This window comes from Cricetulus griseus, chromosome 4 (genome assembly GCF_003668045.3).
Source record: "Cricetulus griseus strain 17A/GY chromosome 4, alternate assembly CriGri-PICRH-1.0, whole genome shotgun sequence".
In the NCBI taxonomy this organism is placed as follows: Eukaryota; Metazoa; Chordata; class Mammalia; order Rodentia; family Cricetidae; genus Cricetulus; species Cricetulus griseus.
The window spans coordinates 70,651,158-70,794,152 of NC_048597.1; the positions used below are offsets into that span (position 1 = coordinate 70,651,158).

The 142,995-nt window shown below is 49.3% G+C and overlaps 4 protein-coding genes, 1 long non-coding RNA gene and 1 other non-coding gene across 13 annotated transcripts in view; 3 read left to right on the top strand and 3 right to left on the bottom strand.

The window, feature by feature from the left end:
- The first annotated feature begins 6,057 nt into the window (after positions 1-6,057).
- On the top strand, positions 6,058-12,228 carry Tbx1 (T-box transcription factor 1). The gene is given in 10 exon segments (XM_027413114.2): positions 6,058-6,241; positions 7,357-7,477; positions 7,479-7,507; positions 7,510-7,696; positions 9,119-9,220; positions 9,932-10,103; positions 10,621-10,776; positions 11,250-11,317; positions 11,396-11,496; positions 11,759-12,228. Coding segments are annotated over 10 exon segments (1,590 nt in total).
- Positions 12,229-35,699: 23,471 nt separating this feature from the next.
- Gnb1l (G protein subunit beta 1 like) lies at positions 35,700-103,786 on the bottom strand. Its single transcript, XM_027413115.2, has 7 exons — positions 103,705-103,786; positions 61,874-62,013; positions 61,393-61,518; positions 57,152-57,314; positions 53,000-53,098; positions 48,907-49,122; positions 35,700-36,223 (listed from the first exon to the last, which is right to left on the bottom strand). Exons 2-7 carry the CDS (start codon positions 61,996-61,998, stop codon positions 35,972-35,974), a joined length of 981 nt encoding a protein of 326 aa, XP_027268916.1. The 5' UTR covers positions 61,999-62,013; positions 103,705-103,786; the 3' UTR covers positions 35,700-35,971.
- On the top strand, positions 40,338-40,409 carry Trnaa-agc. The gene has a single exon. It is a non-coding gene; the product is annotated as a tRNA-Ala (tRNA).
- Positions 99,969-103,943, bottom strand: Rtl10 (retrotransposon Gag like 10). The gene is given in 11 exon segments (XM_035444717.1): positions 99,969-101,026; positions 101,029-101,103; positions 101,106-101,175; positions 101,177-101,349; positions 101,352-101,378; positions 101,381-101,412; positions 101,414-101,486; positions 101,489-101,596; positions 101,599-101,894; positions 103,705-103,800; positions 103,910-103,943. Coding segments are annotated over 9 exon segments (1,002 nt in total). The 5' UTR covers positions 101,885-101,894; positions 103,705-103,800; positions 103,910-103,943; the 3' UTR covers positions 99,969-100,868.
- Positions 103,944-118,348: 14,405 nt separating this feature from the next.
- The window catches only part of Txnrd2 (thioredoxin reductase 2), a 56,921-nt gene continuing 32,274 nt past the window's right edge, over positions 118,349-142,995 (bottom strand). For 5 of the 8 annotated variants that reach the window (XM_035444726.1, XM_035444725.1, XM_035444722.1 and 2 more), the window contains 7 exons: positions 131,638-131,774; positions 124,066-124,161; positions 123,443-123,535; positions 121,813-121,884; positions 121,206-121,303; positions 119,460-119,736; positions 118,349-118,579 (listed from right to left, as the gene is read on the bottom strand). In XM_035444726.1, the coding sequence (XP_035300617.1) occupies positions 119,493-119,736; positions 121,206-121,303; positions 121,813-121,884; positions 123,443-123,535; positions 124,066-124,161; positions 131,638-131,774 (740 nt within the window). In that variant the 3' untranslated portion in view covers positions 118,349-118,579; positions 119,460-119,492. Of the gene's footprint in view, positions 118,580-119,459; positions 119,737-120,772; positions 120,834-121,205; positions 121,304-121,812; positions 121,885-123,442; positions 123,536-124,065; positions 124,162-130,195; positions 130,681-131,637; positions 131,775-142,995 lie in introns of those variants that run through there. The other 3 variants (XM_027413121.2, XM_027413124.2, XM_035444727.1) reach the window with 3 other exon arrangements.
- LOC113835361 overlaps positions 142,503-142,995 on the top strand; it is a 6,108-nt gene continuing 5,615 nt past the window's right edge. The window contains exon 1 of the long non-coding RNA XR_003484928.2: positions 142,503-142,868. This is a non-coding gene — a long non-coding RNA (uncharacterized LOC113835361). The remainder of the gene's footprint in view (positions 142,869-142,995) is intronic.

The window sequence follows — 142,995 nt, forward strand, 5'->3', positions numbered from 1 at the left end:
TACCAACACACCAGACTCAGGACTAGCAGCTTTGAATGGAAAGGGCCTTGCAGGTGGATCCATTCAAAACTGTCATCTTTACTGATGTATTCCCTGTGGTATACTCTTCTAGTACATAGTGTTCACGACAGTGGCCTGGACAAGAAGCCCTTCCCCCACAGCCCATCACCTGACTGTATTATCTTTAGCAAATAGAAGACATGAATGAACTAATATATTCTTCCCTTACTGCACAGCAGCAGGTTCCACAAGGGCCTTGTCAATCAAAGGTCCACTTATGTTTCCAAAATGTGTGTCAACACCAGTGACGACCAGTTACAGTAAGCCTACATGTGTGATGCCCTATACACGTGCACTCTGGGCAAGCGTCTACATGTACAGTATGAATGTGTGTACCTGCGCTCATGTGTCTTTGTCCCTGTTCAGTTTGTGCACCAAGACAGTTATGCCAGTGGTGACATATGTTATGGTAGGCTCACATGTGTGAGCATGCATGCCCATATACACATTCATGTTCAAATAAGTGCTCCCAAGTGCTCATGTGTGTGCAGCAGTATGTGTACCTCATCCTGTCCAATTGGGGTGCCCTGCAGAAGAGGGGAAGCTTGGATTCTTGGCAAGGCCTTCCGGCCACTCACCCGCAGTCAGCACACCTCCTTAGAGATAGCTGGCCCTTTCTTTAGACAGGGTGGTAGCTCCTGCTGAGGCCAAAGAGAGGAAGGGAAAGGGCTGTTTTCTTCAGCTGCCTGCTCCACAGGCCACCTCCTGCCATCCCCTCTAGCCTGAACCTAGGCCATCAGAGGTCTGTGCCACACCTCTGCCTGACAGTACCTGGGGTAGGGGGCTTTTATGGCTAGAAGATGGACAGCTGACTCCCCATGTGGCTGGCTTCTTCCGCCAAGTGGGCAGCTAAATCAACAGGCTCAGAAACTGGAGAGGGGCCCAGGCCCTGGCTGTCCATCAGTCTGTCTGTTTGTTTGTTTGTTCTAGAGTTGTGGGGACTTCTATCCTGCAGGGGGCCCTGGTGACCTGGGGGGATAGTATTGCCCATCCAGCCTGACCACCCTTCTCACCAGCTCCTCTCTTGACATCTTCTCCAACACTTGGCCCAGAACACAGCAGCCATACTGTGGGAGACAGGAGGCCGGCTGTTCATGGCTGTCCTCTTACTGAGGTGAGTTTCCTGTCTTGTCCACTCATCTCATTACCTCTCCTATGACTGTAACTCTTGTCTCCGTTTGTCTGTTTACCCTGCAGCCATCAGTGCCCCAGGCCTAGACATTTCAGGGTCTACCTTTGCCTTGAGACAGGAGCCTGGTAGCTCTGGGGCTCAGGAAGGGTCTCATTGAAGAAGGAGCCAGCAGCATGTCAGGTGACTGAAATTCCTAGGCCCTCACTAAACTACAGGCTGCACACAGGAAGCTGTCCCTCAAGCTTCCCAAAAGTCTGCTCAGGGGTGCCCAGCCAGGCTACCAGGAAGGCACCCTAAATCCCGATCCTCTTCTGTGAAATGCCACTGTAAATCTGGGGTGCTGTCCCCCATTTCCAGGGGCCCTGTTTGCTGCAGTCTGCCATACTCCACAGTGCTGAGCCCTGAGTGGGGAGCACCCTCCCCAAGAAGTTCCAGTGAAAGGCTTCACACTAGGTGGCCTGACAGCTCTTTAGGTTTCAGCAGTGGATCCGTTTAGAGAGGGAAGGTACCAAGAGAGGAAGGAGTCAAAGACCCAAAGAACTTGAGTTAAGAATGGGAAGGCCTCAGGGAGCCACCAGGCAGGAAAGGAGTCCTTACCTCTCCACCGTGTCTGGGCAGTGTCCCTGCTGCTCATAAAATTCGTGGGCACAAGGGTACAAGAGCCATGCGTCCTCTACCCCGAGTCCTTCCCTTGCTGTGGGCCTGGCCCCCATTCCAGCTCTAGCTCCAAGTCACACCAGGGCCCACAAGCGCCTACTTCTGGCCTGGTAGAGCGTTTGCACACGCGGCCGCTAGTGCTCGTGGTTGCACGTGCCCGCGCTGGCGGGATGTACGACCCAGGTTTTGATGAGATGCCGAGCCGCCAGCGCTCTCCCCAGTACAACTTACCCCAACAATTTCCCCCAAGACTGGGTGGCTAGAGACCAAGGCGAGCGGGAGGCCACAGTCATTCGGCCCCAGGACTGTGAGGCACAGTTCTTACCTGCGTGCCTCCAGAGCTGGGGCTTCCCAATCTGCCCTTGTCCCCCAGGGTCACCCGGAATGGCTTAGTTACAGCCTCGGGCCAACCACCTAGGTGGACGACCGACGACGGAGCGCGCCCCGCCCGAGGGGCCGGGTTCCTGCGGAGGCAGCCGCCAGGGGGCTGCGAGCGGGAAAGAGCGCGCGGGCTGGCGGCTCCCGGCTCCGGCGAAGGTCGAACTCCCACCCTGGCCCTCGGAGACTCCCGCGCGTCCGCGTCTGGGGCGCCGAGGCCGAGCCGCCGACATCAACGGAGAAGCCGGGGAAGCTGTTCCTGGTATGGCCACCGGCTTCCTTTGAGTCCTTGAGGCCGCGTCCAGGCAGGCGCTGGAGGCAATTCCCAGCTATCAATCCCGAAGTGAATTAACCGGGTCACGTAAAGCCCGGCCTCTCTCCGAGCTTCCCTCAGCGCCTTGAGGGACGTAGCCCGAGTCTGCCCTCCATGTTCTGATTTCTGGAGGAGGGGACCCCAGCGCCCCGACCTCTGCGCGGGTCCACCTGTGTGCATGTTTGCTCCAAGTAGCCCGGAGTCGACGCCAGGAGCCCGCTGGACCCGCGCACTTCGTTCGGGGAGCCGGTAAGCCCTAAGACCCGTGGGCTGTCAGGCCGCCAGCGGCCAAGGTGCGCAGGGACCTGTGTCAAGCTCCGAGGCCCGCGTCTTTACGGTGCACGGGGAGTGAGGAGTGGGGCTAGTGGGTGTGGGGGGCTGGTCTGCCCGCTCCCCTGGGGCAGCCACGTGTGCCCAGGGGAGGCGGAGCGAGCCGCAGCGAAGCAGGCCCGCAGGATTCTCTAGGGGTCTGTCTGTCTCCTGCACACTGGGAACTTCAGGAATTCGGCTAGCTTCGCCTCCGACCCTGCAGATGGCCGACCAAGGGGTGTGTGAGTTGCGGCAGAGTCCAGCGACGGTGCTGGGGTGCATCCCGGCGCCCATACGGCCTGTCGCGGGGCCCAGTGTTCAAGGCAAAAAAACCCCAGCTACCCAGCTTCTCCGCCCCATTCCGCTCCTCCAGTCTCAAGTCTGCTCCCCACTCCTTTCCTACCAGCCGTCAGTCTCGAAGCTAAACCTCAGTTTTAGGGCCAGGGACGGTCCAATGAGGGATGTCAACCCCCTGCCTCAGTCTTGGAGAAATGCTCTTCTCGCTCTTCGTGGCATGTGGAAGAGCAAAGGGTGCAGCCCAGGCCCCAGCCGTGCACTGCGCCCTCAGGATTAAGATGTGCGGCTCACGACCCCTGCGTGCAGCCTTGATCTGTGGTGCTGCAGATCGCGGGCTCGCAGCCAGGCCTCCTACGGCCACGGTGGAAACGCGGCCGGCAGGGGGAGCGAGGCGGAAGGGAGCGGCGGCCGGTGCAGGTGAGGGAGGAGCACTTCCCGGGGGTAAGGCTCTGCGTTGCTCCTGAACCTGTGCGCGCGTGGGGTGTGAGGCTACGGAAAGGGTTAGTTCCATCGCGATGCGGGAGGGAACGGCTTGTAAGGCAGCGACGGGAGGAGGGGAGCGCAGGCCAGTTACTGGGCGACAGGCACCGACCTTACAGTTTTGGGGCAGCGCCCCGGGTGGGGGCGGTCCTAAGAGCTCGGTCCTGAGGTCCGTAAAGGCGGCTGCTCTACTGCAAGCTGGAGGTTCGGGTGGACTGTGACTTGCAGGGTTTCGGGTTTCTTAAGCCAGTCTTCCTAGGGGTTCCAACTTCCTACTGTACTGGCTTTTGTAGGGAGAGTTGGGGAGGACGGATGCAGGTGACCAAAGGGGTGTGTATCTGCTGTGAGTGGAGCCGGTTGGCCACACACAGAAAAGGCCAAGTGGGGGCCCTCACCCATTCCCAGCGAGCCTCTGCTACAGGGGATTGTTTGCATCCTGCCTGTGTCTTTGCTGTGAAGTGTTTTCTGACCCACAAGTACGGCCACAGCAGGAAGGGGTTAATGGAGACTAGGGAGACTTCCCACTACCACTGCAGGTGAGGACTGGGGGCATCAGGACAGACCCCAGGGCTGATCCAGACTAATCACAGGTTCCAGGAGTTTTTCACTTTCACTTCTCAGTGTTGGCCTCTTTGGGGCCCAGGGTCTGACTGCAGCCCTGGGAAGGGGTCCTAGGGAAGAGCTCAGCTACTCCACCCTGGGACGATGGACTACCCATTAATGCAAAATCACCTGTCAGAACCCTGCCTCTACATCTCCACGCAGAGCCTGTGTGGACAAAGATCTTGATGCTGCGACTTTTCTGCTTCACTATGGTGACCTCTGAGCACCTGCCCACCTGCCCAAGGCTGGGCTATATGGAGGCAGTCCCTTCTGGGGTTCTGCGGGTATCCTTGCTCAGGGAAGAGGGAAAGAAACTGAAGTCCACCTAGTCTCCACAGTACACTCTTTAGATCTGCCCCCAGGCCAGTGACATAGGTCACTGTCACTATCAGTCCCCTGAATGGCCAGCCACTCAGGGACCAAGGAATGACCTGGTGACAGCCTCCCTTTCTTAACATGTGCTGTCCTTAAGCTTTCAGTTGCAGGCTAGAACAGGCTGAGGATACCACCAGTCCAGTTATACACAGCCCCACCCCCACCTGGACCCATCTCACACCGCTCTTGGGTGCTCACTCCCTGCACCCCTGGCCTTGATTCTTCCTAGAATTCAAGTCTCCACCTAGTATGCTATGGCCCAGGGATGGAGGCCCTGAGATTGTAAACACCCCAGGAAAGGCTGTCTGCATCTCGCCATATGAGTCAGCTCGGCACAAGGCCTGGGCCTTGCCTACTCATAGGCAGCAGAGTCAGGGAGGTTCTGGAATTCATATCCTGAGCACAAAGGGCATGGGCATACTGAATGGGTCAGAGAGGCCCCAGAGATAGTAGGTGTAGAGAAGGTGCAGGAATAGAGGGGCATTGATGTAGTGATGCCTTGAGGCCCAAAGGCCGAGGGCCTGGTCCTGCACCTTAGCAGCTAGGCCTTGCTATGGGCAGGCTGGCTGCAGGGTGGAGAGGGGACAGCACCCCACCATGCGGTCTGAATTTCTCCGACGTGTCCTCAGCTCCCTAGGCCGGCCAGGCCCCGCCCCCGGCCCTCCCTGCGCCCCGCTGGTGCGCAGGGAGGTCGGAGGAGCGGGCACTGCCCACCCTCCGGATGTAAAAGCGTCCTGGCCAGAGGCGGGCGGTGCGCGGGGTGCGCGTGACGCTGGGGCTCCTGGGCTGTGCGGCCTGGGCGGCGTCCCACGACTCGCTTCCCCACCACGAAAGCAAGCTGACCCAAGGGGCCTGTAGGGGCATTTGCTGGTGAGGTCCAGCTCTGCGGCACGGAGGGACGAAGGACTCCTCAGCCCTAGGGCTATCTGCCCGTGGCCTGTGCGAGAGCGGGAGCCACTCACTCTCTTACCCAGGTGCAGGGGCCGCCGGGGAGGAGGTGGAGGCAGGTGGGGCCAAGGGCAGGGCTAGACTCAGGCAGCCCCTCAGTGCCTCACCAGTGCCCTGGCATCCCAGACTGGGACATAGCGGCTTCTCCTTTGGGGCTGTAGACTCTGGTGGTGGCTTCGCTGAATAGAGGGGACGCCCAGACTCCGCAGAAGCAGAGGGATGTTCAAGGGGCGTTGGTCACACAGGGCCCTGGGAGCAGAGGCCAGGGACAGAGAGCTTGGAAGGCAGGAGGGCCCTGAATTTCCATGGCGCTTCAACAGTTCGGACTCCCGGGCCAATACTGGCTGAAAATGGGGGGTCTCATGACGCCATAATCCCCTGGGCCTGGGACCGACGGCTGTGAGTGGCACTACAGGCCCCCGCCCCCGGGCCCCCTGCACTGGGCTGGGCGAGGTTCGGCTGGGCGTACGCAGTCGGAGGCGGCGCCGGTCAGGCCCGGGCGCCTATGGACGCGCGGAGCCCGCTGTCTGCCCGGGCCAGCGCGTTCAGCATCGCCTCTCTTGTTGCAGCCGAGGCCTCGGAGGGCACCGCCCACCGGGGCCCCAGGCCCTCGGACCGGGCGAAACTTCGCCGGCTACCAGGATCCCCAGCCGGGATGCACTTCAGCACAGTCACCAGGGACATGGAAGGTGAGCCTTCTGCCCGCGTCTACACCGGCTGGTCGCCCGCCGGCCCCCTGCTGTGAGGCCCTGGGCCCAGTGGGTAGAAAGGAGCTCTAGGCCGGGTGGGCGCCAACCTTGAAGCTGGGACTCAGGGACAGGGATGAAGGGCCAGCATTCCCCAAAGTCAGTCCACCCACCATTCTGAGACTCCAACCTCGGGGACTGAGCTCAGCAGCAGTGTCTTCAGGAGAGAGGACAACGGGAGGCTTTGAGCTGGCAGGAGGAAAGACGATTAAAGAAGTCAGGGAACACAGTAAAGGAGGGGGGACAAAAACAAACAAACAAACAAACAAACAGGTAAAAATGCAAAGCCTCGAGATCAGCCAAGAGGAAAGGAAACTGAGAAAAGACAAACACAACAAAGGTAAGGAAGGAAGATACACACACACACACACACACAGCAAATAAAGATAACGAAAGAGAAAATGAAGTAAAATTTGAGATAGAAAAAAGTAACTTCATTAAAGATAAAGAACAAGAAAACGACTTCAGATTTTATTTACTTTTAAAAGAGCAAAGGCACAAATACTAGAGAACAGACAGAAACAAGAGGAAGGGGTCAGACGAAAGGGAGGACATGGAGTTTTCAAAGTGGAAAGAGTGACACCGAGAAAAGAACGAGAGCAGGGAGTTAAGGAGAAGCTGCAGCCAGAGAGGAGACAGCAATGTGATGAGAAGTTGAAACCAGGGACACAAAAGGTAGAGGAGCAAGAACTTGGGGAGCGTCTGGCGCAGAGCAGAAGCCAGCGCGCGCTGGCGGCGAGCAGGGGCCGCGCACCGGCCCGCCGTCCCCGGAGCCGGTCGGAGCGGTCGGGGGGCCCGGGCCCGTGGAGCCGCGGCGGGGGAGGGGCGGGGGGAGGGGCGCGGGCCATTGTCTCGGCGGGGCGGGGCGGGGCGGGGCGGCTCCGCGGGGCCGGCCCGCGGGGTGGGGGGTGCGGCCCGGGGCGCGTGCTGCTCAGCGCCCGCCACTCTGCCCGCCGCGCGGACGGCGCTCTGTTCGGCGGCGGGCGGCCTTCGGGTCATGATCTCCGCCGTGTCCAGCCCGTGGCTCACGCAGCTCTCCCATTTCTGCGACGTTGCAGCCTTCGCGGCCAGCAGCCTGAGCGGCCTGGGAGCCCCGTCGCCTGGCGCCGACCCGTTCGGCCCGCGCGAGCCGCCGCCACCGCGCTACGACCCGTGCGCCGCCGCCCCCGGCGCCCCGGGTCCCGCCGCCGCGCGCCTATCCGTTCGCGCCGCCCCGGGGGCGGCCAGCAGCTCGGCGGCGGAGCCCGAGGGTCCGGGGGCCACCCGCGCGTCCGCCACCAAGGCGCCGGTGAAGAAGAACCCGAAGGTGGCCAGTGTGAGCGTGCAGCTGGAGATGAAGGCGCTGTGGGACGAGTTCAATCAGCTGGGCACCGAGATGATCGTCACCAAGGCGGGCAGGTCAGGCGCCCCCTCCCCGCGCCCCTGCACACGTGCGTGCGGCGCCTCTGGCTGAGTGTCCAAAGGATGCGCTGGAGCCCGGCTGAGAAGCGGGTGGAGGTGCGGCCCGCCACCTGCGGGTCTCTCTGGCCTCTCTGCTGACCCGGCTCCAGCGACAACCCGCGGAGCACCAACCGCGAGTCCCCGGACTACGCGAGGGAAATTTGTGGGCTAAGAGGGTGACGGCTGAAGTCAGGCGGCCACCACCTAGGAAACTCCCGCGTGGGTTCAGTCTGTACAGCGATCTCAAGAGCAAACACCCCCTAATTGTATGGATAATTTTAAGAGAGAATTAAGACCCTTAAAGCCAGTGCGCTCAGTTTCCGGGAACTCGAGATCCGGTTTTCTTGGGCCTCAATTTCGGCCGCTTGTGGGCCCAGTTCTCATAAGCCTGGCAGGGTATCGGTGCCAGTCACTCTGTTATTTGTTTTAAGGGCTGAGAGGGAAAGGGAACAATTGCAGATGCTCCCGATTTGACCAGTAGACAAAGGCCGGTGCTGGGTTGTGTCTAATGTACACACCAGCTCAGTGGCCAAGGAGGCTCAGGGCCTGTTTGCAAAGCCTTCTCGAGGTTTCTGTTTCCCTGCTGTGCAGCCATCCCTGGGGAACCCAGGGCTTGTCCTTTGCTGCTGCTCCGTGCATTTTCTCCAGGCTCTTTTTGCTGTCCATACCCACACAGCCTAGTGAAAAGGGCAGCTCGGCCTACTGGCCCCAGGGCAGACGAACCAGGGCCTTGAATGTCACTGGAGGGGTTCAGACGGGAGGGAGGGAACCGGGAACGTTTAATGTAAGTCCTTTGCAAGCAGATTCTTGGGGGAAGTAGGGACTTGCCTGTGTCCTACATAAAGTGGGGAGACTCTGGCCAGGTCTTGAGAGTTGGAGATTGGAGTTCTGAGGTGTCGGCTTTCCTGGGGGAACTGGAAGCAGCAGTGTAGACTTTTGGAATTACTGCAGCCCTCGGTTTCATTTTTGTTGGAGCCGGGAACTCTTTCACTTTGTTGGATCAAGCAGGGGAGGCCCTGAGGACCTAGGAGAAGCCGGGATCTTAGTATCCCACTGCTGGCTTAGGCCAAGTCCAGAAGGCTAAGAAATTCCTTGGGCAAGGCTGTCTGTGTGGGAAAAGAAGACTGAATAGGCTCTGGGATTGTGCGGCTCGGTACCTGGTTAGCCATTTCTGTGTTTCAGAGAGGGACCTAGGGCCCAGCCTGCTGCTGCCTTGCCCGTGGTTGAGAATGGGCCTACTTGAGGTTAGAGAGTGAGACTGAAGGGCTGGGCTTAAGATAGCAGCGACTCTAAGGAAGGGCTGAAGTAGGGGCTGCCAGGCCAGAGAAGTTAGAGTGGAGAAGGTCCTGTCCACCCCCTGAGGTGACCCACCTCCCCCAGGCGGATGTTCCCCACCTTCCAAGTGAAGCTCTTTGGGATGGACCCCATGGCTGACTACATGCTGCTCATGGACTTTGTGCCTGTGGATGACAAGCGCTACCGGTGAGCCCCTGGTACCCCTGGGACAAGCGGTGTGTCCAGGGAACAGGGAGGGTGTGCTAGAAAACCCATTTCAAATGCCCCCCTAGCCGGGTCCTCCTGTACTGGCTGCTCCCCCTGCTCCACTCAGACCCCACTCCTATTTATTCTCTAGAAGCCACCTGAGAAGCTCACTGTGGTAGCCTCTTGAGCTTCTGGCAGCAGGCAGCTCAGATGCCTTTGCTGGTGTGGCTGGCCACTTCACCCGTCTCCTGATGACCGTCTTGTCCCCTTCCCCCATCTCTAGAGAACCTTCAGTTCCAGAGCTGGGCCGGAAAGGTGGGGTGGCTGGTTAAGATTATGCAGGGCGGGCCTGGGCTGCCAGGACAATTAACAGTAATTAATAAAGGGAACATGGACCGCCCTGGGCCCAAAGCCGCTGGCCAGTGACGCCAAATCCAGTCTCCTGCCTCCTGGGCCCTGGGGCAAGCAGACCCGCTTGCAGCGAAATGAAAGAGGGAGTGGCTTCCTCTCTTACTGCAGCAGTAGGGCCCAGACTCTAGGCACCTTTTGTGTGTTACAGTCTTCAGAAGTTTTCTGGTTTATCCACAGTCCTCTCTCAAGCCGCTGTGACTTGGGAGTCTTGATTTTGTCAAGAACAGAAACAACTCTGAAGCACTGAGGTCTTCTTGCTCACCCCTAAATAGCATGACCCCTCCCACTATGTTGCCCTAGGTATGCCTTCCATAGCTCCTCCTGGCTGGTGGCCGGCAAGGCAGACCCTGCCACACCTGGCCGAGTGCACTACCACCCTGACTCGCCGGCTAAGGGCGCACAGTGGATGAAGCAAATCGTGTCTTTCGACAAGCTGAAGCTGACCAATAACCTGCTGGATGACAATGGCCATGTAGGCTACCCTTCTCAGTCTTCTCTTGTGTAGGCCTTCCTGCGTTGCCACCAATTAGAGACAGAGAGGCAGTACTGGGGCAGCCCTGGGGTGGGTGCAGGCTTCTGACAGGATGACCTTGGCCTGAGGGGGATCACCTTTCTTCTCTTCCCCACTCTGAGCTAAAGATGAACTCTTGTGAGAAGAGGGCTGGAGGCCTGTGGAGTCCCAGCCTGGGGGGTGGGGTGGGTGCTTTTCCTTTTCCTTTTCCAGCTGGGTGGAGCTGGGCCTTACAACTACCACCCCTGTAGGCCTGGGGTAACCCTTAGGATCTAAGGAAAGAAACCTGACAACCCCATCACTGGCCGGCTGAAGCATCTTTCCCAGGAGGTCCTCAATGGGTTGCAAGTCCCTATGCCATCTTAGAATGAGAGCGCTTGCTAAGAAACTTCACTGCTTCCTTAGACTTCGTGATTCTGGCCCGAATCTTCCTTCCAGCCTCAAGCTGGAGCTGACTCCGACCACCCTTGTCTTCCAGATTATTCTCAACTCCATGCACAGATACCAGCCCCGCTTCCATGTTGTATACGTGGACCCTCGCAAAGACAGTGAGAAATATGCAGAGGAGAACTTCAAAACCTTTGTATTTGAGGAGACACGCTTCACTGCAGTCACTGCCTACCAGAACCACCGGGTGAGGGCCTGCTGGGGGGTCCCGGGACCGGCACACCACTGCCCTCTCCCTCCGCAGGCTGGCCCAGCCTCCTATATCAGCTTGACCTCTGTAGCAGCAACTGTCTCTGCAGCCTGAAAGTTTGTTTTCCAAACCATTCCGGAAACTCCCCATCAGAGGCCTGATCTGAGCTTCACCCAGATTCCTAGGGCGCCAGCTCCAAGTTGCCCTCTTTGTGCTGGGGGGCTGCGGAGGGCGGAGGTGACCACATTCCCATCCCAGCCCCGACACTCTTCCTCATCACTTATTTGGGAAGGCAAAGATAGGTCTGGTGAGAGGAGGCTCATCGTGCAGGAGCGGGGGCAGTTGGGGGCCCTTTCTCTTCTAGACAGCGCAGAAGGCCTACCCCCTCTAAAACTATAGAAACACTCCCAGATCTGAGGCTGCCGAGATCCGGCTGCTAGCACAGTTAGCTTACATCGCCTTCCCTGCAGATCACACAGCTTAAGATTGCCAGCAATCCCTTCGCCAAAGGCTTCCGGGACTGCGACCCCGAGGACTGGTGAGTGCCCTCTGAAGAAAAGGCGAGCGCCAGGACGCTGGGTCTGGACACCGGTGGTGACCCACTCCCCTTTCGCAGGCCCCGGAACCACCGCCCGGGAGCGCTGCCTCTTGTGAGTGCCTTTGCTCGGTCTCGGAACCCCGTGGCTTCCCCCACTCAGCCCAACGGCGCAGAGAAAGGTAGGAGCTGGGGTAGTGGGATCGTGGCCGCAGCCCGTGTGCGCTCCGCCCGCCCGGGTCCGCCGCCGCACCCGGTCTCGCCTGCACCCCCGGGCGTCGCGGCTTCACCAGTTGCACAAGGAGGTGGCGGGCGGGCAAGCGGGCACTCGTCCTCCCGCCTGCCGCGCCCCGGATGTCACGGACCCGGGGTGGGAGTGGGGTTTGTGGTTGGTCAGATGCGCCCCGGACAGGGTCCGGCTCTCACCCCCGGCTGTCCCCGCAGACGCGGCCGAAGCCCGGCGAGAGTTCGACCGCGACTCCGGACCCGCAGCGCTGGGCGACGCCGCGCACCCCCCGCAGCTGCTGGCGCGCGTGCTGAGCCCCGCACTGCCCGGGTCTGGCGGCCTCGTCCCGCTACCCGGAGCGTCCGGAGGCCGGCATAGTCCCCCGCACCCCGAGCTGCGCCTAGAGGCACCGGGCGCCTCCGAGCCGCTGCATCACCATCCCTACAAGTACCCGGCCGCTGCCTACGACCACTACCTCGGGGCCAAGAGCCGGCCGGCGCCCTACCCGCTTCCCGGTCTGCGCGGCCACGGCTACCATCCGCACGCGCATCCGCACGCGCACCCGCACCACCACCACCACCCCGCGGTGAACCCAGCCGCCGCCGCCGCCGCAGCAGCAGCAGCCGCAGCCAACGTGTACTCGTCGGCGACCGCTCCGCCTGGTGCCTACGACTACTGCCCCAGATAGTGCGCCCGCGCGCGCGGGCCCCAAGGGCCACCTAAGGACGCGCTCCCTCACTGGGGAGCCATGCGGGCCTCCCGCCCGCCAGTGCCAAAGCTCCCGTCCGAGGCGGAAGGAAGTGGTATTTATTGTTCTTCGCGAGACCGCGTCGCCTCCGGCCCGGCCGGCAATCGCAGTGTAGACGACTCGAGTGAGCCCCGCCTGCGGGCGGTGTAGATACTTGTAGATATGTGTAGATACTGTAGATACTGCACCGGCGCCGATTTCATAAACGGTTTCGCCTTTTTTTTTTTCAGTGTGGCTATTCATTTGCATCCAATTTCAATCGGGCATCTTTGGGGGAGAGGGGTTTAGTTTTCCCAGCCGCAGTCCTTGGTGGGGGCGTGGAGCAGGGGTCTCCTCCGCTCTAACCAGCCCTCTCCTCCCGTTGGCGTCTCTGCCTCTCCCGCAGCGCCCCGGGGTCCTCCACAGGCTGCCTGCGCGGTTTCCTCAGGGCAGGCTCTGGCTTTCACTTAAGTTCTCCACACCTGCAGCTGATGTTGCAGGATTTGGGCCTGAGCGGTGACCTGTTGCAGGACTAGACCTATGAGTTTTTCCGTGGAAGCTGGGAATGATGGTCCGGACAGGACACTGTCCATCCGGCCTCGGATGGCATGTGGGAAGACAAAAACAGGCTTGCTCTTCCAGCATTGCCCTGGTTTGGCACCAGCCCAGAGTTGCGTTTCCCCCTGTTTATTGACTTTATTCACTGAATGTCCCCACAGAGTGACCAGGGTGGGGTAGGGGGAGTGGGCGTACAATGACAGTGGTCGTGAGTCATCTTGAAACTCCCGTGTGAAGCAATTTTCCCCAAGCCAGGTGGCTGGGTGACCTGTCTCCATTAACTCAACACCATCGAAGTAGCCAAAGGAACCCTTTGATCCCTCTCTTCCTGCGCAGGAAGGGCCAAGCGAAGGCCAGCCAGAGTCAAGGCTGGCTTATGCCTCAAACAAATGGGAAATGCCAGGTTCTATCCCTGGCCTTCTGTTTCAGTGTATTCGTGGTTCCACTTGTTGCCAGTAGAGACACCCCTTTCCCGGGCACTTCCAGATGTTAACCCCAAGTCCAACTCTGTTTCATGTCTGACCTGCCCCAGGTTCGGTGGCCTGAGCCCCTTCCCTCCAGAGCATGAAGACTTCTGCAGCATCTCTCCATATGACCAGAGGAGACATAGCTGTGGGGCACTCTCCTGAGGGCAGCAATGGACACTCATTCCCAAGTCCTGCCCCTACCCTACCTTCAAATGCAAGTTTCCTTCTGCAAGTGACAGTGGGCTCTGCTCAAGGCCACCTGTTCCACACTGGCCTCATACTTTTGTCCCTGGGAAACCAGAGACTCCATGTCTACTGGAGTCCTGCAGAGGGCAATGGTCAGCTTCAGGCAGCGCCTCTCCCCCTGGAATGCAGCCATCTCTGTGGCATGCAGGAGATATGGGGAAGAGCTAGTTCATTAGAGACCTCCACTTTGGTGTTGTTTAAAGCTGAAGTGCACCATCCCAGCACCTGGCTTTTGTAAATAGGGGCGGACACATCACAGAGCAGAGAGCCTAATGGTGCAACTCACTGGCCTTGAAAATATCCCTGCTGCCACAGAGCTGGCTCACTCACGAGGGGAACTGGGTCACGGCTAGCCTCATGAAACTCGGGTCCTCACTGATGCGATTCCTAGTGTGGACCAGAGACAGCAGAGAAGGATGCTCTTTGCATCCTGACCCTCAAAGACCAAGGGCTTCTCCCTCTTCACCAGGGATGAACCTGAGAACACCTTGTAAACAGGAGGTGGTGCAGGGGCACACTGCTGTCATGTTCTCCTTCCTCCATTATAGTGTGTGCTGTGGCACTGCCCTGGCCACTGATCCCATGGAGCTGAACTCCCTATGGGCAGCTGCCTCTGAACAGCCTTTGACTGCCTTATGGGAGGTGGGTTTCCGGAAGTTCCGTGAACTGGTTTTTTGTTTGTTTGCTTGAAGATCGTGTGTGTGTGTGTGTGTGTGTGTGTGTGTGTGTGTGTGTGTGTGTATGTACATATATATGTCTATGTATGTGTGTGTGTGTGTATGTATGTAGAGAGGGGTTCACTATGTAGACCTGGCTGTTCCAGAATTCACAATGTATATCAGACTGGCCTCAAACTCACAGATCCACCTGCCTCTGCTTCATGAGGGCTAGGATTAATAATGGCTTGCTCCACCATACTCTGCCCTGTTTTCTGAATGTGTACATCCCCAGTTCAGACTTTGCATTCCTGATATGATGGTATTTGGAGGTAGAGCCTTTAGAATGTGACTCGGGGTGGGGGTGAGAGGGAGGGGGTAGAGCTCCCCTGAGAACAATTAGTACTCATTTAAAAGATGGCACAGCTGCTGTAGAGATGGCTCAATGGTTAAAAACACTGACTGCTCTTGCAGAGGACTGGAGTTCAGTTCTCAGCACCCCATCGTGGCTCATGGTGGTTCATAGCCACTATAACTCATTTCAGGAGCTCTGGCAGGTACCCTCTTCCAGCCTCCACAGGCACTACACACACATGGTGCATAGGCAAAACACCCATACACATAAAACAAAAACACATTTTAAAAAAGATTTTATTTATTTATTATGTATACAACATTCTGCTTCCATTTTTATCTGCACATCAGAAGAGGGCACCAGATCTCATAATGGATGGTTATGAGCCACCATGTGGTTGCTGGGAATTGAACTCAGGACCTCTGGAAGAGCAGTCGGTGCTCTTAACCTCTGAGCCATCTCTCCAGCCCCCTAAACACATTTTTAACAGGGGCCCCTGAGTCTTCTGCCACAGGAAGACTCAGGAATCCAGACAGCTGCAGCCCTTACAGGAGTAGACCACCCTACTCCCTGACCTTCATTCCAGTCTGGGAACTAAGAGAAATGAGCACACCTTTAATCCCAGCTCACAGGAGACAGACTGGTGGTTCTTTGTGAATTCCAGGTCTAGCCTGATCTACACAGAGAGTTCTAGGACAGTCAAAGCTACAAAGACCTTCCCTTCAAAAGGAGAAATGTCTCCTGATCTTAGCCCATGGACTTTTATTAGTTATAGTTGCCTTGGATGACTGAGCCACTGTCCTTTTCTTTCACCTTAGCTTCCTTTGCAGCCATGCTGCTGGCCCTGCCCTGCTGTGCTGTCTGTGTGGGGACAGATGTTTTATTTTGCCTGCATCTCCTTCATTACCCATACCCTAATTGTTGAGCTTTCCCTGTGTTGTTCCCAGGGATCCCTAGATGGAACAGATAGTCTAGGCTCCTATTCATGCCTCAGAATTCTTCGGAAATATAATAAACACCCAACTGGAGAACTAGACTAACTAGGGGAGGATGAGACAATGTCCAGAGCCACAGGCAGATTGTTAGGGAGCGACTCTTGGGCCATGGTGCCTTTGTGTAAATTAAAGTGGGGGAGCTCCATATTGCCTTGTATCTTCCCTCCAGGGAAACATTTGGGATGCAGAGGACAAGGAGAAACTGCTGAGGGTGCCTAGAGTAGCGCTGACAGGAAGACTCTGGCTGGTCTGCAAATCCAGCCCTCAGCCCCAGCTGGGGAATCGGATTCATGTGAAGACAGTATGGAGGATAAGACACCCAGCTTCAGGTGAACTACAGATCAAAGTGGCAGTCAGAGGGAGCAGGGCCAGCACGGCATTGGCATTCACTGAGGGATGACCAAGGAGGCTTGATGGCAAGACACACGTGCTTGGACTGGGCTGTGTGGCTCAGTTTTCCCTTTGTGCCCTGGTGGTGCTGGGTCTATGTAAATGAGGGGATTCATGTGAACTGTGGGCACTGGGGTGCTCATTTTTTGTTCCCTGGTCTGTGTGTGTTTCTTGGGGTCCCAGCTGAGCTTGGCCGATGAGTCTGCTCCACCCCAGCCCTCCTCCTGCCTCTCCCTAGCCACTTTCACATCCTGCTGTGGATCTAGCCCAGAGCAAGTAGAGGCTGGGCCCCTGGCCCCACAGGGCTGATGGGACCTTCCTCCTGGCAGTGGGTCTTACGTTCTTGGCGTTTCCCTAACCACACATCAAGCCTTTGATTCAGTTTCCTTTCCTTCTTGTTGTATTACTTCAAACCAGATGGGCTCCTCACATGAAGTCTGGAGCCTCCATGTCTGTGTAACGCTGCCAGGTCTGTGTGTGGGAAACAGCAGAGGCAAAGGTATTCAGCTAACAGCAGCGGGGGGGGGGGGGGGGGGGGGGGGCGAGGATGTTTAGCTCACACAGAGCAAATTAAGCTGTCCTCTTAATTGTAAGAGATGGCATTGCAACATTCTTGCCAGTTTTCCTTTGCCAATTGCAGGTACCAATTTCATTGCCCTCTCTACCATCCCTGCACCATTCCTGGGTTTGGGTTAGCCTGGAACCTGCTGTGCAGAGCCTACCAGGCTTCAGTCCCGCAAAGTTCCCACCTGTGGGAGACATGACTGCTTATATCTTTTACCAGGGCCCTTCTTCGAACATATCCTAACTCCTCCTGCTCTTTCTGCCATTCTAGCCCTGGTTTATGGCAGCACCCTGCCTTCCACACCTACCTTTTATTGTAGACAGATTTCTTAGATATTTTCCCCCAAGACAGTTTCTCTCTCTCTCTCTCTCTCTCTCTCTCTCTCTCTCTCTCTCTCTCTCTCTCTCTCTCGAGGCAGGGTTTCTCTGTGGCTTTGGAGACTGTCCTGGAACTAGCTCTTGGAGACCAGGCTGGTCTCGAACTCACAGAGATCCGCCTGCCTCTGCCTCCCGAGTGCTGGGATTAAAGGTGTGCGTCACCAACGCCGGGCCCCTCAGTTTCTCTTATTCTATCACCACACAGTGCCAATGGTAGCACCCCAGGCTCCTGAGATGGCTGTATAGTAGACCCCTTACCCTGAGGCCCTGATTCTGCTCCTAGGTGGGTGGAATAGAATCCTTCCCTGTACAGCTAACTCTTGGAGGCTCGTGGGTTGCTCTACTGGATAGAGACAGCCTGGTAGACTTGGGGACACGGGCCTGCTACCTTTTAGTCCCTGTCCTCCTGGATGCTTGTGGTGAAGGCCCCTCCCTCAAGGTGAGCTGGCTTTCCTGAGGTGGAAGCATTCCCAGGAGGCATCAAGCCCACAGTCAGACCCCGTCTCACAGGAACTGGCTGGATCCCTCCTGGCTCAAGAAGCTAACAGTGGGCTTCTGAGACCAAGCACATCCCTGCTCTCCTTACCGGCTGCTGCCCCACAGCTCCAGAGGATGTGGCCTCTAGGGGACCAGGTGCTGGGCCAGGATGGCCTCTAGGCTCCTGCATGTGGCTGATCTTCTGTTCAGTCTCAGGCTGTCCCTGGTTCTTGATGCCTAAGTTTCTCTCCAGCACTGGTTCAAGCAATTCTCAGTCTAGTGTCTTGTCTCTATCTAGACTAATTGTCTGGAAGGCAAGGATCCAAGCACTGAAGTCTGGCTTACAGTAACAGAAAGCCTGGGTTACCACCTCACACCCACTGAGATGGCTGTTCTTATTTGTTGGTTGGTTGGGTTTTTGTTTTGTTTTGTTTTGAAAGAGTTTCTCTGTGTAGCTCTGGCTGTCTTAGAACTCACTCTGTAGACCTGGCCTCAAACTCAGAGATCTGCCTGTCTCTGACTCCCTAGTGCTGGGATTAAAGAAAGATGTATATTCTTAAAAACAAGCAAACAAACAAAACAGAAAATAGCAATGTGGCTGAGAGTGTGGCTTAGTGGTCTGCTGGTGCCTAACACTGGAGAGACAAAACCCAGGTGAATTCAGCCACCAGTTCTGAAAACAAAACAAAAAACCCCAAAGCCAGCTGTGGTGTCTCACTGCTGTAATTCCAGCTCTAGGGAGGATGAGGCAGAGAACTGACACAAGTCTGAGGCCAACCTGGGCTGTATAATAAGAACGTGTCTCAGAAACAAACATAAAATAAAGCAGTAGCTGTAGGAGGAGCACAGGGATCACAGCTCTCTGTTCAATAGAACAGCTGGGACTAGGGGTCTAGCCGGTCCACTCCTTGGGACACCCTCAAATCAATTGAGAGAGGGCCCCACCATGTTCATAGCTGCATCACTCACAATAAGAGAGGCAGAAGTAACCTGAAGGACCCTTGGTAGACACATAAACATGCTGTGTTCATCCATACGATGGGATATTACCCAGTCTTCAAAAGGAAGGAGACCAGCGGCAGAGGGGCCTTGACAGTTTGCTCAGTAAATCAGCCAGTGATTAAAGGACAAGTTTTATGTAATGCCATGTATGTGAGGCCACCGGAGGTCTGGGGACAGCTTGGGTTAGGACCCAGGTGGATTCCTAACATCCATGTGTCTCTCACAACCATCTAATTCCAGTCCCAAGGGATCTGATGACCTCTTCTGACTTCCTCAGACACTAGGTATTCCTGTGGTATACAGACATACAGGTAAAATAACCATTCAAATAATATAGAATAAAATAAAAAGCCAGGTGGTGGTGGCAGAGACAGGTGGATCTCTGTAAATTCAAGGCCAGCCTGGTCTACACAGAGACTACCATGCTAGTCAAGGGCTACATAGAGAGACCTCATCTCAAAACACACACACACACACACACACACACACACACACACACACACACACACAATGAAGTAAGAATAAATTAAAAACAAAGTAGTTAAAATTTTGTTTCTACTTTTAGTTTTTAAAGACAGAGTTTCTCTGCTTAGCTCTGGCTGTCCTGGAACTCACTGTAGATCAGGCTGGCCTCAAACTCACAGAGATCCACCTGCTTCTGCCTCCTGAGTGCTGGGATTAAAGGTGTGCACCACCATGCCTGGCTGAATTAAAATTTTGAATGGGGGCTAGGGAGATGGCTCAGCAGTTAAGAACCTGTGTTGCTCTTACACAAGACCTGTACTACATGACGGTTCACTACTATCCATAACTCCAGTTTCAGAGGATCTGAAGCCCTCTTCTGACCTCTGTGGGCACCAGGCACATTGGCAATGCATGTACACACATGCAGGCAAAACTCTCATACACAGAGTAAAATAAAGCTGAAAACAAAAATTTTGAAGGGGAATTTGAGAGGAACAGGTTAGTATTTTTTTTTTCCAAGACAGGGTTTCTCATGTAACTATTCTGACTGTTCTGGAACTCTGTAGACCAGGCTGGCCTTGAGCTCACAGAGATCCTCCTCCCTCTGCTTCCCAAGTACTGGGATTAAAGGCATGCCCCACCACAGCCTGGCTCAGGTTGGCACTTTTTTTTGCTTTTGTTTTTTGTTTGTTTGTTTTTCGAGACAGGGTTTCTCTCTGTAGCTTTGGAGGCTGTCCTGGCACTCGCTCTGTAGATCAGGCTGGCCTCGAACTCACAGAGATCCACCTGCCTCTGCCTCCCGAGTGCTGGGATTAAAGGCATGGCCACCACACCCAGCTCTGCTCAGTACCTTACAGTGAGTCAGAGAGCTGCAGCAGAGAGGCCTGTAACAGACAAGAGTTCAACCTGCCCCCCCCCCCCGCCCCCGTCCTACCAAGAATATAGCTGCCCTGCTCAGTGGGAGTTGTCTTCTCCTGGGCCTTCTGCCCTAAACCTGCTGGTAAGGCTGTCAGACTGGATTACCTGAGGGGACCCAACTGCAGTAGAGGTAGCCTTGGAAGACTTAGGAAGGCCAGTGATTGCCTTGTAGGAGCAGAGGGCTATTAGTACCGTTCCCTAGATGTGGCCTCTGTAGACACCCCTGACCGTGTCTCCCTGGCCACAGAGTGGAGGGTATCCATGAAGCCACACATGGGACTGCTCAGTACTGCCATGCTACTGTCATCAAGAAGACAGGAAATGTCCTAGTGGGTGGCCTTCCTCCAATTAACCGAGCTGAGTCTCATGCCCACCCCAGTTCCTGGTCACTTGTGGCCCAGTGCTGTCTGATTCTCAGATCCCTACGCATGCAGCATTGAGATTACAGATGCATACACAGTTCAAGTCCCTGACCCTAGGGGACCAGTGACACCCCTTGCTCTGGGTGGGCCCAGTCTGTCCTAGCAGGAGGATGGCAGAACATGGGGTCTTTCACACTGTCAATGGTGTCAGGAGTCACACTCTGAGAGTCACATGTGTCTGTGAGGAGAGAGGCAATAGTCACAGATAGCCAGGCCGCTGTGGCCTGGAAGGATGGAGGAGTTCAGTAGTGGGAAGGGGATGTATGCAGGGAACCATGGTACTCCCACATCTCACATCAGCCTGGGATCAGGCAGTGGAGTCTAGCGACAGCTGGCATGCCACCCAGCAGGTGACCCAGTTGGTTGGGTGAGGCTTGGAGCAAGTATGTCTGCAAAGAGGACAAAGACACAGAGACATGTACTCAACCATCGCAGCAGCCCCTGTCTAACCCAGGACAAAACCCAGCTGTGCCAAAGCAGCACGGTGGTAGCTGTGCCAGGAAGAACAGGTCAGCAGTGGAAAAGGACGAAAGTACTGACATAGGTGGCTATAGGAGGTCCCAGTCATGGTTGTGAGTAAAGGGAGCCTGGCCTGGCTGGCTCAATGCTGCACAGAAAGGACAAACCACAGTGAGGGTCAGCGTGTGGCAAGGGGTACAGACAGGCCTGGGAAAGGCCAGTCATGACAGGGCTGGAGGATTTTATTGGGGAATGGAACTTTTGTTAAAACCTTGTCAAAACTGGGGCAATGGCTCAGTCAGTAAAGCGCTTGCCAAACTGGTATGAGTTGATCTCCAGAACCCAAGTGGAAAGCTGGGTGCAGGAACCCAGTACTAGAGAAGCAGAGACAGGAGGAGCCCTGGGACACTCACTGGCTGACTCATGTGAATCTATGAGCTCCTGGTTCAGTGAAAGACCCTGCTCAAAACATAGCACGGAACGTGACGCTGGAACACACACACACACACACACACACAGAGTTTGTCAACAGTCACAAAACTGGATGGTGCGGGAAGGCGAGTTTTACCAAATGCAATTTTTCTTATGCATAAAGAACAACTTGTTTCGGCCTTTCCCCCCCATTCAGTCTCTTGCTGATGTCTCGTTTCCCTCCTCTCCTGCTATAGCATGAGCATGGTTTGTCTCTCCAGACTGACTGACACCTGCTGATGTTACTCAGGCAGCTCACCGCACAGGAATTGGTGATCTTTGCAGGATAAGTTGGTCTCTCTGGAGCAGCTGGCAAGGGAAGCTGCAGTGTGCTCTGCCTCTGGCACATTCCTGCACCCTCCTACCCTGTGCCATAACTTGAAGTAGCACAAGGCCAGCTACTCATATTTCTATGCAATTGTGGACTTGCCAGCCTCTTTTCTATATAACCTATCTTGTCTCTACTATTTTGTTACAGCAACAGAAAATGAACAAAGCCATTGTTTTCCCCTTCAGCCCCTTTATCTGAGCTTCATGGTATGTTTGGCATAGCCTTGGGTATTAGTATTATTTGTTGATAATATTGTTGTTGTTGTGCTCAGGATTAAACCCTGGGCCTCATGACTGCCAGGCAAAGAGTCTACCACTTAGCCAAGTGCCAAGCTTTCAACACCCCAGGACCTGCAGAGCTAGAAGGACAAGGGACTGAGAGGGGACTATGAGCAAGGCCTTTGTTTAACACTAAAGATAGGCAAAGGCTAGTATCCACACTGCCAGAGAAGCTAGTAAACAAGGAGGACCCTAAGAGAGACAAACATGGTCCCCTGAAGAAGGGGAAAGGGACAAGATCTCCTGAGCAAATTGGGAGCATGGGGAGAGGCGAGAGGGAACTAGGAGAATGAGAAGGGGAGAAGAGGAGGGGTGGGGAAGACATGATGGGGCAGGGAGGTTGAGTTGGGGGAAGAACAGAAGAGATCAAGATAAGAGATAATATAATAGAGGGAGACATTATAGATTTAAAGAGAAATCAGGCAATGGAGAGCTACAAAGATGACACCAACTAACAATCTAAGCAACAGAGGAGAGGCTATCTTAAATGCCCTCCCCTGATAATGAGATTGATGACCAATTCATTTGCCATCGTATAGCCTTCATCCAGCAGCTGGTGGAAGTAGAAGCAGACACCACAGCTAAACCTTGAACTGAACTGAAATCCAGTTGCAGAAAAGGAGGACAGATGAGCAAAGAGGTCCATACCAGGCTGATGAAACCCACAGAAACAGCTGACCTGAACAAGGGAGAGCTCTTGGTTCCCAGACTGATAGCTGGGAAACCAGCATGGGACTGATCCAGACCCCCTGAATGTGGGTGTCAGTGAGGAGACCTCGGAAATCTATGGGGCCTCTTGTAGTGGATCAGTACTTATCCCTAGCATAGGAATGGACTCTGGGAGCCCATCCCACATGGAGGGATACTCCCTCAGCCTAGACACAAGGAGGTTGGCCTAGGCCCTATCCCAAAGGATATGACAGACTTTGAAGACCCCCTAAGGAAGGCGTCACCCTCCCTGGGGAGCAGAAAGGGAATGGGATAGGTAGGGTATTAGTTGGGAGGGGCAGGGGAGGAGGGGAGGGAGAGGGACCTGGGATCAACATATGAAATAATCTTCTTTCTAATTAAAATAAATAAAAATATTTTATATTAAGGGAAAAAAGAAGATAGGCAAAGGCTGCAGGGCTGTGTTTTCCCTTCACTTTGATTTATGTTGAAAAAAATCTAAAACTGAAAAGCTCATATAGTAGTCACTTTCTGGTTGCTGGCCAAGGCACGATAGAAGGGAGGGTTTATTTGGCTTATGTTTCCAAAGGGCCACGAGTCCATCACGGCAGGAAAATGTGGCAGCACATGATATACTCACGGCAGGAACAGCAGAGAGCTAGTATCTCAAACCCTAAGCAGGAAGCAGTGAACTCCCGGGGATGCAATCTCAAAGCCTGCCCCCAATGGCAGACTCTCTTCAGCAAGGCCACACATCTAAGCCTCCCAAAACATTGCCACAAACTGGGGACCAAATATCCAAATGTCCAAGACTATAGGTGACATTTCGTTGATACCATGCCAGCTAGTCATTCAATAAATGCCCAGGGGTAGGAGATGGTGTTGAACGACTAGCAGCTCTCTAGCCAGCTGTAGGCTGACTCAGTGGAACGTTCACATCCAAGGTCTGTGGATATAAAAGAGTAAGTTCCCCTGACATTGCAACATTTATTTTTCCAGGCAGTGGTGGCCCAAGGCTTTAATCCCAGCACTCTTTTTTTTTTAAAGATTTTATTTATTTATTATGTATACAACATTATGCTTCCATGTATATCTGCACACCAGAAGAGGGCACCAGATCTCATAACAGATGGTTGTGAGCCACCATGTGGTTGCTGGGAATTGAACTCAGGACCTCTGGAAGAGCAGTTGGTGCTCTTAACCTCTGAGCCATCTCTCCAGCCCCTCCAACACTCTTTTTTTTTTTTTTAAAAAAAAAAGATTTTATTTATTTATTATGTATACAATATTCTGCATCCACGTATATCTATACACTAGAAGAGGGCACCAGATCTCATAATGGATAGTTGTGAGCCATCATGTGGTTGCTGGGAATTGAACTCAGGACCTCTAGAAGTCAGTGCTCTTAACCTCTGGGCCATTTCTCCAGCAACATTGCAACATTGTAAATGAGATTGTTAAAACACTAGCAGAGGGCTATGGCTGGAGCTGAGCGGCCAGTGCTTGTCTGTAGTGACAAGGTCCTGAGTTGTATAGAAAAACCTAACAACCAAGAAGCAAACAGCCAAGCCAAAGCCACCAGAAACAAAAGTCAGCCCTTTGCAAACAGATGAAACAAAAACCAGAGAGTGAACATATCAGACCTAAAGACACCTTCCTGGTCTTAGGGAAGACACGTTTGTCAAGGAAGAAGGAGTCCCTGAGACTGGTTGAGAGTTTGTGTTGTTCCCACCTGCTCTCTCTACAGCTCTACAGGGCATCACTACATACGCTGATTATCTACAGACTTGAGATTCTTCTGCCTTAGCTGTGCCCAAGAACAACATTACAGCAAATGAACATGACATTTTTTTTTTTTCTGCTTGTTTGTCATTTTGAGACAAGGTCTTTTCTTTGTAAACCTGGTCGATAGGGAAGCTGATAAGTGGACAAGGCTGGCTTGAAATTCACAGAGATCTACCTGTTTCTGGCCACCTATCCCTCTACCCCCCACCCCCACGGCCCAGACAGGGTTTCTCTGTGTAGCTTTGGAGCCTGGCCTCAAACTCACATAGATCAGCCTGCCTCTGCCTCCAAGTGCTGGGATTAAAGGTGTGCGCCATCACTGCCTAGCAATACTTTTCTTTAATTGCTTTTTATGGCACTGTGGATGGAAGTCGTAACCTTGGGCATACTGAGCAAGCTTACCAATGAGCTACATCTGCAGGCTAATTTTTTGTTTTTGTTTTTTATTAGCCCTGGCTGGACTGAAACTGGCTATGTAGATCAGGTTGGCCTAGAATTTGAAGGCAATCTGCCTCACCACCCACTGTGTTGGGGTAACAGGCATGTACCCCAGATCCAGCCCAAACCTGTGTTTGTTTGATTTTTGAGACAGTTTGTGTGATTTGAATGAGAATGGCCCCATAGGCTCATATATTTGAATGCTTGGTGACCAGGGAGTGGAACTGTTTGAAAGGTTTAGGAGGTAATGGCCTTGGAGTATGTGTGCCTTTGTTGGAGGAAGGTATGTCACTGGGGGTAGGCTTTGAGGTTTCAAAAGCTGATGCCAGGTCCAGTCTCTCTCTCTCTCTCTCTCTCTCTCTCTCTCTCTCTCTCTCTCTCTCTCTCTCTCTCTCCCCTCTCTCTCTCTTCCTCTCCCCCCCACCACCTGTGGAGCAGGATGTAGTTCTCAGCTACTGCTCCAGCGATGTGTTCTCTACCATGGTGGTAATGGACTAAGCCTACAAAACTGTTGGCAAGCCCCCAATTAATGCTTTCCTTTATAAGAGTTGCCATGGTCATGTTGCAACAGAACAGTGACTAAGACAGAAATTGGTACCAGGAGTGGGGTATTGCTGTGACAGACAGGCCTGACCATGCTGCTTGTTGGCAGAATGTAGACTTTGGGACTCTGGGATCAGGTAAGCAGCTGAATGCTTTAAGTGAGGCTTAAGAGACCACACTAGTGCAGCGTGGAAGACAGTGGTGCTGAGAGCAAAATAAATTCTATCGGCCCAGCTCAGGATGTTTCACGAGAATATTAGTATGTGGCCTAGAGACAATTATCCTGATATTTTGGCGAAGAATGTGGCTGCTTTTTGCTCTTGTCCTAAAAATATGTCTGAGGCTAAACTGGAGTTTTGGATTCATAGCTCAGGCAGAGGAGATAGCCTAGTATTGATTGTCCTGTGGTTTTTAGTAATTATCCTTATGTAGATCACTCATGAAAAGGAGCAAGCTGGACAAAGGAAAAGAAGATGCAAAATATAGAGTTTGAAAAGGAGCACTAGGGGAAATGCTTTATTGGAACCAAGTGTTGTGCTCAAGGAGATAAAACATTTAAAGTAAAGCCTGATGCTAAATGGAATAAAGGGAGTGGTGACCTCAGGGCAAGACCTTGCCCAGCTAAGCTTCCAACCTGTGGAAAGGAATTAAAGAGAAGCTTAAGCAGTGATGGAAACGATCTACAACAGAAAGCTGATGCAGATGTAATTGAATAAGGGAGCCAGTTTCCGGCCCCATCAAGCCACAGAACTAGGGCTTCAGAGTCAAGGATAGAAGAAAGCAGTTGTGGAATACTCCTCTGTGGCTAAGGAAAGCCACGGAGAGCAAGTGTGTGTCCGGGCTGTCCAGACATGGAGACCTAGAGAGGCCATTGCATGAAGCTGTGAAAGTGAAGCCTGGATTGTATAGGAGACCCAAAGATGTTAGAGATGCCAGAGTCATGGGATACCTGCCAAGGAGAGCTGCTAATAGGTAGTGGAACCAGTCCAGAGAGAGAAGTGTGTTGCAAAATTGAAAGGAGTTGGGTGTTCTCAAGAGAGAGTGCTTTGACATTGGATACAGAGGTGCAGAATTCAGATTTTACCTTGCTGGGATTTAGCCTTGTTTTGGTCCAGTATTTCCTCACTATGTTCCCCTTTCATGTCTATTCTGCTATTGTATGTATGTAAGTATGTATGTAGGGATGTGATCTGCTTTTTTATTTTGATTTTACAGGGGATTACAGACTGCCATGAGTCACAGAAGAGACTTTGAATCAGTGTTGCGACTGTAATAGACTATGGAGACTTTTGGAGTTGGACTGAATGCATTTTTACATTATGGTATGGCTACAAGCCTATGGGGGCCAGGAATTGGAATGTAGTGGTTTGAGTAAGAATGGACTCAAAGACTTCTATATGTGAATGTTTGGTTCCTAGTTGGTAGACTATTTAGGAAGGATTAGCAAGTGTGGTCTTGCTGGAGGAGGTGTGCCACTGGGAGGTGGGTTTGAGGTTTCAAAAATCCATGCCAGGTCCAGTCTGTCTGTCTGTCTGTGGATCAGGATGTAGCTCTCAGCAACTGCTTCAGCATCTACCTGCATGCCACTATGATCCCTACATGATGGTTGATAATGGACTAAGCCACTGAAGCTATAAGCACACCGCCGATTAACTGCTTTCTTTCATAAGAGCTGCCTTGTTAATGGTGCCTCTTCACAGCAAAAGAACAGCGACTACAACAAGTATCTTGCATAACCCAGGCTGCCCTGAAACACACATATCATAGAGAACTCTGGGTTACTCCTGGCTTGTTGGATGTGCTCTTGAGGACTCCATGTAGGAAGTTTGCCTCCCCTGAGGAAGAAAATCAGTTGTGCAATTGCCTTGTCACGAGTCCCTAGCAGCCCTTGTCAAAGGCCAGGCACACAAATGAAGACGCTGAGGCTTGAGGAGGGACACTAGATGCTTCAGACACATGACCGCTGTGTGGCTTAGATACACCCTGTGGCCAAGCTCCTCTTAAACCCCTGACCACAGTTTCTAGGTGAACAGACGGCTGTTACACCATCAGTTTATTATCCAGCAACAGTAACAAAATAAAGCTAGATGAGCCAATTCCGAAATAGTCCATGTTTACAAAGATGGAACTAAATACCTCTAGCCTTACACTCTGAGTAAATGCCCTACTTACTGTCCTTCCTATGGGTCAGATTTCCCATCAGAGTGAAAGAGATCCTAGCATCCATCTCCTGCCTAGACAGGCTGTGCTGGGCCCACTTGGATGCTGAAATCCCTCAGCTCCATGCAGATGCCCCAGAGAGGCCTGGGCATTGTGAGGCAGCAACCTTGCCTCCTTCACATGGAGGTGGGCATCTTTTAAAGTGAAAGCCGACATGCTTTCTTTGTAAATACTGGCTGTGGCTTGGGCCTCTGTCATCCCTGACCAGATATCCTGGGGCAGCTGTGGGCAGCACTGGGTAGAGGGAAGCTGTAGACCATGCTTGGGGGGTACAGTTGTGGGCCGCAAACTGGGGGCAGCTGTGGGCCCTGCCCTGGGGGCGGCTGTGGGACCTTGCACTGGGGCCAGCTGGGGGTCCAGCACTGGGGACAGCTGTGGGCCCAGCACTTGGGGTGGCTGTGGGACCCTGCACTGGGGGCACCTGGGGACCCTGCCCTAGGGGCTGCTGGGGACCCTTACTAGGGCAGCTGCGGGCCCTGCACTGGGGGTAGCAGAATGCGGCATGCCCCTTCTCCCAGGCCCCTCCCTGGCAGGGGTGAACCATGAAAGCACCCTGCTTATTCTGGTGGTTTTGTGACAACTTCCTCCTATTGAAGGACTCATTTAGTTCCCATTTTTCATTTTATTTGGGGGGGGGGATAGAGTTTTACTATGTACCTCTGGCTGGCCTGGAACTCACTATGTAGACATGGTTGCCTTCACACAGATCCACTTGCCTCTCGGGTGCTAGGATTAAGGACATGTGCCACCATACCTGACTCCGTTTTTAAGTTTACTTATTTATTTTTTTGTGGCAGGGTTATCTTGATGCACAGCTCAGCCTGGCTTCAAACTTCTCAATTCTCTTGCCTTCACTTCTCAATGGTGCAAGCTTCTGCACTCACTAGAAATGAGCACCTGCTACAAATCTTGGCTTGTCACTGTTAGCCACACCCTGTCCCCTCATGGTCCACAGTGTCACCCTTCGCTCAGTGTTACATGTTCCCTGAGCAGAGCTAAGGGCTCTTTCCCGTAAAGTCTACCAGGTGAACTCTCTGCCCTTCCCATCTATCCACCCTGTCCAGACACTGCCTTCCCGGCTGGTTCCTGGGCCTTGCTAAAGGCCAGAGAATGGCTTGCTGACCCCAGAAAGCCAACCAAGTGTTAGGAGAGCTCACCTACCAAGCTACCTGAGACACTGGGAATCCTCAGGCACTTGAAGAAAACCTGTAGGGGTGGGGGTGGGGCTGCAGGCTGAGGCCTCGCAGCAGAGGTGGGCCTCACAGACCCTGCAGCAACATGCCTTTCCCAGGGCTGGTGGGGTTGATGGCTCTGCACCTTGTCTGTATGAGGCACAGGCATACAGCAAGTTCAGCTTTAATGGTGTCATTGATGCCAGCTTGCTGTCTGCCACGTCGGGGTTCCGCATGAAGTTATACCTAGTTGAGAATCAAGCATTTCTAACGAGCCCCGAAGGGATATTTTCTCTTTGTGCAAACAGTCCTTTTGTGTAGAGGGAATTCTGTGGCTTCTTGGCAGACACAGGTGGAAAACACCTCAGTGAGCACCACTTACTCTCTGCTAAGTTTAGAGCTATGCATTGCATGTCAGCAAGCCAGTCCTGGGCTATGGGTAGCTTCTCTGCATACTGTGCTGGGAGCCCCTCCTTGGATGACCTCACGGTACCTGAGCCCTCAGTGTCCAGCACTGAATCTAGTTGCAGCCTGTTTAGATCTGTGATCCCAACTGTCTTAGAGTTTCTGTTGCTTGGTTAAAACACCATGACCAAAAGCAGCTTAGAGAAGAAAGGGTTTATTTCATCTTTCAACTCTCAGGTCACACTCCATCACTGAGGGAAGTCAGGGTAGGAACTCAAGTCAGGAACCTGGAGGCAGCAACTGATACAGAAACATGGAGGAGTGCCGCTTACTGGTTTGCTCCTCATGGCTTGCTCAGCCTCCTTCTTTCTTTATACAACTCAGGACCACCTGCCCAGAGTTGGCACCACCTGAATCAACCATTAATCAAGAAAATGCCAGGCAGATTTGCCTTATAAAGGCAATTTTCTCAATTTAAGAATTCTTCCCAAATTACTGTAGCTGTGGCAAGCTGGCAAACAAAACAAAACAAAAAACAACTAGGCAGCACACTAAGTTGTCCAGGGAACAGAGAGAGAGGTGCTACCAGAGTCACTTGTCCCAGGGCCTGCCAGTCAGCAGCATGGGGCTAAGTAGGTGCTGATTACCCGTGGGCAGGATGGCAACTGACTCTGTTTCACAGAGTAGCGATGGGACAGGAAAAGGGTGGGCACAGAGAAATCCAAGGCAGCATCTATTCAGGTGGCCACGCCACAAAGCCAGGGCTTGAGTACCTGTGAATGTACCTGGTCAGAGCTGCTAGGTAGCTCTGGTGGAGCTCGCAGACAACAGCAGCATCCAAACCTCAGACTGAGCTATCAAAAGTTACCAAGCAAACAGTCTTAAGGCTACACTATTTGCCAGACAGAGGGAACGTGGGGCAGGGCTTGTGGCAGCCCCTCGGGAGTTCATTGTGGAAGCTGGGCATGGAGGCAGATGGGTAATCTCACACTCAAGAGGCAGAGACAGAGGGATAGAGTTCCAGGGCAGCCTCGGCTACATAGAAAAACAAAATGGAAAGCGCTGGGAGCCATGTCAGAGGTATAGCAGATGGTAACTAATATTTAAGGTTTTAGCCCACCGGGAGGAAAACTCTGATGGGAAAACCTTGTTAGACACGGCTACTGACTCCGGAATATCTTTTCTTCTGTTATAACTTCATGTGTGCTGCTGCAGTCTTTCCCTGGTGGCTGTGGGGAGTCCCCCACTGCTAGTATCCTAGTGTGTTTATCTCATGACTGCATCTCAATCTACTGGGCATTTTTATCTGTGGACTATCAGGAAGATGACTCCTCCTTAAGCTGTGTTGTCTTATGGACATACAGCTGAGCTGCCTGATTTGTTGGGTTAATGTTTGAAGTGTGAAGCAACTTAACTGCTGCATGTAGTTTCCTTACTAGGTCTGGCTGATAACGTAGGACAATGATTAATTCTCTGCATAGATTTCTGACATCAGTTTTCTGATATGGGCATGTACCCTGAAAACTCGAAGTTCATCTAACTAACTGGTTTTTGTTGTTTGTTTTTTGAGACAGGGTTTCTCTGTGTAGCCTTGGCTGTCCTGGAACTCACTCTGAAACCAGGCTGATCTTGATCTCACAGAGATCCACCTGCCCTCTGTCTCGTAAGTGCTGGGATTAAAGGTGTGCACCAGCATTGCTTGGCTACACCCGTTTTTTATGTATAAAAATACTGGGTCCTGGAATTGTGCAGGTGATAGGGAGCTAATAACCAAGGTCTAGAAACAAATGGCTTTGGTTCAGAAATACTGCGGGTAAAGATTTCATGGCTGGTCAAGACTATAGAAAATATAATGACCTTATAGCCCTGAGAAAGAGTTACAAGTTTCTTTTTCATGGGTATGGAGGCAGATGGGTAATTTCATACAGGAGGCAGAGACAGAGGGATAGTTCCAGAGCAACCTGGACTACAAAGAAAAACAAAATGGAAAGGGTATTATGACTGAATACACCAACCCAGAATCAGCACTGAGCACAAGAAATGTGGCCACTATTTCTGGCACTAGTTTTCTTTGGCTGTGAGTAGTCTCCCGTGATGGAAAAGGATGTAATGGACAGCCACCAGGAGGCAGATGAGTGGCATCCGTGTCTCTCAGCGGCTGGCCAGCTGATCTGGGAAATGTCTAAGGGGATGAGTGCCCTTGACTACTGGCCTGGGGCCATGCCTCTGCCTCTGGAAGCCATAGTCCCACCCCACCCTGCTTTGTTCTGGGAACTCGAACATTGCATGCATGGAACCTCAGGTGCTCCTTCTGGGTGGCACTTCCATTCTGTGACTCCTTTGCTGCAGCTGACAGGAAGCTGCTGTTTACCCCGACACAGGGACAACTTTCATGGAGGCCTCATGGCTCAGCTAATGAGGACGATGAAACAACTTCCAAAGGAAACAGAAAGAAAACAGCTCAAGTTGCCAGAACGGGCATCTGGGCTCTGGGAAGAAACCACACAGGCCCCATTATGCAGACCATGTACTCAGTACAGGGGTCCTCAGAGCATCATATGTACAGACACAGCACTGAGGTTCCTCCATGTCCCATTCCCTCTGTTGTGTTTTTTCCTGGGGAGACTTGAACAAACATCTCTCCACCCCACATTGGACACAGATGATAGGAAAAGAAACGGTCTCACTCAAGTCTGGCTTAAGGAACCAATGACTTCACTAGGGTTACTTGCTGGAGCATTGGTGGCTCAACAGCAGCTTTCATGAAAGCTGCATGCCTGGAGCTCCTGTCCAACCTGCAGGCGGCGCCACTGGTGAGTGCTCTCTCTCTCTCTCCCCGGTAATTGATACTGTTTTTTGTCGATTTGGGGAGGAGCCTCGAGAGTCTTGGACATAAGTCCTGTGAGCCTATTTCCTCAGAGGCAGGAAAGATGTTCCAATCTGGAGGAAGCAGCTCTCCAACCATCATCAGCCTATGGACAGAAGAGTCCCAGCAAATCCATGGCACTGACTACTACCTCCAGGTCTGTGACAAGGAAGGGGCAGGGAAGGTTCAGCAGAGCTGTGAGATGAGGCCTCCTGAGGCAGCCATAGTGACCTACACAGGCTCAGACAGTATCTCCAAGGGCCCTGGGGAAAGGCAACTAAAAAGGGCAACTGGAGGGCTCCACAGGACATCGCCACCCAGCGCTGCTAGGATAGCACAGCACGGTTTGGGCATGGACAAGAGTTGGACTGTCTTTCCCACTCATAGGTGGGCCCCCAATTTTCCTACAAGCAACCTACCCCCCTCCACACACACTTTCTTTGACCAGATCTTTCTTCATAGCCCAAGCTGGCCTGGGACTGAGAGATCCTCCTGCCTCTGCCTCCTGAGTGCTGGGATTAAAGTTCAGACTCCACCAAAACTTCTTCTAAGGAGGCCACTGAAGCACTGTCCTGTAGCCCAGTGACTCACACCCTACAAGCCCCATAAATGGATGTTGTCAGACTTCCTTTGTACTGCCAGTTCACAAATAATGACATGGAGACTTTTTATTTATTTCCATTTTTAATTTAAATTAGAAACAAGATTGTTTTACATGCCAATCCCAGTTCCTTCTCCCTCCCCTCTTCCCCTGCCCCCTACTAACACCCTACCTATCCGATACCCTTTCTGCTCCCCAGGGAAGCAGAGGCCTCCCATGGGGGGGGGTCTTCAGAGTCTGTCATATCCTTTGGGATAGGGCCTAGGCCAACCCCCTTGTGTCTAGGCTGAGGGAGTATCTCTCTATGTGGGATGGGCTCCCAAAGTCCATTCCTATGCTAGGGATAAGTACTGATCCACTACAAGGGGCCCCATAGATTTCCAAGGTCTCCTCACTGACACCCACATTCAGGGGGTCTGGATCAGTCCCATGCTGGTTTCCCAGCTATCAGTCTGGGGACCAAGGGCTCTCCCTTGTTCAGGTCAGCTGTTTCTGTGGGTTTCACCAGCCTGGTATGGACCCCTATGCTCATCCGTCCTCCTCCTCTGCAACTGGATTCCAGTTCAGTTCAGTGTTTAGCTGTGGGTGTCATCCATCAGCTGCTGGATGAAGGCTCTAGGATGGCATATAAGTTAGTCATCAATCTCATTATCAGGGGAGGGCATTTAAGGTAGCCTCTCCTGTTGCTTAGATTGTTAGTTGGGGTCATCCTTGTAGATCTTTGGACATTTCCCTAGTGCCTGATTTCTCTTTAAACCTATAATGGCTCCCTCCATTATGGTATCTCTTATTTTGTTCTCTAAAGAGGAGGGATGAGGACAACATGAGGGAGTAGGAAGGTTGTGTCAGGGGAAGAATAGAGGAGAGCAAGAGACTTTTTATTAATTTTATTAATAAAATTTTATTAATTATGAAAGCTTGGTCTTATCTTAGGCTCATTCTCAGCTAGCTCTTATAACTTAAATTAATCCATTTATAGTAATCTACATTTTGCCATGTGGCTGGTCACCTCTCCTCTATACTGTGTGTCTGACTCCCTGAGTCTCAGTGGCTAATCCACAAGCCTCAGATTATTCCCTAGTTCCCATCTCTCCATGGAACTTCCACCTATTCTCTCCTGCCCAGCTATTGGCCATTCAGCTCTTTATTAAACCAATCAGAAGGCGCCTTGGGCAGAGACACATCTTCGCAATGTAGAGAAAGATGATCCCACCCCATGGATAGCTGTGACTTTCTGTCTGGTCCTTCACTCCTGCCTAGGTCACCTGGGATGGAGAGCTATTGTATTAGCTGCTTTTCTCACCACTGAACAAACAACAGAACAGAAGCAACATAAGATAGGAAGGGTTTATTTGGCTTGTGGTTTGAGGGCACACAGTTCACTATAGTGAGGTCACACTGCATGCAGTCAGGAAGAACAGTGGGGAGGACAGAAACGGAGCTATAAACGCAAGGCCCACCCCAGGGATCCACTTCTCTCCTAAAGGTCCACAACCTTTCCAACTGGCAACACCATCCGGGACCAAGCGTTCAGACACACAGGCTGATGGGGGCATTCACACCGGAACTGTAATTAATGGGCATGGTCCTGTTTCTCCCTGCCCAAGACACAACAAGAAACTCTAGCATCCTTCCCCCTCTCCCTTTTGTTTGTCCCTTCCTCTTTTTTTCTCCCCTGCTCTCCCTCCCTCGGGAATTCTGGAAAAGGGTAGGGGGCTGAGGCCTCCTTTGCCTTAGACTTTGTCCTGATTTCAGAGGTTCAAAGCTACAGGGCCTGGTACTTAGGGACTTGGTATCAGAACTTAAATAGGGTAACACAGACAGGACACCTGGGACAGGTAGCAAGTCCCTGGGGGAGTCTGGGAGAACGATGAGCAGTGTGTCTGCCTGGCACTCTAGCAGGGACTTTCTCCACAGGGAGTGGAGAGGCCTGTGGCAGTGATCAAGGACTGCTTTGGTGACCTGGGTCAGACTACTCACTAGGTCCACAAGCTTCTGTCTATGCGGATCCAGCTGGCCCATCCTGTGTCTGCCAACTCCAGGACAGCCAGCCCCGTCACAGAGCTCTGCTGATCAGAGTCTGCTGGAGGTGGCTCCTAATTCATAGCTTATTACAGGGAATACTCCCTCCTGTCCGTGGAGACTAAGTGACACCTTTTATACATGTGGCAGTTGAGCTTCCCATTGCATATAGAGATTGCAAGCTGGGGGTGCAGTTACTGTGGTAACATCTCAGGGCTTCATTTGGAGCCAAACCTTTCACAGACATACAAAGAGGAGCAACCAGGAAGCCCTCTGAAGATGCTGGGTTCCCCTGGCAACTGCCTCCCTCAGTGTGGGGCAAAAGGCTCATCCTCCCAACCAACCTGCAGCAGGCCACATTTCCGTCTCCCAACCATTTCTTCTTCCAGTTGAGTTTCTTAGCTTCCCATGTACGGACATCTTTGGGACTGTGTTTAGCCAACTTGTCATCAATCTAACTGAACCTTCTCTGGCCCTGGAGCTGTGACACCAAGCCATAGTTCTTGCTACGAATATTTCACCCGGGGCCACACACTCCTTTCCTGTCCTCCCACAGTGTCCTCTAGCTTGGAGACACCAGGCTGTACCGTGGCACAGACACATCTGGCCTCGGCAGGCGAGGTGTGATATTTAGTCACAGAGCAGGGATCCAGAGCGGAGTTGGGGCTCTGAGATCAGCAGGGTCTGGCAGCACAGCACTTGGTGCTGCAGCTCTTCTTCGGGGGTACAGGTTCTTCTGGAAATGATGGAAGAAGAAAGGTCTGAGATCCTCGCTTCTTAGCTGCATCCTCGCCTTCACAGTCTGGTTTCTCCCTGTCAACTCTCCCTCAGAGGCTGCTCACCAGTCAGCCACATGCTGAAGGAGGCTTTGGGTGCTCGCTCACTCCTAAGCAAGCCTCGTTACTCCATGACCTACAAGGCTGTGCTTATGCCCTGTGCACTGCACTCCAGCGCGCGTGGCCTGTCTCAGCTTGTTTCCCTGGCCTCTTGCAGGTTCACTGGGAGTCAGAAGCTAGCGCCTCCTTCCCTGACGACCCACTCCGCCTCCCTCTATAGGAAGCCTTGTTTCATCCGTTCCTCAGCCTTGCATGTCGGGAGTTCCTCAACATTTCTGGGGCAAGAGCCAGGGGGAAGTGGCAGACAGCCACTGTGCGACTGACAGGCTCCCAAGGCCAAGCCCTGAGTACCTGCACCCAGACTGCCTGCTTGGGGATCTGACTGCTCCCATCCTAAGGGGAGAAGACAGGGACATCTCCATGGAAAGGTCCCACCTTGAGCCTTCGGGTTGGTAATGGGAAATTTATTGTCAAATATGTCCAGGCTGGCTATACTACCAGGTCTAAGCTATGCCTCTTACCAAGCTACAGGTGCCAGGTGTCTATCATCAGGTGCTGTCATCTGAATGACAGGTCACAAAAGGAACAGAGAACCTTATGAAGAAAGTGGATTCCACAGACCTTTGGCCATAATTTGGTGTCCTCAGAGGCCCTTGAGGACCTTCCACAGGACTGGGTCAAGACTGGATTAAGACAGCAGTATCTGACAGCTAAGTCATGAGCAGGGGTAGAGTGACCAGATGCTGATACGCTGATCTTTAGACCCTGCAGCAAGCAAGCCATCAGTGGCGAAGGCCACACAGTATACAGAAGCACTGTGGAAGGCCAGGACAGCCAGTGGCTTCATTGTCCTCCAGTGAAACACCCGGATGCGATGGTCCCAGCCTGCTGTGGCTAAGATTTTGTGGTCTGGCCGGATGGTGACTTCTGCAATCCCAGGATTGGTGAGTTCATGAGTCTTGTACACCTATAAGCAGGCAGAGAAAGAAGAATTAGGTTGCTCTTGGGTCTGCTGCAGTCCTTGGCCACAAATATCTCTTCCCTGGCCTCTGCCACAGGTTCTTGTCCATCTGGCCTCTTCCCCAACCCCAAGGTCATAGCAGGGGCTTCCCTAAGCCCATACAACTCTAACCCTTGAGGAACCTGGGAGGCCAAGTCTTGGGTTCTCAGTGTGGAGGAGATAGAATAGTCACTGTTTTCCTGGAGGAGCCTCCATTGAAATTTGTGGCATGTGGGAGATGCAAATTCCATCAACAATAACACCAAGAAACAAATGAGACCTGGAAACATGGAAGGGGTTCCTAGACTGCCTAGTGAAGGGGTTGGCAGAGTGGACAGCCTTGAATGTGCCTCTCAAGAATTCACGGTCAGAAACAAATTCACCTATTAATGCTACCTAAGGTGGGGTATTTGGCAAGGAACTGGAGCTATGTGAAATGATGAGGCCTATTAGTGGCTTTCTCAGAGGAGGAGACCTGAGTGGCAGCCTGTTCTGTCTTGTCTAGGGATAGTCCCCATGTTGTGACTGGCACTCAGCAGATGTAGGCTTTTGAGCCTCCTGGACTTCAGCACTACTAGCCAAACAAACTTGTATGTATTTGAGTGATTTGCCTGTACATATATCTGTGTGCTATGTGTGCAGGGCCCACAGAGGCCAGAAGAGGGTGTCGAATCCCCTGAGACTGGGGGTACAAGACAACTGTGAGCTGTCATGTGGGTACTGAGAATCGAACCTGGGTCCTCTGCAAGAACAGCTAGTGTTCTTAACCACTGAGCCTGCTCTCTGGCCCTAAGCTTCTATTCTTGAGACACTACCTAGGCTTAGCAGTCTTAGGCATTTTGTTGTAATAGAAAATGGAGTAAGGTACAGGACAAGGGAAACAGCACTGGAGGGGGGAGAAGGAATCCAGATGTGCTCTTCACTAGCTATGGAACCCCCATTTCCCTGGCAATGTGGTTTTGTCCTCTATATATTCTCTGCAGTGCCATTCACCCCTTTGCCCTTGCCAAATGCAAGACCAATGTGGCCACACAAACTTTAAACTCCTAGAACTTTAAGCTAAATAAAAATTCCTTTATTAAGTTAGTCTGCCCCGGGTTCTTTGTTATAGTAATGAAGGCAGCCCTCTTGGTTACACAGGCCCATCCTATACACTGAAGGCACTTGACAGCTCTGTTCCTGTGACTGGCCTGCCTCTGAGCCACAAGCTTTCTGTGAGTCTTTTGTCTTCAGTGCCTTCTGGAAGGACCACATCACCTTTTGCAGACAATGACTCATCTCCACAAAACGACAAGGAGGCTGGGCATAGTGGCCCATGCCTTTACCCTAGCGCTCTGGAGGAAGAGGGACAGGTGGTCTCTGTGAGTTTGAAGCCAGGCTGGTCTACATAAAGCATTCCAGGACAGCAAGGGCTATATATTGAGATTTTGCTTTAAAGAAGGAAGAAGGGGGGGGTAAGAGAGGAAGGAAGGAAGAGAGGGAAGGAGGGAGGGAGGGAGAGAGGGGAAGGAAGGAGACACAAGGAATAAAAGAAGTAGGAAAAATGAATGGTAGTATCCATGGAAATCAGTAGAAATGGTCACAGAGCAATTTAGCTACAAATTAACAAAATACAACCTGATGAAGTAGGTTATTCCTAAACCAATCACCGTGGGACTTGGCAGGGCTCAGGATTAAGGGAATGAGCACCAATGGAGACCTTGAATGAGGTAGGATGGGGTTCGGCGTGCAGGAAGATTAAGAAATAAACCAAGTGAGAACAAAACAGTTACAATGGGCCAGAGAAAACATGGCAGGGGAGGGGAGGGCAGGGCAACAGACAGTAACTTCAATCTATTGAAATAGAAATTTTAGGGTCTAAGTCCAAAGAAAGGCTGTAAGAGTATTCAATAGTAAGATATGCTCTAAAATTATTAGGGCTAAGAGTGAAGACAGACTTCCCAATAGTCAGGCAAAAATAATAAATAAATAAATAAATAAATAAATAAATAAATCACATGTCAGATGAGGGTACAGTAGAAACTGTCACCAGAAAGTTCCAGTGCTACATGTGTGCCAGCAGAGAGCAGGGCAATGCTCATACAGGCAGAAGAGGAGTATGGTCCAAGAGTTTTATATCCAGCCAAACTGTCACTCAACTGCGAAAACAGTAGACAAACATTTTTGAACATGTAAGAGCTGAAAGAATATTGCTCCGTAAGTCCTCCTGGAAGAACAAGAAGATTAACTCCAGCCTCGAAGGAGATGGCTAGAGAACTACAGTGAACGGTCTGGCAGACAGCACTGAGTCTACTTACCTACAGGATTAGGCACAAGACATGGGGATTATGGCTTGGAGAACCAGTTATGTAACTAACAGAAGCATGGGCGGGTGATGAGCAAGATGGGGTGCTGCTGAGAGCTTGCTCATTGTTTGACCTCACATTTGAGATGATCTGACCCGACCATAGGTGACTGCAACTCAGTGCATTTTCTTCCCCTCTCCCACCTGAGAGCTGAGGCCTTAGTTTTCTGGGATCTGTATATGATAATACCAAAATACCAAAGCAATAAAAATGTAAGTATTCTCTGGTTTAAATGATTAAATTCCATCCGAAGTTGAATCCAAATCTGAGGTACGTAGGGACGTCAAAGGGTCAAACAGCAGATAGGCCAGAATACAAATGAGAGAAGCTGGGGATCATTTGGGTTCCAAACCCAAAGCGGTATGTAAGGTAAAACTGATCAAAGGTACAGCTCACACTCAAGTTGTGACTGTGTTCAGCAAACAGGCACATCTTTCATAAAGTGGTTACAACAGTGTCCAAGCCTAACTAGTCATCTCGCTGGAAACAACCGTGAAGGTGAACAAAACACACAAGGTAATTGTTGACAGGCCCTAGATAGCAGGCAAGGTGGGGCCCTGGCATTCTCTGCCTGGGGACAATATCTAGCAAGACTATAACAGTCACATTTAGTTGAGGAGACAGATGAAATCTGGGACAGCTAGAAGGCTGAGACCTGTGAGGATAAAGGTGGTGGAATGGAGGTAGATGGGTGTAGGGCCTGTAGGGAGACCTTGTTTGTCCACTAGGCTCTGTATGTTCACAGCAGATGACAAGCTTAGCAGAGAGAGGCTGCTGCAGGGCAAGAAGTCAACAGGGAGAGCTAAAGGCAGGCTGGGCACCAGGCCCTCATCAGGAATGAGTTCGGCCTTCTCTACATATCTAACAAAGTGAGAAGCCAGGTCTGGCAAGGCCTGAGCGGGGCTGGGGTTGCAGTGCCACCACAATGAAGGTGGCTGAGGTGGCTTTTCCACAAACCTGCCCCAACACAGCATGAAGCTGTGCCCACACAAGTCCAATGTGAACAGCCAGCCGCTAAACCCATTGCTAGAGAAGAGGCCAATGTGCATCAGCACAAAATAACAGAATTCAGTGTCTTCATCACGTGCCATTTACAATGTCCAGCACATTAACAGTAGTTACTAGACACACAGAAAGGCAGGGTATGTGTTCCACAATCAAGGGAAAATCCAGTTAGTAGAAACTGATCCCCAAATGATACAGGTACCAAACATACCAAATAAGGACATCTATGAAAGGAAAAGGGCCATGCAGATCGCACCAAGCCTGAAAACCTGAGAATGAACATTCAGGACCCACGGAGAAACCCAGGAAGGAGGTGGTGCGGCCCACCTGTAATCCTGATACTTGGGAGGCAGAGACAGAGGATCTTAGGCCAGCTAGCTATCTAGACTAGTTGGAACTGGGGAACTCATGCTTCAGCAATAGACCCTGCCTTGATAAACACAGTAGAGAATTATCAAGGAAGACACTCAATGTCAGCTTTAGGGTTCCATACACATGCTCATATGTGAACACACATATCCTTACACGTGAACATGCATACACAAATACATGAACACTACACATACACAAGAATTAAAGAAAAATACATTAAGATAATTATAAAAATATTTATGTGAATTAAGTAGATAGGAATTACTAGTAAATAGTAAAACTTATCAGTTAGAATAAAATGGACAGAACAGGGGTAATAGCAGACTAGAAATTGTTTTATAAAGAAGTGAACCGGGCGAGGTGGTGTAGCTCAGTGGTAGAGCGTGTGCTTAGCATGCACGAGGCCCCGGGTTCAATCCCCGGCACCTCCAGTTCTCAGGGTACCTCGTCTTTGCCGGGGGTTGGTGGCACACGCCTTTAATCCCAGCACTCGGGAGGCAGAGGCAGGCAGATCTCTGTGAGTTCGAACCTAGCCTGGTCTCCAGAGTGAGTGCCAGGATAGGCTCCAAAGCTACACAGAGAAACCCTGTCTCGAAAAACCAAAAAAAAAAAAAAAAAAAAAAAAAAAAAAAAAAAAAAAAAAAAAAAAAAAAAAGTGAACTGGATCAGTGAGCTGGCTCAGAAGGCAAAGGTGCTTGCTATGAAGCCTGACAACCTAACTGATCCTTGGGACCCACAGGGTAGGGGAAAACCCACTCGTGCAAGCTACCCTCTGACTTCTGCATGTTCACTGTGCACATGCAGAGCACACAAACACACAAAATAAGTAGATAAAGTGTTCTTCCCGATACAGGGGTTGGACTCTGGATAGGACTTGAGCCCACAAGGAAAGTGTCAGAGCTGGCAGATGCTGATAAATACTGAACACTGTGTGTGTGTGTGTGTGTGCTTGTGTGTGTGCATGTGTGTGTGCATGCGTGTGTGTGCTTGTGGTGTGGCAGGGGATCTCAGTGGGAAGAGTGTACTGGCTGCTCCTTAGCACCTATGTGGGAGCTCACAGCCACCTGTAACTCCAGCTCCAGGGATCCATGCCTTCTTCTACATGGCTACACAGGCACTTGTATACATGGAATACATTCATACATAACACAGAAACAAAAACTAAAAAGTAAATCTTTAAAAAGTACTGTAGTTTGAAGTTTTAAAAAAAAACTGTTTAAAGCGAAATTAATATAAGAAGGTGATGTATGCAGAAGCCCAGGAATGTTCTGGCAGGCAACAGTAGTGAGAACACCTCACAGCACATGTCTTAGAATATACCCACTATTATACACATGCACACACACACACACACACACACACACACACCCCTACATATAACTTAAGGAAGAATGGGCTATTTACAAGGAGGAAGCAAGCATCTGAAATGCTTACAGAACTCACGGCACTGCAAAGATCATAAAGCAAAACTGGCAGAAATAAAGGTGAACTGGGTACAACAGGCCAGGGTTCTAAGACCCTTCCTTGGGAACTGGCAGAAAACTACACTGCAGCCCAAATCAGTAAGGACTTGAACTGTAGACTGGCTCACATGACTTATGTCCAGCTGACATAAAACTGCCCAACATCTGTACTATACATCTAGGTGTGTGAGGTCTGCTTTCATAGACAATGCCACATGCAGGACCAGATCAGGTCATGCAGTCACAAACAGAGACAGACAACAGGATTAACTAGATTAAAGATAACTACAGAATCAATCAGTATTTGGAAATTAGCTAATTTCTTCTAAAGAATTCATGGATCAAAGAATAAAATCACATGAAAAATAGATTTGGGTTGGGCCTAGTGAATCTAAAACTCACAAGGGCTGGCTTTGAGCTCCTGATGGTCTTGCCTCTACTTCCAGCACTGAGATTGTAGGCATGAGGTACCAGGCTGGACTTTGAAGTTGATGTAAAACAAAGACATGCCAGGTGGTGGCAGTGCACACCTTTAATCCCAGCCAGGAGGCAGAGGCAGGTACATCTCTGAGTTGGAGGCCAGCCTGGTCTACAGAGTAACTTCCAGGATAGCCAGAGCTATACAGAGAAACCCTACCTTGAAAAACAAAACAAAACAAAAAACAAAGACACAATGTCTAAGAAACCTGTCTGGTATCCATTTTTGGAGATATCTAGGCTGGGGGTTGATCTGCCAACAACCAGTGCAGGTGGGCCCCACAGAGGCCCCTCCAGAACACAGGTGCATCAGAGCCTACTCACTGTACTGGGCCCCCTGAGATCCCACCAAGCAATTGAAACATGGCCTTGATTTGTGGGAGGAGGGCTGACATTCAAGAACTCCCCAGCATGCCAGGCATGGTGGTGGGGCATGCCTTTCTTTACTCAGGAGGCAGAGGCAGGTGGGTCTCTATGAATTTGAGTCTAGCCTATAGCAAGTTCCAAGACAGCCAGGACCATATAGAGAAATCCTGTGTCTCAAACAACAACAAAACCTCAGGACTATTTATGGTATAAAATGCGACCCTCTGGGCTGGTGTGGTACACAGGCCATCTCAGTATATAGGAGATGGAGGCAGGATCAGAAGTTCAAAGTCATTCTTGGCTACATAGCAAGATTAAAGGAACTTCGGGCTGCATGAATCTGTCTCAAAAATTAAAATAAGGGGGCTGGAGAGATGGCTCAGCCATTAAGACTGTTCTTCCAGAGGACCCGTGTTGGATTCCTAGCCCCCATGTTAGCTCACAGCCATCTGTAACTACATTTTCAGGGAGCCCATCGCCCTCTTCTGGTCTCTGCTAGTACTGCACAACATGGTTAACATAAAACACACATAAAATTTTTAACAAAAATTTTAAACAAAAGAAAATTTTAAAAGAATGAAAAAGGAAAAGAAAGCATCAGTATGGCAAGAGCTAGCTCCATAAGACACAGCTACATCTTGAAGGGCCAGGAAGGGCTAAGAAAACCTAAATCCCACATAGGAAACTCAGTGTAAATGGCACCAACAGTCAGTGGATAGACTTCTTTTCCAGAAGGTGACTGAAGAAAACCAGGAAGAGAATTATTTTATTGGCTATTCCTAAGCTAACTTTCAAACACATAAAGCAAGAAAGGATGGGACTATGGAACAGGGAGGGAGAGGGCCACCGTGAAGGTCTCTTGTAGCTCAGGGCCTTGGCCACGTGTGTTCCTGGGCAGGCATCTATGTGTGCAGCTGTGTATCCAGAGAGACAGACATTTCTTCTCGAGCACATGTGGACCACTGATGCAAACTGAACCAGCTCTCTGCATTTCAAAGGACTGAAGTCATTCAGACCTTGTTCTCTGACCACAATGTAATTAAGTTAGAATTTGAAAACTAGAAGATAACTGAGGTTGGGGGGGGGGGGGCTGAGGAATCAAACATTTGGAACCAAAAAAAAAAAAAAAAAAAAAAACCACTCCAAATCAGCTCATCTCAAGGCCAGAGAACAAATAAATACAGTGTCTACCTAGAAGTGAGGGGTGATGACACCTGGTAGTGTGGGAACCAGCTACAGGAGTACCTCATAGGGACAAGGGCAGAGCAACTGGGACTGACAGGTGCCATGTCCAACATGAGTTAGTTAGAAGGACTGAGTATGCCCAAGGACCACAAGAAGAGACAAGAACAGGAATGAAGAATGTGCCTGACATTCACATACCAGTCACGAACACCCACAAAATGTTCATTAGACAAATACAGAGATTTCCACACTTAAAGTGAAAAGTCTAGAAAATCATGCCTCCCCCCACCCCACAGTCCAGCATGCAGAGTCGAGACTGAAGCAACTCAGGCCAACTGCGTGCTGGGCAACAAGAGGCCAAGGTCTTGCACTCTGCACCCCCAGCTCTGAAGCACACCAGCAATGAAGAGGTTAATTCATGCCTACACTAGGCCTCTGAGCAGGAGAGCAGGGGCTTCTGCAGCTTCTAGCCCCTTAATGCCACCAGCAGAACTGTGTAGTGGAAAGCTTGGCTGCCAGTCAAATGCAGATGCAAACTCTTGCTGCATCGGGTGGGTTATCTTGGTGCTATTCTGTGACGTGGGCCAGAATGGTCTTGAACTCCCTCAGCCTTCTCAAGAGCTGTTACTACAGCTAAACACTGCCACAGCAGGCTTTATTTTCTTACTTTGATACCTAAAGTGAAAACAATTGCATTTTCTAAATTAACAAAGTCAAGAAGAAAACCCAGGGCCACAAAGATGGCTCCATTGGTAAAAGTGTTGGCTAAGCAAGTACTGGACCCTGAGTTTGGACTGCCAGCATCCACACAGACAACCTAGAGCAATGGTGCTTGCCTGTAACCCAGCACTTGGGAGGTGGCTGCAGGAGGGTACCTGGGGCTTGCTAGCAGCCAGGCTAGGTGAATTGATGAGCTCCAGGTTCAGCAAGAGACTCTTTCTCAGCCAGCCAGCCAGCCAGCCAGCCAGCCAGCCAGCCAGACACACACACACACACACACACACACACACACACACACACACACACACACACTGCTCTTGCACCCATGTCAGGCAGTTCACAACTGCCTGTAACTCCAGCTCCAAGGGATCTAATATCCACTTCCGGCCTCTGCTCACGTGCACATACACATATTTTAAAATAAAACAAATCTTAAAAAAAAATAGAGTGGAGAGTGACCAGTGAAGATACCAGAGGTCAACTCTACCTGCACAAGCATACACACACACACGCACATACACATATCTGTACATACATGAACACACATACAGAAATAAAAGAATAAGAAAGCCCATGTCAGTCAGAAGAGGCAATGGACACATCTGTCAAAACCTAGCACCCATTCACAGTCCAGTTCATCGCCACAGATATGGAAAAACTTCACCCAGGGAGAACCTGTCACTACCCACTGGGTCCTAACCAGTGCCACCAGCAACTCAGTCCTCCAGCTTTCTCGTTGCCATGCTCTCCCCTGCCCTTTAAGAACCTGCTGACACCCTGCCCCAGGCTCCGGCAACTTCTTGCCCCTCTGCAGTCTCTTGTGGACTGGATATTCTGTCCACCTTCTATGTTTTCACCTGGCAGAGCCCCAGCCTTATTCTAAATGTTCCCCCCTGGTGTGTGGGCACAAGCTGTAAAAAGGGCTGCAGCGAGCAGCTGTCCAAGAGCTCAGGTGGGTCCCCTGTGTGCAAGCCATCTGTCTGCTGATGTGTAACCTTCAACTCCACCTCTACATTGTGGGTTCCACACACAGTCTGCACTCCAAGTCGGCACTGGGGCAGGATGTGGGGCAGATGTTGTGGCATGGTGCACCTGAGCATGTGCGTGGGGCCTGCCCATGCCTGCAGACAGATCCAGTTGCTCTTCCTGAGACTGGAGTCCTATCTATCTATGGTTCTGGGGGAACTGGGGACTGGGAACCTATTCAGCAGACTGGACTGATACTGTTTTATCCTTGTCTCCCTGGGAATGTTGGCTTGGTCAAGGTGGAATGGGAACTGTTAGGCACAGAGGAGCCCCACTGGAACCCACCAGGGCCCCATTTCAGGGACACTTCCATTCTATCTCCTTGTCCCAGGAACTTAACACTGCTGATTCCCGGAGAGATGAGACAGTATTTTAACCCTATGCCTGGCTGCAAAGTACTATGTGCCCTGGCGTGAAGGTCCAAGAGAGCCCTGACTATGGTTCTCAGGGGCAAAGAGGATTGCAGAGACAGGGCAACCCTCATGTTTTTTTTTTTTTCCTGCCTCCCACTAGTTCATGTGAGAAGGGCCAAACTGCTGACTTGTTGGCCAAAGTCCACTTCTACCTCATCCACACCTGGAAACAGGCATGGCATAGAGGTAGAGACAGCTCGAGAAAGACCAGCACCCACCCTAGAGGCCATGCTCCAGAGTATGAGAGCGGAAGTGTCGCAAGGCCCTGTATACAGATAGCAGTGTGCACTGTACCCACAACCCCACTGCAGACCCCATGTTCTGTTCAGTATGCACAGGCACTCTTGGTGCACACGGAAGATGACCCTGCAGTTTTTTGTCTAGCTGCCCTCAGCGTCTCTGCTGAGGCCATGACTGTGGCACAACCAGAACTGCAGATGGACACAGGCTGGGACTCTCTGGTGAGCACACTGGGCTGCTCCGGCCCAGGCTCTCTTAGGTAGGGGAGCCTTGTTACTACTTAACGACCTAAAATACTACTGGCTGTAAATCAGTCCTTGCTTCAAGGCTGTGGGCCCTACTCCATGTGGAGGAAGGAGCAGAACCTGGGTACCACCTGTATCTGAGGCCCAAACCTTATGGCTAGCAGCAGAGCCACCTCAGGGAGGCAGGCGTGAGCTAATGTCCCTGAGGTTTCCCCAGGCGCTCTCCCAGTAGGTTGTCCTCTGTAGGCATCCCATTGGTCAGCCCCTCCCTGACTAAGTCCCGGCCTGGGCTCAGGACCCTCCAGAAGGATCTCTGGCCACCAGTGGCTCTTACAACTCATGACCTCAGGTGCCAGGAATGCTCGCCGCAGCACCATCTGGTTCTGATTACCCATGCTAGGCTGCGGGCGCCTCAGCCAGGGATCTGTGTCCCAGTGGCTGGGAGATTGATTTGGGCTCCTCAGAGACTTTAGCAGGAGGATGTGAGGAAAGCACGTCTGAACCAATGTGGGGCTTGGGCCAGAGCAGGCGGCCATGTCCTGGTGCCATGGCACCAGAAAGGATGCTGTGGACTGGAGGCCATCTCACTGGCTCTCAGGGGTTAAGAATGACCTCAAATTGGCTTGCCTTGGCAGATTACCAGACACTTTCTTCACTGAGGCCTGGGCTGTACAGAACCAGGATCTCCCCAGCAGCTAGGACCAGCACTGGACTTGGCTCTGTGTGAACCAGCACTGGGCCTCCACCAGACTCCTGAGTCATCCCACCCTCCCCAGCAGGAAGGCAAGCTCAGCAGGGGGTGAGGCTCCCTACCTCCTTTGATGTAAGCGGCTGGGCCAGGCTCTGCCCACCTCACCCCAACTACTTCAGGCTGCAGCTCCCAGCTCCCTTCTGCTTTAACTTTTCGACTCATTAGTGGAGTAAAAGTTCATCTCTGGACTGGAGCATGCCCATAAATTAAGTCTCAAGTTCCAGCAGCTGTTTCCCAAACATGCAGGAAGATTCCAAGAAGCTTTGGGCTGGAAGGGCCTCTTCCCGGGTGCAGAGCACAAGAGGCCTGAGTAGGAGCCATACGATTCTTGCAGAAGCTGCCTCAGTGTCAGTCTGCTGCCTTCAGGATGACAGGTCAAGCCACAAGGGAATGGATGCTAGACCCCACAGGGTAGTACTGCTACCCTTTACCAGGTCTCCGGGGCAGGAGGTTGTGTGAAGGAGACCTCCAAGCCTATCTGCTCGGTTCAGCACCTTGTGAGGCGGGGACTCCTCCGCAGGCTGGAAACCCTTTCCTTTACAACGGGAAACCTGTGGGTCTGTCAGACACTGGGGGAAGGATAGCTGGATGGATACACAGGACAGTTTTACTCTCAATCCACTATGTGCCCAGCATAGCTGGACCCCAGGGATGGTCAATGCTCAGCGCTATGGATGTGCCTGCCTTACTGGTGGGGCTCACTGCCCATCTTCCCTTTCCTACTGGGCACTGCAGTGGGGAGGCCAAGCTATCTATGCTAACTCTGCTTCCCAGTGGGGCACTCTTGGATCTGCCCCTATGTGGCCACAGTCAATGTGCTCAAGCCATGGCATGTCATCCTTGGTCACCTCTTACAGTTCCTCTCCACATCAGTCTCCTTCTGACCTAGGACTTCCCTTGGCCCCCTATCTACTGTCCACAATCAGTTCCTTTCCCAGAATGGCCTCATGGTAAGGGCCTGATTTGTACCCTGGGTGTAGTGATGACCTCAGGACCCTGGGTGCCTCCCAGTATCAACCTAGCCCTGACCTTCCCCACTCGCATGCCTCATGGTAACTCACTCAGACTGGAACCTGATGCGCTCAAACAAGCTGCAAGGCCCAAACTCGGCAGTGAGACTGCTGAGCAAGTCTCCTTCCCACTCTGGGAAGGCTGCAGTAATGACCTCTGAAGCCTCCTATTGGGTGAGGGAACCTGGACTCCCCCCCCCTCCCAGCTCTATCCTTGGTGCTCTAGGCAAGTCAATGAGGCTGGGAGCTAGGCTATGGGCACATGATACTCCACAGACCATGCAGCTCTCCCACCAGGGCTGTTTCCACTGTTGGGTTAAGGTCAGGTCTGTCTTCTGAGATGGCTGGGCAGGCTCCTTTCCCACCTTGAGTCAGGGTACCCAGACCACCTCTGAGGTCTTGGTAGCTTGTAGTCTTCCAGGCCTATTCAAAACCAAGTCCTGGATACATAGCGTAACCCCTGCCACAATCCCTCCATCCTAAATGGGGAACAAGCTAGCTAGGCCCATTATGCTGTACTCTGGGGGACAGAGGCAATCCTGGGACCATACCAAGTGGAATGGCTCACAAAGACATTGTGGGGCTGTCTCTATCAAGCCTTGCCCAGCCAAGGCCTTACTGCCTGGTAGACTTTCCTGTGACCCATGAGCAACAGTCTCCCTAGGACCAGTTTACAGATCCCATCAGGCCATGGCTTTGCAGGACTTGCCATAAGTTTTCTTTTTCTTTCATTAATCAGTTCCTTACTGACCAAACTGCTCTGAGTTTTCACAAAGGAGTTTGGTCTGCCTGGACACTACGTGCCTTTTTCTTAGATGGACAAGACTTGATGGCTGTTAACCCGAGGTCCAGGAGAAACCCAAACCATGTGAACAGCGAGCCCACGCCTACTGGCCCTTGCTCCTCTACTGCCTCTGAGTGATTAATTAGCTAGGGAACTGCAGCCGCTCCTCTTCATGCCTAAATATTGTTTCGGCCTATCAGACTGTTAGTGCAGAGCAGGATAAATGAGTCCTGGGCCTGTGCACTGACCTGCAGGGACTGCTGGCCGTCCAGACTCCAGACAGCCAGTACCTTCCCGGCAGAGCCTGAGACGCCCTTGGCCTTCTGAGAGTCGAAGTCAAGGCCCATGACAGGTTCTTCATGGCAGGCAATCCGGCTGCACACCTTCCGCTCCAGGATGTCCCACAGGGTTACCGATCCATCCTCATAGCCAGCCAGAAGGAGAGGGCGGGGACTGGAGTTAGTCTGTGGGGAACGACACAGTGGTTGGCTCCCATAGGATCTTGTCTTCAATGAGCTTTAGGGCTGTGGGAACAGCTCTCTCTCAAGCCATGCCTATAAGGGGGTTGGCCCAGTCAGAGAACAGTTCTTTTGCTTTCCATGTATCCTAGAAGCCTCCCACATGCCTCTCATGGGGCTGGCAGGGCCACTGCTAAGTACCTGAGGAGCTGGAGGTGGAGTGTAGAGCAGTCTAGGTGACCCCCAGGCCTCACACAGTCATACATTCCCCCCTACACTGGATCCTGTCCAAAGCAAGGATGGCATGATACCCACTGGCATCCACCAGCACCCTGGGGCAGTTAGGGACAGACTCAGACTTCTTCCTCAGCTCCTCTAGGTGTAAGAGTAGAAGTCACTCCTTGTTGAGACCAGTCATCCTCTAGAACCACCAGGCAGGAAAATTACAAGCTCAGTGAGAAGGAGTTTCTGAGCTTTGTTAACGTAGCTGGAGAAGCCCCCACCCTTGGAAGTTTGGTGTGAGAGGCTCTCACTATCGTGATGGATGAGGGCGAGGGTCAGAGGGCTCTGCGCCCTGGGCTGACACTCGTTTATTTAGCCTCTGAAACAACTACAAAAGAAGAGTGCTGCAGGATTCCAAGTCACCCTCAGGGACATGCCATCAGTCCCTGCACTGCACAGCAGCCCAAGAGAAACTGCACAGGGCTGCGCAAGGAGGCTCAGGCTAGCTGGAGGCCTATGGCATGTATCTAACAGACAGCACAAGGGCCAAGGCTCTCTGGGTCAGCCCAGGCTATGGCTGGACGTGTGGTATAGTATGAGCCTAGTGGGGGGTGGGGTGGGGCAAGGCCCACTGCAGACCAGTATCTGAAGGGATGGCAATAACAAGAAGCACACAATTACCAGACTTTCCGCAAGTACAGTGAACTTGCCAAGCCAGAGCTGCCACCAAGGGGACCTCTATATGTCCCCAGAAATGGCTTGTAAACTGATTGTGTCCTGCTGGTGATTCAAGTTCACACATACAAAATCGGAAGGAGTGAGGCTCCAGGGAGGGGACATGAAGCTTCCTGTGTTTTTCAGGGCAATTTACTTTTATCATCATCTTTAGCTGCTCTCCCCTAAGGCCAGAGCCCAGATTGTGTCCTTTGACCACAACCCTAAGAGGCAGGGTTGTCCCAGGTCTCTAAGTGTGTCCCGTACCTGGCACAATGGTTCTTCCTGGCTCTGCAGAGGCCCTGCCTGTGTTGCTGCACTGTTCCTGGGTTTTGTCACAGGGATGAGTTCCCTGCTGGTGTTTCTCAGGTCGTCTGCTTGCAAATGATTTGTGTAGGCCCACACAGTTTGCCCTATGGGCGGCAGAGCCTCCAGACACACTGCTTAGGCAAGTGGTTATGAGCTGGATCAGGGCAGGAGCAGCTCCACGTGGAAGAATCTCAGTACTGTCTGCACCCCAACCAGAAAAGCATGCCAACTCTTACCACTCTTAATCACCACTCACAGCATGGCCACCTGGCAGATGCTACTCCAGAAGCTCTCTGGAGAGAAGTGTCTCAGTGTCTCAAGGCTACAAAGACAGAGCCCTAGCAGTGGTCTGTGGTGACATCCATACCATCTCTATAGTTCTGGCTGTACTGGTTCTCTTCCCTGGGCTGTCCCTTGTTTTTTTTTTTTTTTTTTTTTTTTTTTTTTTTTTTTTTTTTTTTTTTTCAGTCAGGGCAGACCAGAGCTCCCTTCATCATTGGTAACAGCCCTGGCTGGCATGCATGAAGCCTGGCTGAGTTCTGAGCAACATAGATTGTTCAGGGCTACTAGATAAGACCCCTCTGCCACAGTGCCACAGGGTGGCCGTGACAGGAGTCAGACTGGCCTAGGAGGTGCACCTGGTTTTTCATCCCCTGCCAGTTACCGCCATAGCACAGCACCTCACCACATCACTCTACTGGATCTGCCCTGGCTCCTGTAGCCTTCCGGGGACAGTGTTCTGATAGCCAGCAGCCTCTGGTGCTCACAGCCCTGATGCTGCCTCGCCTTCCTTAGCAGTTCCCCTCATCCCAGCTGGGACCTAGAGACAAAGATTGGCTCTGTAGCTTCTCCTGTCCTTTGAAGTACAGCCTGAGAGATGGTAGCAGGCCAGGGTCTACAGGAACCCCAGCGGTGTGTACTACAACTGAGCTGGAGAGGCTCCAAGACTCAGAGACAAGGAGCCTTCTCTGAGAGGTGGGTACTGATGATGTTAGGTCATGCCTGACTTACAGCCTGACAATTATTACTGTAGCAATGCAGGACAGCTACTTTAAAGTGTGAACTAAAGATGGACCTGAGTGTTTCAGAAAATACATCAGGTTGGGATACATTGCCACACTCCTAGGATTTCTGGATTTAGGAGAAAACAAAGAACATTCCTATAACCAGAGGCATTTTGCAGCTATGGGCTTCATGTTGGATCTGTATCACCAACAAAACCATGATTTGTCCTTCTGTCAACTATATTAATCACCTTAACAAGTTTGTACATCCCTTTCTACACATTTTTTTTCTTATGGAATTTTTACACGATTGGGCAATGACCCATGTTTTCCAGGGTGCAGAGTAGGAGGGGTGCAGCCGCAGATGCCTGTGCCAGGGATTATAAGTACTGTGGTCACCTCCTTGGATACTTCAGCGTAAGGTTGGGAGGCAGGATGAGGGTACATTTATTTTCCCAGTGAAGTGCCCAGAAACTTTGAGAAGCCCCATCTGGACACACTGAGGCCAAGAATGAGGCTCTGCTTCTGAGTCAGGCTGCAGACTTGTGGGCCCAGGAGCTGACGGTTAGGCTCTCGGGAGCCTTGACTCCCTGAAGGCGTTTCTCTAGAAAGCTGCACAGCAAAGGCTGAACACTAGAGCATCTTAGCAAAGACTTCAAATATAACTCAACCCTCTCAGTTAAGAAACTGCAAGGGGCTGGATAGATTGCATGGCGGTTAAAAGTACTGGTTGCTCTTGCAGAGGACCCAGGTTTGATTCCCAGTACCCACATGGCAGCTCACAACAGTCTGTAACTCCAATCCCGGGGAATCAGAAGCTGTCTCTTGACTACTGTAGGCACCAGACATGCAAGTGATGCATACACATTCATGTAGCCAAAATACTCATATGTGTAAGATAAAAATAAAAAATTAAAAAAAGGAAATGGCAACTCTGAGGCTTCTAGGATTCTTTTTGATGATACAGTAAATGGAAGTGACCCAGGAGGGGAAGATGCTGACCTGGATGTGGCCAGGCGAAGGCTTCACCTTGGGAAGCTCTGGGCCTGTTTATGTTTGTGGGGACTCCAGACTCCAGGCTGGGATGACTACCTGGGTCCTAGTTTTTGCAGCAGGCCCAGAAGATGGCTCCTGATCTGCCATCAAAAACAAAGGAAATGGCTACAGGTTAGACTTCCCCGGAATGGCTGGGGAAATGATCGTGCTAATGTTCCTGAGGCCTTTATAAGGTTGGGAAGTGGCAAAAGTGAATGCCCGGAACAGGGGGGTCCCTGCAGGCTTGCGGACAGTAGTCAGCTTTTCCCTAAGTCTCAGAAGAGCCAAGGACCAAGGTGCTGAGGAAAAGGGCATGTGTTCTTCTGGGAGCAAGTCCCACAGCTGACCTAACTGTCCCTTCCTTGCAGCCACATTTGGCATCTGTGAAGGGTGGGGACCTGTTGCCCTACAGCGTTTCTGTTGGGGTTCCAAACACTAGCAGCAGCCTAGGAGCAGCTTCTGTCCAGTCAATGCTGGGCCACAGAGGACAGCAGGTACGTGTCCTCTAAAGGAGAGTGCCCATAGATTTGATGACAAATCCAACCCTGAGTGGGGCATGACTCAGGACTGTTGGGTGTGGCTGGCGCACGCTGCCTTACCTGCCACAGCCCCAGGCACATGGGCATGCCTGGCTTGGCATCTGCCTCCGGCTTCAGGGTACACACTGACGTCTTGGATGGCATCTCCAGAATCTGAACCTGACAGTGAGAAAACAAGCTGATTTGGGTTGATGCCAAGCCGAGTCTATGCTATGCAAACAAGAGACGTTTAAGGCGATTAGCCAAGGCTGCTGCGAGTTTCTGTCTGCTCCTCTCCCTGTAGGGACCTGAGAGCAGAGCTTCCTAATTAGTTTGCACAGGCTAAAGGGCTTAGATGCTCCTGGGGTCCTTGCAAAACAAATGCTCACATCATTCCTGAATGACCAGCCCTTCATCATCAAGCAGCTATGGCACGCCTTGTCCCAGTTTGTCATCTGGGCAAAGCAGGCCCAGCTTACTTGGTCCTGCCTACTCTGGCCATCCTCCTTCCTCCACTTGTCTCTCTTGCCTCAGGATTTCCAAGGGCTCTCTTTGAACAATCTCAGGCACACAAAATGATGCAAAATCTTGTGTAGAAGGCCTGAGACCCATCCAGTACCCACCTAGGGAATCAATATGTTGCAGAGCTAAGGCCAGCTCCACTTAGTCCTGGTTTCCTAGTACCCAAGCACCTGAGTTACCAGCCCAGACTACCTAGATGCCAGGCCGTCCTGGGCCTGGGCTGGGCCTTGTGACCCAAATAGCCCAGCTTCCCATGTGGATATGCAAATCCAAGTAGACTGCTTAATGTTGACCAGCACCATCCACAAGGATCAGACTGGACTGGTTTCCCAGACATCCTGTATCTAAGGTGATAACCTGGTACATTCATTTGGGGGGATGTGACCTCTCTTGTGAGCTCATCAGAACAGAAGGGCCCCACATGACATGCTGCAGCCCAGCACAAACCAGATGTTTCCTATGCCTTTTATCTGCCTGGGGTTCTACTATACTGTTGTGCCTATGTGTACCTTCTGGTATCATGTGAGCTGAGTGGATTCTGGAATCCCAGAGCTTCTCTAGATACCAGCAAGAGCAATTCTCCGTGGCAACTAGCAAGAGCATGAATACAAACCTGCTTAGAGTAGCCTGGTCTGCACACAAGGCATCAGAGCTTTGAAGGGATGGAGGTATTAACTGGACAGCATATACCCAGGATATGCCTGGGCAAGTAACAGCTGTGTTGTCTCTACCAACCTATGCCACATAGAACCTTATCTGTCACAGCCACAGAGATGATTCTATATCAGCCATCTGAGTCCTACGGGGTTGGCTCCAGGACAGCTTCTAGGCAGTGCAGAGTGCCAAGCACACAGCCTAGTCCTTCAGTTAAGAGTCCTGCTGTGTACCCACTTCTGATAAATGGGGGCCAGGGTCCTCTCAGGCAGGGTAATCTCACCAGAATTTCCATAGTAACCGGATGTCTAATGGCCAAGTTAAGTACTAGGAATGGCTCACAGCTCCCTCTCTCACCTGCGGCCGGCGAGTCTTATAGCCCCTGCCCCTGCAGTGGGCTATAAGGAAACTTGCTCGGGCCTTTAGGAAACATACTGGCATCTGAAGAACTCTTGGCTGTCTGTGGGAGGTGGTAGGGAGAGTCCCAGGCCATAGTGATGGTGGAGAGCAAGGCATCAGGGTGGCTGTCACAGCTCCAGGGACAGGTGAGCAGGAAAGTTCCTGAAGATTACCGTGAGGCAGTACCAAGTGACCAGAGGGTTCCAAGGGCTGGTGACTAGTCAAGACTGCACAGCAGACCCACCAACAAGGGTAGAGGAAGCAGAATCCACCAAGGGAAGGGGAGCCCAAGACATGGGAAGGGAGTGTGTATGGAGGAAGCCAGGACAGAGGGTAAGATAGAGGAGGCAGGACTGCTACAGGGGAGTAGAGTGTGGCAGAGGGCCAGCAAACATGCGTTAGAGTTGCTCCGGGCCAGAAGGTAGAAAAGGGGAGGGGGCTCCTATCCACAGTCCTGTCTTCTCAGGCCCATAGTCCTCCACAGCCAGAAGCACCGAGTAGGCAGCTCCTGCTGGTGCTGGCAGATCAGGCCCGTGCACTGGGTTAGGCTTGGCTCCTGCCCAAGAAAAGTCATTTTGTCTCCAAGCAGATCTAGTTCATAAATAATGAGATAGTAACAGGCATTTATTTGTTCATGATTGCATTTAAATCACCAATTAGGAGCTACATACACTTTTCTGGCCAGTTTGCCAAAAAGCTGTTAAAAGTTTTATTAATGTGAGGGGTGGGGGAGTTGCTTCCTCCTGTACAGCGGGCCAAGCAGCACCAGGTCACCCCAAGCCACAGACCCACAAGACGCCACTCTGAGGGTTAAGAGAGCTCAAGCTACTCTCACACCGTTCATCAGTTCCATCTTCCTCTGTGGAGATCACAGCTTCCTGGCTCTAACCCGCACTGCAGGTGGCATTGTATTTTCAAAACAATTTTTATTACATTTATTTACTCGTCTGTGTGTGCATGTGTGTGTGTGTGTGTGTGTGTGTGTGTGTGTGTGTGTGTGTGTGTGTGTGTGTGTGTGTGTGTGTGTCAATTTCTGTGACACAGTTCTCTCACCATACAGGGTCTGGAAATTGAACTCAGGTTGTCAGGCTAGGCAACAAGCACCTTTACCCGCTAAGCCATCTCAACAGTCAGACTTTGTATTTTCATAATCTGCAAGCACACCCTGGGCAAATGGTTGTTTTCCAGTCTGCCTGGAATCTGCCTAAACTGGGCCCTGGAAAAGCATAGCTGGCTTAGGCCCAAACAATGCCCGGGAGCATGCTCCCACCCCTCACGGCCGTCTGGGTGGCCACACTTGCCCAAACCTAGCATTTTTCCTTCTGGAAACAAAAGCTGGCATGGATGCCAGATGGAAAGATCCAGTGTCTGTAGGAGGCTCCATGCTCAGGGAGGCTAGGCACTGCTCTTTCGGCTCCCAGAGGCCTGGAGAAGCAGGCTAGACAAGGTAGCTGCCCTGGGTCTGACCCTGGGATCCTGTTCTCCTGATATAGGATGGATGCTGTGCTTTCTACACTCTCAATACATATCTCAGATTGGGCTCTAGACAGTCCCAGGTTCACCAATAGCTCCTATCTGAGGCCCCTCTACTATCTAGCCTCTCCTTGCTGCCACAATGGGGTCTTCCTGGGCGCTCAGGTAGGGACAGTCCGTGTCATGGCCAGTGGGCAGTGCAGATTTTGTATCTGTGACTTTTGCCTCCTAATGTACCACCCTTCCCAGAATGTACAAGTAATGGAGTGCAGCTTCTCTGCCCTTTGGGTTGAAGCACAGCCCTGGCCTTTTGGCTGCTTATCACTGGCCATGCCTTGTACCCATAATGCTGCATACAAGGTGATGGCGATTCTATAGGAAGAAGCCCTGAGACAGGGTTAGTTTACTCTGACAGAAAGCAGAGGGTCCTGGTGTTGCTGCATGGATCCATCTCCTGTACTGCCAGTTGCTTTGGCCTCATAGCTGCTGAGCTGCAGTTTTCAGATCTTTTATCCGTTTCCTTTTCTTTTTGCCAGAGTTTGTGGAACTGTTTGTTTCACAGAAGGCTTGGGTGCCCAGTAGTTCCTCTGGACCTCTTCTTACCTCCAGACTTGCTCTCGTTCTGGCTCTGTACCCCCTTCCCCAAGCTTGTGGCCACTCCTGCCCTCATTCAGCCTCCAGAACCTATGTTTTCACCTGTTTGTGAAGTCACCTGTTGTGTCCCTTCTCTTCACTGTGTCACTATATTGGTGTCTCTTTTACCTCTTTCAACAGGCTAGCAGTGCACCAAGGCCCCAATTTCTGGAGATTCCTCTCTGTATACATACGTGTATATACATGAATATGTGAACAGACAGGTATGCTTGTGTGTGTGTGTGTGTGTGTGTACACAGCCCTGAGTGGCCCTTCTCCCAAGAACAGCATGATGCTGAGTACCAAGGTCTGCCTGAGCCCTTCCTGATTCTCACCATTGCCCTGGATGGATACGAGCTCACAGAGGACCAGGCTGCGCATCAGCCAAGGGCTGCTGGAGCTGCAGTGAAGCAGGCAAGTTGCAGAACTGCAGCTGACAGAGTCCTGTGGCAGCACTGGGCCCTCTTTACTGAGGGAGGACAAGTGTGCCTGCTTAAGGCAAACCCAATGTCACTAGTGCATGGAAGGGAGCACCAGAGAGCTGGTCCTTACCTCATCGCTGCCCTTCCCAGGTACAGCAAGCATCCAACATAGCTGTCCCCTGGCCAGGACAGAGCTCTTGCAGAAGCCCACACTGTCCAGCTGAACTGTGTCCATGATGGTGTTCCTGCCCTCTGCCAAGTCCCACAGGCACAGCCGCAGGTCCCGGCCCTGGCTGATAAAGCAAGGGGAGGGTTCTGTGAGACACTGTAAGCATTATGTACCCACTTGGACCAGCATCTGATCCATTGCCCTTCAATGCTGAAGGTGGCCATGTTTCCAGAAGGTGTCCAGGTAAGCTTTGCACCATCCAGGCTAGAGGCCTCAGGTCAAGAGGGCTTCTCCCTCAGTGTTCACAGCTGAGTTGGCATATACAGCACTGAAGCCAGGATGTTCAGTAGATTAAGAATGTGGACACTGAGGCATGCACCTGTGATCAGCCTCCTGCCACTCCAACGCCACTGAAGTATATACCCTGCACTCCTTTCTTCTCTGAAAAGTGTCTTTAAGGACTCGGAAGTCTCACTCGGGTCTCTTCATTCACTCAGAATGCCATGCAAGCATGCTGACAGCAGCTCTAGGCATCACCACGAGGAAACAATCCAGCTGCTCTGCAACAAAAGAATGGCAAAGTATGCTGTGCCACAGAGTGCCACTCAGCAAGGGACGGCGCCGACTGCTGACACATGCAGCAGCTGGAAGGAAGCTGAGCCACAGTTTGCTAAGTGAAAGAAGCCAGATCTGAAGGTTCTGCAGCATGTAACCATAGTCCTGTGACATTCTAGAAAAGGAATGGGCACAGGGACGGAGAACCAAGAGAGAACTGACCACAGTGGGTAGCTCTAGGCTTTGTGGGGTGACAGGCTGCTTCATGTGGCCTTGGGGAAATGGATACATGGCAGTGCTGTGCCAAACCCACAGACCCACAGACAGTGTGACTGTCATTGTGCACAGTGAAAACAGCCCCTGCTGGTTGAGCAAGAGCCAGGAGCCTGTGAAGGACCGCATGTGACTATGTGGGTGACTGCGCCCTCGTTCAGGAACACAGATGGAAGCTGACCTGAGGCACATGGAGAAGTGCTGACTGAAGCCTGGAGGCTTAAAGATTCACATAACTGTAAAAACAGTGGCCTTGAGCAGGCCTGGATCCTTACAGGCCCTGCTTCTGCCCTCTCTGACAGAGCAAATACTGGAGCCAGGAGTGGATGTGGGTCCTTCCCAGAGAGCTGTGGGTCCCGTCAGAACCTACAGGTCAGTGCGAGCACGTGTGTGGCCAGACACACATGATAGGACACATGGCTGAAGACGGATGAATGTGACAGCATAGGCAATGCAGATCCAAGTCTCTGTCCCCCTGTGCCACCCATGGACAGCCCAGGACTCAAACCCATTACTTTTCTAATCACAACATCCAGGTTTCTGGAGAGATGTTGATTCTAGAGCTGAAGTAAGGGAAAACCAAGATGGGGTTCAAGTATCTCACAGTGTGGGAAGTAAGGAAGCGTTAAAACAAATGAGACAAAAGATGCTACAGGCAATGAGCCCTTTAAGAAAAGGGAAGGCAGGGACAGCTCTTCCTCACAGGTTCCTCAGTTCTGATTAAAGGAGTATTCTACCAACAGGAGTGAGGCGGTATTAGGGAAACAGTCCCATGAGAATACACAAAACAGGACTACTTCAGGCAGAGGCCACTGCAGGAAGCTAGCAGTAGTGGGGAAACCAAATATTGGCACAGGCTCAAACTGTCCCCAGAATTTTCTAGGGCCTGTGCTGGCTTTAACCGGCCTGGATGCTCTTGGACCACCCCGCCCCACCCTGCCCCTCTATGACCTGCTTTTCAGGAACCTAAGAAATACTATGGGCTTCTTTTTTATCCGTGTGTGTGTGTGTGTGTGTGTGTGTGTGTGTGTGTGTGTGTGTGTGTGTGTGTGTGTGTGTGTTTGAGTGTGTGTGTAGACAGGGTCTCTCTATATAGTTCCTGGCTATCCTAAAGCTCACAGAGATCCTTGGGCCTCTGACTCTCAAGTACTGGGATAAAAGTCCCATGTCCCCATTTTTTACAAAGCTCACTGCCAATGTAGTCTTTTATTCCATTTGTTTTGTTAAGGGCCATCAGACCCAACATGAGGACTTCTTTTCTATAACAAGCGTTTGAAATGTTTGTGTAAACTTCACCAGTTAAACCTCCCTATTTTGAAGACAGGAAATACGAAAAACTCTGAAATCTGAAACTTTATGAGAGCTGACACAACACTCTAAAACTTTCAGATTTTTACGAAGGGAGTGGTGCATGTCTGTGAATTCAGGTCCAGCCTGGTCTACAACATAAGGCATTCCAGGTTAGCCAGAACTACAGAGTGAGACCCTGTCTCAAAAAACAAGAAACAAGCTTTCAGATTTTCAGATTATAGAAATTCAACTTCTTGGCTGCTGATAGTGGACCCAGAAGACATCACCCACCTGTGTGACTAAGGCCAGTTGTACCTGCCAAGGAGACACAGGGACTCAGGCGCCTCCATCACAAGGTTGGCAGTCACCACACTGGGCTTCCTCCCTAAACCCAGGGCCTCAGTCTTGTCCTGAACCTGGGGCATTCTACAGTGTACTTGAAAAGTCCTGAGGTCACAGGAAATGAGGACAGGGAACTGATCCCAGAGCCCACATGCAGCTGCTAGCATCTCCTTCCTATCTGTCAACAGAGCTGAATGTGGAGGGAGGAACAGAAAGGATGATGGGATGGCGGGCTTTGCCTGCATCCCACATCAGCAGCACATTCCAGAGGAACTGTGGATCTCAAAGCAGCAGCAGCGAGCTCTGGAGATAGGCTAAGGATGTCCATGTCCATAAGACCCAGGAGCCTGGCCATATGGGGAAGGCCTAGCCAATGTGACTCCATTAACATGAAGATGCCCCTAGAGAGTACAAATATGTCACCCTGGTGCAGAGATAATCTGTGATAGAATAATGATGCTATATAAAATATAAAAAGGACTTCATCTATCAATAAGAAAAATGCAGTCAGTCCAGTAGAAAAATGGGCAGAAACCAGTGTATTCCAAACTGGCCCCAAACTCACAGCACTGGGACCACAGGTATCCATTAAATACCTGGTAGTCTTTTGTTTTCCTAACTTAAGAAGTTAGGAAAAACTCATAAAAACATTCTGCTCGTTTTCAGGACATACAGCCTTAAGACAGTTTAGCAGTACTGGGCTGCTGCAGACTGCAGAGTGGGCGGTGCTGCAGCGCTGTCCTTGACTGGGCGGTGGTTACTCAGGTGCTACAAGAGTCTATGTACTCCTTCCTGCAATAGCCAGTAAATAAGTGGTTTCCTAATGACAAAGGTAAAGAAATGCTAGCTAGTGCAGCTCTTGTGGCCCAGGTGCAACCAGGGCTGGGGATCCTCTAGCCCTCAGAGATAAGAAAGCACACAACTCCTTCCAGGGCCTTTTGAAGAAACCTGGGCCCAAACACAGCTGAGGGTAGGCAGCCTTGGTGGGCTGTGGTCTCCAGTACAAGGCAAATGCACCTGGGCATTCCACACCTGCAGCCCACACCACAGGCCTCGTGACCCCCAGTGGGGACTGTAGGAATGGCTGCAGCATCACCACCCTGGCAGGGAGATAGGGTGTTTATTTAAGTGCCAGCCCCAGGCTACCCTTCATGCCTTTCAAGCCAGTTGGCTTGGTCCTAGCCCTGTGACCAAGGCCACCCAAGCGTCTGTGCCTTGAGTGAGAAGGAACACCTGAGGACTGAGCTTTCAGCTCTTTTGAGCCTGGACCCTGCTTTATTCAGCCCTGTCCCTTTAGCACATGGTGCAGTTACCTCTGCTCACTTCTAAGCCACAACCCAGAGCTGTTTTTTCAGCTGCTTTCTGGGCTAGTATCAGCTCCCTCAGATGGCATCTCCCAGACCTGTCTCAGAAGAACCCCAGGGGGGCGGGAGAGATGGCTCAGTGGTTAAGAGCACTGACTGCTTTTCCAGAGGACCCAGGTTCAATTCCCAGCACCTACACGGCAGCTCACAACTGTCTGTAATTCCAGTTCCAGGTGATCCGTCACCCATAGTCAAAGCACCAATGCAAATAAAATCAAGATTAAAAAAAGAAAAAGAAGAGCCCCAGGGAAGAAGGTGATCCCATCTGACATTTTGCTATTCTGCTCTGGCTAAAGGTAGTCTCAGGGGCCCATCAAAGAGTTCCTTCCCAGCATGGGTCCTCTGGGACCTGTGCTCCCTTGTGCTGCTGTGACGTACCTGAGGAGTTGGTGCCCTTGGGGCAGTGTCTTCAGCCAGGTTACACCCTGGCCCTTGTGGCCATTTAGGGCAGCAACTGTTCTTCTGGTCTGCAGGCTCCAGATGTGCACCAGGCCACTCTGAGAGCTGTAGAGTCAGGCACAGGCAGGGACAGGGCTGCAGTCAATAGGCATCTTGAACTTGCTACAGGCCAGCAGCACACACAGCCAGTGGAAGGTGCTAGATACTTCAGCTGGAGGAGATGACTCTGAACTGAAGGTTATCAAAGGTAACCAGGGGGCTGCGGTACTTTCTCAGAGCTCAGTGGTGTGTGACACAGCAGCATGGCTCGATGCTCCTCTAAGGAGTTCCAGAATATACAGGGTTTCTGAAAGTGTGGCAAGCATAGTGCCTTCTGCCACAGGTTAGGTAAGCACCACGCTCTGTGAAACCCAGTGCTGGACATCACCCCAGGCTTTGGGGTGGGGCAACTGTTACTCACCCTGAGAAAAGGAGGGGGTTCCCCAGAGCTTGGGATGCTGGGCAGAAATGCAGCGTGTTCACAGGTGACTGTGTGCCTCGGAGGACAAATCTGGGACCAGGCGGTGGTGGGAACGGAGCTGCCATGTGGTAGATGCAGTCCTGGAGTGCAAGGGAGGACATGTGAGTGACAGAGAGCTCTGCATCTCTTCAGAAGGCAGCTGGGAGGAGGCATCTAGAAAGCTATTGGCTCAGTACCCAACTTCTGCCCCCTCTGGGAAAAGGATGTTGCTCTCCATCATGCAGACAGGCTCTGTGGCTGTACAACAGCCAGATCTTGGCGTGGGCCCAACTTACCCCAACTGCCAGCCTGCCACTGTGCCTGTTGGGCACCTCCAGCCCTCCCCATCCCTGTATCCCCATCTTATCTATCAGCTCTGGTATTCCCTCCTTGGCAAGCACAACATAGGAACCCTGTATAGAGGTCTTGCCACCTCTACAGTAGAGAAGTTGCCTACCAAGCCCAAGGCCCTGGGTTCTATTTCTGGCACCACAGAAAAGGAGCCTTTGCTTGGCCAAACTTGATTCAGGTTCCTCAATTTTCTTGTAGGCCTATGTGAACACTTTTAGCAAAAATTCTATGTCAGTTTAATATCACCCCATAACCAAATGATCAGGTCCCTTAGCCTTTACTACCCATCAAGTGACATCTGCTTACCCTGGTGTACCTTCAGCCCGAATCCCCAGACACCTGATATGTCCTGTTACCTATTTTCCATGCACACCCACCCCCATGTTGCAGAATATTTGTACCCTGTGTGAAGATGTGTTGCTGTGATTGGTATAATAAAGAGCTGAGTGGCCAATAGCTAGGCAGGACAGGGAAGAGAAAGGCAGAGACTCCAGGAGATGCAGAGGAAGTAGGATGTGCAGGAGAAGAGGTAATAGCCACAAGCCACGTGGCAGAATGTACGTTAATATAAATAAGTTAATTTAAGTTATAAGAGCTAGTTAGGAACAAGCCTAAGCTATAGCCTGAGATTTCATAATTAATAAGAAATCTCCATGTCATTATTTGGGAGCTGGCAGGACAGAGAAAGACTTGTTACACTTCTACCTGCCACCTGCTATAAACGCAGACTTGTTTCACTTTTCAGAATTAGGCCTAATCTCTTTTTCTCACAAGAGCCCACATCCCTGTCCCTATGGTAGTCCATGAGTCAGGTATTCAAAACTGCCTCCTCCCACAATGACCCTGCATACATACTCACAGCACTCATCCTGACATCCAGCAGGCTTCCTTCCAGCGCCTCCCCTGGGAGCCTTCCACTCTGGGGCCCCTTCGCTTTCCTCCCTAAAGTAGAGTAATGGTATGCCTGGATGACGAATACCATTCCTGCCCCATTGCCAGCTTGGGGAGTCTGGGCTGTGCTGCCCCTGCCCTGTGCCCAGTGCCAGCACCTGCTCAGCAGACATGTGCTTACAAATGGGAGCTGTGTAGGGTCCTGAGAGTGCTACAAACCACCCTACTGGATCCTGGCCTGAACCACCAAAACTTCTAATTATTTTTGTTTGTTTTTGAAACAGGGTTTCTCTGTGTCGCCCTGGCTGCCCTGAAACTCTCTATAGACCAGACTGGCCTTGAACTCATAGATCCGCCCGCCTCTGACTCCCTGAGTGTTAGGATTAAAGGCGTGCACCACCATTACCAGGCTAAAACTTCTAATCATGACCACTTTGTGAACAGCACACTCTTCACTTCTGAGAAACGGAGGCAGGAAATGATTGGGGAAGCTGCCCCAGATTTCTGGGAATGGTCTGGAAATGCTCTCAAGGCATAGGCCACCAAGGGGCAGAACAGCCAGGGAGGGTACATGGGAAGAGGCAGGACCAAGTCATCTGGCCACACCCACCGAACTGCTTTCCTGGCTGACAGACCACTCCTCAAAGCACAGGACTTGTATTTAAGACCTGCTAGGGTCTACCTTGCAAAGGAGAAATTTCCAGTGCCCTAGATCACACATTGACTGCAGTCTACCTCCTCATGTCACCCCAGTCCCTCAGGTGGCTGCTCTTCACAGGCAGGGGTGGCCCCAAAGCCACAAGCTGGGGTGAAGGTACAGGAGAAAAGGTCAGAGGCAGACAGCAGGGGACTGCACAGGTTTTTTCAGGAGTCTTTCCACTGGGCAAGGTTGCATCCTATTCTAGTTACAGGCAGCACTGCACAGCAGGGAAAGGCAGCTCTGCCATCAAAAGAACATGGCAAGGAAAAGAATGGATCACAAGAGCTGGGCGGACTCTTCCAGAGTGGCTTTAAGGCTGGTGCAGATTGTGGGGAGAGGGACTACAGGCTGAGGCCACACGCAGCTCTGAGCAGTGAAGAGGCCAGAGAGGCAAAGGCTTCTCTAATAGGCAGCCTCAGGGCAACCCCATCAAGTATACCTTCTACCAGCATGCCCCAGTGCCATACTGCCACACCATCCTATGCCTTCATCTTTTCCTCTGTTACAAGAAATGCAGGAATGGGCTCTGAGCCATACCACAGGAAAAGGTACCCAGCAGCCAGAGCCAGGCTCCCAAGAGACCACCAGGCCCTATGGAGGGTAGACTAGGAGGATGGGGATAGGATCAGAGCTGTGCTAGGCAAGGCCAGTGAGGTCTGTACTCAAGCCAGTGGCATGAGATCAGACACATATCTGGTTCTACCAACTTGATACAGGCCCCACCAGGTCAAGCCCTTGTTGGGCAAACTCTACCCTTGGACTCTGACTCCCTCAAGGGCTTTCAAAGAAAATGAGGTTACCAGGAATGCATGTACAAACTGCCAAATTCCCTCTTTTCTGGATTGTTTTTTTTTGGGGGGGTGGGGTAAGGGAAAAAGCTTTTTAGCTATACAAAATTCATCATTTGCTAAAAGCTAATAGTGCAAATGTGAGGTGTGACTTCTGCAGACACTGTTCACAGACACATGCCTCTGAAAAAATAAAAAATGCTAGAAGAACTGCCTCAAGCAGGTGGCCCAAAGGACAGGTTCAGAGGGTACTGAGGACCCTCCAAAGCCCAGCTTTGTTCTTGCCAGACACAAGTCCACAGGCCCTAGCTCCACCACTGCCAAGAACTTAATCTCTTACAGCATGTTAACCCAGCAGGAAAGCTCTAAAGCCAAGATAGGGGCATCCTGCCACACAGGCCCAAGCAATGAAGTATCTGCAATACAGATACCACACATACTGTAGCCATGTGCGTACACACAGACACACTGATGCTCACAACTTATACATGCATACATAAACACCCCACACACACAGATGCACCCCCTTCAGATGCATTCCACACACAAGGGCATACAGACTCTCAGGTACACAGCAAAACACACGTGTATACTTGTGCTCGTACGCACACTCATGCACATACATGTATAAGAGTTCTCACACACATGACCCTGGGCAGCGCCAGCTGAAGCTCGGCCCACACTTGCCACCTGCCTGCGGCATGGTGGGAGTTTCCAGAACCTCACAGCAAAAGGCTCATTGTGAGGTGATGAAATCAAGGTCTCCTCTATTGTCTCCCCAGAAATGCAGGGAACAAACCCGTCACGTCACGCTGTTACAACATTCGAAAAGCTCAGGCCAAAATGATGCATCAACAATTAAGGGCTCCATCATTTCAGGCAATTAAAATAAAATGCTTTATTTGAAAACTAATTAATTCTACCTACATATTTTTCCTATGACAATATCCTATGATTACTTGATTTATGACACCTAATTATTCTTTATTAATCTAATTGAGAATAATTGTATTATCCTATCTCTCCTGGCCCCTGGCCGCCCTGGGTGGAGGCCCCAGCCCTCATGCATGGTCCATGCACAATGCTGCTGCGTGGTGCTGAGGCTGTATCTCTTGTCTCTTCCTCCATGAGTAGGAGGGCAAAAGATCAGAAAACAATGCAGCGCACACTTTGGTTCTGCCTGCTCTTCAAGATGTCAAAGTGAGAGAGATTATTTTAAAAATTTACAGGAGAGACAACCTGGCAATTTGGGAAATGGACGACCTTTCCTATAAATGCTGTAAGTGCTGAAGGCCCACACACAGTGAATGATAGCAGTGTACCCCTGGGCAAATCACAGCATTCTTTGTCTAGAGGCCTCAGGATCACCCTCATGGAGAGGTTCCCTTTCTGTGGCTCTACTGTGCTGCTAATTTTACCTCAACTTTACACAAGCTAGAGTCATCCATGAAAAGGGAACCTCAACTGAGAAAATGTCTTCATCACACGGGCCTGTAGGCACATCTGTGGGGGGCATTTCCCTGGTTAATGATTGATGTAGGAGCGTCCAGTCTACTGGTGGTGGTACCATGCCAGTGAAGATGGTCCTGGGATGCATAAAAAAGCAAGCTGAGCAAGCCAAGGAGGATAAACTAGCAAGCAGTGTTCCTCCATGGTCTCTTGAGTTCCTGCCTCCAAGTTCCTGCCTCTGCTTGAATTCCTGCCCTGAATTCCCTCAAGGACAGTCTCTGATCAGGCCAACTAAGCCAAACAAACTTTCCTCCCCCAGTTGCTTTTGGTCCTGGTGTTTTATCACAGCAACAGAAAAGCAAACTGGGGTGGAGGGGATATATCCCAAATCAGATCTGAAAAAGATCCAATCTGGTAAAAGGTTGCTGGGAAATAGTTTCCCATGGTACCCTTTTGTGGTTACTAGTCACAAAAGGAAAGGGTGCCTTTCCAATGGAGACGTCTCGCTGTCATCACCTTCCCCAAATGGTAGAAGCCATTGCCAATGATAAACAACAGGCATTGCTTATCTCCTGATGATATCAACCTGTGTTGATAATGTTCAAACATGAACCTGGCCACAAGGAAACAGACATGGGATGCTACACAAGAAAATCATCTTAGGCTTGTGAAATTGGCCAAGGTCAAGAGAAACTACAGAAGCAAAAGGCAGTGACTCTTCTATATTAAGGTAAACTGAAGAGATATCAAAACCAGCAGGGCATTTCTCTGGAGGCAGAGGCAATGGTTTAGAAAGTGAGTTCAAGCCCGGGGGGGGGGGAGTGGGGGGGACTGGATACTGGACCATAGCAGAGAGGACTAGGCAGGCATGATGATACACTCCTTTATTCCCATCATGTAGGAGGGAGAAACAGGTGGGTCTCTGTGAGTTTGAGGTCAGCCTGGTCTACTCAGAATTCCAGGCTAGACAGGTAGTGCTATAGAGATACCTTGTCTCAAAAATGGAGAAGGGGAGAAAAAGAAAAGAAAGACTAGGATCAGCAGGATGGCTCAGTGGATGAAGGTATTTCCTGGCAACCTGAGTTGAGCCCCAGAACCCACATGGTGGAAGAAGAGAACTCTACAAAGTTATTCTCCGACCCCTACATCATGCTGCGACACCCCCGTATCATGCATATGCACACAAATAACAAAATTAAATAAAAATCAAAGAGAGAGCCATGAAGGATATTTGGGGAACATCTGATTTTGGAGATACTTGAGGAAATCTAGGTATGGACAATAGATCATATGGCATTATTATTTTTGTGATTTATTTGTTTTAGATTTTTAATTTTTTATGCTTAGATGTTTTGCACATCTGGTGCCTTCATGTGTGTCTATGCACCACATGTATGTCTGGTCCTGCAGGTCAGTACAGGACATTAAGTTCCTGGAGCTGGAGTTATGGACAGTCCTGAGCCACCATGTGGGTGCTGAGAATTGAACCTGGGTTCTCTACAACAAAAAGTGATTTTAACCACTGAGCCATCTCTCCAGGCATTAGGGTTTTTTTTGTTTTTTGTTTTTTTTTTTTCTGTTTTTTTGAGATAGGGTTTCTCTGTGACTTTGGAGCCTGTCCTGGGTCTCCGCCTTGTAGACCAGGCTGGCCTCGAACTCACAGAGATCCACCTGCCTCTGCCTCCCCAGTGCTGGGATTAAAAGTGTGTGCCACCACTGCCCAACTGTTTTTATTGTTGTTGCTTAGTTTTGTTTTGCTTTTTAATTTTGTAACACACCAGGAAACAAGAAACATTACGACTGATCGATAGAAATTCAATATAAAATCAGAAAGAAAAAATACTGAAACAAACCATCAGAAAAGCAGAGAAAAATTCAGGGCAATAAAGTCCAAGAAATAAGTGAGAGAAGAGATTGGAGCAAAAAAAAAAAAAAAGCAGCACTTAACAATGACTGAAAGTTTGGGAAAGACGGACATTCAGCGAGGACACAGAAAACTCAAGCATTGACAAATACATCATGATTATATTCTGAAAAGTGGCAGGAACACTGCAATGGCAGCCAGGGCAACTGATGGGATGGGGTTTCTCTCTCAAGGACATATGCGCTAAAGCTCAGTCCCCATGTGGTACGGGAACCTTTATATGGTGATTGTTAGTTTTCAGGCATCTGTACTGGTCTGCCCGTGGGCCTGCCCAGGATACGTCCTCTGCTGCAGCCACTGAGAGCACCACCTGTGCACATTCACTATGTTCCTTTTAAAAGGGGCCCTGCCCACCTCCTCCCTCTTTTCCTCCCTCCCACCTCCAGCTTTTAAAATTACAACAGTGGTACTCATTTACAACAATTCACACTCAGAAGGGATTACTAGTCTCCAGGTCTCGGGAGGACCTGGAGGAGAGAACCAGGTCCCTGAGCAGCTAGCTCTCTGGATCCCTGTCCATGACGGGCTGGCTCATCCCCTCTTGCACACACATACACACTATGAAGCCATCTCCCAGTCTCGTCACCAGACACTGCCACTGGAGCTGCCCCGTGGGGCCCTTCATTCCCCCAAACAGGGTGCTAAGCAGCCCTTTTGTTCTAGGTTAGCATGTGGAAAGCATGTCACTGTGGTGACAGACACAGAAGTGCATCCTTGTTAAGTCAGGCCTTCCTGCACTCCTCCTTACTAACCCTGCACACCTGAGAAAACTGTACACAGCCTCGGGTCTGTAAACACATACAATGGATTTACTGACAGTAAGTCATAAATTTATTCCCAAACAATTCTTGAACATACATACACTTATTAAAGACAAAAGCAAGATTACATGCTAATAAAAAGACTGCACTTATTTATTTTATATAAAGAAGCTAAATCTTGTCTGAACATTTAATATTTAATACTGCAGTATATAAGGAATCTTCAATGTTTTCAGGCCTAATAGAGAACTTGGTTTTTATTACTGCCAGTTCTGAGGACATGGCTTTGCACTAATATATATAACAAAATGGCAAAAGTATGTTTAGGTTTATTTTGAAAATTGTTGGAGCCAGTTGGTGGCTCACGCCTTTAATTCCAGCACTTGGGAGGCAGAGGCAGGTGGATCTCTGTGAGTTCAAGGTCAGCCTGGGCCACAGAGCGAGCTCCATGACAGCTGGGGCTACACAAAGAAACCCTAACTCCAAAAACAAAACAAAACAAATCATTGGAAATTCTCTCCCAATCCCAAACTAAATTTTATTAAATAAATTTTATGCAACTCAAAAATTTTAAAAATTAGGCAAATATAATCCAAATGTAATACACTAGTTTGATACTTACCTGATAGGGAATAACGGTAGGAAAAAATTAAGCATTTTTCTTTTCTCCAATTAAAATATTATGTTTCTAATAGCAGAAAACTGTACCTGTAGTAAAAACACTGCAATTTATACTATACAAGTGTCCTGCGTGTGAGCCTCCTGTCTGAGATGGTACTTCCTGGCTCTAGGTGGGAGGATGAAATGCTCGGTGCAGAGCATGTGTGTGGCATGTTCAGAACCAAAGCTACAGTGGAACTGTGCTGTGCTACTGGGATGAACACTACCACAAACACTCAGGTTCAGACACATTTCATTTCGAGTTAACTTTCTGCTGTGCTCAGAAGCCTTTTGCTAGTGACGTTAGTTGTGACCCACAGTAGGGAAAGCTAGACATTTTAGACATTAAAGTACTGAAATTAAACAGAACAAAACACTGCAAATAGAGATGCCCTCAGATGAGGAAAAATGAAGAGGGTTTCTTATTAGCAGATGAGCACTGAAGGGATTGCTAAAGGAAACTATTCAAGCACCAAGGAAATGTGGCACCCCAGGAAGGCAGAGGAGAAATGAAAACTATCTGAGTAGACCTAAAAGCTTCTCCTCACCCCATCATGAGCATGAACAGCCTTATTATTTTATGTGTATGGATGTTTTGCCTGCATGTATGATTGTATACCACCTGTGTTCCTGCTATCCCCAGAGGTCAGAAGGTGTCAGATCCTCTGGAACAGGAGTTATAGGTGGTCAAGCTGCCGTGTGGGTGCTGGGAACCAAACCCAGGTCCTCTGGTAGAACAGCCAATGCTTTTAACCAGTGAACCATCTCTCCATTAATAACCTTTGAAACCATACCATTAGTTAGGTGTGGTGGCACACACCCTTAATCCCAGCACTCAGGAGGCAGAAGCAGGACTGAGTTTGTGAGTTACAGGCCAGCCTGGTCTACACAGTGAGTTCCAGGATGATGTAGTGAAACCCTCTCTCAAAAACAAACAAAATAAAACACTGGTAGAGCACTAGCTGCTGTTCCAGCGGCTCCAGGGTTCAGTTCCCAGCGCCTACACATGGTTCTCAAGCAGCTATGACTCTAACTCAAGGGGATCTGATGTCCTCTTCTGGCTTCTATGGGCACTACAAGCAGGTGGTGCACAGACAGCACTCAGGCAAAATACCGCCAAATACAGACAAAAATAAAATTTAAAAATCTATACACTTAAAGAAAAGCAAAAAGTATCACGTTGTCAGGCTGAGAAGATGGCTCACTGAGTAAGAGCTCTTATGACAAGAGTATGAGGATCTGAGTTCAAACTTCTAGCACCCATGCAAAAAGCTGGGCCTGGTCATTGCACACCTAAACCCCAGCGCTGTGGGGAGCAGACAAGATCACTGGGGCATGCTGGCTGACAGCTTAGCTCCAGGTTTGGCAGAGGCTATGTCTCAAGGGAATATGGTGGAGCAGGCTAAAACAGGATGCCCAGAGTCTCCTCTGCTTTCATATGTACATAATGCAGGAACTATACAGTCCCAAGGCTTTACTTGAAATCAAAGAGAAAACTGACTCGAGAAAACCTTAAAAAAATAGATGAATTTCCTAAATCTGAAAACATCGGTGACACTCAGACACAGTCCACCAGAAACTCTAGAGAACAATCTGAGAAAGCAGGAAACAGATACCAGAAGAGGAAGTGCCACACCCAGGTCAGAAGCAGCATCACCAGAAAGACCCTCTCCCTTCCTCACTGGGTGCTCAGCACTGACAAACAACCTCCTGAGCAGAAGGAGACACTTCATATGCTTCTACTGTGCAACAGCAGCTTGACAGACCAAGTGTCACTCCATCTGAAACCTGACAAACCTGCATATTGCAAGACTGTGGAAAGGTAGCTTTGAATCAGATTCATGCAGTGTCCAGAACCAGACTAAAGAGGAAAAGGCCGCAACAGGGCTGGGGTCCTGAAGGAGCATGCAGAGGCATACCCAGACTCAGGGACTCTGCTGTGACTGGAGCAGCATCATTAATTAACCCAATCATCCAAAGAGGACGGGGAGGGGTACCTACCAGACCTCCCATCACAGAACAGCAGTCAAAAGGAAGACAGGCTTCTAGGAGCTAGGGAAGGAATGGAGAGACTCTAGAACCCAGAAGTCCAACAAGTGAGTTTTCCTATCTTGTATCTCTACACCCCACATTTATTCCTTATTTATTTAATATCCAACGTCAAGTTAGCAGGCCAACTTAGCCTCGCTGTTCTCGCCATATTTCACTATTTTTTTCCCCTCAACATTGTCTTTCCTTTTCTTTTTTACCTCCCAAAGAACACAGACAGGACTGGTTTGCAGGGTCTCTATGGTAGTAGCCTCCTGACACAGGACAGCTCTGTGTTACCTGAAAGTATCTTTATGTCTTTTATTTTCAATCCTCTATAGACAAAACACCTACACCTTTACTATGGTTCCTCCTAGGTACAATGCCCCCCCATTCCTAAACCAAACACTCGTCATGAGTTTTCCTTCCTTCCTTTTCTTCCTTCCTTCCTTCCTTCCTTCCTTCCTTCCTTCCTTCCTTCCTTCCAGAAAGGGACAGGGTCTTATTATATAACACTGGGTGTCCTGGAACTCACTGTGTAGACCAGGCTGGCCTTGAACTGTCTCTGCCTCTGAAGCTCTGGGTTTACACCAGCTTTTCTTCTTTTCTGCCCCACTCACACACAAGTGACAACTGATGTATTAGTATACATACACAGCACGTTGAGTGCCTCTTTACTCCTTAAGGTTGTTGGAGAATAAGGGGTGAGTATTTTATAGAGGGTCTCTTTTCAATTCTTTAATAATTTATTTTTATTTAATGTGTTTTGTCTACAGGTATATCTGTGTGAAGTTGTCAGATCCCCTGGAACTGGAGTTGCAGACAGTTATGAGCAGCCATGTGGGTGGCTGGAAATTGAACCTGAGTCCTCTGGAAGAGCAGACAGTGCTCTTAACTGCTGAGCCATCCATCTCTCCAGCCCATTGTTTTTGGTTTTTTAAGACAGGGCTGTAGCCCAGGCTGGCCTCTAACTCACAGAAATCTTACTGCCCCTGCCTCCCAACTGCTAGGATTAAAGGTGTGCGCCACCACCGCCAGGCTGTTCCCATAGAGGTTCTACCTCTGGATAGTGACTGTTGCGGCATATCATACTCTTCTCTCAGGGAAGCACCGAGGACCGAGCCTGGTGCTCAAAACACCATCATGAACAAATGGCATCTTAACCTTACTATACTCTAGTCCCATGGAATACTTCCTACACTTTACTGAAAGAAGAAAGGTGACTTAAAAGTACATCCTTTAAAAAAAGGAAAAAAAAAAACAATCAATGATGTAAGCCTAGATTTGCAATTCCAAAAGCAAAATAATGAGAAATATGACAAACCAAGAGCATGACTTATTCAAAAATTACCAGTCCCACAGTAATGGTTCCCAATGACAGTGACTTAGACAAAATTCCAGACAGAGAACGACTATAAATATCTTCAAAGAAATCAAAGGACGGGCTGGAGAGATGGCTCAGAGGTTAAGAGCACCGACTGCTCTTCCAGAGGTCCTGAGTTCAATTCCCAGCAACCACATGGTGGCTCACAACTATCCATTATGAGATCTGGTGTGCAGATATACATGGAAGCAGAATGTTGTATACATAATAAATAAATAAAATCTTTTAAAAAAACAATCTAAAAAAAGAAATCAAAGGACATGAATAACTTCAGAATCAAACTTCTGAATAAATTGTAAGAGAACAGTTGAGTAGAAAAAGGATGACAACACAGCACTTGAAAAAGGAATTCAACAAAGTGAATACTTCAAAAACTCTCCTTTAGGGACTAGAGACATGGTTCAACCAATCAGAAGACTGGCTGTTTCTGCAGAGGATTGGGGCTTGGTTCCAGCACCCACATGCTGCCTCACAACTGTCTGCAACTCCACTTTCAGGGGATCTAGATCTCTCTTCTGACTCCAGTGGGAACAAGTCATGCATATGGTGCATATACATAAATACAGGCACATACTCATATACTAAAATAAAAATGAGAGAGACAGAGAGAGAGAGAGAGATATCCCCTTTAGATATTGGTTCTTAGTAGATCTGATGCAAACTTCTTTCCATTTGAGCCCGACTTTCCTAAGAGTATGATTTATAGAAAAACCAAACTGAAGCCAGACAGTGGTGGAACAAAACAAAACAAAACAAAACAAAAATAGGACCCATCTGTTTGCTGTCTCTAAGAAACACACCTCACCATGAACAACAGAAACTACCTCAGACTGAAAGGTGGAAAAACAAAAAAAAAAAAAAAAAAAAACTTTAAAAAGGTGGAAAAACAATGGGGCCAGGAAACAAGTAGTGTCACTATTCTAACTTTTCCCTTTTTTCCCCCCCCTTTGGTTTTTTTCCAAGTCATGGTTTCTCTGTAGCTTTTGAAGGCTGTCCTGGAATTCACCCTGTAGACCAGGCTGGTCTCAAACTCATAGAGATCCGCCTGCCTTTGCCTCACAAGTGCTGGGATTAAAGGCATTTCATTTTATTTTTAGACAATCTTTTACAATTTATTTTGGTCATATTTTCCCTTCCTCAAAATCCTCTCAGATTCCTCCACTACACATCCAATTTCCCTCCCTCCCCTCCTCCCCCCCCCCTTCGGAGACACAGTTTTTCTATGAAGCCCTAGCTGTCCTGGAGCTCACTATGTAAACCAGGCTGGCCTTGAATTCACAGAGATCCCAGCCTCTCAAGTGCTGGCATTAAAGGCAAGGGCAACCACTGACTGGCAAATTTCATATTCTTTTTTTTTCTACAAAAACAAAAGGCTCAAACCCCAAACAAACAAGCAAAATAAAAAATAAGTACACATAAACAAAACGAGAAAAACATATGGAGTGTTGTATTGGTCAACCACTCCACTGGAGAAAACGGATTTTTCCTCTCCCAGCAGCCATCAACTGCAAACAGCTTCTCGGCTAGGGTGGGACTCAGTGCCCACTTTCCCTTCCTTCCTTCTCAGGCCTGGGATTCTGGGTCTGGTCTCTATCTGTGCAGGTCTTGTGCATGCTGTCACAGTTCCTGTAAATTCATCATATATATCAGCCCCACTGTGACTGGAAAATGCTGCTTCCTTAGAGTCATCCACAACTTCAGCTTTTATACCTTCTCTTCTGCATAGATCCTGAACTGTGTGGGGATGACTTTTATTAAGACACCCCATTTAAGACTAAATGCTTCCAAGTCTCCCACTCTCTGTATACTGTCTACTTGTGACTCTAGTGCTAATTGTCTACTGCAAGAAGACACTTCTCTGCGGAGAGTTCAGCGAGCTGTTAATATTCTAATATCTGACAAACTTCAAAACTAGTCAGCAGATCACTTCCCATTGATGAAAGGAAGGAGTAACTAACTCATGAAGATAATAGTACAAGCTGAGCATGGTGGTACATGCCTTTTATCCCAGCACTTGAAAGGCAGAAACAGGCAGATCTATGAGTTTGAGACCAGCATGGTACACAGAGGGAATTCCAGGACATCCAGGATTACAAAGAGAAACTGTGTCTCAAAGGGGAAAAAAATAGAGGGCATTACAATTTTAAACATATACTCACTGAACAGAGTGAACCTAATTTTATACAAAAAATACTACTAAATATAAGGTATAAGATAATGGATTAATCACAGCACAGTAACACTGGGTGATTCCACCCGCTCTCTCTAGTACATAGTTCATCCTAACCAAAAAAGAATAGAGAAACAGCAGAATTAGAGATCAAATGGACTTAACAGACATCTACAGAATATTCTGTCCAAACACTACAGAGCACACCCTCCTCCTCAGCAGCCCCTGGAGCTTTCTCTAAAATAGATCACATTAGGGAACAAAGCATGAAGATGAAGGTTTCTGTCCCACCTGGTCCTGCAGCCGTTTAGACCCAAATAAACACACAGAGACTCCTATTAATTATAAACTGCTTAGCCAATGGCTCAGGCTTCTTATTGGCTAGCTTTCTCTCAATTATTAATCCATTCTTTTAATCTATGTATCTTCACATGGTCTTGGCTTGCCAGTGAAACCTGGCCTCTTTCTTCCCCGGCAGCTACATGGTGTCTCTCTGGCAACTCCACTCTGTTCCTCTTCCCAGCCTCTTCTAGTCTGGTAGCCCCACCAATACTTCCTGCCTGGCTACATCCTTCCTATCCATTGGCCGAAGCAACTTTATTCATCAACCAATAAGAGGAACATATTCACAGCATACAGAAGGACATCCCCCATCAGAAGCAAGTGTCGGCAACATAGGAAAATTAAAATTACTTTTTATGTCCTATCTGACCACGAGGAAATAAAGCTAGAAATCAGCAAAAGAAAATATAGGAACTTCACAGACTCGGGGAGACTGAACAACACAGTACTGGATGATGAATAAATAGGTCACTGTAGAAATCAAGAAGGAAATAAAAAAAAATCCTAGAATTGAATGAAAATTAAAATATACTATATGAGTTAACAATGAAAGCAGTACTAACAGAGCATTTCATAGCTGTAAGTGCCTACATTTAAAAAAAAAAAAATTCAGAGGCTGGGTGTAGTGGCGCACGCCTTTGATCCCAGCACTCAGAAGGCAGAGGCAGGCAGATCTCTGTGAGTTCAAGGCTAGCTTGGTCTACAAAGCTACACAAAGAAACCCTGTCTCGCAAAACCAAACCAAACAAACAAACAAAAAACAAAACACAGTGAGATCTCCAATAAATAACTTAATGGTGTATCTCAGGGCTTGGAAAAACAAGAACAAGCCAAACCCAAGAGGAGTAGACAGAAAGAAATAATCATAATCAGGGCAAAATTAATGAAATGGAAATAACAACAACAACAAAATCATTACAAAGAATCAATAAAATGAGCCAGTCCTTTGAAAAGGTAAATAAAACCAGCAAGTACTTAGTTAACTTAACTAAAGAAAGGGAGAGAAGACCCAGGCATCACCCAAGTCAATAAACACAGAGATTAAAAAGGAGATAGTACAGCTGACACCAATCCAATTCATTAAATCATGAAGGGCAAACATTAAAAACTTTTATTTCACCACATTTAGTACCAAGTTAAACCAAGAAAAAGGTAAATATTTTAAACATATCTATAGCAAATAGTAAAGTTGAAACAGTTATTAAAAAAAGAAAGAAAAGGCAAATTTAAAAACAGAGACAGCTCAACAGAGTAAGGGCCCTTGCTGCCAAGTGACCACCCAAGTTCAATTCCTGGGACCCAATGTTGGAGAACCATCTCCTATAAGTTGTCCTCTGAACCCCTCTCCATGCACACCACAGCAGGAGCATGCCACAACTTCCACACAATATAAATAAGTAAATGGGGGAAAAAAGGTACCCTAGATCCATGACCCTGTAAATAATCCCTCACCCATGCGCTCTCTCTCTCTCTCTCTCTCTCTCTCTCTCTCTCTCTCTCTCTCTCTCTCACACACACACACACACACACACACACACACACACACACGCGCGTGCGCGCGCACGATCCTGTAAATAATCCCCCACCCATGATCTCACACATGACCTGTAAATAATCCCCCACCCATACTCTCACACATACATGACCCTGTAAATAATCCCCCACCCATGCTCTCACACACACATGACCCTGTAAATAATCCCTTACCCATGCTCTCACACATACATGACCCTGTAAATAATCCCTTACTCATGTGCGTGCACACACAAGTACATACATACAAACACACACACACATGAAAAAAGGAAGGCTAGGTGGAAAGAAGGAAGTGATCGGTGGGGTGAGGGAGACAAGAGAGAGTAATGGGGGGCTGAATATATTCAAAACACTATGGATAAGTATAAGAATGTTATAATGAAACCTACTACTATACATAATTAATATATCCAAGTAAAACATTAAATATGTATATATTAATAAAAACACATAGCCAAAAACAAAATAAAAAATTAGAATACCTACCTAGGCATGGTGGCACACACCTTTAATCCCAGCACTTACATGGGAGGCAGAGGCAGGTGGATCTTTATGAGTTTGGATCCAGCTTGGTCTACAGAGTGAGTTTCAGGGTAGCCAGAGCTATGTAGAGAAACCCTGTCTCAAAAAGAAAAAAAAAAAACAGATAAACAAACAAACAAACAAAGATTAGAATACCAGAGACTATCAAAATCATAAAACAAAAAAAGACGGCACAAGAGAGATGGTGAAGAGTAGTGAAGAACACTTGCTGCTCTTATAGAGCCCCAGATTAGATTCCCAGTACCTAACAGGGCAGCTCACAGCCATCTGCAACTCTAGTTCCAAGGGATATGATGCCCTCTTCTGGCCTCGGAGGGTACCACATGGTACACGGACATAAAAGAGGCAAAATACACATACACGTTATAAAAATAATAATAAACAAATAAAATAACAAAAGGTAAAAAATGAAGAAGGAAACTAAACCTAAAGGGGGAAAAGTTAAAGAAATAGACCTAAATAAGGCCAATTACATCTTACAATACACAGCAATAAAAACCTTAACTAAGACACCACATGATAGACAGAAGCTAAGCAACTTTACAAAGTTTCCCTCACACGCATTGTGACATAATACACATGTGCATACACACAAAATAAATATAATAAAACTATTAAAAATGCTACTGCAAGTACATGGAGAGCTGAGTCATACAGTTTCACCCAACAGCTCATTGTGTATAGAATATGGACCAAGGCAGTCTTTATCCTGGGTCACAGAATAAGCCTTAGCAAATTTCAAACCATCAAAATTATAGAAAGTCTATTCTTTGAACAATGAATGTAACTGGAAATCAGCAACAAGGAGGCAAATCTCCAAATATTTGAAAACAAAACGGAGGGAGGGCGTATGGAGAGAAATGAGAAAAATATTCTAAACTGAGTAAAGATGAAAATGCAACATAAGAGTATTTGTAGTTGCAGTTAGAGTTGCTGACAGCAGTGGTTCTAGATCTGTGCAGCTCAGTGGTAGAGCACTTGCCTAGATCCCCAGCACCACGTTCACACAATTTTCTCATACAAGTCCTCATTTTGAATCAGCAACTGTGCTTATCTACAGGCACAGTGTGACATTTCAATACATGCACACATGGAGCCATGATCTGATCAGGGTAATTAGCACATCCATCAGCTCAAACAGTCATCATTTTTTTTTTGCATTGGACAACATTCAAAGTCTTTTCTACTAGCTATTTTGAAATAGACTATCATCAACCAGTTACCCTGTTGCTCATCAAGTGCCGCCTCTTCAACGTCCCCCCTCTTCTTGGTCTGTCAATGTCTCATCAGTTCCTAGAACTCACATGATCACTCACAAACATCTGTAACTCCAGTTTCAGGGGACCCAGTACCCCAGAAGATGTTCTGCCCTTCACGGGCACCGCACACACATGGTGCACAGGTACACATGCAGGCAAACATCTTTACACATGAGATAATAATTTATTTTAAAAACAACAAAAGATTTACAGAGTTCACACGCATTAAAGACTTGGTTTTCAGAGCGCTGCTACTGGATGGTGTTGGAACTTTTAGGAGTTAGGACCTAGTGGGAGACCCTTAGGTTACCCCGGGGCATGCCCCAGAGCAGGACTGTGGAACCCCTCTTCCTTTGCTTTGCTGCATGCTCTCCATCACTGCCATCAGGTACTCCTGAAGCCCCAACAACTGGTGTCTGACCTAGGACGGGCACCTCTAGACCTGTGAGCTAATAATCCTTTTTTTTTGTTTGTTTGGTTTTTTTTTTGGGGGGGGGGTGTTTTCGAGACAGGGTTTCACTGTGGCTTTGGAGCCTATCCTGGCACTCACGCTGTAGACCAGGCTGGCCTCGAACTCACAGAGATTCACCTGCCTCTGCCTCCCAAGTGCTGGGATTAAAGGTGTGCACCACCAAAGCCGGGCTAACCCTTTTCTTTTATACATCCATTTTCTTGTATGTTAAAGCAAAACTGACTAATCCGAGACACAGTACTTAGTTTTATTCTCTGTATAGAGATGTCCAATTTTCCCAGTTCTATTTACCTAAAGATACTGTCATATCTCCAGTGCACATTCCTGGTGCTTCCATTAAAAACCAGCTACTGAAGAACAGGTAAGCTCTCCACCTACAGAAATACCCCACTCCCTCAGTTCAGTTTCCAAAGACCCAATCCACTTTGCTTTGCACCACCAGTCCCTACTGCTATGTCCCTACTCAAGTGCAGGTGGACATCCCCTGCTCAAATTCAGGTCACATCAGCCAGAAAGACAGGTAGGCAAACATGCAGAGACTCCCTGCTGGCCCAGAACTCTTGGGCACACAGACCAGAAGACCAGAGAGGAAACAGAAACAAAGGAACAAATTACCCATCCAACAAAAACAAACTCAGAAATCGACACCTAGACCTATAAACACCCCAAACCATAGAATAAGAATATAAATCAATAACAGCCAATGCAATACATCTCCACTAAAGCTCAGCTATCCTACCACAGCAGGCCCTGAATATTTTGACACAGATGAAGCACAAGAAAAAGACCTGTAAGCCAACCTTATGAAGATGTCAGAGGTCCTTAAAGAAGAACTGAATAAGTCCCTTAAAGAAATCAAGGAAAGACAAACAAAAATTAGAGGAAATGAATAAATTTTATAAAGAAAGCCAAGAAAAAACAAATAGTTGAAGGAAACAAATAAAATTGTTTAAGACATGAAAATGGAAATAAGAAAATACAAACTGCAGGAATTCTGGAATGGAAAATCTAGGTAAGTGAACAGACATAAGCATCACCAACAGAATACAAGAGGTGGAAGAGAGAATTAATCATTGAAGATATGATAGAAAACATAGATACATGGGTCAAAGAAATGTAAATCTAAAACATGGAGCAGATGGGGCAGGGGGAGAGCAGGGACAGGAGGGAGGGGGAACTGGGATTGGAATGTAAAAATAGTAAAGAAAAAAAAAAGTTAAAAAAATTCTTGACACAAAACATCCAGGAAATCTGGGACATGATGAAAAGACAAAATCTAAGAATAATAGAAATAGAGGAAGGTGAAGAATCCCAGCTCAAAAGCCAACAAAACATTTTCAAGGAGATCATAGAAGAAAATTTTCCTAACCTAAAAAAGGAGATGCCTAGAAAGATACAAGAATCATACAGAACACCAAATAGAGTGGACTGGAAAAGAAAGTCTCATGGCCTCACAAATAATCACAGAGAACAAAGAAAGAATATTAAAAGCTGTAAGGAAAAGAGCAAGTAACATATAAGGATAGACCTATTAGAATTACATGGGACTTCTCAATGGAGACTAAAAGCCAGAAGGGCTGTCCACTCTCTCCATATCTATTCAAAGTAGTACTTGAAGCTCTAGCTAGAGCAATAAGACAACAAAAGGAGATCAAGGGGATACAAATTGGAAAGAAGTCAAAGTATCATTATTTGCAGATGATATAATAGTATATATAAGTGACCCCAAAAATTCTACCAGGGAACTCCTACAGCCGATAAACACCTTCAGTCAAGTGGCTGGATACAAGATTAACTCAAAAATATCAGTAGCCCTCCTGTATACAAATAACAAATGGACTGAGAAAGAAATCAGGGAAATAACACCCTTGACAATAGCCACAAACAACATAAAATATATTGGGGTTACTCTAACCAGGCAAGTAAAAGACTAGTACGACAAAAACTTCAAGTCTTTGAAGGAGATATCAGAAGATGGAAAGATCTCCCATGATCATAGATGGGCAGGATTAATACAGTAAAAATGGCAATCTTACCAAAAGCAACAGATTCAATGCAATCCCCACCAAAATTCCAACACAATTCTTTACACACCTTGAAAGGGCAATACTCAACTTCATAAGAAAATAAAAAACCCAGGATAGCTAAAACAATCCTGTACAATAAAATAACTTCCAGAGGTATCACCATCCCTTATTTCAAGCTCTACTACACAGCTATAGTAATAAAAACCACATGTTATCGGCATAAAACGATACATTGATCAATGGAACTGAATAGAAGATCAAGACTAAATCCACACATCTATGGACACCTGATTTTTTTTTTAAATAAAGAAGCCAGAAATACACAATGGAAAAAAGAAAGCATCTTCAACAAATGGTGCTGGTCTAACTAGATGTCTGCATGTAGAAGCATGCAAACTGAACCACATTTACCACCCTGCACAAATCTCAAGTCCAAGTGGATCAAAGACTTCAACATAAAACCAGATACACTAAACCTGATATAGGAGAAACTGGGGAATAGCCTTGAATGCACTGGCACAGGAGACAACTTCCTGAACAGACCATCAATAAAGTAGACACTAAGATCAACAATTAATAAATGGGACTTCAAGAAACTGAAAAGCTTCTGTAAGGCAAGGGATACTGTGAACAGGACAAAACAACAGACTACAGAATGAGAAAAGATTTTCACCAATTTCACATCTGACAAAGCACTACTATCCAAAATATATAAATAACTCAACAAACTAGATATCAACAAACCAAATAATCCCATGAAAAATGGGGTACAGATCTAAACAGAGAATTCTCGACACAGGACTCTCAAATGACCAAGAAGCACTTAATGTTCAACATCCTTAACCATCAGGAAAATATAAATCAAAACTACTTTGAGATTCCATCTTACAACTGTCAAAATGGCTAGGATCAAAAACCAAGTACTGGCGAGGATGTGGAGCAAGGGGAATACTCCTCCATTGCTGGTGGGAGTGCAAACTTGTACAGCCACTATGTAAATCAATATGGAAGTTCCTCAGAAAATTAAGATCTATCTACCTCAAGATCCAGCTGTACTACTATTGGGCATATACCAAAAGGACACTCCACCATACCACAAGGACGCTTGCTCAACAATGTTTATAGTATCTTTATTTGCAATAGTCATAACCTGGAAACAACCTAGATATCCCTCAATTGAAGAATGGATAAAGAAAATGTGATACATTTACACAATAGAGTATTACTCAGCTTCTAAAAAAGAATGACATCATAAAATTGGCAGGCAAACAGATGGAACTAGAAAAAAATCATCCTGAGTGAGGTAGCCTAGACCCAGAAAGACAAACATGATGTGTACTCACTTATAAGTGGTTACTAGCTGTAAAATAAAAGATAACCATGCTACAATCCACAGACACAGAGAGGCTAAGGAACAAGGAGAGCTTGGGGGCTGGGAGGGATGCATGGATCTCCCTGGGAAGGGGAAATAATAGAGATTTTTGTGGGTGGACTGGAGCAGGTGGGGATGGGAATAGGAGGGATAGGGGGATGGAGGGGAAAAGTGCTGGGAGGTATGAATGGAATTGGGGGGACTTGGGGGTGCTGTAGAAATTTCTAGATGCAGAGTGTTAATGGAAGTGAAACATCAATGGAAAGCCTAATAAAACCAGAAAGAATAGTCTCAAACTCTTCTTCTTCTTCTTCTTCTTCTTCTTCTTCTTCTTCTTCTTCTTCTTCTTCTTCTTCTTCTTCTTCTTTTTCTTCTTCTTCTTCTCCTCCCCCTCCTCCTCCTTCTCCTCCTCTTCCTCCTCCTTCTCCTCCTCCTCCTCCTCCTGTTTGTTTGTTTTTTTTTGGGGTTTTTCATTTTTCTGGATTTTTTATTTCCTTAGTGCTAATTATGTTTCCCTGTAAAATCAAACTTTGTCTCAGTGAAATTTCACATCATACTGTTCTCAGGTCATTTACCTTTGCCAGAGCTTTATTATTTCTTCCTCCTACTACTGTGGGGCTCGTTAGCTATTTCTGTATTGTCAGACATGGCCTCACTACGTATTCCTGCCTAGTTGGAATTCACTATGTAGACCAGGCTGGCTTTGCATCCAGATCCACCTGCTTTTGCCTCCCAACCACCTGTCTGGTTAGTTCTTTTAAAAATATATTGATTGACTGGTGTGTGTGGGGGGGTACACACTCACACTTATGTGCGAGTGCGCACAAGCATGCACACGTGTGCACATGTGCCACAGTTCACCTACAGTGGGCAGAGGACAGCATTCGTTTGCATCTTCCATCTTGATTAGGCAAGGTCTCTCTGTTTCCATCACTGCAATGAATACCCCAGGCTAGCTGGCCTACAATCTTCTAAGTGGTTTTCCTGTGTCCACCTCCCATCTCACCACAGGGATGCCAGTATTACAGACAGCACGATCACATCTGTGTCTTCTTGGTTTTGTTACTGTGTTTCTAACATGGATTCTGGGGCTTGGACATGGGGCATCAGTTGAGCCACCTCCCCTTGGCTGGTTCCTGCTCCCCTAGTGCCTGAACCACACTGTGATGTAATGCTTATTTGAAACATTTCTGTGAGTGTAGGCATTTGTGGTGGCAAACATCTCATTACTACTTTTGCTGTAGCCCACGTATTTTTGGTATATTGGATTTCTATTTTCATGTATATTAAAACATTTTTAGTATTCCCCTTAATTTCTTCACTAACCCATGTTGTCTAATTTTCACTTACTCCTCTTGTTGTCTCTAGTTTTGTGGTCAGAAGACAGATAATTTTTAGAGACTTGTTTTGTGGTCTACTGTATGGTTTACACTGGTGAGGTGTGTGTGCTGAGGGGGCAATGGATTCTGTAGCTACTGGAAGGAGTGTTCTGTGTATACCAATCTATTTGCTCTATACTGTAGCTTGACTTTGGTGTTTTATTGTCTGATCCTCGGTAATTTGTCTCCTGGGATACTGACAACTCAGCTGTCACTGTGTGAGATCCTATCTCTCCCTTTAGACACAGTAACATCTGCTTTATGTATTTGGGTGATGCTGCACTGGAAAACTGCATTATCAACAGATGAAGTGAAACTTTTTATCATTATATAACAATCTTCATTTTCTTTCTTTTTTAAAAAAACTTTCTTAGTTTTTCAAGACAGGGTTTCTCTGTGTAGCTTTGGAGCCTGTCCAGGAACTCACTCTGTAGACCAGGCTTGTCTCAAACTCAGAGATCCACCTGCCTCTGCCTCCCAAGCGCTGGGATCAAAGGCGCGAGATGCGCTGCCGCCACCACCACTGCCTGGCTTAATCTTCATTTTCTTACAGGGTTTTCTATTGGCATTAAGTATTTTTTCCTATTCCTTCACTTTCAACCTGTGACTTTACATAAGAAGCAAGTAGAGAAGCTGCTTATTTCAACTTCACTGAGAGATCCTTTCCCCAAGAGACACTTTTTCTGGTCAATGGGAGCTACCTATCAGTTGGCATATGGCTAGCTTAGATTCCAAGTGGACACAGTAGTGTAGTTTCTTTAACTGTGGTGCTCATTGGTAATATACTTGGTTGTGTCAGTGACTTAACCTGTGGGTGTCATTGATGCAGTTGTGTGGTATGGCTTTGCTAGGAATAAAGCTGTTGCCTGGCAGATTGTTGAGCCACGGACTAGTGGCTATGTAGCAGGCTCTCCAGTGGGTGGGGCTGTCAGACTAGGTTTGTGTACTTGGGGGCACTGTGGGTTGGTCAGCTGGCTCACAGAGGCAGAGTGAGTCTGCCACCTGACCGGCTATCAAGTCATGCACAAGTGTTCACAGGTATTTCAGGCTTGTGGTTATATATCAGTTTCCACTCTGCTCTCTGTGGCATGGGGTACCACATCGGTTTAGAAGCCAGAGTCTTGACACTTCCGTATGTTCAGAACCTGGGGCTGTAGTACTACAGATGATCATGAGTGTGATGGAATGGTTGTAGATCCTCAAGAAGAGAGACACACAGCATCTGCTGGTCTCTGGGGGGAGATGAACTTAGAGGCAGATTTAGACTACCTGTGCCCAAAGCCAAAGATACTTAGGTCATAGTGTATGGAGGACATAAAAAAAACGTGAACTCTTACTCTATGGCATGACAGACAGCTCTATGAACTCCAGACAACTCTCTACCTCAGGCTCTGTGAGAGCTATGGAAGTCTGTCTACAGAGACAACAGGGACTCTGAGAGCTCCTCGAAAGTATAAGGTTGGCTTTGGTTTTATGTCCTGCAGGGATCCTGTTGCTTCCACTCTTTCTACAGCACACTGCCAGTCACTCCAGTCTATGTCTCCTTTGTGTGTGTAGGGACAGTGAGTTAAAGGCAACTCCATGTGGCCAACATCTCTCTTCTACAAGGACATTTAGAGCATTAAAGGACAACACTAGAAAAAGAAGAAAGGGGACAGACAATGGCTCTGCAGTTAAGGATACTTGCCACCAAAAGCTGATGACTTGAATCCCATTCCTGGGACCCATACAGTAAAAGGAGAGATCTAACCACCACAGGCTGAACTGACTTCCACATGTGAACCATGACACGCACAGGCCTAAACATACTCACAGTGGGTAAGTGCAATGAAACATTTAAGAATATAAGAACAGTCTCCAAGCCAGGCATTGTAAACATACAAACCTATACTCTCAGTACATGGGAGGCTGAGGTAGCAGGAAGAGCATATAAACTGGGAGTCCAGCCTGAACTACAAAGTACATTCCAAGCTACCCAGAGCTACATAGTAAGACCTGCCTCAGAGAGACCTGGGAGAAGGAGCCAGCCACAGTCTTCAAATTCCAAATCAGTAACTTAGCTTTCACTTTAGAAAACCAGAAATAGCCATTGCATAAAATCAAAACAACCAGGGGGTAAGAAGTAGAGATTAAAGAGTAGTATTAGAGAGAAAATAAGTGAAATAAAGAATAGCACAAGTCGATAAGATCAATAGAACTGGATATGGCAACTTAAAAAGGCAAATAAAATGGGCAGATTCCTCCTGATCAACAACGTTAAAAAGAGAGAAGTAGCCTTTAATCCCAGCTCTCAGGAGGCAGAGGCAGGTGGTTCGCTGTAAATTCAAGGCCAGCCTGGTCTACAGAGAGAGCTCCAGGACAGCCAGGATAGTTACACAGAGAAACCCTGTCTCAAAAAAAAACAGTAAATAAGTAAATAAAATAAGAGAGAAGGAATAAATTAAACACTAACCAAAAGGGTTATCATTCAGAAACCAAACACTGAGAAGTGGAGATACTATAAACCAAAGAATCTAATCTGTAAAAAGCAGCTTAGATGAGGGCTACATAAGTGCTGCACCAGCCGAAGGCAGCAACTGCACTGTGAGCTTTGTTTTGTTTGGCAGCACTGAGGGTAGGACCCAGAACCTGCCACAAAATCGAGGCAAACACTCTCACTGCTAACTCACACGCTACATGTTCTGCTCAAATCCTTGCAAAAACAAAACACAAACAGCAATCCAGCCCACTGTGATCATCTGATACATCTTCCCAAACATAAGACATGAAACTAGTTCTATACAGTGTCTTCCAGAAAACCAAGATGATAACAACAACAACAACAACAACAATAGCAGTTCTTAACCTTATGAGGTGAGAGATATTTCCCCAATACACAAACCAATATCCCTCATGAAGATAAGATCTAAAGGCCCTGAAAAAAAAAAAAAAAAAAAAAAAAAGCCAGGTGTGGTAGCATATGTCTTTTATTTCAGCACTCAGGAGGCAAAGGCAGGTGAATCTATCTGAGTTCAAGACCAGCTTGGTCTCCATAAAACAGCCCAGGCCAGCCAAAGCTATCTAGTCAGACCCTATCTCATAAAACAAAAACAAAACAACAACAACAAAAAAAAATCCTGGAAAAAAATAGCAAATAACTCACCATTACAAAAGCATATACACTGAGGGGCAGTGGTGGCAGCACATGACTTTAATCCCAGCACTCGGGAGGCAGAGGTGAATGGATCTCTGGCCAGACTGGTCTACAGAATTCCAGGACAGCCAGGACTACACAGTGAGACCCTGTCTCAGAAACAACAATAACAACAACAAACAAACAAAAAATACTAAGTCGGCAGGACAAATGGTCTGGCACTTAAACAGAGCTCACTGTTCTTCCAGAGGATCCAATTTTGGTTCCCAGCACCTGTAATAGGCAGCTCTAAACTGCCTGTATCTTTCACAACCACCTGTAACCCCAGCTCGGCAGAATCTACCACCCTCTTCTAGTCTCCACAGGGACTTGGGACGCCTGTGACACACACACACACACACACACACACACACACACACACACACACACACACACAAATAAAAATAAATTACCCTGATAGTTACATGGAATTTTTAAGTATTTGTGTGTGTATGCGTGTGTGTGTTTGTGCTCTTGCACGAGTTTTCCCCTGGAGCTGGCCTCACCAGCAGTTGTGAGCCTCCTGAGAAGGTGCTGGGAAGAGAACTCAGGTCCTCTGGAAAAGCAACAATAGCTCTTAGTCACTGAGCCATCTCTCCAGCCCAAGTTATGAAAATTTTTTTTTAAAAAATACCATAAGGAAATAAAAAGATAATCATCTGGGGAAAATACCTGCAAATCATGTATTGGTATATCTGATAAGCAATCCGCATGTTGAGATATGATGTAGTTCAATGGTAGGACGGATTGATCCTGAGGTGGAAAAGTAGAAATTGTATGCTGTATATTAAAAAAAAATGTTGGGCTAGCATACACAATGGTAGTATGTGTGTGAAAATACACACACACACACACACACACACACTAAATAATTAGTAAATAAATAAAATGTTTTTTACAGTTTTAAGCATGTCCCAGCCATGGTGCCACATGTCAGTACTCCTAACACTGAGGAGGCTGATACAGAGGGAGGGGTCAGAGCTCAAGGTCAGAATGAACGGCAATGAGTGATAAGCCAGCCTAGGACACAAAATGAAACCCTGTTTCAAAAACAAAATTCAATGTTGACGCTGCAGCTTGGTGGTACAGCACTTGCCTACCATGCAAGAGCCCACAAGGAGCCCCCCGGAGTTTGATTACCAGCACAAACCAAAAAGAGTTGTTATTAGTTGGCAGGGTGGCACACAGCTGTAATCCCAACACTCTGGGGGCTGATCCTGAGTTTTAGCCTAGCCTGTACTACATCGAGAGCCCCTGTGGAAAAAATATAACAAAAACAATATAGTAAAAACAATAGCAAAATGGATTTTAGTTTTTCCCAATAAGACAATAACAAAAAAACATATTTAAACAAAATTAAAAATAGTAAAAACATTTAAACAAACATTTCACCGTAAAACAAGTGATTGGCAAATAAAAGCATGAAAACGTAGTATTTTTGGTCATTTGGTCATTAAAGAAGCACAAAACACCACTATAATAAAATGTCACTGTGTACTTAGCAGAATGGCTAAAATGGAAGAAGCTGTCACCAGTTCCTGGAAAATACGTGAAGCAGCACAAACAGCCACGCTCCATAATAGGATTATACAGTGGTACAACCACTTTGAAATACAGTTTGGTCATTTCTTTAAAAACAGTCCCAAACTGGAAACAACCCAAACATCCATCAACAGCTGAACAAACAGCCATATATCCACACAATGGAACATATGCACACTGTACTGTAAAAGGTAGGAAGCGCTGACACACAAGTCAACGTGAATGAATCTCAGAAGAATCAGAAAGAGTAAATACGCCGAGTCTATTTATATAAAATTCTAGGAAATGCTAACTGACCTACTGGGAACCTAGGGAAGGGAAGTGTAGAGAAGGGGGAGGGGTGCATACAAAGGGACAGGAGGAAACTTCCAGGACAATGTACCTATTGTGCTGAAGACAGTGTGGCATATTATCCCAGGTGTTGAAAAGTATCAAGCTGTTACTTAAATGTGAGCAGTTTATTGTATATAAATGCTTTATTTTTCTAAAACTAAAACAAAATTAAAAATCAATTAAAAATCCATTAAAAGGGCCAAAGAGATGCTCAGTGATTAAAAGCACTTGTTGCTCTTACAAAGGACCTGGATTCAGTTCCCAGCACCACAGAGTAGCTCACAACCACCTGTAATTCCAGCTCTAAGGGGTCCAGTACCTTCTTCTGATTTCTGCAGGTATCAGGTATACATATGGCGCACATAGATACATGTGAGCAAAACACTCATACACACAAAAATAAAATAATAATAATAAATAATTTAAAAAATAAACTACAAGCTGGATAGTGGTGCACATCTTTAATCCTAGCACTCAGGAGTCAGAGGCAGGTGATCTCCAAGTTCAAGGCCAGCCTGGTCTACAGAGTGAGTTCCAGGACAGCCAGGGCTACAAAGAAACCCTGTCTCATAAAAACAAAAAACAAACAAACCAAAAAACACCATCTAAGATGCACAAATGGTAAGTAAGCAGAAAAAGTTGCTCACCCATAGCCATCAGGGGGATGCAAATGAAACAAAAATCAAGACCAATAAGTATCTATTGAGTGTCTAAAAGTAAGAAAAGAAAACAGACAAAACCAAGTGCTGTCAAGAATGTGGCACAGCAGGACTCTGCTGCTGGTGAGAAGGTATACTGTGTGAACACTCTGAAAAGCAGCAATTTCTTCAAAGTTAAACATGCACATCAAGTATTACCCAGAGGTTCCATTTCTAGAGTCTTAAGAGAGGTGAAAACTTAACTGCAAACAAAAGGCTACACATGGATGTTTAGTTTCATTCATAATTTCTCCACACAGAAAACAACCCAAATGACCCTCCTCAGGCAAATGGGCTACAACAAGGAACAGGCTATTGACAAATCCAGTAGTGTGGATTTCCAGAAAATTACTGTAAGTAAAAGGACGCATGATGTACGATTCTGCTTATACCACATTCTTGAAAAAGGCAAAAGCAGACCTAGGGAGAGGAGACTAGTTGGTGGCTACTAGGGTCAGAGGAGACGAAGGGCCTCACCATCACAAGCTGTTGAGGGAAGGAGCTTTCTGCAGCCTGGTGCTGCTGTAGTCACGTTAAGCCTCGTTATGACACTGTATTCTACTAAAGTATATCTGAAACTATGCTGAGGTACAGATTTGATGGAAACCAAGCATAGAGGTACACATTCGAAATCCCAGCATTTGAGTGACTGAGGCAGGAGGATTGCAAATTTCAGTCTGGGGTACACTGCCAGACCCTGGGGGTGGAGGAAGAGGAAGACAGAGAACTCGGTAAACAAAGAGCTGTAGAGATCTCCCGAGAGCAGAGTCCCTGATGTAGGGGCTTCACTCCCACGCTCTGCTCTGCGCTTTTGCTATGCAGTGACTCCCTCCCTTCCTCAAAGGGCAGGATGAAAAGAGCGACTGCAGCAGAGAAGACGGAGGAATGCCACCTCTGCCAGCCAACCAAGGTCAACACCGGCAGTGAGGAGTCACAGGATGACACACGCTGATGATTTTATGTGAAAATATATACTTTATCTTTGTATTCTTCCTCCCTAAGCCACGGCCTCGGTGTGATCATGAGGCAAGCAAGTGCCATTATCCAAGCACCAGATTCGGTGCCTCATAACTGCCAAGGTTAGCAACAATAAGTAGAGGAGACCGTCAGAGTCAGTGGACTAAGGAGACAAGAGAGGAAATGCAATGAGAGGTCCCAGGACAGAAAAGGACATTAGGTTCAATTCAGGAGTCTGCATTCAGCCGAGATTTCAGTCCTCAGTGTGCCCAACTTAAGATCTCATGGTATTCAAATAAAACATACCATGTAATACATGTGGGGTCATTTTCTTGTACTTTGGTTAATGGTATTTAATCTGCCACTGTATAGACGTTTCTGGCTAAAAACAACATTGTTGTTGCTTTTAAGACAAGGTCTTTCTATGTAGTCCTGGCTGTCTTAGAACTCACTATGTAGACCAGGCTGGGTTCCAAGTCACAGAGATCCTCCTACTTTTGCCTCCCAGGTGCTGGATTAAAGATGTGTGCCATCACACCTGGCTGGTTGTTGTAGTTTATGTGTATGGATGTTTGCCTCCATGTATGTATGTATGTATGTGCACCGCATGTGAGCAGTGCCCATGGAGGCCAAAAGAGGGCATTAGAACCCCTGGAACCAGAACCATGCAGGTCTTCAAGAGCCAGTGCTCTTAAACCCCAAGCCATCTCTTAGCCCCACAAGACACTTTCTTTGGATACAAAGCAGCATGCCGGGAAAGAAAGGTTAGCTTTTCCCCTTCAGCCCAGGGCACCTGTCACAGAGGGGAAAGACTCAGAAGCCAGCATCTACCAATGGGGTAGGCCTGAAGGAACACAGCCAAGACCATAAGCAGACACACAGGAGATGCACATGAAGGTGCAAGTGGGCTTCCTCCCACCTCCTGCTTGCCCAGGATCTCCCAGGATCCTCCTAGAATAGAGAAGGCACACCCTGAGCAGTTCGGGTCTGAGCAGAGGCCTCTCGGATGGGAGAAATCAGTGGCATGAAAGCCCAGAAACTCAGAACTGACCCCTGCTGCAGCGTTGGCCAGTATCCTGGCTCCCATAGCCAGTTCTATAAGCTCTCCTCCATGGAGCTGTCCTGCAACTGTCCAGCTAGACAACTGACACGTTGTTCAATGCTTCAGCTTAAAACCCAGACACCCAGAATTGAGCATGGCTCTCTGCATTTGTGAGGTGCAGGGTGACCAGCACACCACGGATTCCATACAGTTCATCAGAAACCAGCTTCCAATGCCTTCTCAGTCACTGAGATATATCACGTTTGTGGTCTTGGCTCTGAGCCCAAGACATGGGTGGGAGCTGCCTCCAGAGCAACCTAGCAAGAGACCTCAAGGCCTCTGAGGGATGATCCTGCCATAAATAACACCAAAAACATTTGCATAGAGGCAAGGCCTGCTTCCGTGTGTTGCAGCTAAGTTGTGCTCCCTGTCCCACAAAGAACTGGACGCATTCCCAGGCAGGGCTCATATGCTGCCAGCTCTGGCATCCAGAGACCTTGTCTCTACCTACATCAGATGCTGCAGCTCAGCCCAGCCCAGGAAAGACCCCAGGAGGCTGGGCCTGCCCCAGCCACATCCCTGCCCATGCCCGTGCAGCCTCTCCCTGCCCCAAGTACGCGGGAAACAGGTCTGCCGAAGTAACTCAAGCTGCACAAAGAAACCATTCCTGGAATGGGGCTCCGTTGGGCGACTCAGAGTCAAAGGCGCACTTCATTGCTGCTCTCCAAATCCCAAGCATTGTCAGGGCCTTTCCCCTTTGAAGCCTCGCTGAGTGATTGAAGCGTCTACTTTCTGAGGGGCAGATAGCACTGGGCCAGTAATCTGACTCTAAGCCACGGGATAAAGGTAGTTTGTTTCCTCTCAGCCCGTCTGTCAACACCTCCTCAGTAATTAGCCCTAATTATTACAAAGGGCCAGCCTCCCATTCGGTTATTAAATCAGAAATGGTATCATGGCTGGGCATCTGTCAACGCCCCAACTGGCGACCTTCGATTCATTGAATCCTCTGTCAGTTTCTGCCTTGGGAAGTACCCAGGCAGGCAGGGAGGCAGCAGCTTCAAAGATACAGAACCCAGGAAGCATTCTGGGGCAGCAGGGAGGCAAGGAGGATGGCAGGAAGATAAGGAAGACAGCAAAAAAGGTGGGTGCCTGCTGCCCAGTGCCAACATGGGAATTGGCACCTTCCTCAAGGCCTGGAGGGCAACACCCCAATTGCTGTCTCACCTCACTTACTCCAGGGCTGACCACTGTCAGTGTGTGGATGTGTGACAACTGCTCTTTCCCCTGGAGGGCAAGATACCCCAAGGCTGCACTGGAACATCTTCCATGAGAAGGGCAGGCAGGTTGCAGTCTTAGCAGACACTCAGCCAGAGACCCAGGGAAGCCCTTTACTGGCTTTGTGAGGTTGCACAAGGATGTCCTCCATGCTGAGCTGACACCATATCCCTGAAAGCCCCAAGCAGGCATGGCTACCCCTGCAGCCTGGACCAGAGCCTTGACTTCTCTCCAGGAGAAATGGGTTGCTATTCGTTCTACAGCAGAAGCCTCATACCCGGCAAGTATTGCTCTAATTCTGAGGTGATGCTGTCCAATCAGGACAGTGTCCAGGCCCAGTCCTCTACACCTCCTGGCCAACAGTACCTTCTAATCACTCATCCCATCAGGTCTCATAGCCCCCACCCACCCACCCACCCACCACACCCCCATCTCAAGAGACCCCAATGACGAAGGTGACAGAGACCAGCTACAGCCCCAGCTTCCTATTAGGCCTACCCTGCTGGAGATAAAGCCCATGTGATAGACCGAGGCAGTAAGCACAGATCACCACAGCCCTCTTAGTAGCCCACCAATGCTCTCTCTTTTTCCCCACAGTGTCATTTTAAGTCCCTGTCAGGTACACAGACAGCTAAGTCCTCCTAGCTAACAACGGTCACAGTGGCAAGGCCAGGCTAGTGGAGTAGTGTGAGTGGGTCCCAGGAGCTAAGTACATGAGGTGGTTTCACCCTTGCTGCTTACAAATCTCTTGGTTGGAGCATGTGCAGTACAGAGGACTTCCAGTCACTGATGGAATTATTGAGCTGCAGGGCAGATAGGGGTTCTCCAAGAACAAACACCTCAAGCTGCACCCAAGGGTTATTACTCACTGCTTAGGAGTGGCCTGAGGAGCCTAAAAGGTGTCAGGAAGGAAACCTGCTCTGAGGCATTTATGGACAGAGGTGGGAAACCCAGCCACCACCAAGCCACAGCCTTTCTGTGTCCAAACACATGGGAAGTCTTGCTGCTTTACAGGAAGTGTGACCATACTTTGTGCTAGAACCAGCTCTAGGGCCCAGTAACCAAGTCCCCTTGGAGAAGGTTTTGTTAACCATGGTAGTGGGGACATTGTACACTGGAGCCAAATATCTGGGTCCCTGCACTGTAAGACAGACACAAGGGACAGTATGGGGAGAGAAGTCAGATGTCTCTTTCCATCTACCTGGTAGCTCAGCCATTGGTACAGCAGATGAACCTGACAAACACACAAGTATCTAAGAGCCATCCACATGCCATGGCTCTTAGCTTGCTGGGCTCACCCACCCACAGGGCACTCCAGGGCTCAGTGCTTCTCCAGAGGATACACACAGTGGTTCATGTTCAAGAACACTGGGGTAACTCGGGGCTCCTGGCATCCTAGAGAGCAGGCTCAAGCATGCTGCCCACAGACACAGTGATCCCAGGATGAGAGACACAAGTACTGCAAGAGCCCACTACAGTCTCCTCTTCTCTCTACCATAAAATCAAGACTCCTTATAAGACCAGCTAACTAAAGATAGACCAGACCAGGGTGCAGCCAGGGAAGCGAACGGTCAGTGGCTGAGGCCAGATCCAGTGGATGCTACATGGGAAAGGGGGAAACAGGATCCTGTCAGTCAGGATATAATGTAATAGGCTGCACTCTGGCATGTACAGGCACATGCACACACAGCACACACACACACACACACACACCCCTACCTCTCAGTGGCCTCACACATGAAAATTTTATTGCTTGCTCATATTACACAGCCATTATGGTTGTCAGATTCTCTGCCCATCACAGCCTTGACAGAAGACCTCCTTTATCCCAGTCACACTAACAAGGAGACTCCAGGCTTAATGTCAAAGGCAACACATGAGACTTTAGGAAAACAGGACAATGCCTTTGAACCCTCATGTAGGGAAATTTTCTTAAATAATAAATGAAACAAGCCCATGTGCAGAACAACTAGGAACAGCCTACTCAGCGTAGAGACTAGGAATTCCACACCTCAGCACTGGCCCCAAGACCAAGGTCCTGAGGGGCCCTGCATACAGTACAGAGGGCTGTCCACAGCACTGTTGAAAACTACAAAATGAAAATAAAACCCATCTTAGGTATTGCTTTAGGCTGAAGTACCCAAATTCTTCAGCTGAAGTCCTAGTCCCCACTGTGTGACAGTGAAGGGACCACTCCCCATTTTGGCAGCCATGACAGTCTAATACGTGCTTGCCTGACCTTGCCTTGGTCACTAGGAGGTCAGATGCCTGCCTCATGACAAGGAACCAATCAGAAGTTAGCTGGTGGTGCTATGCTTTACGGCTCTGGGTGTGCTTTACGGACAAGCGCACAGAGCATTGCAATCACCCTGGGAGGGCCTATGGGCCATAACAACCAGTTGACCAATCAACACAGGGCAGGCCCTCCAAGCCTGGAGGCACACCAATCCTGAGCCTATGCATACCCCTAGACCCCTTACACTGCCCTTTAAGATCTCTATGCCTTGGCTTTGCAGAGTCTTTTCTAGCCATCTGCCATGGTGGATGGATGAAAGGCCTGAGCTAACATGGAGTTAGCTTGTTAAACAACTACAATAAAGCCTCATGCTGTTTGTATAAAAAAAAAAAAAAAACCCTCTTGCTGTTTGCATCAAGCTTTCGCTTCCGCCTGATGATTGGGGTGGTCCTGGGCTGAGATCCTGGGGGCCTAAGCCTCCAGGGGTCTTTCAACAGAAAATGCTTATATTTGGATAGGGTACTTAAAGAGGTAGTTTAGGTAAAATATCTTTAGGGTAGACCTGATCCAACATGCTTGGTGTCCCAGTAGATTAGGACTTGGAAACACATTCAGAAGGATTAATTGGGCAAGGACATAGGGAAGATGGCCATCCACAAACCAAGGGGAAGCCTTAGGAAAAACCACTCTACTTGCAACTTGACCTTGGATTTCTCCACTCCAGAAACATGAGGAGACACATTTCTGGTTTGAACACACACACTGTGGATTATAGGCCCACCCTTTCTCCACAATGGCTGCCTCCGATGTGAATGGCTGCTTACCCAGCTCAATACTAAGTAATTCACCTTGATAGTCTGCATAAGAATGGCCCCCCATAGGCTCATATATTTGAATGCTTAGTGCTGTGGGATAATTTTCCTGTAGGCTATGAATATGTATTCCTCTCACTGGTTAATAAAGAAGCTGCTTTGGCCTATAGCAAGGCAGAATAAAGCTAGACAGGAAAGCCAAACTGAATACAGGGACAAAGAAGGGTGGAGTCGGGGAGGTGCCAGCCAGCCACCAGAGGAACAAGATATGTTAGAGCACAGGTAAAGCCATAAGACATGTGGCAAAACAAATTAACAGAAATGAGTTCATTTAAAAATTAAGAGCTAGCCGGGAGTTGGTGGCGCATGCCTTTAATCCCAGCACTCAGGAGGCAGAGGCAGGCGGATCTCTGTGAGTTTAAGGCCAACCTGGTCTACAGAGCGAATTCCAGGACAATCTCCAAAGTAATACAGAGAAACCCTGTCTCGGAAAAAAAGAGAGAAAGAAAGAAAGAAAGGAAGGAAGGAAGGAAGGAAGGAAGGAAGGAAGGAAGGAAGAAAGAAAGAAAGAAAGAAAGGTAAGAGCTAGTTAGTAATAAGCCTGAGCTGTTCAACCAAGCATTTTGCAATTAATATTAAGCCTCTGAGTGATTATTTAAAAGCGGCTGTGGGACGGGGCAGGACAGAGAAACCTCCATTTAGTGTAGTCATTAGGGAGTGGCACTATTTGAAAGGATTAAAAGGATTAAGAGATGTGGCCTTGTTAGAGGAAGTGTGTCACTGGGGGTGGGCTTTGAGGCTTCAAGAGCCCATGCCAAGCCGAGTCTCTTTCTCTACATCAGGATATAGCTCTCAACTACTTCTTTAGCTACTGCTTCAGCGCCATGCCTGCCTGCCACCATGCTCCCCACCATAATAAAAATGGACTAAACCTCTGAAGCTGTAATCAAGCCCCCAGTTAAATGTTATCTTCTAAAAGAGTTGCCTTGGTCATAGTGTCACTTCACACCAATAGAACAGTGTCTTAGACACCACCCCACATGAGGAGGACCTTTGTAGCTCAGGTGCAGCTGTGGCTTCCTTTGGCCACAGTAGTGTAGGTGGGGTGACCCATGGCTCCCACATCATTGACTATGCAGGAGTATGTGCAGATGGGAGACAGGCTGATAAGTGTTTCTGAAGTACAGCAGTAAGCAGAGCATATCCAGTCCACTCCCAGAAACATTGGATGGGCAGCGATGAGGTGCCCACTCAGGGCACTGAGATTTTTAAGTTCTAGCTGATGCTGACAGAAGCTGTAAGAATGACAGCTCTACTTGCTCTGTCCCTACTGCTGGATCTTTAAAGCTTCTAATTTTGCTGTTCATAATGTAATGACAGAAAGTCACAGGGGCTTAGGCATCAGTCAGGGCACAGTGGGCATCCTCATTCAATCCTGGACACCCAGTGAGGACAAACTTACACCTAACAGAGGTCAGGTGAAGAAACAAGGTGTGACTAAATTCAACTCCACTCTTAGATCCTGCACGTGGGCAAGTGGTCAGACATATACATACCTAAAACTGTTAACATGGTGAAACCTAAGCATTTTATATCCCCATCAACAGCAAGATGGAGCCCATCTGCCATACCCTTGGCAATTTGGGACATGTAAAACTTAAACTTGTAGAACTACTTTTTCTGTAGAACTGCTCTAGTTTGGATCTTAAATGCTCTGCAGGGAGCTAGTAGAACATTAGGTGGAGTCCATGGAAGGTTTCAAGTCACAGAAGTGTCCTTGAAGGGGATACTGGGTCCTCTGCCCCTTCTTTTCATTTTTTTCTCATCCTAGACATGAGGTGAATGGTTTTGCTACATGGTGCCACCATGATAAGCTACCAACAAATAGTGGACTAAAACCTGCAAAATTGTTACCCCAGACCTCTCCTCCTCACAAACTGATTATTCAGCCCTTGTTACAATAGGAAGCTAACAAGTATTTTTGTGACCTTAAAAAATGTCATATTTAATCCATCTGGAGTGTGTGCTGGCACAACTGATATAAGCATGCTGCTCCACTACTTTCCAGAAAGCCACTGGTTACCAAAGCAGTTTTACTGACATGCATTTGAAACACCACCAATAATGTACTAAATTGTCGACCTATATGGTTCTAAAATGGTTTGCTTCACTGTTGTTTCTCTATTCCAAAATCGAAGTGCTTCAAATGTTGCAGCATTACAAAGTCTCCCATTGTCTCAGACTCTGCTGAGAGCAATAGGCCTGCAACCATTCCCAGCCTTCAAGAGATGCTCCAGGAAGAGTAGGGTCAGCAGGAATGATGGTGATTTCAAGCAGAAGGGTTCACTTCAGTTCCACCAGAGGTGGGAAGGTAGATTTGTTAGGGGCCAGCAAGAGGGCAAGGGCCAGTGAGTAACTAGACCATTGTCCCAAAGAGCCACTCCAGGTCCTACCATCAGAGCCACAGGCAGGCCCGGCCCCAGACAACTGAAGAGAACAGTCCTTTCCAGCGGTGAACAATCATAGAACAGCTGGGCAAACCCAACAGAAGCCTAGGGTTACTGCATAATCATTTGTTAGCAACATTCCCAGCTGTTTTGTGTATATGACTCTGTGCCTAGAAATAATTTACAAATAAACCACCTGAACCCAAAACATCTTTTTAGCAAGGTACCAAACAATGTAACAACCTGCTCCAAGTCTCACCAGATGTTTGCTGCTCATGGCCTCTCCTAAAGCAGCCAGCTGTATCTCCCATCTATGGTTCTGTTAAGTGTCCAGGAAGGTTCCTCCTCTTGTCTAAGTAGGCACATGCTGTGTATGAGGAGGCTGTCTCCATCACAGATCAATCTGGCTCAAAGGAGTTTGCATGCTCAGCTCTCCCTAGAAACTCATCCTTGTGCAAAACTGGTCTTTCCTCATTCCAATCCCAGGCCTCACATTCCCTTTGCTACCTGCTCTTCTCTTTACCTAGCATCTCAGAAATCAGATCTCAAGGCCACCCAACACCTGGCACTCCCTGCCCCATCTAGCTCCCTACCCCTTCTATCAGACCCTCTCACCTTCACAGCCTCCACTGGGAACCACCACTGCACACCTGTAACACTTGCTGTGTTCTGCTGACAAACTGGGTATAGAACTTCTGTTCACAAAACAAGGACTGTTAGCAGTCACCATAGTTCAGCAGTAAGTCAACTCCCATTTATTGAGACCAGCAATGTTTTCAGGGACACGTATCTATGCCAAAACCATGACAAGGAAGCTCAATCTGCCAGGAGATACAAGTCATTTCCATCAATATGGCTTTAAGTGTTGAAGCATCAATGAGGCAGAGTACTCTGTGTGTGCATGCATGTGTGCGTGTGCCTACTCGAGCTCACACTTGCAAAGCAGGGAGTGGCTTTTGTAAGCATAACCAGGTGTAGTGAGAATGTTGCCATGAAAAAGGGGGAATGGGTAGAGTTGAGCCTAGCAAGAGGCTTGGCTCCTACCCTTCTGCATTCAAACCTCCCAGCTGGCCAGGGCTTCGAATAAGCCTACAGGAAGTATGGTTCTCAGCCAAGATGTCATCTTATCCCTCAGAAGGATGAATATGGCTGCTTCTGCATTGCTCATAAGTAATGAAATCCACCAAAGTGTGCAATATCAAATGAGTGGGTTTTTAAAAGGCAGTATATACATACAATTGGGTATTCTTCTTTAACCATAAAAACAAAACAAAACAAAACAAAAAACAAAAAACAAAACAAAACAAAAACAAATCCAAGCAACATGGAACCAAAGGCACTATTAAGTAAAATAAGCCCAGGCACAGACAGACAAATGCCACATGTATCTGTACATGGAAGCTATCAGAGTTGATCTGGCAGAAGCAGAAGGCAGATAATGGTAACAGGACAGAAAAGACTAGGAGGAGACATGAAGGTTAAATAACTCCATAGCAAAACGTACACTTACAAGTGACAATAATGCATTTCATATTTTATAAGGAACCATGAGGGGAATGCAAATACAATCCCATACAAAGAAATGATTAACATTTAGGAAAAGAAAACAGCAATCACCAGATTGGATAATTATACATCTATGTACCCAATTATATTATACTCCATAGATACACTATTTAAAAAATAAAAATAAAAAAGATTGAAACCCAGAAGTCAGAGGCAGAGGCGGGGTGGGGGTGGGGTGGGGGGGTGGTTGTTGTGAGATCAAGGCCAGGGTGGTACATATCAAGTTCCAAGCCAGCCAACGCTACATAGTGAAACATTGTCTCAAAAACCAAAAACCAAATTATTTAAAAAGGAGCAGTGGCTTCCTTCAAGCAGTCTTCTTTCCATTGTAGTCTAGTATCACAGGTCAGACAGCAGGGCAATGGCCCAGAAACACCATCATAGTTCTTTGTGGGGGTAGCATCTAGCAACAGTGCTATAGTCTGATGGGGGCTGATCTACAGAAACTTTCCTGTAGGAACCAGCCAGGTGGAACAGCACTTCCAGGTGCGGGGTAGGACCTCACCTAGGAGCCCAACACAGGCCCACATTCTGGCAGGAGCCGGGCAAGCTCACATGTGTCTCTGTCTAGTTACCCAGCCATGGGTCAGTGGAGTCACCTATAGACACCACTGTGCTGTCTGCATGCTGTGGGTCCCGGCACTGTGCACAGCCCTTCATCACCAGGAGCACTGCTGCACATCAGAGCATGCTCAGAATGCAGGGGAGAGGACTAGGGAACATAACAGACAGTGGCTCTTGTGGGATGTCTGGTGCCCAGAGATACTCCCTGGTCCCTTAGGTTTCAGAACTCTTATGCTTCCTGAGGTTCTCAGCTCCCCGGATGAGCCAACTCTAGCGTCAGGAATAGGAGTTAACAGATTTTGAAAGTACTGAGACTAGTTTGGGGTCTGCATCCTTTGGATGGGAGGCAGCTGGCCTCACAGCACTGCAATCAGGGCTATATGCAGAACCAGACTGGGTCACAGGCTCTTGGGGCACAGGGCAGCTCTCCTTGACAGCTGCTGCTCAGTCCAAAAACTTCTGGATATAGAGTTAGGCCTGGACCAAGCAGGGGTTGGAGGGAGCAGGTAAAGCAGGCCTCAGACTGGCTTGATGTGGAAGGCAGAGGACAGGAGACAGTGGCATGGTACTCAACAAAACTGTTTGTTTGGGTCTTGAATAATTTCTTCGAGATCCTGGCAGAAGAGTTCATAATCATCAGGCAAGGGCAGGTCCCTATTGAGGTAGGGGGCCACCTAGGCTCAAGGTAGGCTAGGCCTGTCAGTCAACTGAGGCTCTCAAACAGTTGAATTTTCCTGATAGTGTTCAAAGTGGAAGACATATAATCTCCCAGCTGGGCCAAAAACAGTCTAGCAGCCATGGAAAGTCATCAAAGGTTGAAGCCAGGAACCCAGTGGAAGTCTGTCTCGAGGGGCCAGGGGTCTGGTATCCATCCAGCTGGAGGGCCTCTTTTGTAGGTTTACTGCCAGAAGAATCATTAACTGTGCTATTCTGATTCATGGTGGTATACACACACATGGGGTTCCCACAGCAGGGCCTCTCAATCCAGAAATCCACCAAGGGTCATGCTGTGAGCTACCATCCATCTGCTGCCAAGGGTGTGCACTGGCGAAACTGGCTGCCACCTGTATAGGATTACCAGGGTTCTGCCAATGGCACCTGCCATGAGGCGTGCCAGGAGTAGAGGGAGAAGGGGCCCACTCGGGGCCTGGTGCAGACAGATGAGGCAGACACAACACAACAGGCCAAGAAGCAGCTGGAAAGGTGTGGCAGACTGCCATTCCAGAGAAATGCTGAGGGCCAGAGGAGCTGAGTCGGTAAGAGTCCCGGGACCATCGGATGCAGGCCATCATCCAAGGAAATCTGTCCAAAAACAAGGTGGGGAAGAGCAGGGACTAGGCCCAACCATCACCACTGAGCTGACAGGAGGAGGCAGCAGGCAGAAAACCCTCAGGGACCTGATTAGCTGTTCTGAGTGGAAGGAGGGACCCATGAGCTGGCCTGGGAGGGTAAAGGAAACAGACAAATGCTGCCTGTGACTTTCGAGGTGTAATAACAGATGCTGCCAATCCTAAAAGGAGCTAGACCAGAACTTCACGGAAGTTTAGGGCAATGACAGTATCAACTGTTATTTGTACCTTTTGTGCTGAATGCTGACCACCCACAAGCTGGATGCTATTATTGCCAAGGAAGAGTGGCAAAGTGATTTGTGTGCAGCCACACACCAATTAGTAGATGACAGCAGAGGAGCAGAACCTGGCAGTAGAGTCTATCTAGTGTAACCACAAATCATTTCACAGGCTATGGACTACCCTTCAGAGTGGAATGATTGGGCTCCTGGCTGCAGGAACACTGTAAACTAAGAACAGTGCATGCCGAAACATCTTTGTCCATCCAGCACCATGCACACCTGACAGAGCAGGTTGCCTGGCTTGGTCTGTTTCCTCCTGCTCTCAGGATTCCAGGGACCACCTGCAGGCAAAGCTACCCAATCCTGAGCACACCTCTCTCACCCTCATTCCAGTCAATAACCTGACACCCTAATCCCCAAAGGTGAATTTCTGCAATTCCACTTTGGGGTCTCCTCCTGTCACCACCAGCGCCTGGCCAGAGCTCCTTCTGATGGTTGGACCCACCCTTATTCCAAGCTGTGGTCACAAGGCCACACAAGGAAGCAGGACAAGGAGCCCTCCTCTGGGCTCTCACACTACTCCAGTCTGTCTAGAGAGAGAAGCATATCACTTGAGACCTCCTCTCAACTCTCCGCTTTATCCCTCCTGGAGCTCTCTCTCTCTTAGGATCACCAAGGCCAGCAAGTATATTCACATCTGGTTTTCCATGTGTTTACCCCGACCCAGAGTCAGTTTCTCCAGAAAGGTACAGCAAAGTTGATGTTTGTGCCAGCACCTCCCAAGTGGCTTGCAACACTTGGCTGCTAGTACCACCAGCACCTAAGTCTACCAACCAAGCATTCTGACCATCTCAGGTAGACCCCTGACTCACACCTGAAAGCCCAGCCCCTGACCTGGGATTCTCACCATAATCATGAACCAGATCCAGCCTCTCAGTGAGTTCTCAAAAGGCAGTACCCACAAGTCAGGCCCCAGGCCCCAAAGCTAGTGTCAGGCTGCCCACAAACACCATGTCACATGCCCAGAAGCCAGTGTGCCACCCACACCTCCCACCCCAACTACAAACCTTAAGATGTTATCTGCCTGAGTGCCTCTGGCAATCTAGGAAAGAGGTGCCCCCACCCCCGAGGTGAACAGTCAATTCCTACTTCAGCCTCGGTCTTCCTGACCCTGAGCCAGTCACTCACTTTTTGAGCCTCAAGATCATCCCACACCGCCCTTGCCTATCAGTCTGTGGAACTCTCTCTCTTCTCTCCATCAACTCTACCCGGCGCTAGGTAACTTAGCTCCTTTTCCTGGATGGGACAGCAATCTACTAGAAGACGGAGGGCCGCGGCGCGTGGGTATCTTCCTCCGCAGGCTGGCGGTACCTGACACACTGACTGAGTTCTTTGCTCCAAGACCCAGGAGACCCGGGAACAGAACTTGCCCAAAGCCAAAATATGAATGGAGGACGGACTACCAGCACCGCCCACCTGCCCGCTAGCAACCATGAAGCAGGACACCAGCTCACAAGCTCCGGGTCAATGAAGCCCTCCTACCTGAGAATGTGCAAAGCGAGGCCGCCAGGGTCAGAGGCTCTGCTGACGGACACCGGACAGAGCGGCGTGCTTCCGAGGCCAGGATCCCACAGCCACCTGCAAAGTGAAGAGCGAGAAGAGCCTGAGCGAGATCAGGGGAGCAGGGGCGTGATTCCTCAGCCCGCCGCCCCACCTCGCGCCGCCACACTGACCCAGCCCCACTAACCCTGCCGCCGAGATCCGACCCGAGGCAGCCGGTTCCTGCGATTTCGTCAGCCACGCCCCCCTCCGGCGTGCGCACTGCCACCCCGGACGCCCCACGCTCGCCTTCCCGCGGGGCTGCGCGCGCACGCTCGGCTCGCCGCGCCTGCGCCGTGAGCCGCGAGCCTTCTGCCTTGCAGACGTCCCCACGGTGCCAGCGCTACGGCGCGGCGCGGCGCGGGGGGTGATGGGAGCGCGCGCTCGCTCCCATGCCGAGAGGCCGCGTGCGCAGGCGCCGGCTGGTCCTTGGGTCCCGCAGGAGCACAGGCTGGCTGCTTTCCCAGTTCTTGCTGTCATCAAGAGGACAGCGCTGTGGGCCAGCGTGGGTTGGGTACTGAGTGGCTGCTGAGCCTGCAGTCCTGGGGAGTGTGTCTCCCCGAGTGACAGTCACCCTCCGTTGCCATGCTCAGAGCCTGAGAAGGCCCAGTGTCTGCCTATCTCCAGGCCAGCCGCAGCAGGCAGGGCAAGCTGGCAGCACATCCCTCCATTTGGAATCATAGTAGGTAGCTTCAGGCAAGCAAGCAAGCAAGCAAGGCTTGTGTCTTTCCTCGTCTCGCGTGGGTGTGTCTATCAGGATCCAGAGAGGACGGTGAGGGCTGGCTGCCAGTGCCTCTTGGACAGGGCAGTCCTAGCCCAGCGTGCTGCCAGGCACTGGGGAGCCCAGTCCATACCCAGGCTTTTTTTTTTTTTTTTTTTTTTTTTTTTTTTTTAATAAAAGTCCAGGAGGTGAGCCTATGTGCCCTTCACGTGCATATGAGGGTTTGTCCCTCTAGCTCCTCCGTGTCCTCATGGTGTCATCCCACAACCCAGACGCCGTGTTTAGATGGTCCAAGGACCAGTCCTTGGACAAGGACCAGAAGGCTTTGCTTTAATGAAAGCAAGCATATGCATAACACACCAGCTCCCTGACTGCCCCGCTCTGGTGACTCTTTTCATGAAAGATCTCTGAAATGTTATCTGCATTTACACCCAGACTCACTCGCTTTGATCCTTGAAACGGGAATCAAAGATCACATTGTACCTTCCAAGGGTCTGTGGGGTTTTCAGTAGCCTGGGCCAAAAATAATAAAAGTGGCACCCAACCGGGAAACACCTCCTTGAAGTGTGAATGAAACTTGGATTTTTTTTTTTTTCGGTTGTATCTTTCCTAATTGACCTGATAATTTAAACTTCCTCCCTTAAGGGGAGGGGTTGTTTCTGTGAATTCCGATCACCCGGAGGCCCCAAGCAGCTGGAGCCAACTCCCGGACTAATCAGCAGAGAGTGAGCAGCAGGCTTGTATGAAAGACCACACAACAAAGCCCCTCCTGCATAGGTAGGCCTTTTCCAAACTGCCTTTTAGTTTTATTTTAGGGCATCACCTCAAATGTGCATGACAAAATTTATCGTAGTAACCATTGTAAAGTATGCAATGTAGTAGTAGTAGTATTAATAAATATATTCACAAGGCTGTGCATCCTTCGTCACCATTTGCAGAGCCATTTCATCACACCAGAAGTTCTCCATTGAACACTGAGCCCTCATCTCCAAACACTGAGCACCCACCATTTTGAGTCTAAATTTGACTGTGTGCCCACATACCTGGTGCTCACACAGTGTTTGTCCATTTGTGAATGTATTTCATTTAGTATGATTTCAAGATTCATCTATGCGATAGCGTGTGTTTAAGTTGCCTTCCTTTTAAGTGTTGACTGAGAGACTGGAAAGATGGCTCAGATGTTAAGATCACTGACTGCTCTTGTATAGGACCTCAGTTTGTTTACCAGCACCCACACTGTGGCTCACAAGCTATCTGTAACTACAGTTCCGGGGTATCTGATGATCTTTTCTAGTTTCTTTGGCACCGGGCACATACATGGCTTACTTATATACATGCAGGCAAAAGCACTCTTACATATAAAAATAAATGAAAACATTTTAAAACTAGCCAGTCTTTAATTTCAGGACTCAGAAGGCAGAGGCAGGTGGATCTCTGTGAGCTCCAGGCCAGCCTGGTCTACATAGTCAGACCCTATTTCAAAAATACCCCAAAATAAAGTGACTGACCCCCTTCTTCGAGTGACCACATTTTGTTTACCTTTCATCCCTCATAACACTGAACTGTTTGCACCTTTGGCCACTGTGGGAAATAGTGCTGTGGAATCACTGTGTCCTAGTCAGGGTTTCCATTGTTGTGATGAAACACTATGACCAAAAGGCAAGTTGGGGAGGAACGGGTTTATTTGGTTTACACTTCTACAGCAATGTACATCATTAAAGAAAGTCAGGACAGGAACTCAAACAGGGCAGAAGCTGATGCAGAGGCCACGGAAGGGTGCTGCTTGCTTCCCATGGCTTCCTCGGATTGCTTTCTTATAGAACCCAGGACTACCAGCCCAGAGGTGGCCCCACCCACCATGGGCTTCGCCCTCCCCCATTGATCAATAATTAAGGACATACCCTACAACTGGATCTTATGGAGGCATTTTCTCAGTTGGTTCCCTCTTTTCAGACAAAGCTCTAGTTTGTGTCAAATTGACATAAAACTAGCCAGGACACTCTGTAAAAGATCCCTGGTTTTAATTTTTAAAAATGTACGTGTTATGAACGTTTTTTGTTCATTTATGTCTGCATCATGTGCATGTCTGGTGCCCTCAGAGGCCAAAAGAAGATGTTGGATTCCCTGGAATTGAATTTACAGATGGTTGTGAGCTGCCATGTGGGTGCTGGGAACTGAACCAGGGTTTCTGGGAGAGCAGCAAGTGTTCTAAACCACTGAGCCATCTCTCCAGCCTGATTTTAATTCTTTAGATATCCACTAAAAAAGATTAGAATTGCTAAGTCTTACAGTAATTGTGTTTTGTTTGGTGATAAACTGCCAGTGTTCCAAGATAGTCACATCATTTCCTGTTGCCATCAGTCATGCATAAGAGTTCCAATTCCTGCCGTGCGTTGGTGGTGCACGCCTTTAATTCCAGCACTCGGGAGGCAGGGGCAGGCGGATCTCTGTGAGTTCGAGGCCAGCCTGATCTCCAGAGCAAGTGCCAGGATAGGCTCCAAAGCTACACAGAGAAACCCTGTCTCGAAAAACCAAAACAAACAAACAAAAAAGAGTTCCAATTCCTCCACAAACTGCCAACAAGTAGTTATGCTCTCAGCTTGGTATGTGGACACTCAAGTTTCCCAGAACTATTTATTAAAGGCATTGTCCTTTCTCTGTCTTGGCACTTTTGTCAAAAGTTGTTTGGTACATTGGACCTTTGGCCAGCCTCCTGGCTGCTGCACCTGATTCCCTCTCTCCTCTCTCTTTTCCTCTTACCTCTCCTCACATGGCCCAGCTCAACCCCGTCATGTCCACTCTGGACCCTTCCAGATATCCCTGCCTCTGACTATGCTCTCCCACGTGTCTTCAATAAATGAACTCTTCCAATGTTAAAAAACAACAAAAATAAACAAACAAGAAACAACAGCAGTCATTTAGTGGGGCTGGAGAGATGGCAGCTCACAGCTGGCTGCAACTCTAGTTCCAGGGGATTCAACACCTTCCTTCCTCTGGCCTCCGAAGGCAATGCATACACGTGTTATACACATATTCAGACAAAACAGTCAGACTCATAAAAAATATTTTAAAAGTCACTTAATACTGCGTGCATACAAACATCACATGCACACTAATCATCATAAATATATATGAGTGTGTTTCATTTCTTTTTTTCTTTTTTTGGTTTATTGAGACAGGGTTTCACTGTGTAGCCATGGCTGTCCTGGAACTTGGTCTGTAGACCAAACTGGCCTTGAATTCACAGAGACCCATCTGCCTCCGTTGGGATTAAAGGTGTGTGCCATCACCCAGCTATGTTTCTTATCTATTGGGCTTTCTGTTATTTTCCATTGGTCTATATGTCTGTTTTTGGTTTTTTGTTTTGTTTTTTTTGTTGTTGTTTGTTTGTTTTGTTTTTTGTTTTTTTCCAGACAGGGTTTCTCTGCATAGCTTTTTAGACCAGGCTGGTCTCTACCTCACAGAGATCCGCCTGCCTCTGCCTCCTGAGTGCTGGGGTCAAAGGCGTGTGTCACCACTGTACAGCTATGTCTGATTTAATGTCAGTGCCACACTGTACTGATTACTGTAGCTTTGTAGTTAAGTTTGAAATCAGGAAGTTTGAGGCCTTCAAGTTTGCTGGAGAGGGAGTTGGGCGGGGGCTCCTAAGGGTTCCTTGAGACTCTTTCTGAGTTTTAGGGTTTCTTTCTCTCCCTTCCTCCCTCCTTCCCCCTCTTACTCTCTTCTTTCCTACTGAGGCAGTTTCATTCTGCAGCCTTGACTGGCAGGTGAGCGATCTCACCCCCTCGCTGAATATTTTCCATCACAGCTGGCTAATGTGTTGAAGCAGAATCCACAGACATAGAAGACTACATCTAGGGCATCTGCATATCAACCTATCCTTCATAACACACAGTATTTGAAATCCTGCTCTCTCAGCTTCTCTCACAAGCTCTGGGATTACAGGCATGCTCTGTTTAGGGTAGGTTTTTCTACTTTTCCAAAACACCACTGGAATATTAATAGTAATTGCTTAAGTCTTTAAATCACTTAGGGTGTATTGATGTTTTAAAATGTTGGGCTGGGGGGCTGGAGAGATGGCTCAGAGCACTGACTGCTCTTCTAGAGCTCCTGAGTTCAATTCCCAGCAACCAAATGGTGGCTCACAACCATCCAGTATGAAATCTGGTGCCCTCTTCTGGTGTGCAGATACACAAGGAAGCAGAATGTTATATACATAATAAATAAAATCCTTAAGAAAAATGTTGGGCTGGGGTTCCAGGTGTGGTAATGCAAGCCTTTAGTCCCAAATTCCAGAGGTCAGAGGCAGGAGGATCTCTGGGAGTTAAGTACCAGCCTGGTCTACAGAGCAAGTTCCCTGTCCCACCACTCCCCCCAATAAAATAAAATGTTGGGCTAAGATTGTAGCTCAGCACTAACCCACATGCCCAATATGAATGAGACCCATCACAAATATTAAGTTTTCCAATCTGTGAACAAAGTGTGTCTTTTCCTTTATTTTTTATTTTTTGTCTACTTTAACCCTTTTCAGCAGAACTAAGCATAGTAGCAGAGCCTTGTAATCTCACAACTCAGGAAGGTGAGGCAGGAGGATCATGAGTTTGAGGCCAGTCTGATCTTTATAGCAAGAGTGTATCTAAAAATTATTTTAAATATTTATTATTATGTGGTGTGTGTGTGTGTGTGTGTGGTGTACATATTTCACCCCCTCACTGAATATTTTCTGTCACAGCTGTTTGAATGAGTTGAATCAGAATCCACAGACACAGAAGACATCTGTATATCATTGTCTTAGAGTTTCAATTGCTGTGAAGAGACACCATAACCACAGCAACTCTCATAAAGGAAAACATTTAATGGGGGGCTTACAGTTTCTGAGGTTCAGTCCACTATCATCATGGTAGGACTCGGTGGCATGCAGGCAGACATGATGCTGAAGCTGAGAGTCCTATATCTTGATCAGCACACAAGCCGAAGTGAACTGAGACACCGGGTGTGGCCTGAGCATAGACGATACCTCAAAGCCCACCTCCACTGTGAGACACTTCCTCCAACAAGACCACACCAACTCCAACAAGGCCACGCCTTCTAACAGGACCACCCCCTGGGGGGGCATTCTCTTTAAAATCACAATCATCCTATACTGTGCATACCACACCATAAATTGTTATTATTATTACTATTGCCCATGGAAATGCTTAGAAATTTCAGCGACGCAAGGAAAGTAGTAGCAGTGGGCACCTTTGACTTGTTCCGAATCTTAAAAGGAAATGGTGTTTTTTTTTTCACCACTAAGTATGACATCAGTTGCTGTCACTCATCCCACTGTTTTGCTTGTTTGAAGTTTTGTTTGTTTATTTTTAAACCTTTATTCTTCAAATTTTATTTTATAAGCTAGACGTTTTGCCTTGAATGTATGTCTGTGTACCACATGTATACCTGGTGCTCAGAGGCCAGAAGAGAGGATGGGATTCCCTGGAACTAGAGTTACAGACCTTTGTGAGTCACCAAGTGGGTGTTGGGAACAGAACCTGGGTCCTCAGGGAGAGCAGTCCATGCTCTTAACTGAATTTTTTTTTCTGAGTGGTTTTCCAAAAAATGTATAAACTTAGTCAAATGCACGTTCTCTAATAATGTAGTACATTTGGTTAATGTACTAAAGTATACAGATAGAATGTTCAAAAGAAAACATCTTGCATTCCTGGGACACATCCTATTTGGCCATAATAAATTCCTTTTATGTGTTGCTATCTTCAATATGTTCATATTTTTAAAAGAATTTAGTATGTACATCTGAAGTAGGTATTGCTTTGTAACTTCCTCTGCTTGTAATGTTATTGCCTATAGTTTTTCTTTTAACTGATCAATCTATAATTTAATGGACTATACTGCTACAGTCAGAACTACACACGGACAGGAGGGGTTTGAGGTACCCCTACCTGGGCATTGCACACGGTCTGTTTCATTGGGACAGAAACCTAGAGTCAGGTCTGAGTGGCCACAATGGTGAGCGTACCTACCACAGCAGAGTATAATACCTCAGAATGGAAGGGCAGTGAACTGGCATCCAAGTGGCCAGGCTGCTCCAATGAACCACACATAGTCTGGAGCCTCCTCTTGAGGAGAGCAGGCAGGAGGCGCAGGTGCTGCTTCCATGGGCAGGGCAGGAGTGCAGACCATCCTGTGAAGGTCAGGGCAATGCCTTTCACATGTTGGTGCTCAATTGCCTATAGTTTTAATTTAGCTTCAGTAATCCCCTTTCCAGGGTCTGGTGCCTGCTCTGGCCTCCCAGGACTCCTGCATTCACATGGTGCACAGAAACTCACACAGGTACATGCATATATATTAAAATGAATTAATTTAAAAATTGTTTGTGGTTTACCCAATATGTGTGGCTTTTTGCTTGCATGTATGTATATGTACCCTGTGTGTGGCTGACGTCCTCACAGGTCAGATCCCCTGTGCTGGAGTTCAGATGGTTGTGAGCCACCACATGGGTGGTGAGAATGGAACCCGAGTCCTCTGCAAGAGCAACAAGTCCTCTCAACACTCAGCATTTTGTTCTCTCTCCCCCACCCCCAAGACAGGGTCTCACGATATAGTCCTGGCTGGCCTGAAACTCTTTGTAGACCAGGCAGAGAAGAGCTTTGTCTTATTTTTTTTTAAATATTTATATTTATGTAGGCTTTGCCAAAGAGATGGCTCAGTGATTATGGTTCCCAGCAACCATATTGGTTTTCCATTTTTCCCTAAACATAAGGAAGGCCTCTTTGGATAAGTGGGGAAAAAACACCCTTTCAGATAAGAGAATGAACATTCTATAGGAGCCCTGAGCAGGAGGGAGACCCTGCACTGAATGCTACCCAGTCAGAGGAAGGAAAAGTCAGCCAAGGCAGAGGCCAAGGCACACTTCTGGCCTGTGACAACCACAGAGAACATGGCAGAAAGAGCAGGCAAAGGCCGGCTGTGGTGGCCCAGCACTCCAGGAAGAGGCAAACAGACTTCTGCAAATCTGAGACTTGAACACAGAAAGTTCCAGGCTGGCTAAACTAATTGAGACTTTTTCAAAAGCAAAAAGAAAAGCTAATCAGGCCAGCTGTGTGCTGAGGAGAATGTCCACAGCAAAGGAACTTCATTCAATCCATTTGGCCCCCTGTGGTATCAGGCATCTGGTCCTCTCGGAGGCCTTCAGCTAAGTTGGTGGGGTGGAGTGAGAGCCTGTCTGAGCTGGTGAAGGCAAGACTCACTCACATTGTGTCTGGGTCTCCTAGTATAGTTGCCCGCCCTGGCATGCCTGGGCACTGGGGAGCTGACAGGTACAGCAGCTTCTGAGAGAATGAAGGCATGGGATAGGAGACTTGGCCTTGCAAAGAATGGGCTGACGGGAACAACAAACTCCATTTACACACAGCTTCCCTCCCTGAGACTTTGAAAATTAAATACTCCCCAAGCTATGGAAACCCAGCCACTGGCTGAGTGTTAGAACTTTATTATTATAATGGGCCGGCCCAATTCCAGCCACCACAGGCAGAACAATGAGCCATTGAAGCCTTCTGAAGGTCTTGCCTCTCATCCACCCTCTCCCTCAGGCTGGGAACTGGTACTGAGGCCTCTGAGGGGAGGGTAGTAGGGCAGACATGCCTAAATCCTGGCTTTGCCATCTCAGCTCACAGAGGCTCCTGGAAGGGGGAGGGTGTCTGTGAATTGCTTTCCTCACTCATCAAGCAGGGCCTCCATAAAAACTATAAGCAGAAAAACTGTAAGCAGACACAGCTTTTACACTGACACTCCATTGCATAGCTTGACTCTTGTGGGTTAGGAGCTAATTGCATCTGCTTCCAGGGAAGTTAGGTGAAGATGCTGGAGACACAGGTGCTCTTGTCATGCATGGCCAGTGTGCCTTTCCAACATAAGTAGAGCAAAGGAGACAGCAGGATACCTCTGCCTCATGCCGGGGTGCTTATCAGGCCAGTCATATGTGCTGGGCTTTGGGGATGGGCTGCAAATAAGGCCCAATGAGTAGCCAGATAAGAGCCTGATGTCTCATGACTCAAACCCTCTATCCATCAGCCCTTGTCTCAAAGCAGTCAGTGGCCACAACTGGGGCAGGGAACTGTGCCCATCTGGCTATTAACTCCCGGTTGCTATGTCACACTATAACTTGTTTATGGCCCCACTTTATTCCCAAGCATTTGGTGTTATTTGATCATCAGTTTTAAGCTCAAAATATCCAATTTTATTGGGAGAGAAAAAAATTAATTTTATGGAACTACAAGGCCCAATCGCTGTCCAATGAAATCCTAGAAGGGATTGGGCCTGGTCTGCCTTGCCCATCCCTGATGCCTTTGCTCCTGGCTTTGAGTTTCCTCCCTGAGATGAGGCTTCACCCTCATTCAGGCAGCTGAGTTTGGTATCTTCAGTGACTCCTTGGGTCTATGTGGATTGGATTTCCAGCCTATGAGTGCCCAGAACCCTGCTCTATCCCTGGTGAAGGCCAGTTCTGAATACAGAAGGCCTGTGAAGGGAGTCTTCTTACCGCCTACTGGGAAGCCTCATGTGCTCCTCAGATGGCACTGGGACGGCTCCTGGGATCCCAGCTTGGGTTTCAGGATTAGGGTAACCTGAGTATCATAAACCGCAGCAGGGCTGAGATTAGGCAGGCTCAGGTCTAAGATGCTTCTAGGCCCCTGGGAGATGTGAAGGTCTCCGCACAGCCCTTGTAGCCACAGGTGCTTGGCTGTGGACCAGAATTTGCAGGGCTGCCCAAACCCTCTGGTGGCAAGACCAGAAACATGAGAACTCTTGGAGAGCTTAAGGGGGTTGGGGACAGCAAGGGGAGGTAGCAGAAGCCAGGTCCCAGCAGCAGGGATGCTCAGGGTGGCTCTGCAGGAAAGTGAGGGCCAGCAGCTGCCCATGGTTGAGCAGCCATAGCTCTGGCTGCCTCACCATCAAGGTCACAAGGTCACCATCAAATGGGCCTCCTGTTCCTCCTCCTCCCAGGACAGTTCCCCATTCAGAGTGAACAGCATCCATGTTGGACCTTTGGAGGACCTGGGCCACACAAGATGGGCAATGTCAGGCATGAGTATGACATGACACTGCATGGAGAGGTGCAGGGGCCACCATCATCTCCTCGAGGCCTCCTGGCACCTGTGTTGAAGAATCTTGTGTTCAGTTATTCAACATCCTGAGTATCTTGGGTCATGATTGGACAAGCCCTCACCAGCCTCTCTGGGAAACTCCTTTTTTCTCTACCCTCTCTCTGGGAGGGCTGCTGAGCAACCTATGGCATGGCTGTGGCAGGACTGCTGTGTCTACACAGAACTGGGGAATCTCCCATCACACCTGGAAGAAGCCAGTCAAAGCACCAATAAGATCCTTCCCTGGCTGTGAGGGTCGAGGGGGGCTTAGGTCTGGCAGCGCCCTCCTGTTGCATTCCACTGCAAGGCATAAGTGTGTGGCTCCATTTATTTATTTGTGTCTTTGCCTAGCTCAGGAAGCACTTGAGGAGCAGCCCATAGCAGTGCAGCCTGAGCCTGGATCAGAAAACAAAGCCGCATGGATTCTGCTGGCTCTGGACTTGCACTGGAAAAAGCACCTTGTGGGGACAAGGAGAGGAGACAGGATGAAGCCAGCTTAAATGGTACAGAGGCTTGTGCTTAGCTCACGTTCCTCAGGGAGACATCTTTGGTGCTGAAGGCCCATTAGGGAAGGTTTGGGGGATGTGGTGGTTTGAATAAGAACGGCCCCCATAGGCTCAGATGTTTGAATGCTTAGTCATCTGGGAGTGGCACTACTTGGGAGGGATTCAGAGATGTGGACTTATTGTTGGAGGAAGTGTGTCACTGGGGGTGGGCTTTGAGGTTTCAAGGGCCCAAACCAGGCGCAGTCTTTCTTTCTCTTCCTGCTGCCTGTGGATCAAGATGTAAAACTTTCAGCTCCTTCTCCAGCACCATGTCTGCCTGCATGCCACCATGCTCCCCACCATGGGGGGGGGGGAATGGACTAAACCTCTAAAACTGTAAGCAAGCCCCAATTAAAGAGTTGCTATGGTCATTGCGTCTCTTCACAGCAATAGAACACTAACAAAGACCAGGACTGCTGCTTGAGTTCCACAGATGCCCAGGAGACAGAGTCTGGAAGCCCTTGTTCCTACCCAGTAGTAAGTCCACAGCCTGCAAATTTTGGGCCAGAAGAGTGTTGCTGGAGGTTCTTATCCCGCCACCCTTCAGCCCCAAATAAGCACACAAAGACTTATATTTATTATTAAACTGTTGGCCGATGGATAGGGCTTCTTATTGGCTAGATCTCTTATTAACCCATTTCTATTAATCTATGTGTTTCTACATGGCCTTATCTTACTGGAGAATGCCTGGCACACCCTACCCTCCCGGTTCCTCCATGGCGCCTCCTGCTGCGCCTCTCTGCCTACCTTTCCCAGAATTCTCCTCATCTCCTAGTCCCACCTATCTTGCTGCCTCTACTGGTTATTGGCCAAACAGTGTTTTATTCATCAACCAAGAAGAGAAACATATATACAGAAGGACATCCTCCATCAGAAGAGTACACCTTCCTCCTGGGTTGGGGTTGGCCCCCAGGAGCTAGGCCTGTCTCAGGTCATATGGATGGAGAATTAATTCACAGATGCTTCCAAAGGGAGTTAGGTCTGTGTGGTCCACTCCTACGCATCCAGTGCCTGCCTGCTGGCCTCTAGCTATGGGAATGCCCACCCATGTCTAGGTATGACCTGCACACATCATTCCCACTGTGTATGCCATGTGGAGCTAAGGGTGAACTGACTAGGGAGGTAGGAGGACAGGCAGAGGCCGGGCCAGGAGAGTAAAGTGCATTTGGTCATGCATTGGAAGGAGGGGCCCTTGCCTGGAGTATGTCACCCAAGGTTATGAGGTGCAGGGAAGAAGCATCCAGAGGAACAGGTAAGGCAAGAGTGAGAGGAGCAGGAAAGGACAGTCCAGTGCAGACACAATCATGCGTCTCATTTGATGAAGCCTCCTGATCAGGGAGATCTTGAGCTTGAATAGTGACATGGTCTTTTAGTCCTAGGTCTCTTCAAAGACACAGCCTATTTGACAGACATGCTGGGCAGCTGTCTCAAGATGTTCTTAAGTCCTAGCTTGCCCATAGCTCCAGGTAGCATTCAGTATGTGAGTCCTAGGTGGGGGGTTAAGCTTGCCTGGTTCTACATCACACTGGGGCCAGGGTCCCAGACACTGGTGGCACCTCCTGGGTTCTATTTGGGCACCACTGCTGGAACTGTGGAACTGAGTCATATGCCAAGGTAGCAAAGAACAAAAATGTGGATCTCAGGCACAAGCTCATGTCTGAGGCCTCAGGCAGTCACTGCTGTTTCTCACAGGCAAGTACACTTTCTGGCAAGGGTGCCCAGCTAGGACATGGAAATAATCTCCACAGTCAGCAAAGCACAGTAGGGACACACATCCCTGCTGCCAGCTGAGCAGAGGTAGGGGTCCCCAGGGGTTTGTGATATGCAGAATGGGTGTGTGTGCTACAGTCTCAGCTGCTCTACTGTTTGCCTCAGAACCCTCTCAGAGTCTTGCTGGGATCTGTCCTTCACTACTGTACCCTCAGCCTGGTCCTCAAAAGCACCTGTCACCCTTCTCTGTGCCTGCTGCACAGGGATCTCAGGACAGCATGAAGTGGGGATGGTGTGGGCCGGGACAAGGCGCTAGGGGCCAGGTGCTCCATTCTCCTTCCCAGGGTAGTCAGGCAGGGAGGGAGCTCCTACCAACTCCTTTCCTTCCCATGTCCTTGCGCAATCCAGAGCCACAAGCAGAGGTGTGTAAAGTATTGCCGGGGGTAATTGCAGGTTACATGGAACAATCTGAGGAATTAAAAACATATTTTCATTGCATCATAAAAACATGCAAAGGCAGAGAAGAGGAGGCCCAGGGGAGCACCTGGCTCTGGGATGGGGAGCACCTGGCCCTGGGGCATTCTAGCCCTTGTTGCATTTTCTGGTCCAGAGAGGGGACTGGCCCTGCAGTGATCCTGCAACTAGGAGGTGCAGACACTCAGGACAGATACCATTGCTGATGCAGCTCATCCATGGGTCCTGCTCCTTGGCATTTGCTGCCTTCAGCACAGGGCACAACAACCCTTGGTGAGTAGCACCTTGGTCTGTGCACACTGCCCTGTTGGGGACTTCCTGATTCTGTTCTGGCTCCACACAAGACTGAGTGAGGGCTCTGGGGTCAGGTCTCACCAGAGCACTGGGCTGCCTTTGTGTCTCCTGCTCCTGGGCTCTACAGCCAGGCCAATGTGTGGGGCTACACTGGCTAGCTCCAAAGATAGCTTGGGTGGTGGCTCATCCCTGTGGCAGTCTTTCCTCTGCAGCACTTGCTGCCTGTGAGTTGGCCAGACTCCTGCTCCCCATTTTTCAGGAGTACAGAGGGAGCTAGGATCTGAAGCCATAGAACATGGATTTGTGGATGTCTGGACCTCCTAGAGGCTGGCACAGGCTAAGACCAAGATTCCAGGGGCAAATGCCCTGATGCATATTTTGCTCTGGGAAGAGGATGTAAAAGGAGGCCCTTACCTTTGGGGTCAGCCAATGCAGCTGCATACACTGGCCTAGCTATGGGGGTCCAGGAGTAAGCTCAGGAGACCACAAAGGCAGCCCCCTGCTCTGGTGAGACCTGGGCTCAGAGCTCTCCCTCAGTCCTATGGAGCCAGAACAGGATTAAGAGGACCCCAATGGGGCAGTGTGCACAGACCAGTAACTATCCTGAAGGGGCTTTGAGGACATGAATGTATGGATGGCATTGGCTGGCTGGGTAGGCAGGAAACTACAGGCCAGTGTGTGCAAAGGGCCAGACACAGGCAATTCAATCATTACCCAGCACCAAGGCCATTTTCAGGTGCTTGCTTTCCCACATGGCAGAGATTGCCCCCAGAGCTGCGGTCCCATGGGATACACCTGGCCAGGCCCCAGAGGCTTTCCACCCCACTGGCCTGAGGCAGCAGGTGTTAGTTGACCTCTCTGCCTCCAAGGGTAGACAAAACCTCAAGCTAGAGGAGCACCCCACCCCCCAACCACGCCCTAGGATCCTGGCAGGCTGGGGCGTGCCACCAGCGGTGCATTAAATAGGACATGGCTGATCTGGCCCTGCACTTGTCAGGAGGGCGGGCCCAGCACAGCACTTGGCGTCTTAATTGGGCGCCTGAGAGCACCCTGCACACTTCCACTTTGAGCCAGACTCCTGTAGGCCCATTAAGGTGCAAACACATTCCTTTGTTGGCTGACAAGCAGGGTCCCATCCAAGGCTCCTGGGGCCAGGCTAAGTGATGTTTTCTTAAGGAAGACACGAGATTAGCCTCTGCTAAAGCCTCAGCATAATGCAGGGCCCTGCCCCTCCCTGACAGGGCTGTCTCTCCCTGCAGTGACTGACAGGTGCTCTCTGTCCCATCGAGCTTCAATGTGGAGGATTAGCCAAAACCAGTCCACAGCAGAAAGTGAGGAGGAGAGCAGCATTCAGTTCAGAGACACAAAACTCAAAACAACCCTAGCAAACCCTTTTCTCCTGTTCCTGACCCTTGGTGACCTCTGGACCTTAGGAGTAACTTTGGCAAAAGGTCCAGGAGGGATCTCTAGAAAGATGTCTTCACATCTGAGCCAGTAGCTGAATGCAGGCTGAGAATGGAGAGGTGCTGTGTCCTGGCAGGGACTGGAAGGGTCAGGTCAGGGTTGTTCCTCCCAATGGCTGGTGGGAACTCTAGGACTAAAACACTGTGGCTCCATGTACTGTGGTTCTGGTGGCAGCAGATCCTGATTGGAAGCTACTACCATGTGACATTGGGCAATCCTGAGGACACCACAAGCAGACATGCTTTAGGGAAACACCCTCTTTATTGATGCTCCAGAAATGCCAGGGTTCTCAAGCCTGGGCAGCCCACATGGGGTTTCTGCACAGGCCATCATCATCTGATGCTGGAGTATGGGAAGATTGGCCAGAGGATGCAGGTGTGGAGTAACTACTCCATGCAGTCATCCCTGCAGGACACACGGTGCTCCATCCACATCTGGGGTCTCTGAGGAGGCAGCAAAGCCTTCCAGTCCTGCCAATAACAGTTGGGGTCAGCACAGGCCAACCCTCACATTGGCTTAGCTATGTCACCCCAAACCACAAGAGACCCTTGAGAGATGGATTGGAAATAAGCCCTTAAAGAGAGTCCCCCACCCCTGCCTGCCCAGATTGGTATATCAGAGCAACTACAGTTGCTACAAAAAAATATTTCAATCAAAACTTATATGGGGCTCTTAAAAAAAACCCAGAAGGTATAACATTGTGGTAAGAGCATTCTTAGAGGGCCCTCTTTATCAAATGCAGCCCTGGTGCTGGGAAGCTGTGGTGTAGCTGGTGCCAGAAGGCCCAGGACAAGGACCCCCGACCAGACTGACCACCCACTGGGTGTCTGGGACTCAGACCTGATAGAGGGCATCTTGAGGGGCAAAGAACTCTTTCTATAGCCTCCCACTCAGCTTCAGTGAGAATAGTCACCAAGGACCCAGACCAAGAAATGGTGATAGTCAAGACAGCCATCCCAGGATGGGCTGTAGCATGCAGACTCGAGGACTGGGGCTTCTAAAGGGTGCCATCAGACAGAGGTGACACGGCAGGGGCAGGAGGCCTTCACCAATTTCTTCCTCAGAAGAGGACTACAATGACTGGTAAGGAAGGCCAGCCTGGCTTTACAAAGCTATTGCAGAGCCATGTGTGTGGTGGACAGTCAGCTGTGTGCAAGGCAGCATCTCCACCTTCTGGGCAAGAAGGAAATGAACCATCACTCGTGCGTCCTGCAGGGACAAATGGCACACAGGGAGCAGCACTTGACACTGACCAGGAGACGCTGTGAGAGCCCAGCCTGTGGGGAACCCTTGCCTGTCACGGTGGCTCCCATGACTCTAGCCACAAATGCTCCTTTCAAGCCTGCTCACCTGGACCCAGGTGTCTGAGGAGCCTTGTACTGGTCACATGGCATAGCGTGTGCCCTCAGCTTGGCAGGGATGGTGACTTAACCTCAGCATCCAGTCACAGTGGGCTCCAGGCCGGAGCGCTTGGAGATGTGCAGTTTCACCACCTCTTCGGAGCAGGTGGGATGGATCCCTACTGTCTGCATCACCTGTGCATATGACGCCCCACATCTGCACACATTCAAAGTGGAATGTCAAGTGGACGGTTTGGGGAGGTCTGTCCATCATGACCTTGGGGAGGCTTAGAAGGCATGTGATTTCCTTACTGGGTCAGCACTAAGACTGTCTGCCCACACCTATGCTGCCCTGCCCACTGCCTCCCAGCAAACACCCACTACCTCACTGCTAAGCTGCTACCTACCTCAGACCCTCCGATCCCTGGCTTGCTCTAGTCTCTCTGTCCCAGTTGCCCCTTCCTTGAGGCCTGTTCTATCACTGTCAAGGTGTGGCAGGAATCACCCACCTGCCACACCTTGAATCCTGAGGGACACAGAAGTGAGAAGGCATAGGAAAAGGTGGACAGGAGGAGGGTGTGTGGACATCTGGGTCCTCAGTGGGCTGGGATCACATGAACGTGGCTAAGAGTTGGGCCTTGCGGGTAAGGGGTCTAGGGACAAGGGAGAGCAGGGAGAAGATTCCAACAAAGCAATGGGATCAACATGTTGAAGGGTTGTATGGGTGAGACAGGGTTTGGGCCACACCTCTCATATGACAGCAAGCCTCAGGTCTATCTGGCCTACAAATGTGTTAGGACAATGGCTGGTAAAAAGGTGAGCCCATGTCTTTGGAATGTCTATCTGTGGTCTTTAGGAGATTGCAGCAGAGCTATCACATAGGAGTTTACTCCAAAGTAGACACAGGTAGGATCCATGAGCAGCCTCTCCTGAGCTTCCTGCTAGAGCCTGTGTGGGCACTGTCTTACCATGGATGCATGGTGTGGGTGATGGTAAACAGGGCATCCACATCAGCTTGGCCTGGGAGGGCCCTGGGATTAACGAGATAGGGCTGTTCCACAGTACATTCCCATTCACTGTCCTGAATGCAAATTGCCCAGACAATTCAGTTTTGGGAAGAATTTATGAAGTTCTTTTAAATGGTGGCAACCTCTTTTTATAATATTGATTTCCTTAATATGCAAAGAGCTCTTGTAGCTCAATAATAGTAGCACAACAAATAGAAAGAAAAACCACAAAATACAAATAGACAATTTGGCTTGGTGGTGGTGGCACACACCTTTAATCTCAGCACTGGGGTGGCAGAGGCAGGCAGATCTCTGAGTTTGGGGCCACCCTGGTCTACAGAGCCAGTTACAGGAGAGCCAGGGCTATATAGAGAAACCTGTGGAAGGAGGGGGCAGCAGGGCAGACAAAACAACAACCACTACAAAACCAGACAGTTCACAGGAAACAGAAACAAAAATGAATAGTAGAAGGCTGGGGGTGTGAGGGCTCAACCACACTCATTTTGGCCATTCCCCAGGGCTGCAGTCATCCTGCTTAGGACCTTTGGCCAGATAAAGTCCCTCTCCCGCTGTGTCTGCCATGCCTGAGGCAGGGTGAAGGATACCTGCTGCAGATAGGCACAAACCCCTCCCCCAGAAATGTGGACCCTGCAGCTTCCACTACCGTGAAGACAACTAACAGAAACTGCTGTCAGAACACAGAGGGAAGTGGCTACAACACAAAATGGCCAGGATTCTACATGACTTACTTGATCCCCAGAGCAAATCCTTGAGTGACTTCTCCAGCATTGGGGCCAAGGAAGTGCAGGCCCAGCACCAGCTGTGGGGGCTCCCTCAAGCACACCATCTGAAAGCCACAGTGATTTTGATTGTCACTTAGCTACAGGGGACCCATCCAGCTGTAGGGACTTGCTATTCCCTATCTCCACAGCCCTCAGAGGTTTCCATTTGTGGTAGCTAGTACTGACTGTCAATTTGATAAGCTCCACAAGGGAGTTTCTACATTGGGTTAATGGTGGTGGGTATCCCCATCATAACCGTGGGCAGCACCATTCCATGGGCTGTGGTTCAGACTGCACAAAAAGAGACTGTGAGCTGAGCACCAGCATCCATCTCTCTGCTTCTTGACTGCAGACACATGTGACAAGCTACGTCAAGCTCTTGCCACCAAGCCTTTCCTTGCACTGTGAGACAAAGTAAACCCTTCCTTAAGTTGCTTCTGCAGGTATGTTGTCACATGGGGAAAGTGGCTAATATTTGCTGCTCTGCCCTGTGGATATCAGCACACTCTCCGTATTCAATAGCTTCCCCCTCTTAGGCCCAGTGCACCCTACCCCTGGTCCTAAGCACACTCACCTTTATGTAGCACTGGGATGCATCCCGATCCGTCACTGTGAATTCCAGTGGCTTATAGTATGCATGGTAAACCTGGGTGACAAGACACCAGCACCTGAATCAGTGGCCATGCCTAAGACAGTCCTATAGTCTTGGAACTAACAACAACAAAAAGTACTGGGAAGGCAGATTTCTCAGAGACCCAGAGGCACTCTTGTGATCCAAGGGTATGTGTGAGATATGGAAACACCTCAACTGTTTGTAGAGAGTGTGTGTCTTCCTATGTTCAGGCAGCCTGTATCCATAGCCATGTAGTTTGCAGATAGTCTCTCCTACCCAGATCTAAGACTCCCCACTGAACTACAGCAGGAGAGCAGGCACCAGGCTGCTGAGGTGCTACTAGCCATGGTACAACACAGAGACCATGTTTGAGCCATGCTCCTGGGGCATCCCCAAGAGGTGCAGACTGGACAGAGAGACCTCAGGCAAGTCGCTGGTGTAGGAGTGCCCATCCTAGCCACCTGAGCAGGAATGGCTCTCAGATGGCTGCCTGGCCTCCCTGAGATACCCTGGTGCTGACTTGGCAAACTTCAGCTAAGAGGAGGGGTTGGTGCAGGGTTGTGGAGGGGCAGGGCAGACCTCAGCCTCACTGGAGCTGTGGAACAAGGGCTTTCAGCACCCATGAAGAGCTTGACAGTGTGTTCAGGGCTGAAGCCATATAAAAAATGAGCAAGGCCCCACATGTGTTACACAGCCATTATTAATTAATAGGGCTTCAGAGAATATTGTTCTAAGCAAGACAGAACTGAAAAAAAACAAACAAGAATGTTTGGCCATTCGACATCATGAAACATAAAGCATAATAAAATGCTATGAACACATGTCCCAGTGTACTTATGATGAATCTAACAAAAATAGCAAATAAAGTGCTGGCAGGGCAGGCCTGTCAGGCCTGTCTCCATGATGGAGGGGCCCGGTACATAGAGCGGGCAGACTCCACAGCCTAGTGACCTGGGCCTCTCTGCCTGCAAGCTGCAGCTACAGGAAGACCTACACCAAAGTCTTCCAGTTTCCACGACCTGGCAGCTTTCAAAGCTTCCAGCTACCCTGGCCTACTCTGAAAGCACCATTGGGGCCACAGCCAGCCTGCCCCTGCAGACTCCCAAAAGCACCCAATGGAAACCCCTTTGTTTAGGATGAAGGCTCCAATCAGGGCCACTGGGCCTGTAGGCATTAGAAGAACTGGGGAAGAGAACAGAATTTAGGCTGCGAGTGTGTGTCTTGCCCCTTGGGAACCTCAGGAGAGTCCCAGAAAGGTGGAGGTGCAGGTAAGTAGAAGTGGGCCAGCCTAGGCAAGAAGGTACAATGGAGTAGCCAGCAGGCCAGAGGCTACCTTGGAGGAGCCATTCAGGTTAAGGGAAACTCCTCCCACTATGAGGTAGGGAGAACCCTGCAGCACCGGGACCTGCGACCTGCCACAAGCTCTCTGCATGCTGAAGCTCTGGTGGGAATGCTAGGAACCTCAACAGTCTTCTACATACAGCATAGTCAGGGGCGGGCTGGAGGCTGCCGGACCACAGGGCCTCAGGGGAGGAAGGTCAAGGACCTGCCCTAAAGACTCCATCCAGGACAGCAGGTGCTAGTCCCCTACCTCCACATGCTCCTGGCCATGGAGAGCCACAGCCTCCTCCTCAGACAGTCCCACACAGCCATACTCCAGTGGTGTGAAGACAGTCGTGGGAACCTGGAAAGTAGGTCTGGAATCAGATATGTCTCTTGGGCCCCCCAAATTGAAACTGCATCCCCTGAGTGACACTTGAGTAGTAATCTGAAGCCAGGGACCCAACCACACACGAGCACAGCAGGTGGCCACTCATTGTTCCTAGGCTGGACCAGGAGCCAAACCACATAAGTCCCTTTCTCCAGAATAGGGAACAAGCTGCCGGCCATAGCCCCATTATCCTCACCAGTACAGGCTTTTGTCTGAACCCATACATCGACAGAGCGCAAGAGATCCTGCCCATAATTCCCAGTGACTAGGGATCTGGTTCATATGGCCCCAAGGACTGTGTCCTCCTGCTCATGTATGCACATGCACTCACATTTATACATACACCCACGAACACACATCTGTGCATATGCACGCACGCACGCATACATGTGTGCAGACATACACCATGCACATGTAGGCACATAGGTGCAAATGAACCCTTCAGCCAGGAGAACCAGCCAAGCCTTTCCCAGGTTGGATTTGGATCCTTTATAGGAACTCACATTGCTGTAATCCATTAAGGCTGAGGATTTCCCAAAGAGCCTCTGAGCCAGTAGCTTTCCTGCCTTGATAGCTGTGGGTGTCAGCTCAGGCCGCCCCTGAAGGAAGAACACAACAGCACTATGTTCCAGGAAGCCTGTACAGATACCATACCACCCATTGCCTTCTTAGAAGGTGGCTCCCTGTTGAAGACTCCCAGTACCATGAAACAAACTTTGAGGATGTAGACACAGGCAATATGGATATGAGCACAGCTGTGAGGGTGTGGACATGAGCTGTGAGGGTGTGGACTCACTCAAGCTGTGAGGGTGTGGCCATGAGCTGTGAGGGTGTGGACACAAACTGTGATGGTGTGGCCAGGAGCTGTGAGGGTGTGGACATTAGCTGTGAGGGTGTGGACACAAGAGCTGTGAGGGTGTGGACTCACTCAAGCTGTGAGGGTGTGGACATGAGCTGTGAGGGTGTGGACATGAGCTGTGAGTATGTAGACACAAACTGTGAGGGTGTGGACACAAACTGTGATGGTGTGGACATGAGCTGTGAGGGTGTGGACACAAACTGTGAGGGTGTGGACACGAGCTGTGAGGGTGTGGACACGAGCTGTGAGGGTGTGGCCACAAACTGTGAGGGTGTGGACATTAGCTGTGAGGGTGTGGACATGAGCTGTGAGAGTGTGGACTCACTCAAGCTGTGAGAGTGTGGATATGAGCTGTGAGGGTGTGGACTCACTCAAGCTGTGAGGGTGTGGCCATGAGCTGTGATGGTGTGGACACAAGAGCTGTGATGGTGTGGACACAAGAGCTGTGAGGGTGTGGACACAAACTGTGATGGTGTGGCCAGGAGCTGTGAGGGTGTGGACATTAGCTGTGAGGGTGTGGACACAAGAGCTGTGAGGGTGTGGACTCACTCAAGCTGTGAGGGTGTGGACATGAGCTGTGAGGGTGTGGACATGAGCTGTGAGTATGTAGACACAAACTGTGAGGGTGTGGACACAAACTGTGTGGTGTGGACATGAGCTGTGAGGGTGTGGACACAAACTGTGATGGTGTGGACATGAGCTGTGATGGTGTGGCCATGAGCTGTGATGGTGTGGCCACGAGCTGTGAGGGTGTGGCCACAAACTGTGAGGGTGTGGACATTAGCTGTGAGGGTGTGGACATGAGCTGTGAGAGTGTGGACTCACTCAAGCTGTGAGAGTGTGGATATGAGCTGTGAGGGTGTGGACTCACTCAAGCTGTGAGGGTGTGGACACAAACTGTGAGGGTGTGGACATGAGCTGTGAGGGTGTGGACATGAGCTGTGAGGGTGTGGACATGAGCTGTGAGTATGTAGACACAAACTGTGAGGGTGTGGACACAAACTGTGATGGTGTGGACATGAGCTGTGAGGGTGTGGACACAAACTGTGAGGGTGTGGACACGAGCTGTGAGGGTGTGGACACGAGCTGTGAGGGTGTGGCCACAAACTGTGAGGGTGTGGACATTAGCTGTGAGGGTGTGGACATGAGCTGTGAGAGTGTGGACTCACTCAAGCTGTGAGAGTGTGGATATGAGCTGTGAGGGTGTGGACTCACTCAAGCTGTGAGGGTGTGGCCATGAGCTGTGATGGTGTGGACACAAGAGCTGTGATGGTGTGGACACAAGAGCTGTGAGGGTGTGGACACAAACTGTGATGGTGTGGCCAGGAGCTGTGAGGGTGTGGACATTAGCTGTGAGGGTGTGGACACAAGAGCTGTGAGGGTGTGGACTCACTCAAGCTGTGAGGGTGTGGACATGAGCTGTGAGGGTGTGGACATGAGCTGTGAGTATGTAGACACAAACTGTGAGGGTGTGGACACAAACTGTGTGGTGTGGACATGAGCTGTGAGGGTGTGGACACAAACTGTGATGGTGTGGACATGAGCTGTGATGGTGTGGCCATGAGCTGTGATGGTGTGGCCACGAGCTGTGAGGGTGTGGCCACAAACTGTGAGGGTGTGGACATTAGCTGTGAGGGTGTGGACATGAGCTGTGAGAGTGTGGACTCACTCAAGCTGTGAGAGTGTGGATATGAGCTGTGAGGGTGTGGACTCACTCAAGCTGTGAGGGTGTGGACATGAGCTGTGAGGGTGTGGACATGAGCTGTGAGTATGTAGACACAAACTGTGAGGGTGTGGACATGAGCTGTGAGGGTGTGGACACAAACTGTGAGGGTGTGGACATGAGCTGTGAGGGTGTGGACATGAGCTGTGAGGGTGTGGACATGAGCTGTGAGTATGTAGACACAAACTGTGAGGGTGTGGACACAAACTGTGATGGTGTGGACATGAGCTGTGAGGGTGTGGACACAAACTGTGAGGGTGTGGACACGAGCTGTGAGGGTGTGGACACGAGCTGTGAGGGTGTGGCCACAAACTGTGAGGGTGTGGACATTAGCTGTGAGGGTGTGGACATGAGCTGTGAGAGTGTGGACTCACTCAAGCTGTGAGAGTGTGGATATGAGCTGTGAGGGTGTGGACTCACTCAAGCTGTGAGGGTGTGGCCATGAGTTGTGATGGTGTGGACACAAGAGCTGTGATGGTGTGGACACAAGAGCTGTGAGGGTGTGGACACGAGCTGTGAGGGTGTGGACACGAGCTGTGAGGGTGTGGACACAAACTGTGAGGGTGTGGACATGAGCTGTGATGGTGTGGACATGAGCTGTGAGTATGTAGACACAAACTGTGAGGGTGTGGACACAAACTGTGATGGTGTGGACATGAGCTGTGAGTATGTAGACACAAACTGTGATGGTGTGGACATGAGCTGTGATGGTGTGGCCATGAGCTGTGATGGTGTGGCCATGAGCTGTGAGGGTGTGGACACAAGAGCTGTGAGGGTGTGGACACAAACTGTGATGGTGTGGCCAGGAGCTGTGAGGGTGTGGACATTAGCTGTGAGGGTGTGGACACAAGAGCTGTGAGGGTGTGGACTCACTCAAGCTGTGAGGGTGTGGACATGAGCTGTGAGGGTGTGGACATGAGCTGTGAGTATGTAGACACAAACTGTGAGGGTGTGGACACAAACTGTGATGGTGTGGACATGAGCTGTGAGGGTGTGGACACAAACTGTGATGGTGTGGACATGAGCTGTGATGGTGTGGCCATGAGCTGTGATGGTGTGGCCATGAGCTGTGAGGGTGTGGCCACAAACTGTGAGGGTGTGGACACGAGCTGTGAGGGTGTGGCCACGAGCTGTGAGGGTGTGGCCACAAACTGTGAGGGTGTGGACATTAGCTGTGAGGGTGTGGACATGAGCTGTGAGAGTGTGGACTCACTCAAGCTGTGAGAGTGTGGATATGAGCTGTGAGGGTGTAGACTCACTCAAGCTGTGAGGGTGTGGACATGAGCTGTGAGGGTGTGGACATGAGCTGTGAGTATGTAGACACAAACTGTGATGGTGTGGACATGAGCTGTGAGGGTGTGGACATGAGCTGTGAGGGTGTGGACATGAGCTGTGAGGGTGTGGACATGAGCTGTGAGTATGTAGACACAAACTGTGAGGGTGTGGACATGAGCTGTGATGGTGTGGACACGAGCTGTGAGGGTGTGGAATTAGCTGTGAGGGTGTGGACATGAGCTGTGAGGGTGTGGACACAAACTGTGAGGGTGTGGACATGAGCTGTGATGGTGTGGACATGAGCTGTGAGGGTGTGGACAGAGCTGTGAGGGTGTGGACACAAACTGTGAGGGTGTGGACATGAGCTGTAAGAGTGTGGCCATGAGCTGTGATGGTGTGGACACAAGAGCTGTGATGGTGTGGCCACAAGCTGTGAGGGTGTGGCCACAAACTGTGAGGGTGTGGACACAAACTGTGATGGTGTGGCCATGAGCTATGAGGGTGTGGACACAAACTGTGAGGGTGTGGCCAGGAGCTGTGAGGGTGTGGACACAAACTGTGAGGGTGTGGCCACGAGCTGTGAGGGTGTGGCCACGAGCTGTGAGGGTGTGGCCACGAGCTGTGAGGGTGTGGACATGAGCTGTGAGGGTGTGGACATGAGCTGTGAGAGTGTGGCCACGAGCTGTGAGGGTGTGGACATGAGCTGTGAGGGTGTGGACACAAACTGTGAGGGTGTAGACAGGAGCTGTGAGGGTGTGGCCACGAGCTGTGAGGGTGTGGACACAAACTGTGAGGGTGTAGACAGGAGCTGTGAGGGTGTGGCCACGAGCTGTGAGGTTGTGGACAGAGCTGTGAGGGTGTGGACATGAGCTGTGAGAGTGTGGACATGAGCTGTGAGGGTGTGGACATGAGCTGTGAGAGTGTGGACATGAGCTGTGAGGGTGTGGACATGAGCTGTGAGGGTGTGGACATGAGCTGTGAAGATCTGGACATCTTCAGCATGCAAGGCTGAATTTCCCACAGTGACAATCCCAAGGCCCCTATGGGTTTGCTTATTACCACTGTATTTCCTCCACGCCACTGCAAGGGCATGACGAGTTATCACCACTCTCCCTAGAAGAGGGAACAGGCTGCTGGGCATAGCCCCACTACCCTCCCTGGCACAGGCTTGTCTCTGAACCAGTCACACCAATGATCTCAAGAGTGTTGGTCTCATGACAGAGCTCAAAAGAGATCCTGCCATGGTTCCCAGTGGCTCAGGGTCTGGTTCATATGGCCCCAAGCATGTCATGTGCTCCTGACACACAGCTTGACATGCATGTTACAGTCCACAACAAATCCCAAATCAGTGTCATTCCACAGGAGACCCCTCTGTCTCAGGGCGCACCTTGCCTCGGGTGTTTCTGCTTTGCAGTAGCCCAGGCCCCTGCTGCCAATCACCTCTGTAGCAGGAAATGCAGATGTTGTTTGGCATTCCAGAAATGAGTACAGATCTACAGAGATAAACTCCACTTCAAGCCTATGCATTCCATCAGGCCTGAGTAACCCAGGAAGCATCCCCACATAGCACAGCATACCACATGAAACAACACCACTACTTCACCCTGGGATTCTTTATATATAGCTGCTGGCCTGACCTGACTGCAGGAGTATTATCTGCATTGCTTGCAATGATCTTTTAGACTGTGTACTGAATTTTTAAAATAAAGGTCTTTGTGCGCCACATGCTGGTGGCAACACAGCACTGGGGGCCAGAGATGCACACGGTGCTTTTCTGAGAGAACACAGGTGCTGTCTCAGGGTGCAGTGCTCACAAAACAAAGCTGAAGTCTACAGTCAGAGGCTACAAGCTCCAAACCAGCCACAGGCAGAGCGAGCAACCACACCACCAAGGTTCATGAGGGGCTGGAGAGATGGCTCAGTGGTTAAAAGCACTGGCTGCTCTTCCAGGGGATCTCGGTTTCAGCACCCACATGGCAGCTCACAACTGTTCGTAACTTCACTTCCTGGGATATGATGTCTGGATACAAAGCTTCTGGCTTCCATGTGCACCAGGCACACATGTGGTGCACAGATACACATACAGGCATATAAAACGAACGTGTGTGTGTGTGTGTGTGTGTGTGTGTGTGTGTGTGTGTGTGTGTGTGTGTGTGTGTGTAAATGGTGAAAGGACCAAGAAGGGGATGGACTGGACAGCAAGTCCCATGGAGATTTTCCTGCAGTCATCGGAACTGCTATCTGCAAGGTTTTGTACCTGGCAGAGGTGGGAGTCTGGCACCTCTGGGAAGGTCACATTCCAGAATTTCAGTCACAGGGACTGATGGTGCCCTGTACAGTGACCACTTGGCTCATCTGAGCATTTTCACAGTGGTCGGGGACCCTTCTGGTACACAAAAGACTCAGGAGCCATGCTGACCCAGCAGGCTTGGGACCTACTAGACACTAACGCTGGCTCAGCTCCCCCAGGTTCCTCTCTACATTTCCCAAAGTGAGTCCAAAGGGAGCCAAGGCAGGGTAGCCATTGTCACACTCCTGAAGGCATAGATGCCAGGTGCCTCTGCCTAGCCTGCTTTGCTCCCAACCAAAACCTTCAGTTACCTACCCCACTGTCTCTCTACAACAATGGCACTGAGCATCCCCTGACACCTGACATCACCCATGTCCCTGAAGTGTCCCTAGCACTCTCGGGAACTAGGATGTGACACTCATGAACATGAGCAGTAACAAACACACTGGGGAGGATTGAACAGTGTCCCCCACCAAGAAGACATATCTGCTTAGAACTTGTGTTTATTTGGAAATGGGTTTGTGCGTAATACACTGACCCAAGTCTGACAAAGGACAATCTGTAAAACAAAAGAGGGCATAAAGCACCTGGAGGAGACTATCAGTGATGATAGGAGAGAGCTGGAACCCAAGGACCACCCAGTCCCAGCATAGAGGAAGTAGGATGTATTCCTGTACTAAGGAATACAGCCCTAACCACACTCAGATTTAAACTTCAGGCCTCCAAGCATGAGTGCTCTATGCTCCTGAACTTGTGGTGGCATAAACCACTTGTTACAGCAGCCCCAGGACAAAAACACACTCGTGGAAGATATAGCAGGTGTCACCACAGAGACGAGGGCTGAGAGCTCTGTGTGCATGTGTGAGCGTGTCTAAGCAGGGGCTCCTGAGCACCTTCTTGACATACATCAGAATGGTTCAGTACATGCTCCTCCTGAGGCTCTGAGGATGCAGTGGGCCTTTTCTAGGAGCCTGTGAAGGAGGAGAATGGTAGCTGGATGTTTCCCAAGCCAGGGCCTTACAAGGGAGGTGCTGTAGGCCATGATTTCCATGGAAGACAAGGAAGCAGGGCGGTGTTCACAGCCACAGGTCCAGTCAGCAGGGACGGGGTTCAGAGAATTGGTAGCTTCCCCACATTGAGTCCCTCACCCAAGGAAGAACAGTGATAGCCTAGTCAGTGAGGGACTGAAACAGCTGTAGGCTCAGAGGGGGAACTGTGGCAAGGGCAGGGCCTGCTGACCTCAACTGGGGTTGATCCTTCTTCTGTGGCTGTAAGAACTCACCAAAGTTGTAACCAGCAACAGCTAACTCTGTGTACAGCCAGGGTTTTATTTTCTTTTTTACATTTGGGGGTGGGGTTCGAGACAGGGTTTGGAGGAACTAGCTCTTGTATGTAGACCAGGCTGGTGTTGAACTTACAGAGATCCGCCTGCCTCTGCCTCCTGAGTGCTGGGATTAAAGGCATGTGCCACCACTGCCCGGCCCTTCTTTGCATTTTAAAAATTATTTTGTGTATGGGTATTTTGCATGCATGTATGTCTGTGTACTCCACGTGTGTGCTTGGTACCCAAGGAGGCCAGAGGAGGGCATCAGATCCCCTGGAACTGAAGTTATGGATGGTTGTGAGCTGCCAGGTAGGCGCTGGGGGTCCAGATTCCCCTGGAAGAGCAGCCAGTGCTCTTAGCCACTCAACCATCTCTCCAGCCCCAGTTTTAAACTGTCCTACCCTGACACTCCCAGAGAACCAAAGAATTAAAAGGGGCAGAAGCTAGTACTCAATCCTTCCTAGGTTGGACCTGACTAGTCCCTAGAGTTGGATCCTGTGATTGGTACTCTGGGATTAGAGAGAGACATGTTTTTCCTGTGGACAGCAGAGCCTATGTCATGTTCACCTCAAGGCCTGGCTGACCAGACAGATGCAGAGCATACCTCAGCAACATCTCCAATGGCAAAGATGTGGGGGACAGAGGTGGCCTCCTGGGCATCCACGACAATTTTCTGGTTCTCAGGGTTGACATTCACACCAGCCTTCTCCAGATTTAGATTTCTGGTTTCTGGAACTCGCCCTTAATGAAAAATAGAAAAGTTGAAACATTTAGGTTAGCAATTTTGACGTTATGTAGTCACAGGCATATGGAATCCCAGCTCTTGAAAAGTGGAGGCAGGAAGATAACAAGTCCCGGGCTATGTAGATGTAGAGCTGGCTGGGCATGGTGGCATACACCTTTGACCCCAGCACTGGGGAGGTAGAGGCAGGTAGATCTCTGTGAGTCTACATAGTGAGTACTAGTGCAGCCAGGACTACATAGAGAAAACCTGTTTCCCAAACAAGATTGAGGCTATAGCTCAGCAGCAGACTAAGTAGATAGGACGCTCTGGTTTGAGTTCCTGTACAATATATAGATCAACCAATCAATTATCTAACACACATTTCTCAGAACTGGATTCTGTGGCTGGCCTAGGATTCCAGCTACTTTGAGAGGCTGAGGCAAGATGTGCTCAAGCACAGGAGTATAAAGCTGTTTAGACAACCTAGCAAGACTGTCCCCAAAAGATAAAACAAACAACAAAACAAACAAAAGCAATTTCTCAGAATGGCCACTCAGAAACTGAAAAGCCTGATTGCAGAGGGTCAGGAATTGAGGAACTGTAACAGCCTCTGGCTCCAAAAGGGAAAATCTATCAACATTTCTTTGGTTATTATGACAACTACTAATCTTGTTGGTACCCATGAAACCTTGTGGCGTTCAGTGCACTTTTAGTGTCTGTGGGTACCATCCACTGAAGATGGTGTCCCTCTCAGGTGCTGCTTTCTGAAACATGGGTAAGGAGCAGATGCCTTATGTCACAATTGTAGTTTGACAATTAGTGTGTGGGGGCCAGACTCTAGAACCTTCCACATACCACCCCCCAAAACAGTATGACTCTGGTTTCAGAATCAGGAGAAACCAGGCCTCCCTTGGAGGGGAATGGCGCTATAGACATCAGTCTGTCTTTGCTGTGTTGTCCCCATACCAGGCCTAGAACCACAGATCCTTCCAGGGCCTCTTCTAAGGGACACCTAGTGGCTTACTGGACAGACTGAGGTAAAGTTAGACCTCAGAGCTGTGTTCCAGCCAATGTGCAAGGTCTCTGTCTAGGTAGGACCTGTAGGTCTCTATATGGAAGCTGCATACAGGGAAACACAGGCCAAGATGGCAGGGCCTATAGTGGTCACCAACATCCAATAGGCCTCCACTAACCTCGGCCACCTGTCCCTCTGTTTGCCCTCTGTCCACTTGCACTGGCTTACCTTTCCACGACACACACTCTTTCGCTCATTTGTTTGTCTGTTTTTCAGTACTGGATGGAACCCAGGGCCTTATACATATTGGGCAAGCTTTCCACCACTGAGCTTCAGCCCTAGTTTCTACTGTTCTGTATTTAATGAGACAGGCTACATAGTATTTAATATCCAATAATGCAGAGGAGGGTTGCTCCCATAGCCAAGGGTGAGACAATTGGGCTCTGGAGCTAACCCAAGACACCCTCACAAATGAAGATGAAAAGGCTACCAATGTGGGTGAGGCACTGAAGACTGAGGGGCTGGCCTGAGCACCAGTCCCTTCCCTGGCCACAGCCTTTGACCTCTTCAGTGCCAGGTCCTGACCACCTTAACCTTCTTGCTCCCTTCAAGAATTTCTTAAATGTGGACAGTACTCCCTGGCCCCTTCCTTCTCTGGATTGCTGGTAGTGCAGCTTCTTCCCAGATAGTTGCCTGGGTCACCAGTCTTTCACCTGTCTTTTTCCTGTGGATTTCAGTGTGCCCATCTATAAAAGGGACCAATGTAGGACCCAGACGAGATGAGGCACAGGTTTCACAAGGAGACCAACCCTCACACTGTTGCCCTTGCTGCAGGTTATGTGCTGAAATTTTAGTACAAGCAGCCCTGATGCTGACAAGAAAAACTCCTGACACTAACTGAGGGGGTCTTAAAGATGGAACAGGCACAAAAGTCTCCAGTGCAAGAGTATGTGTCCCCCTCGTGAAGATGGGATGCACGCACATATAAGCTTGCGTACGCGCACACAAAAACACACACACACACACACACACTGGCGGAAGAAATCAATAAAACGATTAAAAACAGTGTCCTATAAAAGGAGAGAGGGTGAGCCGGGAGGTGGTGGCGCACACCTTTATTCACAGCACTCGGGAGGCAGAAGCAGGCAGTTCTCTGTGAGTTCGAGACCAGCCTGATCTACAAGAGCTAGTTCCAGGACAGCCTCCAAAGCCATAGAGAAACCCTGCCACAAGAAAACAAAACAACAACAACAAAAAATAAAACGAAAAAGGAGAGGGCAGGTGTGGCAACACAGTACTCAGGCAGATGAGACGGGAGGACCACTGAAAGCTCCAGGCCAGTGTAGGCTGCAGAATGGGTCCCAGGCCAGTCAGCGCTACATTGCAGACCCTGCCTCAGGCAAAACAAACAAAAGAACAAGGAGAAGAAGATAGTGGGACAGAAGTGAGAATACTTGTCTAAACACATCTTTTGACACTTTTTTATGTTTAAACATAGTTTATATATTCAAAAGAGACATTAACACAGGAAAAAATTCTAAAAACCACAAACAAATGTAAACAAATGAACCAAGAGGCCATAAGAGAGCAGATGACAGAATCCACTACAGTCCTCTCAGCATCCTTGGGTGACAGTTCCAGCCCCCCTCCCTTCCCAAACCAGGAATCCACATCCTGTCACATGAAGTCTGCCCCACACTCTGTGCCTTTGGCCCGTCTCTGGATAACTCCGGACCTAATTTGATGTCAGCGCTAGTGAGAAGCTGCTATCCTTTCACTAGGGGAACAAGAAAATACAGTGTGCATGTACTTAGAAGGTGCAGCAACAAAATGGTTGGGTTTTTTGCTCAGTTGGTAGAGTGCCTGTCTAGCATGCATGAAGTCCTGGGGTTCAATTCCAGCATCATAAATCAAGTGTTTACATATGCCTATAATCCCAGAACAGGGATGCCGGTGCAGCATTAGGGGATCAGAAGTTCAAAGTCATCCTTGGTTAAGCAGTATGCTTGGGGCCATCCTAGGCTACATAAGACTCTGTCTCAAAAATAGCAATGGACAAACAGGGGCAGAACACCTGCCTCACATGCACGCACAAGGTTTCTTTGCCAGCACTAATAAAAACATACCCACCCTCAGTGAATCCAGAGCTGTGGAAACCCTCAGATGCACAGGCCAACAGTTCTGGAGATAGAGAAGCTCGTGTTTTCACGGTATGGATACTACCTTAGCGTGGAAGTTACAAAGACATCTATGTGCCATTCAAGGAGGAGTGCTAACATCCTGGAATGTCACATTTGTACTGGAAAGTCATGGTGTCTTCTCTTTTCTGAAATATGCAGTTCTTGGCCACAGAGAGCCCTGGAGTGGCCCTGGTTTTAGCCTGGGCTCTCTACCACTTCCCAGGGAAACAGGTTCCAGAGCTGGGTGAGGATGCAGCTGAATGCGATCAAAGATAGCATCCTGCAGGTTGTGCACTGTAGAAAGGCAGGGTACCAGTGGTCAGGGTGACCACAGGGAGGTGGCTCTGTCCTATGTGTGTAAATTGTGGGGTGTCTTGGTCCAGGTGGGCCCCATATGAGCTAACTGGCTGGCATTTCCTCACATAGTTCTTTACTGGTTGGGCACTCTTCCACTTCCCCAAAATGCCCAGGACTCCTGTGAAGTATTTACCCCACTGCCTGAATGCTTCCTCCAGACAGGCTCTGGTGTCACCTCCCACCAACAGACTATCTATCTGCATAGACAGACAGAATCCAGGATAGCCTGCAGTAGTGCTGTGTAAGGAGCATGCTAACTAGAGCCAACAGTGAGAGCAAGCAAATTCACGTCCTGCCCACACCCTCAAAATAGGCCTTCAACCCCCTCACCAGGCAGCCAGCAATGGTGCTGAATAAGCAGGCTGATAGCCAGGTCTCCAGACCACAGGCCTCAGCTTGCTCTCTTCAGCATACCCCTATAGCTGTCCAGCAAACTGCTCAGAGCTGAGAGGAGACGGGCTTTCAGACAGTGTCTGAACTGCACCTTGCTCACCCTCAGCTTCAGCTTTTGAGTGCAAAGCCCAGAACAGGGATGGGACAGGCTTGTCTCAGTCAGTGTGACTGTCCTCTCACGTTCCATACAGTTCTGGGCCTCCAGGGAGGGCAGCATATGAGCTTTGTCATACTCAGCTGTCAGGGGAGGTACCCTTTGCCTTGGATCCAGATGACAGTGGCCCCTGAGTGGGTGGATGTCCCCCAGAGCTCCAGACAATTCCCCAGTGACAGAGGTGATTTGGCATCAAAGGCATAGTTCCCACAGTTATTGGTATCTGGGACAAGCTAGACTTCAGTGTGCAACATCCAGGAAGTGGGTGGCGCCCACCTAAACATCTGGCAGATGAAGCTTTAAGTCTCCAGCTGTTACAATGGATGGGGAAGTCAAAACACTGAGACCCAGCTAAGCCTGGCTGCTATAGTTGGCTTGGGCCTGGCTCCAGCCTCTTGGCACTACTCAACCAGAGAAACTAGGAGTGGGCAGGCAGGCACCACAGGGATCAAACTGGACTCAGGCAATGGGAGGCCACATCAGAGGAAAGAGCTGGGCCCTTTGGGTAGGGCTGGAGTACATGGGAGGAGGCAAAGGCTCTTAGGTTAGGAGTCCATAGCTCAATCCCTGGGTGTCTTCTCTGGCTGCTGAGTCTAGCCTGCTACACTCACTGCCTCCTGATAATTGTGCTGGAACTGGGGTGGCTAAGGGAAAAACTGGTAGCCTGCTCTATGCAGGACACACTATGTTCCTGGTCTCTCCTATATGTATGCCCACCTGATTCTGTGAGGCCAAGAGCTCTTTGTGGTAACTATGGTAACTACTGATCTTGCAGATACCAAGGGCCTTATAGAAATAAAGATACAGTAAAAAGATGCTTAACAATGCCAAGTGATTTTCAGTATATTTTAGTTTGCTTTGTAGATACTAAATTGTACTATGTAGGACCTGGGTTCATTTTCAAAAGGGATCCTCTCAACCCCCTTATCTATACATTGTGCTCAAAAATGATAACTATTGCTGTTAACCCAATGTCCATAAAAATCTGAATTATGCTCAGAGCAAGTAATGCACAAATATTCACTATGTGTATATATATACATAATACATATTGTAAAGATAAAAAAATATGCTTATGACAGAGATACATTCTGATGAATGTCTCACTGAACAGTCTGACATTGTGTGTAGAGTATTCTTACACAAACCTTGATGCTGTAGCCTACCTCACAGGTAGACCTTTTGTTCCCAGGCTATAACTGCATACAGCACTCACTACACTATAGGCAACTATAGCACAGCAGGTCTAGACTCTAAGCACATTTATTTCCTCACACATTGCCACAGCATTACAACAGCCTTGGAGCCAATGTGCCATGCACTGGGATAATCTTCCGGGAAGGCTGGTTCCAATACACAATGCATACATCTGAAAGTAATTCCAGAAGAGAAGACAGGGGAGGAACTAAGTGCCCATCACGGTCTATTACAAAGCCAAGATTTCCTAGGACATGTTGTATACATACATTTGGGGAGTACAAGGGCATGTGAGCCAAGTCGGCAGTGAGAGGAACAAATGCCAGGCTGGCTGGATAGAAGAGGAGCAGACTGTATGGCAAAGAACTTGGCTAATGTGTGGCAAGTGATTTGTTACTGCTTCTGGAAGGGATGGTGGAGGAAGTAAGGCGGGGGGGGGGGGGGGGGTGCCAAGACAGGCAGCCATGGCTACACTGAAGGCCTAGAAAGCTGTTATGAGTATGGTGTAGCCCCAGAGGCCAGAGAGGCCATCTTTCCCCAGACATCCTATATTGTGGGACCCTAAAACTGAGACAAACCCTGCAGCCACGGTATAGACTACGGGGAACAGGGTGGGCCCCATGGCCTCAGACATAGCCTCACAGCTCCCTCAAGCTCTGCTTCTCTCCTTTGGGATCAGATCTGGGTCAAGCTCCATCCTGGCACTGAGGGACCATCAGAGATGTAGGCACCTCCTGAGCTCAGGTCTCGAACCCATGCAAAGTAGAAAACAAGTGGCAGGTGACAACCCAGGGTCATCCACCTACACAGATGGCTCTAGGCACTGTAGATCCAGTGACACATTCGCTAAGTGAGAAGCAAAGTGCAAGCCAACATGCTGAGCAATGTCCCCAGTAAACACAAAGGCTGTGCTCAGGCCATGCTGGAGGGTAGCCACATCTGTCAATGTGCACTGTGCCCAGTGCCAGCTGAGGTCTCCAGACCCTGCTGCACCCACAGCCAGTTAGCTCAGTCAGTTTCTGTGGTTTTATCCCATGGCCTCAGTTCTAGGCCAAGTGTGGTGGTGGCAACATGCTCCTCAACAGGATATTCAGGGGCTCCCGGGGCTCTATTGCCCTGACTCTAGCAGGAAGGTGACCTGGAGCATCCCATGTCATGTGTCTGTTGGTTTCTCACTGCTGATCCAGAGGAAGGGAAGCTGGACTAGAAGACAGGGGCTTCCCAGCTTGTGGCAAGTAGGGTTTTTGTTTGTTTTTTGAGACAGGGTTTCTCTGTATAGCTTTGGAGCCTGTCCTGGAACTAGCTCTGCAGACCAGGCTGGCCTCAAACTCATTGAGATTCACCTGCTTCTGCCACCCAAGTGCTGGGATTAAAGGCGTGCGCTACTACCGCCCAGCTGGCAAGTAGGTTTTTGTTTTGGTTTGTTTTAACACTCTGGCCTTGGTGCAGCACCTTTCTTGCTGTTCTAATTTGCACTTCACTGATGGCTAATATAACGGTTTTCTATTTACTAATGGCATTTATTTTGCAAACTGCCAAAACTTGCCTGTTACCTTTCTTGCCTCGTAAAAGCTTCATATGTGACTGATACATGTGCTCTATCACTTCTTACACAATGAAGGTGTTCAAACACAAGTTCAAATGCACTTTTCCTCTCCTCTCAGTAAATGTAGACATAGGTCCAGAGTATGTGAGCTGAACACTGTGCTGAGAACCTCTGGCTGTCACTTCCACAGCATTCCCCACCCATACACACACACACACACACACACACACACACACACACACACACCATACACACACATACCATACACACACCCCATATAGACTCACACACACATACATTCCATACACACACATACACACACCCCCACACACATACCAAACACACACACACCATATACATTCACACACCCACACCCACTCACACACCCCCACACACATACCATACACACACACCCCATATACACTCACACACACCCCCAAACACACACACCCCCATTCACACACCTACCTCCTGAAGCCTGCTGTTGTCCTTCCTGAATAGTTGACCCTTCCCCAAGAAGTGGTTAGAGAGGGCAGCAGGCCAATTGAGTGATAAGGCAGCCATCAGTCATTACCACCTACTCTGCTGGATACAAGGCTGTGCAGGTGGAAGGCCACAAGCAGCACCCCGCGCCTCCCTGATCCACGCTAGTTAAACGAGCATGCCCTCCAATTTCATGCCTGCCTACAGCACATGTTCCCACCAGGGAAGGGCAATCCATGAAATGAGGTGAGATTTAAGTGCCAGCAGGAACAGGGAGGGTGAGTGAGGGGCTGGGATCCAGACTGATGGCCACACCAGGTGGCACAGAGTTGGATAGAGAAGTGCACACTGTGGCCTTGACACAGTCTGAGGTCTACAAAGGCCTGTGTGGAGAGCCTAGGCAACTATCATATGAAAATCCCCAGTGCTACTCAAATGTGTTGAGCCTGTTCCATTGAGGCTGTTTTGTTTTTAAATTGCTCATCACCTTCTTATCTGTGTCCATGGGTTCTTTTTGTAGGCAGGGTTTCGTGTAAATCATGCTAGTCTCCAACCCACTGTGTAGCTGAGGATGGTCTTGAACTGCCCCTCCTGCCTGCCTTCCCAACACTGGGATTACAGGGATTTGCCTGTTTACGCCCAGTTTATATGGAGCTGAGGGCAGGCAAGCACTCTACCTGTTGAGCTACATCTCTAGCCTTTTCTTTTACTCTGTTTTTGGGGAGGAGTATGGGCGGTAGAGATTTACCCAGGCTGGTTCCAAACTCCCTATCTAGCCCATGTTGCCCCTGGACTCATGGCAATCCTTCTGCCTTCAGAATGAGGGGTTTACAGGCGCATGCCACCAGGCCAGCGCCCTTCTTTGCTTAGACATTTACTTAGTCCTGAGGATTAAACCCAGGACCTGCAGCGTGTTAAATGTCTACCACTCAATCCCAACCTCTTCCTTTTCCTCTCCTCATCCTTCTTTTTTTTCTAGTATGGCCCTGACTCATTACAGCTTAGGCCCACCTTAGGAACCCTCTAAGGCCTGTGAGACCCTCAGTGTGGAGATTCCAGGCTAGGTGTGTCCACACTCGGCTCCTCTTCAGAATCTTAGGTTAGCACCCAGTCCCGGGAACCAAATCACCTCTCAAAACCTCCAGGCAGCCCAAAGCTGTCCCTTCTCTTTTGCTGAGCTCAGAACATTCCTAGTGATAAATGTCCTGTTTATTCTCCTACCCCTTCTCCTGCTGCTTGGCACTCAGTGTTGGGGAGGGCTGCGTGACTGTGTTTGCCCTATGAGCATGTCATTTGCACATATACAAACAGGTAGTCCTGGGTGGGAATAGAGAGCCAGACTATACAGCTCATCCTGGGCGGAGGTTGGGCCTCAAGCACTGGGTGTCCCCACACAGCTTCCCTAGACCCTGCCTCCTGGGCTTCAGGCCAGGTACACATGCCAAGTGGATGACCTGTAGAGCCTCCACATTGGGTCAGATGGAACCTGGGAAGTCTAGCTCCAATACCTAATAGTCAGGACTGACTGGCTTCTCTCACACCATTTCAGAGGCTCAGACCTGGCTTTTACTCACATAGAAGATGATGACAATAAAGACAAGATACTAGGTTTCTAAAATGAAGCCTGAACAGGAAGAAATGGCTTCACAATCTGGGATGAGAATCAGGCAAATTCCTCCCCCAGGTCTTACCAGCCCACCCTTCTACTACTCTAGGCAGGTTCCTCAGACAGGCACACTATTGTCCCCAGCTCTTAAAATAATTGGGACGATGTAGGTGCAGCATGCTGGGAAGGAGTCCTGTGACCCAGGAATGGGCATGCCATAGCCTTGTCATCTTTCCTGGGCAGGAACAGAGGACTGCCTGGATGTGCTCAGCCTATGGGCAAAGGTCAGTCTCCGCTCAGTTTCCCAAGACGTTCTACAGAGGCCCCACATGCCTTCTTGAAAACCAGATCTCATCTCAGCTAAAGTACGGGCAGGCCTCAGAGAAGGCTCTGCGGGGGGGGGGGGGGGGGGGGGGGGGGGGGGCTGTCCTAGGCCAGCTCCCCAGACAGCACCAATTCAGGCCACAACTGGTTAACTCCTGGCTAGGCAGAGCAGACCCCGCCTGCCTGGACTGCAGGCTGACTGTCTTCACTCAGCGCTGTAATCGGCACATCTGCAGACAGGAAATCCTCCTTGCTGAGGTTCCCAGTCTATTATCTGAGACACCTGGTGTGGGCGGTGATTCAGAGACAAACAATGAGGGGCCCCTGCACAGCAATTTAACTGCTTTAACTGCTAATATGTTTAATCCACCCCTGGAGATCAGGCTGTGTGGAGGAAAAGGCCCTTCTGGGCTGCAGAGCGCAGCACCACTTTGCCATGGCTGCAGCCTGACGGTCCCCCCACCCCCAGCCCCAACTACAGACCATTGGCCTGGTCAGGTATAGGGTGCCGGGGGGCTTCTCCTGCCCATGGGTGTCATGGGGGCCTGGGAGAGCATCCATCCCTTTTATTAAATGTCCCTCAAAGTGCAGCTTGTTGGAACACAGTATCAGCTGCTTGGATGGAAAGCACCATGCACAGAGATGTCTGGGGGACCAGCCACGCAGCTGTGTGTTTTATTTTAACCTCCTGGAGCGCATCATCTTATAGCTAGCAGAAATAATGCTTCATTAAAGGCTTATCAGTGGGAGCTGCAGAAAACAGTCCCGTTGTTCAAGTGGGAAGTGGCTCCTGAATGTTTACAAAACCTGGCTCAGATGGGGGTGGTGAAGTCAGCACATGCCCGAGCGAGCCAGCGAGCGGAGCAGTGAGCGCCAGCCCCACCACCCAGAAGGCGTGCCAGAAACCACTGCCGCCACTGCCACAGCCCCGGGGAAGCAGGGTCAGAGGCCAAGGACTTCGAAAAGCTTCCAACCCCAGCATCAATCACTCCCTCGGTGTGTCTGGGGGATACTCTTTTTGAAAATAGAAAAAAGCCGAACAGACTCCCAGCAAGGGAGGGACAGAGGCTCTGCCTGACGAGGACCCCCTGGGAGTCAGGGGACCCAGGCTTTGCAAAGGCACAGACCCTACAGCATCAGGCATATGGTCAAGTGAGATGACAAGGAGGGGCAAGGTGATACATACACTCTGGTAGCCCAAGATGACTGCAAGTGAGAAGGGAGTTTGGGCTACATTGTGAGTTCAAATCAGCCTGGACTATGTAGTGAGGCCCTGTCTCAAAAAACAAAACAAACAAGCAAAAACAACAAAGGCAAGACAGGGTTCCATGTGTCCAAGGTAAAGAGAATTGGGGTGGGACAAGAAAAAGCTGTCTCCTTACCACCTATGAGTTTAAAATAAACCAGGCACTTTGGGGGTCTAAGATGTGACCTAGTCTTTTGCAGTGTTCATAATGAACTCATAAACTTTTGCAGTGTGACCAAGAACATGCTCTTTGGTGACAGGTCAGCTTGTGCTGGACCACTCAGATCCACGTTCACGCCCCTCTTCTGTGCCATCTGAACCATGGCTCCATCTCCTCTCATTCAGCATCACTGTTGATTTCCATGCATTTGAACAACTCAGGAAAAGTTTCTCTCCAGAAGCATATTGCTCTATAATGCAGCCCTGTTCCTTAGGAAGCCCATTCTGGGGGGCTATTGTGCCTTGGACAACCCCCTCTGGTGCACCCGGAGACCACCTGCCTCATTGAGATGGATCGAAAAGAGGTTTCTTGAGGGTGATCTGGTTTCTGAGCCCTGGCTCACACTAAGCAGACTCCAGAGACCCAGATGATCTTGGACAAATATGTAAGGTATGTTTCTACTGATCCAGGTATTCCTGTGTCAATGTGAACGTTCCTAAGGAAGCCAGGAAAACTAGAAACCCAAACTAAAAGGTGCTCACATTGAGTTGGGCAGGGAAGTTCACATGGGATGTCA

Bases quoted from the DNA above. Each gene is read 5' to 3' on its own strand.
- Gnb1l (XM_027413115.2), bottom strand. From the start codon at position 61,998: ATGGCAGCTCCGTTCCCACCACCGCCTGGTCCCAGATTTGTCCTCCGA. The intron at 53,099-57,151 runs GTAAGGACCAGC...TCTCACTGTCAG, and splicing joins CTGGGAAGGGCAGCGATGAG to GTTCAGATTCTGGAGATGCC. The intron at 36,224-48,906 runs GTCAGTGCACAG...GCCTGCTTATAG, and splicing joins ACGGCCAGCAGTCCCTGCAG to GTGTACAAGACTCATGAACT.